This window comes from Sciurus carolinensis, chromosome 6 (assembly GCF_902686445.1).
Source record: "Sciurus carolinensis chromosome 6, mSciCar1.2, whole genome shotgun sequence".
Classification (NCBI taxonomy): Eukaryota; Metazoa; Chordata; class Mammalia; order Rodentia; family Sciuridae; genus Sciurus; species Sciurus carolinensis.
Genome location: NC_062218.1, coordinates 148498126 through 148642304, shown reverse-complemented (window position 1 = coordinate 148642304; position 144179 = coordinate 148498126). Strand labels below are relative to the sequence as shown.

The 144179-nt window shown below is 40.8% G+C and overlaps 2 protein-coding genes and 3 pseudogenes across 9 annotated transcripts; 3 read left to right on the top strand and 2 right to left on the bottom strand.

Moving 5' to 3' along the window:
* The first annotated feature begins 7883 nt into the window (after window positions 1-7883).
* On the top strand, window positions 7884-42874 carry Pwwp2a (PWWP domain containing 2A). Of its 4 annotated transcripts, XM_047555681.1 has the most exons (4): window positions 7884-8523; window positions 27452-28413; window positions 38076-38195; window positions 40618-42874. In XM_047555681.1, the coding sequence occupies exons 1-4, from the start codon at window positions 7940-7942 to the stop codon at window positions 40629-40631; spliced, it is 1680 nt and encodes a 559-aa protein (XP_047411637.1). In that variant the 5' UTR covers window positions 7884-7939; the 3' UTR covers window positions 40632-42874. The 4 variants fall into 4 exon arrangements, with proteins under 4 accessions (XP_047411637.1, XP_047411638.1, XP_047411636.1 ...); XM_047555682.1 differs by lacking the exon at window positions 38076-38195; XM_047555680.1 differs by lacking the exons at window positions 38076-38195; window positions 40618-42874 and adding an exon at window positions 35777-37948 and having other exon boundaries at window positions 27452-29146.
* Window positions 42875-49840: 6966 nt separating this feature from the next.
* On the bottom strand, window positions 49841-111139 carry Ttc1 (tetratricopeptide repeat domain 1). 5 transcript variants are annotated; one of them, XM_047555739.1, is made up of 8 exons: window positions 111022-111139; window positions 109294-109657; window positions 77113-77173; window positions 74666-74778; window positions 68791-68827; window positions 63745-63893; window positions 60619-60673; window positions 49841-50467 (listed from the first exon to the last, which is right to left on the bottom strand). In XM_047555739.1, the coding sequence occupies exons 2-8, from the start codon at window positions 109624-109626 to the stop codon at window positions 50334-50336; spliced, it is 882 nt and encodes a 293-aa protein (XP_047411695.1). In that variant the 5' UTR covers window positions 109627-109657; window positions 111022-111139; the 3' UTR covers window positions 49841-50333. The 5 variants fall into 5 exon arrangements, with proteins under 5 accessions (XP_047411695.1, XP_047411693.1, XP_047411692.1 ...); XM_047555737.1 differs by lacking the exon at window positions 49841-50467 and adding an exon at window positions 56055-56299 and having other exon boundaries at window positions 111010-111070; XM_047555736.1 differs by lacking the exon at window positions 49841-50467 and adding an exon at window positions 56055-56299 and having other exon boundaries at window positions 110990-111032.
* Window positions 90242-91236, top strand: LOC124986899 (nuclear cap-binding protein subunit 2-like; annotated as a pseudogene).
* Window positions 111140-117349: 6210 nt separating the features above from the next.
* Window positions 117350-118333, top strand: LOC124986455 (neuroguidin-like; annotated as a pseudogene).
* Window positions 118334-122352: 4019 nt separating this feature from the next.
* On the bottom strand, window positions 122353-123022 carry LOC124987502 (cleavage and polyadenylation specificity factor subunit 5-like; annotated as a pseudogene).
* Between the last annotated feature and the right edge of the window lie 21157 nt (window positions 123023-144179).

The following is a 144179-nucleotide window of genomic DNA, read 5'->3' as shown; positions in this document are numbered from 1 at the left end:
GCCAGCCTCAGCAATTTGGAGAGACCCTATCTCAAAACAAAAAGGAAAAAGTACTGGGGATGTAGCTCCGTGGTAAAGAGCCTACGGGTTCAATCTCCAGTACTGCAAAACAAACAATAACAACAACAACAAATATCATTAGGTGTTTATTTGTTTGTTTTTTCAGAGATTGAGCATAATCAAAGGTGTTTAGAATCTAAGGTCAGCCTTACACTGTGGGCTTGGAACTAGAAAATTTGACAAATGCACACCCATAAGCCATTAATCCAAGAATCCTGTCCCAAGGCATGGCTATGGAAATTTTAAAAAGTCAAAAATCAAAGTTGCCAAGAGTACATTCTTTGAAGACTGACAGTCCTAGTTTCCCTCCTAATCCCTGTCTACACCTTTGGAAGTTTCCTTTGACCTCTCTGAGGCTCCCTTTACCTGCTGGGTTATTGAGGGATTAGTGTTCATCTTGGCAAAACACACAGCACGAAGCCTGGCTGACTATCTTGGTTTACCCAAGACTGTCCCACTTTTTGTTTTTTGTTTTGTTTTGTTTTTTTTTTGGTGCTGGGGATAGGACCCAGAGCCTTGGGCATGCTAGGCAAGCACTCTACACTGAGCCCTATCCCAGTCCCCAAGACTGTTCCACTTCTAATACTAAAGTGCTGCATCTCAGTCAGACCCTCAGTCCCAGCAAATCAAGATGATCAGCTGAAAATCATTCCTTTTAAGATATTTCCTTTGGGGTCAATATTTAAGGAATTATGTTATCATGACAATTATTGTTCTTATTATTATTTGGTACTGGGGTTTGACTCTAGCGGTGCTTAACCACTGAGTCACATCCTCAGCCCTTTTTGCTTTTTATTTTTAGACAGGGTCTTGCTAAGTTGACTACAGCCTTGCAAAATTGCTGAAGCTGGTCTTGACCTTCTGATCCTCCTGTCTCATCGCTGGGATTACAGGTTTGCACCACAGCACCTGACTGCTGACATGAGGATTATTAAGAACATACAAAGAAGGAGCAGCCAGGTACCATGGTGCACACCTGTAATCTCAGGGACTTGGGAGACTGAGGTAGGAGGATTGCAAGTTTGAGTCCAGTCATGGCGATTTAGCAAGACCCTGTTTCAAAAATAAATAAATAAATAAATAAATAAATGATGTAACTCAGTGCTCAGCGGTAGAGCGTCCCTTGGTTCAATCCCCAATATTGGGAGAAAATTATATATGGGAACCAGTGTGAAAACAACACCCCAAGATTGCCGAGGAAGATGTCTCAGAATAGCGCCTACATTTTAGGTGCTTGATTCCTCCAAGTTCACCTCCTTGCTGTCTCCGTCAGGTACCCAGCAGGTGCTCAGTGAATTGTTGGATTAGTGGTACCTCTCCATATGAGGCGTGTCCTCAACATTAGGATTTACCCTGTACTGTAGCGCGATGGGCTTTTTTTTTTTTTTTTTTTTGGTGCCAGAGATTGAACACAGGGGCCCTTAACTACTGAGCCACATTCCAACCCTTTTAATATTTTATTTAGAGGGTCTTGCTAAGTTGCTTAGGGCCTTGCTAAATTGCTGACGGACTTTGAACTTGCGATCCTCCTGCCTCAGCCTCCTGAGCTACTGGGATTATAGGCATGGGCCGCTGTGGCAGGAAGTAATGGCCTCTTCTACCTGCCAGACTGAGGTGAGGATCTGCTAAAAGAGGGCAGGGGTGGACATCCACGTAGAGCAGGAATTTTTAACAGCCCTCAGATGAGGGCGTAGAGCAGGCAACCCCGGGGTGAGATTCAGGGGACCACTTGAAATATTTTCCCTTGTCATTTGTTTAAACATTGAAGTCGAGTGGGGATTGAAGTCCACCCACTCTACTACTGAGCTGCACCCCAGTGCTGGGTGGAACACAGCAGAAGAGATGGGCTGCCTCTGCTGAGATTCACTATAGAAGAAGGTGGCTTCTCTCTTGCTTACAGCTCTCTCTGGCTCTTACGTGCTTGCCGTGGTGACAGGAGCTGGCCTGTGAAGCAGATCTATGTGGCAATAAGCTGAGGGAAGCTTCTGGCCAGTGGCCACTGGGATCTGAACCCTATCAGTAATCATGTGAGCGTGCTTAGGAGTGGACTGTATGAGTCAGGGTTCCCAAGAGAAACAGAACTGAAAGGGATTTAACACGAGGGATTGGCTCCTTTAAACATGGAGGCTGAGAAGGGGCACAAGCTGTCTTCTGCAGACTGGAGCCCCAGCAAAGCAGGGCTGTTATTCTAGACTCAGTCCAAAGGCCCGAGAACCAAAGGAGCTGCTGGAGTAAATCCCAGTCCCAGAGCAGAAGACTCATGTCCTAGCTCAGGCAGGTAGACAAGAGGCAAGCGGGGTGAACGCTTCTTTCCTCTGCAGTTTGTTCCATTCAGGCCTCCAAAGGACTGGATGATGCCCCACCCCACCGGGGAGGACCATCCACTTTACTGGGTACACCAATTCCCATGCCAATCTCATCTAGAAACATCCTCACAGATGCATCAGAAATAAGGTTTAATCGGGGTTCCCTGTGGCTCAAACTGACACATCAAATCACTTGGGCCCTTCTCTGGTTAAGCTTTTAGCTAGGACCATGTCTAGATCACAGCCCTGTGAGAGATTCTGAAACAGAGGATCCAGGTAAGCTATGCTGGTTTTCTGGTTCACAAACACTGTCATAAAATATATGCTTGTTGTTTAAGAAAGGAAAACACCAGAGTTATAGATAACGAATACAGACTTACTACAGAAAAGTACACATAAGCATGCTGCTTGATGTATTTTTTAAAAATATTTTTTAAATATATGCTAGTTGTAGATGGACACAATGCCTTTATTTTATTTATTTAATCTTATGTGGTGCTGAGGATCGAACCCAGTGCCTCACACATGCTAGGCAAGTGCTCTACCACTGAGCCACGGTGCCAAACCCTAAAAATGTGTTAGTCACATTGTAGATGGACCTTATTTTTTTTATTATTTATTTATATGTGGTGCTGAGAATCAAAGCCAGTGCCTCACACATGCTAAGCAAGTACTCTACCACTAAGCCATAACCCAATCCCTGATGTATTTTTTTAAACTTTAAATTTTTTGCTGTTCTTGGGACCAAATGCAGGGATTCCCACGTACTAGGTAAGCACTCTGCTACTGAGCTACACTCCCCACTCCTTAATTTATTTTATATTTTGGGAGCAGGGATTGAACCCAAGTGTGCTTTCACCACTGAGGTATATCCCCAGTCCTTTTTAGTTTTTAAATTTTTTTATTTTTGTGGGTATTGGGGATTGAACTCAGGAGCACTCAACCATGGAGCCACCTCCCAGCCCTATTTTGTATTTTATTTACAGACAGGATCTCACTGCGTTGCTTGCTTAGCGCCTCACTTTTGCTGATGCTAGCTTTGAACTCTTTTTTTTTTTTTTGTGGTACTGGGGAATTGAAATCAGGGCCTTGTACTTGCGAGGCAAGCACTCTACCAGCTGAGCTATCTCCCCAGCCTGGCTTTGAACTCTTGATCCTCCTGCCTCAGCTTCCAGAGCCGCTGGGATTACAGGCGTGCACATCCATGCTGGCTATTTTTATTTTTTGAGATACTGGGGATTGATCCCAGGGATGCTTTACCACTGAACTGCAACACTAGGCTTTTCTAATTTTTACTTTAAGACAGGCTTTCACTAAGTTGCTCAGGCTGGCTTTGAATTTGCAATCCTCTTGTGTCAGTCTGCGGAGTTACTGGGATTACAGGTGTGTGCCACCATGTCTGGCTTCCTTGAAGCATATTTAAAAGTTGGACATACCTGTGTAACCAGTACCCAGACCAAGAAACAGAAATTATCAGAATTCAGCAAACCCCATTCATAACATCTGTTAGTCACTAGCTGCACTGCCCTTCCTCACCCCCTGCCAGGGATAACCCTATATCCTGATTTCCAACAGCATCTATTTGAAGTCAGGTACGCTTGTGCATGCCTGCAATCCCAGCTGCTCTGGAGGTTGGGGCAGGAGGACTGCAAGTTTGAGGCCAGCCTGGGTGAATTTGCAAGACCCTGTTTCAAAATAAATAAAACCCAAAGGCTGGGGATGATGTAGCTCAGTGGCAGAGCACTTGCCTAGTAGGCATGAGGTCCTGGGTTCAATTCTCAGTACTATTAAAAAAAAAACAAAAACCAAACCCAGCAGCATTTTTTTTTTGCTTGTTTTTATGAGATCACACCATATGTACAAAATAGCTTTTAAGCTGTTTCTCAGAGAGATCCCCTGATAGATTGAGAACTACTGAGACACAGTGACAGAGCCAATGATTGACACATTTGTCAGCAGTTATCCATCTCCATGTCAGTCTTGGAGCAGAACTGACTCTACAAGAGAAATATTGGTTACCTACATGGAAACAGGCGCAGAATTAGAGGAACAACTCATTCAGTCCCTATGGTTTGGCAGTTATGTCCTATGAGAAAATCCATTCCCTTTGTCCTGAATGAGTCTCTGCTCCCCATATTTTCTTCTTTGTATAATGGATTTCCCACAAAATCCAGGCCCACAAAAATAACCACCTAAGCCATATTTAAACATATTTATCCTTCTTTGTGTACCAACATCCTAGTGTTTCAGTTTTTACTTAGTGAAAACAAGTTTGATTATTGGGGGTCAACAACCCTCATGTACAATGAACCCCAGATGCAGTAATAAGACAAAGCTTCTATCCCTTGTTGCTAACAGATATTGAGCTCCTTTTACTCTGATTGAGGGCCTATGTTATGCCCTTTTTACCTTATATCATTAAAAACAAACCCTTTGGGTAGGTAGTTATTATTAAAATATAAATTTAAAAAATATATATAAATGAGATCACACAAGATGTACAAGATAGCTTACAAATGAGCAAAGAGGCTAAGCGACTCGCCTAAGATCATTCTCAGATCACACGGCAAGCCAGAGTCTGACCTGGGAGTCAGACACAGGTGTATTCACTTCCACTCGTGAGTTTTTAGTCACTTAATTGTAGGACCCTGCAGAGCTTGAAATCAAAGTCTGTTTGTGACAGAGAGGATCTGCTGAAGCAACCAGCTGGATTGCTTATCCCTGCCAATCATCTATCCATCCAACCATCCATCCATCTATTCAACCATCTGTCCAACTCTCCAGCTATCCACCCAGCCCACTGTCTAGCTAGCCACACACCATGTGGATCTCCATGACATAGACATCAAGGGTCTCCTCTGTGCCCATTCTATGCCAGGAGGACGCTGACTGCAGAGTGACTCGGAGACCTCAGCAAGTGTAGAAGCCAGGTTCCCCACTAGATCTGGAGTTCCCTGAGGGCAGAATCCCTTCCTTCTGTATCTTTAATATCTGACATATGATTTGGGCCTTGTTTTCCTTTCCAACCTCATCTCTTCCACTCATCTTCTTGCTCATTCCTCTTCAACCACGCTGGAACAAATCAAGCTCTCTTTGCCTCAGAACTTTAAGCAACTGCTGTTCTTTTTGACCCAAATGTACACCTGGTGATGTCAATAGCTGACTCTTTCTTTTCCTTTGCATCTTAATGAAAATGTCCTGTCCTTAAAGAGACATCTTCTGCCTACCTTCTCTGCCCTCCTCTAGAGGGGACACCGTTTTGCCCCTCCTCAACTGCTGTCCCCTTACCCTGTTTATATCTCTTATAGCATTGCTCACAACCCATCATGATCTTGTTTATTCATTTTTAAAAAAAATTTCTTAGCTTTCCAACTAGAGAAAAAAGGTCCAGGAAGGCAGCTACTAAATCTTTTGTATCCTTTCTGGCATGACTTCCTCCTTCCTAGCCCAGTATGCACCTGATGCACAGCTGGCCTTCAATATTGATTTGCTGAATGAATGAATGAATGAATGGATGAAGGATGCATGGCCAGATATTCCCAGCATTAGAAGGCCTGAGGACTATTGGAGAATAGACCTCGAAAGCTAGGGTGAGAACAGAGAGAGGGCCCTGAAAGTAAAGCAGCAGATGGTTCACTGGAGATGAACATAGGAGACCAACGGATTTGTGAGTGGCAGAATGAAAATGGCAGTTTAGGAGGGTGACTTACTATGTCACAATATAAATCTGAAATGTAAACTAGACCCAAGTTTTATTTTTCTCCTTGTGGGAGATTATACAATTGGAAACTCAGGCTCTCAGAATTTCATAGCCTATGTGTTACGGTTAACACATTATGGAGAACTCTAGACAAGGGTCATGGAAGAAAAGTATCTTGCCTGCAAGAGATGATTTTCCCCCCCACCCCCTGGTGCTGGGCCTGAAAAGCAGGGCTTTACTCATGCAAGGCAAGTGCCAATTCCTTAAACTGACTAAGACTCTGCTTCCTCATTTGTAAGAGAAAGAAGACGTAACACAGGATTTTAAAATGAAAGGTTATGGGAAAATCCCTGCTACAGAAGGAACACTAAGTACATTCATTTCCTTCTATTATTTTGAAGTAAGATTCTGAAATTTCCCTGTTTGACATCTCCTACTGAACTTTTCCCAAGAGCCACCTGATGTGAAATAAACAGGACACACAATGATATTTGCTTATTGCCGGTTTTGGACTTTTTAATGCAAAATTGGAATTCTGACTGTGCAGTTTACCAGTTGAGTGATCTTAGCAGTCTTTTTATTGTATTTTTAAAATAAAATGAGTATAATAATAGTGCCCGTAAGAATCAAACGAGATGGTATATTACAGTATACTAGTACCTGATGTATGGTACTCAAAAAATGTTAGCTGCAATTATTTTTTTAGAAATCCATCTTTATTTCCCTCAACACGGGAAACTTTTCTTCCCTCTGTCTTGTAGGCGTACTTACTGTCTATAATGTCTGATCTTCTACAGAAAAGGACTGATCGAGGGCAGTCTGAGAGAAACATGTTCAGATTTATCCAGAGTAACAAAACCAAAAGGTTTAAAATGGAAGTAGAGAAGTAGGTGCATCAGGACACTGAAGAGACATTTTTTATATCCATTAACATAGGACAAGTCAGGAAAGAAAAAAAGCTTGAGCAGGGACCAGGCGTGTCCATTTTTTGGAGAGAACGAGCAATGTCTCAGGACTGCTCTCACTTTGTCTAGTGTGTAAGCTGTCTCTACTCTTTCTTTAGCATTTTACTTCTTTGAAATCAGTAAATTCCTGGAAAGTGGAGATTAGTTCTTTGTTCCTAAAAAGTGAAGGAGACACCAGTCCCCTTGGTGGCTGCCATGAGTTTATGGAGAATGCAGTGTACATCATACTATACCCAGCACCTAGTAAAGTGACTAGCAGAGTAGGCGCTCAAAAAGTGCTTGCAGAATTATTCTCAAACTTTAGTTGTCCTTACCAAAGGCGCCTGTCGTGCCCACACTCAGCCTCAAGCAGGTCCGCCCCTAGAAATAACATTTATTCTAAGGATCTCCGCGCAGAGATTCCTGGGAAGTGGTTCCCCTCCCGCATTCTCTCGTTACTCCCCCTTCTCCGTCACCTTTGAAAGAACAAGCGCACCACGTGATCGCCTCCTTTCGCTGATAATGGGCAGGAGCGTAAGCCAACCGCAAAGCTACATTTTTCCTTCCGACCAATAGAAAGAGGAGATAAATACGGAGCTCGGCTATTGTGATTTCCCCCGCCCCCTTTGAGCCCACCCCGACTCCTCCTCTCAGATGCGACATCTGACAAGTCATCTGGCCAATGAGAAGTTCTTATTCTGTGTGGGCGGGATGGACTGAGTAGATGACCGACGTCCCAGCCAGGCCAATGGCATAGTACAAGTGCGGGAGGGGTGTAGGATGGAGCCAATGGCGCGGTGCCAATGGCGAGCGTGAGGGAAAGGGCGGGACGAAACTGTTCGCGGGAGGGAGGGGAAGGCCTAGGGAACCAAGCAGCGGTGCCGCCGCCGCCGCAGCCCGAGTTGGAGGAGGGAGAAGCCAGGAAGAAAATGGCGGCCGTGGCTGCAGAGGCGGCAGCGACTGCAGCGTCCCCCGGGGAGGGGGGCGCCGGCGAGGCCGAGCCGGAGATGGAGCCCATACCCGGCAGCGAGGCCGGCACTGACCCCCTCCCGGTCACGGCCACTGAAGCGTCTGTGCCGGACGGCGAGGCCGACGGGCAGCAGTCCGCTCCTCAGGCCGATGAGCCGCCGCTCCCGCCGCCGCCGCCGCCGCCAGGGGAGCTCGCCCGCAGCCCGGAGGCGGCGGGGCCGGAGCTGGAGGCTGAGGAGCAGCTGCCCGACCGGGTGGCGGAGCCTGCGGTCGCCGCGTCTCAAGAAGGGCCGGACCTTCCACCTTCCCCAGCGCCGCTTCGCGAGCAGCCCACGGCTCCCGAGGAGCGCGAGGACACGCCGCTGCCCCAGCCCGCAGCCCCGGCGCTGGTGCCGCCGGCGGGCGGGGACTCCGCGGTGTCGCAATTGATTCCCGGCTCCGAGGTGCGAGTCACTCTGGACCACATCATTGAGGACGCGCTCGTCGTATCGTTCCGCCTCGGAGAGAAGCTCTTCTCCGGGGTCCTCATGGATCTGTCCAAAAGGTACCGCGCCCGTGCCCAGCCCGCTGCCGCCGGCTCGGTCCCCAGGGAGAGAGCGAGCCGCGGCGGCCCCTTCGCCCCCGGCTCCTGCCACCGGGCGCGCGGGGCCCCGCCGCCTGCACCGCTCTCCAGTTCTGAGCTGCGCGTGGCGCGCGCTCCGCGTGGGGCAGCGCGCGAGGCTGGGAGAGCGCGGTGCCTGCCCCAGGTGGGCGCCTGCGCGGGCAGGTGTGCCACGGGTCGCGGGGCACGGGTGCAGATGGGCTCGTGGATCTCGCCTCCCACTCCCAGCCTCCTGCCACTTGGCTCTGGCTTACCCACCGAAGGGCGGGTGGGTTAATGCAAAATACAGATGGAGTTTTTCGGGGAACCGGGTACTGGGAGGAGGAGATGCACAGGAGGCACTTGTCTGTCCTCAAATTAACCTTTAACTTTAGCGGGGTTGGAGAAGAGGGTTTGTGCATTGGGGTTCTCAGAAGGTTACCTGTCACTCCTTACTGGGGAAAGAGCGTTTGTTAAGTTAAACCTTTTAACTGTTATTCTTACGCTACTGGCAGTAATTCCCCATAGGTAACTATTAAATAGGGAAGCGCAGTTTGCTAATTTTAATGATAGTTTTTAGAAATATCTAAAGAAGAGATAGGATATATATACTTTCTGATCTTTGTTTACATAACTTCTAATACTATAGTATAGATGCAGTTTAAATTTATGTCGCTCCGTGTCCGCACCCCGCCACCCCCCCCCCCGCCCCCACGACCTGGGAATTGCACTCTGGGGCACTTTGTCACTGAGCTACATCGTCGGGCCTTTTTGTTTTTTGTTTTGAGACAGGGTCTCACTTAAGTTGCTTATAGCCTCTCTAAATTGCTGAGGGAACTTCAAACCTGCCACCCTCCTGTCTCAGCCTCCCAAGCGGCTGGGATTACCCGCCCCCCATGTTTCTCTTTTGATTTAAAATGTTTATGGGCACTGCTTTAAACAGGTAAAAAGGATAATTTGCTTTAAGTTAGAGTTAAGTTAACCTTTTTATTCTCTTCTTTTGCAGATATGAAGTGCAGAGACTCCCATTCACGGCTCTCCATTCTGTTTCGTGCAACAGCACACACTGATGGTGTCTCACCTGTTTGGAAATGACTTATTAGTATGTTTTACTTTTAATTCCTTGCCCTCCCATCAATTTTCAGAAATCCTTTTCCATATGGGAAAAAAAGAAACATTTAAAATTCATATGGAAGTATGATGTTCTGGGGAAAAGATGGGAGCAGTTACACTTGCTCCATATGTTATTTAATCTTAATTTTTTAATTTTTTTGGCAGTGCTGGCAAATGAACCCAGGCTTTATGCATGCTAGGCAAGCACTCTACCACAGTTAGTTACAGTTACACCCATCCCTTTTTTTTTTTTCTTTTCTTTTTTTCTTTTTGTAGTGGGAATTCAACCTAGGGCTGTTCTACCAACAAGCTACATCCCCAATCCTTTTTATTTTTACTTATTTATTTTTGTGGTGCTAGGGATTGAACCCAGGGCCTTGTGCATGCAAGGCGTGCACTCTAACAACTGAGCTATATGCCCAGCCCTATTTTTATATTGAGACAAAGTCTTGCTAAGTTGCCCAGGATGGCCTTGAACTTGCTATCCTTTTGCTTCAGCCTTCCAAGTAGCTTGGATTACAGGTGTGCACCACCCTGCCCTGCAATTAAAAAAATTGGGGCTAGGACTTTTGTTTTTATAGTTAGAAAGCAGAATAAGACAAGTGTCTTCTTCTGATGTATTTATTAGTGACAGACACTCTAGTGTGTATGCTATTGAATCAAACAGAAGAGGCCAGTGATTGTGAGAGAATCTGAATTTCAAATCTGCAAAAGAAAGGTGCAACAAGGTAAGTAGTTTTTAGAAATGGAATAGATAGTGCTTTCCTTTCCTTTCCTATTTTTTGGTGCTCATTCTGTCAGTTTTGATTTTTTAAAATTTTTCTTGGTAGTGAATTGCAATTTTGAGTTTTGGTCTAGTTTGCTAACAGTGTTTCTTATAAACAGTGATTTCTTCAGTTGGAGGAGCTTTTTTTTTTTCCCCCTTCTTCTTCTTCTTCTTCTTCTTTTTTTTTTTTTTTTTTAATGAGACAGGGTCTTGCTATGTTGCCCAGGCTGGCCTCCAACTCTTGGGCTGAAGCAATACTCCTGCTTCAGCTCCTTGAGTAGCAGACCGAAGTAGCTAGAATTGCAGGTGACACTTGCCACTGCATCTGTCCATCTGTCTTCAAAGAGCTGTCCTTAATATGAACCTTTTGCATTTGAAATTTTTAAAGTAAAAAGATCTTACCATTACAGTTTTTAAAAAAGCCATTAAGGGGACCATCTCAATTTGTTTTTCAGTGTGAGGTGGAACCTAGGCCCTTGCATGTATGATAAGCAAATTCTCTACCATTGAGCTCCAGCTCCAACCCCATATCAAATTTTTAATTCTTGAAAATATTCATTGAACACTTTGGTATGTAATGTGATGTGGTACCCTCCTAGGTATTTTGAGTACTATGTATGATACATACACAGTCCCTTGCCTTCTACTTTGTGGGAGAGACCAGTCATGGAAGTGATGAGGAAATAAAGCACAGTGACTTTACAGTTTAGCTATTCAAGGTATTATTGTGGGACCAATGATTGACTGGTTTGGAGTTCCTTTTTCATTAGACAGTGGAAGATGGACTTGCCGGTATTATTTAAATCTGCACTTGGCACCCCCCCTCCCCACACACACTTTTTTTGGTTGTTTTTTTTCCCCAGTGCTGGGGACGGAATCAAGGTCTTCGCCCTTGCTAGGCAAGTGCACTACCCTGAGCCATGCCCTCAGCCCTGTACTTACCCTCATTGTCTAATTTCATATATAGTCCTGGGGTTAACTGATGGATCCAGAAAATTTTCTTCTTTTCCTTTCTTTTTTTAAAAATAAATTCTAACCAGGGCCATGATTATACTATATTCATTAGTCACTTTAAAAATAATTTGTATCCTATTTGAATTGGCCATTGAATTGTACCTCTAGGGAAAAATAACAGGAGTTTCCTATTGAGAACCGTTTTTGTAGCAGGCATTGGACCACATGCTTTAGTTTTTATAACTCTGGTGGTATTTTTCATTTATCTAGCAGGAAATTGAGGTTCATTTAATTTGGCCAGTTGGCTTGTAAGTAAAATTAGGATTCAAGCTTAAGTTGAACCAATTCTAAAACCTCCATTTTTTTTTTCTACTTTGATATTAAAGAGTTAGTTGGGCTAGCAACTTTTCTTTCAAGCAGAAAGTAAAAAAAATATGTATTTCTGAAATTTAGTACTTGATTTTAGTGACGTGTGGGATAATATAAAGGATATGGATCTTGGAGTCAGGCAGTTTCTTTAGTCAGTTAGGAGCCATGTTTCTGCTCTGGACACTCCCTGTTTCCTTAGCTTGAATACTGGAGTACACAGAGCTCTGAAACTTTGATTCCTGTCTGTGAGATAACTGGGGAAGAATTAACATTTGGGAGACCATATCAATGTACGTGTGCCTTTCTTCAGTCTTCAAAAAGACTAGTTAACTGCTTTTTTTTTTTTTTTTTTTTTTTTTTTTTTGGTGCTAGGTATTAAACCCAGGGCTCCACGCTTGCTAAGCATGTCCTCTACCACAGCACTGCTCCTCCAGTCTCTCTCTAGTTCTTCTAAGGCTAATTTATTTGGCTTTGACCAGTTCCCTTAAGCATAAACAAGCAGGCTTAAGCTTCAGTTTATATACATAATGACATTTTAGAAGGGACAGGTGATTTTCTTGAACCATATTTTAGATGATAGTCCCATAAGATTATATTACCCAGTAAAGTTATAACTGTCTTCGTTTGTATAAATATACACTGATGTTCTCAACCATGACACATTCTCAGAACATATCCCCACAATTAAGCAACACATGACTGCACATGTAAAGTGAATAGCATGAACAAGTGGCCTGTACCATCCTGGTTTGAGTGTTATTTCTCCTTTCGTCTAGGTATCTTGTTTTGGCTGTAAGTAACATGGTTTCCCAAAAAGGAGGAGGGTATTTGAGTATCTGGTTAAAAACATTTCGTTTAGTATAGTACTTATTTGAAACTGAATGCCTTAGGTAAAACATACATTCTCTCGTTTACCCTAGGCTCTTTGCCTTTTTCTTTTTTCTCCCCTTTGGTGCTGGGAATTGAAACCATGGGCACTTTACCACTGTGCTTCATTCCCAGTGGGCCCTCCCTACCCCCTTATTTTATTTTTAAGACTGCTAAGACTGGCTTTGAATTTGTGATCCTCCTGCTACAGCCTCCCAGGACACTAGGATTATAGGCATGCACACATAGACCATGCCAGACCTCCCCCTTTTTTGTTTTTTTTCCCCCACTCTTTGGTTGCATTGCTAGTGATGGTACCCAAGTAGTTCTGGTGCTTGCTCTACCACTGAGCTACATGCCCAGCCCTCTTAATTTCAATTTCCTGCATATTGTCCAAGTTAGCAGTGTATAATGAAAATAGTTAGGAGAGACTAATCAACAGTATAAATTCAGTTTGGGTTTTCCTTTTCCCTTTTTTCCTTAATCTTATGTTTTTGTCATTTTCATATGTAATAAGCATTCCTTCAGATTAATGATTGATTAATTATTTAGATAGCATAAGAAATCAGTGATGAGAGGTGCTTTTTGTTGAACTTTTTTATTATGGGAAATGAACCTTCATACATATATTGCCCAGCTTCAACATACATCACCTTTCATCCTTGTTACAGTTGCCTTCAGTGGATTATTTTGAAGCAGATCCCAGGCATAACCATAAATATTTCAGTATAGATCTCTAAAAAGATAAATACTTGAAAAAAAACTACCATTATCACATTTAAAATAATAGCAACAGTTCCTTTATATCATTAAACTTCCAGTTAGTGTTAAAATGTTCCAGACTGTCTCAAAATTAACATGTCAAGATTGTTTAAGTTTTGCTCAAGTTAGGATCCCAAAAAAGTTCTTACTTGGAAGTGGTTGATTTTAATTCCCTTGCAGTTCATTTGTTAAACTGTGGACTTCTATAAGGCTCTGTGTTACAGAATTTTCTACATTTTGGATTTTTTTTTTTCCTGATTGCATCCCCTTGGATGCAAATATTGGTACTGGGGATTGAACCCCAGTGCTTTACCACTGAGTTACATCCCCAGCCTTTTTTAATTTTTAATTTCGAGACAGGATCTCACTAAGGTGCTAGGCTGATCTTCAACTTGTGATCCTCCTATCTCAGCCTCCTGAATTGCTGGGATTACAAGTGTGCACTGTGGCCTGGCAATGTAAATGTTCTTGTACCACATCAGCAAACTGAAGAGGCAGCAATTTCAGTCCTCCTAGCACCTCTTTCGAAAGCCTCTATTCCCTTGTTTTAGGTCAGTAGAAATGATTATGAATATCTTTTATTTGCCTGAAAAGTTTTAGACTTGTCCCTTAAACACAACTCTTAACTTTAGTAAGTCCAAGCATAGAAATATTTAACCAGTCAAGATTATCTGCAAAAGGCAAAAACCTTCAGGTCTGGTTTCTGAAAAGGTAGTATCTCCCCTGCTCAATCCATACCTGAAGGGACATTATTACTGAGATAAATAGCTTCATTCTACACAGATTATTCTGTTTATTAGTCCCTTCTTAGTTAAAAAGTCAATGTTAAACCCTGAAAAATCTAACAAACTAATTTTTTTTTACCTGACACAAATTAAGGAATCACAAAGTACATGTTTGTGTTTAAAAATGCTTGTGCATTTTAATTTTTTGGCACATGCATATTAAAGGTTGTGTTTCAGAACTGATCATTCTACAAATACCATATTGATTTTGTGTGTGTATGTGTGGGTAATGTTTGCATTAAAAAGAACTGAGAAACTGCAGATTTCACTGTCTAGGTTCTTAAAACAATTTGTAGAAAATTTTCTTTTTAAAGGAAATATAAACCAAGACAATGATTTCTTTTCTTTGCAGAGATCATGAACGTATGGTGCAATAGCTCTACTTTTGGTGGGAAAAATATACAGCCATTCTGGTGAAGCAGTGAGTAGTGGTATCAGTAGTTTATACTAAAGTGTCCAGGTTGAGAATTTAGGACCTCAGGTAGTATGCTTGAATGATTGTGTTGTACATATTTAAAACACTTAAGTATTTTTGCGTGTGATTATTCTGCTTATATCCCAAGATGTCAATAAAGGGCTTCCTCAATAAAATAGTAGAGTCAAGTGTCAGTCACTTTCTGATCCAGACAATTTAGGGTGTCCACTGTGCTTTTTTGAGAGAATTCTTCCATTGCATGTCTGATTTCTTTTGTTCTGGAAGTGATTAGTTGTTGGGCATTAAAAATCTAGCTTAAATCTAAGAAAAAAGAATTCTGGTATCAACAAAAAGTTTTATAAGTATATTTTATACGCCAGTTAACGAAATATATCATATACAAATGATGCCAGACATGTTCTATTGGATTTGATGTTTCTAATGAGGTTAATTTTCTGCCTTTTACTTTAAATAAGACCATACTTTACCATGTACTGTTTTAAAGTAAAATTGCATGCGATCTTCCTAAGATTGACTTTTCTTTGGGTGCTATTAAAGAATTCATATATTATATACTTATGTTTACTGTTACAACTAGTTTCCTATTGATAAAAAATATGAAAGATAATATTAGTTATTTGTGCCTGTGAAGTGCATCATTATTTCTTGTTGGCACTGTTTTCCCTAAATTCCCAAATTAATTCAGACTCATGTTACCAGTAGAACAGAAGCTGACTGGACATATCTTAGAAGACATGAGTGTAGGTTAAGTGATATTTGGTGAATTTAATATAAAATGATTTTGCCAAACATGTTGGGGCAGTGGTCCTCAAAACAAATGCGCATAGATTTCTGAGCTCCATTCTACCAATTTGCTTTTTTTTTGGTACTAGGGATTGAACCCAGGGCACTCAATCTCTGAACCACGTCCCCAGCTCTTTTTAGTTTTTATTCTGAGATAAATAGGGTCTTGTTAAATTGCCCATGCTGACCTGGAACTTGTGATTCTCCTGAGTAGCTAGAATTAATAGATAAGCGCCACCACACTTGGTGAAAGAGAAACTTTTTATACCTGTTTTAAGAAGTTACTGGTTAATTTAGAATGGGACATAATTACAAGGAATGCATGTGGAGCTGCGCAGACTGGTGGCAGATCCAGACTCTTACTGTAGAACTGGTTAGTAAGCTTGCAAATGGTTTCTCAAATTTGGTTGCCCACTGCAAGTTTAAGTAGTCCATAATTTTTATCTTTTTCCCTGAACTAATTTATAAAATTGCCTTACTATGAAACAGTATTTTTCAACCTGTAAAACTCATACTCTTTATATTCCTACCAGCTAAGAAGTTTACCAAGCTTTACTTTCCATGTTTAATAGTAGCTACTGCGTATTTCTCATTTCTATGTCAGACTCTGTGCCCCGTGCTTTGTATACCTTGTTTCCTTTAATCCAAGAAATTTGAATCAGTAAATTTTTTTAATACCTATATTAATATCCATTTCACAGATAAAGACAGGTTCAGATTAAGTAAACTTCCTAAAACTGTAAATGGCAGATATTAATAGGAATATCCAGAATTCTCCCCTCCCCCCCTTTTTTGAGGTACTAGGCATTGAACCCAGGGATACTCTTTGAATTATGTCCCCATCGCCTCTATTTTTTTTATTTCTTGTTTTGAGACAGGTTCTTGTTAAGTTGCCCAGGATGACCTCAAACTCGCAATCCTCCTGCCTCAAACTCCCACCCCAGCCTTCTGAGTTGTTGCAGTTACAGGTGTGTGCCACTGTGCCTGGCCTCATTTCTGTCAAGTTTATCTGCAATTCCATAATCCAAAAAGCTTTGAAAACTGAACTTTTTGTTACTTTTTTTTTGTGCCAAGGATCGGACACAGAGGCACTTGACCACTGAGTCACAACTCCAGACCTTTTTATTTTTTACTTTGAGATAGGCTCTCACTAGATTGTTTATAGCCTCACTAAGTTGTTGAGACTGGCATCAAACTTGTGATCCTCCTGTCTTAGTCTCTCAAACCACTGGGATTACAGGCTTGTGCCACCACGCCTGGCTTTTTGTTACTTTTTGATGACAAAACCTAACCTGACCTAAGAAGATGGGAGGCTATTTTATCCATTTAATCATTCCATTTAGTATGAAGTTCCTTTATTTCATTTCACTGCTGAAACATTAATATACTTGTGATGGTGCTTATTATTTTAAAACCTGGCATAGTCTTGAGCTCTGAAGCTTGTTTGCCTCCACAGCATTCAGAAGGGAGCAGCAGACCTGTTAGTACCTCCACTTCCTTAGTGGAAGAGTGGAGAAGAGAGCCTAAAGTCTTGATGCGATGAGAAGCAGTAGTAAAGAAGCTGACCTTGGGCCTGCTTCCAGAATTCATATCCTAGCTCCAGGGTTCACCAGTGGTGTGATCTTGAGAAGATTGCTTACTCTCTCTGCTTTGGTTTCCTCACTATAAAATGGGGGCAGGAGCTGGGTATGGTGGGGACACCAGTAGTCCCAGATACTCATGAGGCTGAGGTAGGAGGGTTTCTTGAGCCCAGGAGTTTGAGGCCAATGTGGGCAACATAGCAAGACCCCATCTCTCTTAAAAAAAAAACAGGAAAAGGAAAAAAGAAAAGCTGGGGCATTGCTCTGTAGTAAGACTCATGCTTAGTGTGCTCTGGATTCAATCATCACCAGCACTGTGCACACATGAATAAAGAAGGGATAGTAATACTTTACTAATGGGGTTGCTGTGAGGATTTAAATCAATCAATGTAAATTAGTATTTATTTAGAATAGTGCTGGACAGTAAGTGCTATACAATTATTAACATTGTTACTTTATGAAGTAGGTACTAAGTAGCAGAACTAGGGTGAATGTGACAAGTCACTTAATAAGGGTTGGCTTGAATGTCCACTCAGCCCAAACCCAGTGATACTGTGGCTTGCAGTATAATCTGCATCTTTCAAATGCTTTGAAAGGACTTGAAGCAACTTTGGATAGTATTGGGGAAGCATAGCTTTCCTATTTTAATAAGGAAAGATCACTGTGATATGCGAATGCAACACACAATAAGGGGGGTAGGGAAGAATAGAAGTTCATTGGATTAGACGGGGAAATGAAGGGAAGGGAGGGGGCATGGAAATAGGAAAAACAATATAATGAATCAGACATCACTTTCCTGCACTCACATGAATACTCGACCAGTGTAACTCCACATCATGTACAACCACAAGAATGGGATCCTAATTAGGATTAGTAATACTGCATGTATGTATAGAATGTCATAATACACTCTACTGTCATGTATATCTAAAAAGAACAAATAAAAATAAATTATTGCCACTATAAAAAAATAAGGAGAGATGACGTGTGTTTTATTAGGGATGAGATAACAGTGGCCTTCACGATGGGGGGGGGGGGTGTTTCCCAATTTTTTCCTCCCACTAGCACTTTTGGGCAGATGGTTTTTGAGGAAATTACAGGCTTGGTCATGAAGAGAAGGTTACAGCCTCATTAGGGAAATTTAGTCCTTCCTATATACTCTTCAAATATAATTGAAAAAGGCTCACCTTTGAGAAGAATCTGTTTCAAAGTAAGGGAAAGCAAGATAGTTTTGAGCACTTCTTTGTACTCAGTAAATAATGGGATCAGATGAGTGTAGATGAATTTAAAGTTTTTAACAAAGTGATTTTGACAACTTATGGTCATATTACTGTAGAATAGTCAGAAGCCTTCAGTGGCTTCATTCTGTTAAGAAACTGGTTATTTTATTTTTTGGTACTGGGAACTGAACCTAAGAGGCGCTTTACCACTGAGCTACATCCCTAGTCCTTTATTTTATTTTTTTTTGAGGTAGGGTCTTGCTAAGTTGCTTAGGGCCCTGTTGAATTACTGAGGCTGGGCTAGAACTTGTGATCCTCCTGCCTCAGCCTCCTAAGTTGCTGGGATTATAGTCACGACTCCCTGTGCATTGCAAGAGACTAGTCATTAATTATTCATCTACCAGGTACCTAGACCCCTTCCTTGGACACACTCTCACTAGCATCCTCCCCCTTCCTCCAGGAATTCCCTTTATTGCTTGTTTAAGTCTCTGAATCTTTAGCGACATTAAAAAATGGGTAAATAGACTTTACCATTTACCATTCCTTGTTTTACTTTTTTTTCCCCTTGTTTCTCTTTGGTACTAGGAGTTTAACCCAAGGGGTGCTTAACCATTGAGCCACATCCCCAACTCTTTCTTTTTTTATTTTGAGACAGGATCTCACCAAGTTGCTTAGGACATCACCAAGTTACTGAGACTGGCCTCAAATTTTCGATCCTGCTGCTTTAGCCTCCTGAATTGCTGGGATCATACACATGTGCTACAGTGCACAGGATGTTTTAATCTGCTTGGGCTTTTCTAGGTCCTGTTGCCTTTAAAACCCATTTCCTGATCATCAATGCACAATGATTTCTTTCCCTTTGTTCTGTAACTTCATTTGGTAATGACTGTTGCCTCTGGTTTCACCTACTATAAAGCTGGGTCCTAGGGTTAGGACTGTTTATGCTATCAGACTAATTCACATGCAGGTATTTATTTACTTAGCAGGGTGGTGGATTCAACCCAGGGCCTGCAAGCACTCATACATGCTAGGCAAGCGCACTCCCACTACAACAACTTCAGCCCCAGCACATCTCTTTTTTTTGAGTGTATATGTGCATTAGTGGTCCATGAGATGAATTTCTGGCATTTACACTTAAGTAGGACAAATTTTTTTTTATAGATTTTCTTTGCTTAAAAGTTGGTGGAACTGGCTGAGTGTGGGGTTCTTAAAGTACTGTACCCAAAAGGGGGTTCTGAGGATTGAACCCAAGGCCTCACATATGCTAGGCATTTGCTCTTATCACTGAGCGGCGCACTTGGGCCCCTCTAATTAAGCCATTCTCATAAACATTTCAATACCAATGATCTATTTTACAGTAAATCTGCCTAAAAATGGTTTCCAAAATCTTGGCAGCTTGCCAAGATTTATACTAAGGTAATAGATATTCAGTATCTGCTTCACCTACACAAAAGATGAATTACTTTTAATGAACTTAAGTTCAAGTTTACATATGACTGACCTCTTATTTTTTATAGGAGACCAAAGAAACTAGGGCCTGTTAAAAATCCTTTTCTTTCTGCCACATAGAGAATTGTACTATGAGAAAACATATGCCTATAGAAACCATGAAATGGTATAGTCATATATTTTTGAATCTACAAAATGCTGGTATATTTATTTCACCATGTTTGTTCCCTAGTTTTCTCTAGAAATTAAAGTTTACTCAGGGTTAAAATTAAAATCAGCATGTTATGATAAAGTTTAGTTTAAAATAAGATATGATAAGAGATTTATAACAAAATAGAACATTTATAACAATACACTGTAATAAAGTTACTCTTGTGAGTTACTGAAATTGGAAAACAATATGGTATTGGGGGCTATCATACTTACATATCTCATATAAGTGGGTTTATACGAGCACAGTGTCCTCGGAGCTTGTCCATGTTGTAGCTTGTGACATGATTTCCTTTTATAGGCTGAAAAATACTACACTGTATGTATCTATGTATACATATTATATATGTGTGTGTGTGTGTATATATATATATGCCTGTTACATATGTATGTACATACGGATTTCACATTTTGTCTATTCATTTGCCAGTGGACACTTGGGCTGCTTCTACTTTTGGCTATGGTGAATAATGCTATGACTATGGATGTGTAAATATCCTTCTTTCAATTGTTTGGATATATACAGCCAGAAATGATTGCTGGATTATATATTTATTCTATTTTTAATTTTTAAAGGAATAGGTGTACATTTTTTTAGTAAAATTTTGTATTGCATCTAACTGAATATTAATTTCATTTGTTCTGGATTAAGTTTTGGCATGATAGTTTGTCATCACAAGAACAGGAACTAAACCAAGTAAGCTTACTTCATAATTTTCCCTTTTAATCATTTAACCTATTGCTAATGGTAAGGACAGGTAGTTTCTAAAAACACCTGCTTGAGGCTGGGCACAGCAGCACGCCGGTAATCTCAGCATCCTGGGAGGCTGAGGCAGGAGGATTGCGAGTCCAAAGCCAGCCTCAGCAACTTAGTGAGGCGCTGTCTCTAAATAAAATATGAAAAGGGCTGGGGGTGTGGCTGGGTGATTGAGTGCCCCTGGGTTCAATCCCCAGTAGCAAAAAAATACAATAAAAAAAAATCTGCTTGAAATAAATCTGCATATTATTTTTCAGGTGGTTAATTGCATATAATTTTTTCCTACAGCAGAAAGGATTTCATTTTGTCTTCTACTAATCTGCTGGAAGGGAAGTCTCGTCTAGCCAGAGCACTGGGGCCTATCTCAACTAACCCTCCTGAATTTTTTCCTGAGCCTTTAATTCCTTGGGATTTCTCTTCCTTAGTTTTTAATGCCTTTGCTTTTTATTTCTTTATTTTTAGTGTAAAATATTTTTTTAAAAATCCCCTCTTACAGTTGGAGCTTGGCAAAAAGGATTGGAGGGAAGAGAATGAGAATCAGTTGTGCACTTTTAAAACTGGTGTAAACAGGAAGGAAAAGAATATAATCCTAGGTCAGAGATGAGTTGATTTGAGTTTGCTGTGAAGTTCATGCTGATGAATCCTGACCAGCTTTAAAAAAAAAAAATTTTTTTTTTCAAAATAAGAGGTAAGAATTATAAATATGTCCGACTTAAAATGGCGTAGTTATTGGTAAACATTTTAGTTATGTTTAAAGTACTCCTTTGAAAAAGGAATTTGGATAATGGTTATGAGCTTATCCCAAGAAGCATGCATATTTAAGTATAGGATTGATTGTTAATCCTAGAAATCTTGAGCAAATACAACTATATAAAGTTTATTAGTAGGAGAATAAAGACTAATTCATTTGATCAAGGCTAAAATAATCAAAACATCCAGACATCTTAACTGGAATCCAAATACTAGAAAATATTTTCATAGTTCCTATAATAGTCACATTTTGGATTTTGACTTATTTAGATCTTCCACATCATTAGTTTTATCATTGCATTAGGCTGAAATTTCTTTTTTTTTTGTACTGAGGATTGAACTCAGGGGCAATTTACCACTGACCTAGATCCCAGTTTTTTTTTTTTATGTTAAGGTAAGAGTCTCCCCAGGTTGCCCAGGCTGGCCTCTTGTGATTCTCCTGGCTCAGTCTCCCAGGTTGCTGGGATTATAGGTGAGTACTACCTCACCACACTTAATCTTTTTTTTTTTTTTTTGACTGAGTATTGAACCTGGGGGTGATTACTACTGAGCTATATCTCTAGCCCTTTTTATTTTTTGTTTTGAAACAGGGTCTTACTAAGTTGCTGAGACTGGCTTCAGATTTTCGATCCTCTTGTCTCAGCCTCCCAAATTACTGAGATTATAGACATGTGCAGCTGTGCCTGGCACAGCTGAGAATTCTTTCTGTTTTTGGTACCTGGTATTAAACCCAGGGGTGCTTAACCACTGAGCCATATCCCCAGCCCTTTTTTTTATTATTTATTTTGAGACAGGATCTTGCTAAGTTTCTTAGGACCTCACCTTGCTAACATGCTGAGGCTGGCCTTGAACTTGTGATCTTCCTGCCCCAGTCTCCTGTGTTGCTGGGATTAGTATGCCACTATGCCAAGCTCTGAAAATACTTTTTTATAGTGATATCTCTTGCCCTGACACAGAGTAACTATTAAACCCCAGCATTCTCCTCCCTCAAATTTTTGGCACTCATTATTCTTAACTTCTTTGGAAGATAGTTATTTTAAAATTTTTTTTCTAGAATGGGTCTTCCTTTGTTGCCCAAGATGGTATTGGCCTCCTGGGCTTGAGAAGTTCTACTTAGTCTCTTGAGCAGCTGAGACTACAGGCTTGGTAGACCTTTGTACGTGTTGGCAAGTGCATTATCTCTCAGCTATGCCCCAGCCCTTTTTTGTTTTCTTTTTGTTATACTGAGAATTGAAACCAGGGCCTTATATAATGCTAGGCAAGTGCTCAGCTACTAATTTTTTTGTTTTGGGGCGGGGGTGGGTGGTGCTGGAATGGGTGGTGCTGGGATTGAATCCAGGGCCCTGGGCATGCTAGGGAAGTGCTTTACCAACTGAGCTGCATCCCCAGCCCACTGGGAACATTTTTTATTTTGAGACAGGGTCTCCCTCACTGAGTTGCCCAGGCTGGCTTCAAACTTGTCATCTTCCTGCTTCAGTCTACTGAGTACCCGGAATTACAGATGTGTACCACCACACCTGGCTAGAAGACAACTCTTTTTAAAAACTGTATTTTAGCTGGGCTTGATTGCCCATGCCTGTAATCCCAGTGACTTCGGAGGCTGAGACAGGAGGATTGCAAGTTTGAGGCTAGCCTCAGCAACTTAATGGGACTGTGTCTCAAAATGAAAAATGAAAAGGGTTGGGGATGGGCATGTAGCTTAGTGGTAAAGCACTCCTAGGTTAGATCCCAAGTACCCAAAAACAAAATCAAAAGGAAAAACAACAATGTTATTTTAATTAATTACAGATTCTAAGAAGTTGTGACTCTAGGGTAGAGAGGTCTCTTGCACCTTGACCTGTTTTCCCCATAAGTCATTTTAATTTTTTTTGCAGTGCTTAGGATCAAACCCAGGGCATTACTCCCATTATGCAAGTGCTCTACCACTGAATGCATCCCTAACCCTTTTTAAAATTTGGGACAAGGTCTTGCTAAGTTGCCCAGGCTGCTCTTGAATTTTTGATCCTCCCAACTTCAGCCCTGCCCCACAGAAGCTGGGATTACCAGCTAGAGTTACTATTATTATTTTTGGTTCTGGGGATTGAGCGAACCTAGGAGCTTTCATGAGCTAAGTGCACTTTACCACTGAACTTTACCTCCAGCCCAGAATTTTTGGGTAGTAGTTAAAGAAGACTGAAAATGGGTAAGGAATATAAGAAGTCACTACTACATTAGTAGGCTGCACTGGGGATTGAACTCAGCGGTTTAGCCACTGAGCCATATTCCAGCCCTTTCTTATATTTTATTTAGAGACAGGGTCTCGCTGAGTTGCTTAGTGCCTCACTAAGTTGCTGAGGCTGGCTTTGAATTTGTGATCCTCCTGCTTCAGCCTCCCAAGCTGCTTGGATTATAGGCCTGCGCCACCATGCCTGACTGGTTAGTGGTTTTTAAACTTTGTTTAGTGGTAGCAGGCATTAAATCCAGGGCCTCATGCGTGCTTGGCAAGTACTCTTGTCACTAAGCTGCATCCCCAGCCTTTTCCATTTCTTTTCATTTTTATTTGTGAGACAGGGTCTTGCTAAACTATCCAAGCTAGTCTCAAACGTTCAATCCTTCTGCCTCAGTCTCCAGAGTAGCTGAATTATAGGCCCTCTGACTTTCAAACTTTGGAGCACAGTAACTGATAAAATTTATGTGTGTGTGTGTGTGTGTGTGTGTGTGTGTGTGTGTATGCACACGAAAACATTCACTGCAGTTAACAGACTTTACTCTTGCTGTTCTTAAATGCTGATTTTACTTTTATTATAGCATGACCCTTGAATTGGTATCACAGCCATGTCTCCATCCTCACTTTGATAACACTGCTCTAGGCAGTGCCGTCCACAGAGGTTGGCAGCCTGATTACTCATGATCACTGAGATGCAGTGATGATACGTGATTCTACCTTCTTCTCTTTTCTGGTCTTTTTGGGACCTTTTATTATTATTTAAAAATATTTTTCTGCTTTGCTATTATTCACTATCCAGAGTTACCGGTAAGTTTGGGCCCTTTTTTCTTTTTAGTGGCCTCTTATTTCCAGTCATCATTACATAATTAAGTGCTTCCCTCTGTTATTAGAAACACTGTGAGGCCTGAGAGTTTAGCTCAGTGGTACAATGCTCATGTGTGAGTACCTGGGTTCAGTCTCTAGCCCTCAAACATATATAATGTTTGAGTATTATATATGCTTATGGAGGAATGGCAAAGAGAAAACTAACCCAGGTGAGAACTATTAATGTTCCTGTTGAATTCCATAGAATAAATAAATCAGATTCCATGACTTTCTTTTCTTTTCTTTTTTTGTACCTGGGATTGAACCCAGGGGTGCTTAACCTCTGAGCCCTTTTTATTTTTTGAGACAGAGTCTCGCTAAGTTGCTTAGAGCCTTGCTAAGTTGCTGAGGCTGACTTTGAATTTGTGATCCTCCTACCTCAGCCTCAAGTTGCTGGAATTACAAGTGTGCACCACCATGCCCAGCTTGTGGCTTTCTTGATGTAACCAGCTTTAAAGTAATTGGTTGGAGTCATGCTCACATTGAGTGTATATATATTTCTTTACAAATTTTTACTTATTCTTTTGTAGTGCTGAGGATTAAACTCAGGGCCTTGTGCGTGCTAGACAAGAGCTGTACCACTGAAGCTTCACCTTCATCCCCCACGTTGAGAGTATAACTTCAAGACATGAGGAGGGGGCATATTTTTATAATCCTGCTAGGGAGACTAAGGCAGGAGGATCAGAAGCTTGAGGCAAGCCTGGGCAACTTGAAACTGTGATCACAATTAAATAAGTAAATCAATTGATTTTTAAAAGGGCTGGGGATAAATCCCGGTGGCACAGTGCCACTGGGTTCAATCCTCAGTACGGGTGGGTGGGGGGCATATGAGGAGGGTCCTAAACTCTAAACTCTACTGTTATAGTATAAAATTAAATGAAGTAAATTTTGGCTAAGAAAAATGGCTAACATTTATTGACCTTGAATCCATTTTTTTTTTTTTTTTTTTTTTTGATACTGGAAATTGAACCAAGAGGTACTATTACCACTGAGCTACATCCTCACTCCTTTGTTATTTTGAAATAGGGTCTTGCTGAATTGTCCAGGCTAACTTTTAACTTTCGTTCCTCCTGTCTCAGCCTCCTGAGTCCCTGGGATTACAGGTGTACACAGCACGCCTATTATCTGTACTGTCATTTTTAAAAAAATACAAGAACATCTGTATATAGAAAAGGTTAACTACTCAATGAGTCAGGAAGCAAGCAGTTATCGGAGGTTATTGCTGGAATAAAAAGCAACTTTCTACAGAGTCAAATACAGTGAGGAGAGTGCCTTTCCATTTGGAACTAGCGCAGACCCACACTTGTCATACTTTAGGGGAAAAATGCTTTCCTTTTTCTTTATGGTTTGTAAGTACTTGCTGTTAATTTGTTGGTTTGTGGTAGCCAAGTGTCTTCTGAAGACTTTAAGAAGAAAAGTATTTAGGTATTAAAATCGGATACCTGCTCTGAGTTAGCTCTTTTTAAATCTCTGCCCTAGTTGTGTTACCCAATCTCAGGAATTTATTCTCAGCAAAGGTTTTTGGAACCTTTCTGGGAGCATGAGAACATTTTTTTAAGATTCTGAGTGCTAGACTTCAGAAAAACAGACATGTACAACATTTGCATCTAGTTTGAGGGGTTCTAACTCACTCACTACCTGAAGCCAATCTAAGCACCTTTGCCTTATAGAACTGGCATTAGAATTGTATTGTTAGATACTGTTGGATTCAATCAGTGCTCAAATTAATATGTTAACATATATGCTAAAATTCTTGAAGGTGTGATGTGACTTTTAGGTGAAGGCAGCTGAGTATATAGCAAGTTTAAAGGTCAGGTTCTTGATATTGAGCCCAGGCAAATTAAACCAGCTACTTCTAGGTCTATGTGAGAAGCAAAGTTATCGACCCCTGTTTTATCTGAAGCTGATCATTTTGAAGATTTTGTATTCAGGACCACTGCTTTGAAAATTGAGTGTCTGGGGGCTGTGGTTGTAGCTCAGTGGTAGAGCACTTGGCTAGCACATGTGAGGCACTGGGTTCCATCCTCAGCACCACATAAAAATAATTAAATAAAATAAAGGTATTGTGTCTATCTACAGCTAAAAAAAAAATAAAAACTAAAAAATTTTTTTAAAAAAGAAAACTGGGTGTCTGGATTCATGAATTTTAAAATGAATTTAATGGGTCTAACTTGTGCTAATACAAATGAAATAGACCAGAGTGGAAAAAAAAAAAAAAAAAAAATCGTTATGTATCACATAAGTGTCAGTATTTGCTGAAACTTTTGCCTAAATATGTATATTTATGCATGTATACATACATAAATGATCTTATATTAGGTTCCAATTTGAAAATATCTGCCAGTGGAGTCAGTATATGATTTTAAAAACTCGAAAACCACACAGCTCTGTACCTATCTGCTTTGGAATTCCTTTGAGTATTTGAGTTCTTGGTAGTTTTGTGTTTTGGGGGGTTGGAATGGGAGGCTTAAGAGTTAGGATACAAGAATAAAGGAGCAACTTTTTTTTTTTTTGACTCTTCGGTGATTTGCCAATAAAGGTGAAACTGGATTTTAATTTTTAAATATTTTTGGGCAGTTAAGAATGAATTTGCTATGTAAAGCTTTTGAAAACTGTTAACCAGAGGAAGATATATGTATGTTGCAAAGTCCTGGTTTTTCACTGAAGATGTCGTACATAGTTCAGTGAATATGTCCTATGATTTTGGATATTGAGTTGTCTGATAGAACATCCTTTTTAATTCGACACTGGAAAGGTCCATTTTAAGTGAAGTCAGCTATTCTGGTGTTGCTTAGGGCAACCATCTGGAGTATTTCTGTTTTTACCTAAAATGTAGGACCAAAGAAATTGAGGTTTTTAGGGTGGGAGGGGAGTAGTCAGTAGATTTTTGTTTTGTTTTGTTTAAATTTGAAATAGTTATAAGGGATAGTCATGAATAAACATGAAATGCTGTTTACATTTAAGATATTTAATTATAAATCTCAACTTACTGGCTCGTTTTTTTCTTTCTTTCTTTCAAAGGTTTGGGCCCCATGGGATCCCTGTGACAGTATTTCCTAAAAGGGAATATAAGGACAAACCGGAAGCCAGGCAGCTCCAAAGTAATACATTCCAAGAAGGGACAGAAGTCAAGGGTGAAGTGAATGGTGCTGTTCCCAGTGACCCTTCCGTCCCGCCTCCTGAGCTGGGCTTGGCTGAAAGCCTGTGGACTTCCAAACCTCCACCTCTCTTCCATGAAGGAGCACCTTATCCTCCCCCTTTGTTCATCAGGGACACATATAACCAATCAATACCTCAGCCACCTCCTCGGAAAATTAAGCGACCCAAACGAAAAATGTACCGGGAAGAACCCACTTCAATAATGAATGCTATTAAGCTGCGACCCAGACAAGTCCTCTGCGACAAGTGTAAAAACAGTGTTGTTGCTGAAAAAAAGGAAATTAGAAAAGGTAGTAGTGCAAGTGACTCTTCTAAATATGAAGATAAAAAACGGAGAAATGAAAGTGTAGCTACTGTGAACAAAAAACTGAAAACTGACCATAAAGTGGATGGGAAAAGCCAAAACGAAAGCCAGAGGAGAAATGCGGTGGTGAAGGTCTCGGGCATGGCGCACAGCAGAGGCCGCGTGGTGCGAGTCTCGGCCCAGGCGAACGCGTCCAAGGCTCAGCTGAGTACTAAGAAGGTGCTCCAGAGCAAGAACATGGACCACGCGAAAGCTCGGGAGGTCCTGAAAATCGCCAAAGAGAAGGCACAGAAGAAGCAAAGCGAGACCTCGACTTCCAAAAACGCACATTCGAAAGTCCACTTCACCCGGCGCTACCAGAATCCTAGCTCAGGGTCCCTCCCGCCCCGGGTGCGGTTAAAACCGCAGCGGTACAGGAACGAAGAGAATGACTCTTCCCTGAAGACGGGACTCGAGAAAATGCGGAGTGGCAAGATGGCACCCAAGCCCCAGTCCCGCTGCACCTCCACCCGCTCAGCAGGTGAGGCCCCTTCAGAAAATCAGAGTCCCTCAAAAGGCCCTGAAGAGGCCAGCAGTGGGGTTCAGGACACAAGTGAAGTGCCTGTACCTGGTGAGCAGGATGAACCACAGACATTGGGCAAAAAGGGCAGCAAAAGCAATATCTCTGTTTACATGACCCTAAATCAAAAGAAATCTGACTCTTCCAGTGCTTCAGTGTGTAGCATTGAGAGCACAGATGATTTGAAATCCTCCAACTCTGAGTGTAGCTCTTCTGAAAGCTTTGATTTTCCTCCAGGCAGTATGCATGCACCTTCCACCTCCTCCACTTCCTCCTCTTCAAAGGAAGAGAAAAAGCTCAGTAATTCCTTGAAAATGAAAATCTTTTCCAAAAACGTCTCTAAATGCGTCACACCAGATGGCAGGACCATATGCGTAGGGGACATTGTTTGGGCCAAGATATATGGCTTCCCTTGGTGGCCAGCCCGTATTCTTACTATAACTGTGAGCCGGAAAGATAACGGCCTTTTAGTCCGACAGGAGGCCCGTATTTCATGGTTTGGGTCTCCAACAACATCTTTCCTTGCTCTTTCGCAACTCTCCCCCTTTTTAGAAAACTTCCAGTCACGCTTTAATAAGAAGAGAAAGGGCCTGTATCGCAAGGCTATCACAGAGGCGGCTAAGGCTGCCAGGCAGCTGACCCCTGAAGTGCGGGCTCTGTTGACACAGTTTGAAACGTGAACATGGACAGTAAGGTAGGCAAGAACCCTTGGAAGGCACCACAGATTTTCTAGTCTAATTAGGAATAATTTCTACAAAATAGCTTGGCCAAATTGGAGAGAAAAATTGCACTCAGTTGGCTGACTTTTTATACTACCTTATAGCCATTTTTAAACTGAGAAGCTTAAACTGAACATGCAATCAAATTTTGTCTTCAGGAAGTGAGATTTTAGCAGTATTTTCCAATTTTGAAATCTAAAACCATCCCAAGGCATAGAAGCCATAGCCTCAACTGAAACTGAATTTTTGCAGGGACTGTTAATTGCTGTTTGTACTATTACTGTATATATATATCCTCACATATATATAATATTGCCTGTCACTATGTGACATAGGTTGCGTATTTGGGATTTTAGTAAGGGCTGGTGAGCTGGGGGAACATTGTGGATATTTAATGACTACTTTTTTTTTTTTTTTTTTTTTTAAATAAGAAACAGTTAGCCTTTCTATGCTCGTAATGGTGTAAAAGTTTGGGTGTTTGACAAACTGAATGCTTGCTATTCAGTGACATGCTGGGGAAATAGCCCAGCGTTTGGGATTAAAACTGTCAAGACTGGACAGGTTTGAGTCGTCATTCTTTGTGCAGCGGGGATGTAACAGACTTCAAGCTTCTGGTTCGGGAGCCTTAGATAGGTTTGGTTTTGGATATGTAAATAGTTGATTGCTAAATTTGGTCAGATTTCTTCTGACTGGCTGTTCCTAAATTCTTAGGATATGACCCAGTAAATTACACTTTGTGAATTAATTGTCAAATGTGTAATTGTTGCATTTTGGATGTACCTAATTTGATAATGAAAAAAAATTTTCCATTTAAGGTATCTGTTTGCAGGTCAGAAAATGAGAAAATGTAATTGTGTAATGCTCTGAAATGTAAAAAAAAAAAAAAAAGAAAAAAGAAAAAAAGAAAAACGAACAAAACAAAAAAAGTTGTAAATAAAATCGACTAAATCCAAATTATTTGTGTGTGTTTCTCAAAAAGCTTTGAAATATTTCAAAATGGTAGAAAATTATTCTTTGTGTTAGTGTTTAGAAAAGATGAAAATCCAACATTTAGTTTGCTGTTTGCCCTACCAGGGAATACATTGTCTGAGAATAGGTGAAATTCAGATAAGAGGTGAAGCAGTATACTCTTAAAGTGAGGTTTTGTAGTCTGGAGGTCTGATGTGCTTCTAGACTTAGACTCCCCTCCCACCAAGTTCTCATAAACGTAGGTTTTAATTTTTTCCTTTTTAGCCTTAATATTTCACCATGTGTTTCATTTTCCTTACATTTGGGGAATTAGACCCAGTTTCTTTTCTGTTTGATCTTCTGCCTCAGGTGTCACCGCTTTTTGGTAACTTAATTAGCTTGCTATTTTTCTAAATGGTCCATCTGTCCCTGAGATTTGATTTCTTATTTTCCAGTTTTACCTTTGTACTGTTAATGAAAAATATACCTGATTGCCTGTGACGGCAAGTTTATCCCAACATTTTAAAAGTTGCTTCCAAACTTTTTGTGTATAAGTTTTATATTTGATATAATTTCAACTCAACATTTTTGTAAACTTGAACCTTTAAAAGGGCATTTTTTTGGTGTATTTTAAATAATCCAGTTTGAAATGTATTAGTTACTATGAAATTAATAATGAAGATTAATGGAGATTGGAAATCCATAGTCTTCTGTCAGCTTCCTTAAGGTTATGAACATCTTTGATTAAGTACCAATTTCTGCAAAAGCAAGTAGAATTTCTTTTGGGGACTTAGTCAATGCTTTTTGATTATAATAAACACACAATTAAAAAAAAAGATGTTTCACTTTAAAAACCATATTCTTTCCTGCAAACAGAAACAAGTTCTATAGGATTTTTTTATCATAACAGGTTGAAGGAAGTTCACAGTGTGACGGAAAGGTCATAAGAAGTATCTTTAAATATTTTCTGAGTATCTGTTTCAGATTATTGAACTTGTTCATTCAGGTATTTTTAAACGTTTGAATATAAAGACAAATTTAAGCAAGTCACCTAAAATATGTATCTTAAGGCTTTGTATGATGAGCTGGGTGAGTTTTATCATAATAGCGATTTGGAAAGTGGATATTGCTAATACAGTCAGGTGCTTTGACAAATACGCTTTTGTGGCATAAACCATATTTGGTTTGTTTCAGAAGCCATAGGGAAAAAGAAGAAAAAATCATGATTATAGAGTACAAAACTAACATTCACTTTTGTAGTTAATATCCTTGAGGCATAATCACAAATTTACATGATCTAATTATGTCAAATAATCCCTCCATTTACATTTGCAGTCTGGTTTATTTCACTTGAAGTTTCAGTAGGAAGGGGCAAGTTTTAGAGAATTCCTGTAATCTTAAAATGCACATTCTAAACACTAATAATCCAATAGCCGTCTATTAAAAAGTGTTCCATTTAAATAGAAATTTCTCAGATGAATCCAACCAGTATCTATTGCAGATGGAGATAGAGTTGAATCGAATAATTGGAGCCATTTTTACATTTCTCTTAGAAGTGCTAAAAGGTGCTTTTTTTAATGGAGATAATTCAATTGGGTATTTTTCCCCTATGAATAGAGAAAAAACTAGGGTTACACCAAGTTTCTGGTGTCTAAGAGAACTGGCCAAAACAAAGGATAAGCAAGGGCAGAAACAGTGAAATTAGATCTGTGAAAACTAAGAAATCATCATCAGAAATTGGAAGCATTGGAGTATTTTTTTTTTTTTTCTTTTTCTTTTTCTGGAATTTATAGACCAGAAAGCATCCTGGTCATTTTGAAGGGACATCTACTCAACTCTCATTTACAGATGTGGAACCAGAGACCTAAAAGATGGCAGGTAGCTGGGACCACTAGGATTCACTAGTCTGTAGTGTCCTTAGGTGATTTTGATGGGAAAAATTTCTAAGTAGATAGTAATTATAGATCAGTACTAAGTAGAATGGACAGGAATGTAGGAATGAAGACACTGTAGGCAAAGAACATGGAGCCATATTAAAATCAACTAAATATATATTTGTTGGTTTGAGTTTCTAAATTACAAACTCAAATTGAATTTCAGCTGGGTGTGGTGCTGCATGCTGTTGTTCCAGCCACTTGGAAGGGTGAAGTAGGATTACAAGTTTTGAGGCCAGCCTAGGCAATTTAGTGAGACCCTGTTGTGAAAAGGGCTAGAGATGTCACGCATTGGTAAAGCACTTACGCAGCATTTGAAAAAAACGTGTAGCATCCTGGACCCAGTACCACAAGGAAAAAGAGAAACTGAACTTAACCCCTATACACAGAGGCTGTACCACTCTGAAATTGAGTATGTTGAAACATACACATTTGAAGATTGCAAGATGGCCAGTTTGCCTTCCTATTGAATAACTGAGTTGGAAATTGGAAATAAAAAAATCTGCAATTTGGTTTAAAATTAGATTTTCCCATTTAAGTTGTGAACGTTCTATGATTTGTGCTGCATTGGTTCACATTTGTTCTTACTTGTAGCAGATTGGCAACTGTCTAGAAAAGTTAGTAATGTTTTAACTCAAGGATTTATGTCCAGTGATGGCCCCCAATAGGGAATATGACTGAATGAAGACCCATTTTCTAAGTTGGGAGAAATTCAGTTTTTGCTTTTTGCTTTGGGATTGTACTGATATTATAGCTATTAAGACAATCTCTAATAGAAATGCCTGCTACAGGAACTCAAAGCTAGGGGGAGGCCATGCCAGCTACCAGGAGAAAGGAAAACAACTAGACTGCATTGATTTCACCTGGTTCTAAGTTACGAGGCTCTTCATAGTTTGTTTTTATGTACTTTTAACTGTGTTCCTTTAAGCTTCCATGGAATTGAAAAGTGGAAGCATTTGCAGTTTGCATTTCTGTTGTGTTATTCTGAATAAGAAATAAGAAGTTTAAAGTCAGAGTGATGTAGATGATTTATATTTTAGTTTTGCAAGGTGTCTTGGTTTCTTTAGACCATGTATAACTGACACTAAGATCAGAAGAGAAATGATTCTTTGTTTAATTTTCACTCAAGTAAGAAACAATATTACTATTTTACTTTTTGCAGTGCTGGGTATGGAACCCATGGTCTTATCCTGGGCTACACCCCCAGCCAAGACTTAACATTTATAGATCCAAACAGGAATTTCCTTGTGGGATCAAGTAGAAATAATCTTTTCTTTCAATAAAGCATTGCAGTTTTTGTGGTATTTAAAAAATTGTGCTTAAATAGGCATAACTTGAAATTTACCATCTTAAAATCAAGTTTATTTGTATAGTTTTATGGTATTACATATATTCATCACAACTGTCCATCAGTAATCTGTTGTTGGTTTTTTGTTGTTTTTGATTTTCTTCTGGTACTAGGGATTGAACCCAAGGGGCACTCTACAACTGAGGTACATCCTTAGCCCTTTTTATTTTTTTTTATTTTGTGACAGGGTTTCACTGTTGCCCAGGCTGGCCTTGAACTTAATGATCCTTCTGCTTCATCTTCCCAAGTAGCTGGGATCACAGGCATGTGCCACCATGTGTAGCTTTTGATAGAATCTTTAAATTTGCAGTGGTATTGTTCTAGAAGGCATTGGGAATTATGTCATAGGACCCACCCCTTTTTGGGGGGGCGTGGTCAGCGCTGTAACTGGATTATGCTACTGGTAGTGCCAGCTTTCCAGGATTCATTCCTAACCCACTTACAGCCCTATATAGGAGATGCTGCCCACAGTGCTAATGGTGCCCCGTTTTCAAGAACGAGAATTGCCTGTTGGTAAAATTTCTAGGTGAATTAAATGTGACTGCATCTGCCTGTTGAGAGTAGGTTTTAGTTAAAACTATCCCCTTCAAGTAATAAGGACAATTTTTGACCAATATTTATGAACATGGAAACAAGTTATTATTTTAGTAATAAAATTAGATTATTAGCCTACACTTAAGTTATTTACATACCATCATGCTTTTTGTCATATTTTCATCATCTATGTACTATTTTCTTTGATTCATTCACTCTCCCCCTTTGTATGTGAGTAGTTAATGGAAAACAAATATGCTTTGACATACCTAACATGTATAACTTTAATAAAGTTCTGTGATCATCTTTTGTACCACACTTTGGTAGGAAATACTGAATTAATTTTTACATTGCATTTTGAAAACCAGTTTGGGATGAACTGAGTCAACTTTTAATGCTTTTAATTCCTGAAAAAAACTAATTTCTGCATTTTAATTTTTCATATAGATTTCAGCATTCCTCTGTGGGGAAGTGAAAAGAAGAGATGTTGTAGGCTCATAAGTCAATCAATTATCAAAATACTGAGTTTCTGAGTTAGTTTCAGCTGAAAAATTTAGGTGGCTGAAATGGATGTTATCTAACTTAATGGGTCTTTTACTGAGTTCAAGTTTTCTTTGTAAAACAGTTTCATAAAGCTTTGATGTTGAAAACACGATTCTTAAAACTTAGTTTAAACATGAATTAAATATTTTTCTTCAAATTCCCAATTGTTTGGTAAGTTCTCGTTTAAATAAAAAGTTGAAAACAGTTGTCATTTAAATGTAGGGTTTTCCTTGTATCATAAGAATGTGACAGTTGCCTCTCCGTGGCTTAGAAATCTGAGTTTTAACCAGAAACCATGTCATTGTCATTCTGTACTGGTATCAGTATCAAAAAGCAAAACCAAGCACTTCATAGCTGAAGTGATCACATTTTCCCCCCCTTTTTCTTGAAAATAAAAAAACCTTGTAATTTTTAATAATTCATAGCAAGTTTTAGCAAGGATGTCTTTTCTCTTTTTTATCTATTTAACATAATTTTGTTACACTCATCTCATGCTCAGTTCTCTCAGCACAGAGACTCACTTAAGAACTTTTGAAAACCCAAGGAGTATAGTTTTTCCCACAGGTAAAATATAATGGAAGTTTTTGGTTGCCTGAGGAGAGTGTTTGTAGAAATATGAGAGTGTCATCCAGTTGACTATAAAAGATAAAAGTGGGTACTTATGAGTATACAGCTTGCCAGTGATGCAGGTGGGCTGGAGCATTATCAGTTGTGCATCACCAGCATGTGGTAGCAGGTTTTTATTGCGCGAAGAAGCATCTCTTTTACTTTTTAGGCACGTGGTTGAAAGTACAAGCTCCTGAGCCTGATAGCCTAGATTCAGGGCTTGACAAGTTAGGCAGGTTACCTCATTGTCATCATCTGTGAAATGGGAGAATAATAATAGTACCTCTTCATAAGGTAATGGTGAGAATTTAGATATTTAAAGCACTAGAAAAGTGCCTGGCATAAGACTTGTATAAATACTTGGTATCGTTACCACCACCTTTGTGTTTGTGGCAGAGAAATTCATTCTGATGGGTTTTGATAACTGTCTTGTGACATTCATTTTAAATGAAAAAATGATATTTAGGTTTCAATAATCAGTATGATTATTCCAGTCATCATAGTAAGATTATTCCCAGCTTTCTAGAAGCAGCATGAACTCACTTACTTTAACTGGCATTTGAGGAGGGTAGCTGGGTTGGAGGTCAGGGAACGACCATGATGGAAACTCATATTCAGCTCACGTGGGCATATTTCCACTCCTGACTCATCGTGTGTATAACACATGTACTCTCTCCCTTTTGCACTCTCAGTGGCAAACACCGGGCCTGGCATGAGTAGGAACGATCATCTACTTAAGAATGAATAAGACATGTACTGACAACTAGTCACCAACTCCCATGACCATACCTCCCAAGTCCTTCCCATGGCTGTGAGAAGACTGAGCTGCAAGCATGAAGGTCTTGTCAAGGGAGCTTGGCAGTGACAAAGGTGTGAGAACCACAAAGCTGCGCCTGTCAGCTTTCACATAAACCTGCTGATATGCACAGATGCCGTGTTCCCTTGGGACCTTGGCATTTTGTTATTTTAATGTTTTGGTGAGCAATAAGCAGTAGACATTAATTCGAAAAAATCTGCATTACTGTTGGTAGGACTGAGTAGGAAACTTTTCTAAGAGGGACAGACTTGACATTTCAAGGCCTCTATCTGTGTGTCACGGCCCTGTTTTCTAAAGGATGGTCATTTTTACCCCTGGTTCATTTTTGAGATGCTGTTGATTACAAACCGAGGACTTTGCCCAGTTTAGTTTTTAGCGAGGAATTTGGCTGGGAGTGGCACATCTTGGTGTGTGTCCTGGTATGCTGGGGAGAACTATGTGCAGTTTGTCTAAATCTAGAAAAATAACTGGTTAGAAAAGCAGCACTAAGGCTAGAAAACCAGAATGTCTTGTAAAACGAGATACTAGACGCATTTCCGGCTTTTCTATGTTGCATCACATTGTATCAAGAAAATTCACATCCAGCGTTTAGTGAAATAGTAGGTAGGTACATGTGTACAGTCTTAATCCTTGAGTGTTAAATTCTGGACTTTGCACTGAGAGCATGGCCTCTTCTACTTCCTTCTTTCACTTCACACGGGGGACCAACTGTTGATACCCGATTCTGACTTGTGCCTTTAGATCTCTGCTGCCTCCTAGGAGTAGTGCCTTTGTGGCACTAAGGCTTTCTCTTAAAGGACCAAATAAGGAACTTCAAGGATATGGCCGCCTTTCATGGGGGTGTCCCTCCTTTCACTGCGTCACAGCTGGGGCTCCCTGGCTCTTCCTAATGCATGTCCTGAATGGTGATGAGTGTCTAGAGAGAACATTGAGACCCTGGAAGCCCTGAAGGGAAACCGTGTTAAATGTCAGCACGAGGCTCACAGGCCAGGCTCTGTGGGGGGGACTGTCGTGTTGATATTTCATGTAGCATTCCAGGGGCGTGCCAGAGAGGAACTGTACAGGAAAAGATGAGCTCTATCATCCTTTGATGTATCTCCTTAGCTCCCTGCTGTAGAATCGAAAAGCAGGTTCTTTCAAATGGACTTTTGGAACCTAACAGAAGTTTTACTTAGGGAGAGTTTCCAAAGATAAGTCCTGTAGTGCCTTCAGATTCCTTTTTTCTTGCGTGATTGTTGCTGGGTTATAGTTATAGTATATTTAAGTTTTCCCACGTAAAATAACCTCATTATTAAACCTCATTTAAAATTTGTCTTCGTCTGGATTAGAACTCAGAAGTAATTATGTTTAAAAGAATTTCTCCTTTTCAATGTCAGAGAGCCCTTCTAAAGTTTTTTTTTTAATATGCGATTACTTCTGATTTAGACTCTTAAAAGATAATGTTATAAGAACTGAATATTATCTAAATCAGTGACTCCCCATTGAGTGCACTGAAGTGACAGGTTTGATTCTTATTTGTACTTAAACTAGGGAAGAGGAGGTAAGCAAACAAGCAAATATGTTTAAAACCAAAGCTTGAAATACCAGTCCTTCATTTGAATTGTTCTTAGTATTTTTAACTCATTATAACTACGATTTCAACCAGTTATCACCGTGTAGATATTAGGTCCTGAATAGTATGCAAGGGTGGTCATCCCGGTGGAAAGAAAAGGGCTTACGGTGGCAGTCGGTCTTCTGGAACCAGGGCCCTTGAGTTTGTGAATGACGTGATACTAGAGAGGACACTGCAGACCTGCAGACCTCATGTATGGTCAAGAAGATCAGAACTGCCCCCACACTAGGCTAGTGTTAGATAGCAATTTTTGGGGGGTTCAGGAACATTAAATGTGAGTTAATCCCCCCGTTTTGTTTGTAAGTTTGCTTGGAGGCAGCACAGTGGTGACCCCTGGCACCTTGCTGCTGCTTGGACTTGGGCTGGAGAGTGCCCTCTCCTGGCCGAGGCTGGTGTGTCTGCACAGCTGGCATTCTGTGAAGCCAGCAATTTATCCAGAATAAATTCATTATGAAAATTCAACTGAATTTTGGTCTTATTTTTAAAATTTTTTTGGTAAAATAGATTAAAAAGAACTCAAATGACTGCTCTATTTTTGTTAACTTGGTTTTTTCTACCATAGGTCTCAACAAATGGCAGCTATTACATCAGACAGTGACGAGTCCTGCTGCTCCCTTACAGTGTCTGACAGACCACTGTGGATTCAGACTGGGAGCATTGAAGTTAACAGTGAAACGGGCAGGTCTGTCTGTTCGAAGCCCTGCCACGAAGTGAAGAGGGCATCATGTCATCACTTAATCATTCCTGGAGGAGATTAGGCTAGACTCCAAAGAATTCACTAGTCCCTTTTCTTTAGTTCTCATTGACCTCAATAGCTGGATGTACTTCATGTAGATGGTAGCTTTAATGAGTGGAAATAACATTCAATTGATTCTGCCTGCTGTGATAAAGAAGTAGAGCTTCCTGTGAGTTTCCATAATTGAGAGCAGTTTCTTGTAGGACGGTAGAAGTTGGGAGTTGTTTTGTAGAATTATATCAAATAACTGCGTATCCATGAAAGATCAAATACTGCGTTTCTTTATTGTTTCCGTGTTTCAATCTTTGTCGCTTTTGTATTCATTAACTTCCTAGTAGTCATTATGTCTTCCTGTATACATAAGTATAAATATGTATACACACACACACACAATCTTAGTGATTTAATCTCAGAACTGTTGTTTATAATAAGGCAGGAATTCCAGGGGTGGAAAAAGATAATACTGAAATGTAGTTGTATTTCTTTAAGCTCGTTTTTTATTGATTCTCTGGATGACGCCTGTTGCTTATTTTGAACTCTCATTTGGTAGGAAAAGTTCACGGGATTTTTGTGTTGTTGCTGTGTTCCTTTTGAATTTATGATCTTTCATTATTTTCTTAATAAAAGGAGGAAATATTTAAGCTTTCTTTCTGGGGTAGGGGCAGGGCTATTAACCTGGTATTTTTGCAGCTACTGAAGAGCGAAATAGTAGTTACAAATGAGCTATAATTTGCAAGCTGGTTCAGAAGGGCATCTTTTAGATAGAGACTGGCTGAACTTTGGACTCGTCTGTATATGGTGATAAGCTACCTTATGGTGATCTCGAGGGAACAGTGGTCTTGGTTTTCTGCCCCTCTCATAGGAATCCTTGGCTTTCCTGCTCTGATCTTAACTGAACTTGAGGAGGCCTCACTAAGATCAGTCAGGTTTTAAGACTCATAAAAAGAAGGAAATGGAATCATAAGTGGCATTGGCTCTTTTTTTTTCCCTCAAAAGTTCTATGTGAGTCAAAATCTGTTAGGATTATGATCCCATTAGCTGGATATCTTACTTTTAGAAAGTAAAAACTTAATATGGAATTTAAAAATAGTGTTAATCTTTCTTTAGAAGGACTACATCCACCTTTCATATTGATGTGTGCATTATTTATGGCTACAAGTCATTTTTCATTTTTAAAAAGAAATATGATAGGATGTCCTGTGGAATTTTTCTTATAGGCCTTGATCCACTAAGCAGATGAAGCATGGCAGCACTGGGAAGTTAACAGAAAATCAAGAGTTCTGTTAAACCACAGGAAGTCACCCACTTTGAACTGTTTAGAAGTTAAACATTGGGAAGAATGGGGTAGTTCTTCATTTTTCCTTTTTTGCATTCTGTTTGTTTTGTCTGTTGTTATTCCACCAAAATACCATATCTCTGGTTTAAAAATGCATTTGACACAAGCAAACAAACAAACAAAAACCCTCATGTGTCTTTTCATGGATCACTTCTTCTGTAGTTCAAACTTTTATTGGTGCTCCCAAATTGAGAGACATACCCAGGGATTGTAGAGGGTTTCAGTGGAATTCTTACTGTGTGATATTAGGAGGTTGGCAATGTTGGGCATTGGTCATGCTACTTGGCAGTGATTTTTATAAGCCTTGCTCTCTGTAAACATATGCTTGGAGTCCTGCTTTTTGTTGGAGCTATTGTGAAGTGTGGCTTTGTTGGTAATCAGGTTTGCTGGTATAATAAGGGACACTGTGTTCTAATCAGTGTACCTGAATTGTCTTCTAGTATCAAAATGGTACTCTTGATGCCTTCTGATGGGCTGTGTCTACCTCTGGGGAGGCACCTTCCACTCCCCTCTTATTTGCCGTGTGCACATGTACAAACAGGGTGATCTTCTGCTGATTTTTAGTAGCCTGGTACTGTATATAAATTTGCTTCTTAAGACTGCAGGCTCTCTTGTCTAGAGAAGGCTGGTGTTTCCTAGCAGTACCCCAGCTACCTTGACTTCTTATTACCTTGAAATGTCAACATAAAGAACAAAGTTAAAATTTTCCTGTTATTAGGCAAATATTCATGAACATGTATTTAAAAAAAAAAGACTCAAGTGCAGAATAACTATGTGAAGATGACAGCATTTAACTTGTGTTGGAATTTGGCCAGATATACTTCAGAAATAACAACAAATGCTTCTGCTGGTTTAGAATGGCAGTAAGTTGTTTTCTCAAAAAAAAAAAAAAAATTGGTCAAGTTTAATTGATTTAAAAGAAAAAAATCCCATATATCTATGTAGGGCTTAATTTAAACAAGGACTTCTTTTTTTCTCATATAATTACCTGTGCTTAACTACATTTTCTTCCTTCTCTTTACTATATTTCAGCACAAAGACATTAGCAGGCTGCTGGTTTCATGGACCTGTACCACAATGACAGAGAACACCAGAGCATCAGGACTGAATGAAATTGGAGATTTTTAAAGCTGCACTAAGAAGTAAATGTTAAGGCAGTGGTTAAACCAACAGTCTAAAAAAGGGGCACTTGCATTATATTAAACTGAAGAAAAGGTATTAGGGAATATTTTCTAAAACTACTGCAATAAATTATGCATGAGATGAGGAGAAAGTGATGTGAATACACATAAGAACTCACTTGAATTTTACGTATGAAGAATCACTGACAGTAACTTCCTTAGAATGTGAAGTTCTTAGTAAAGTCTGGACAGCCCAAAAGGCATGGGATGATGCAGAAATGCTGAATGATTTTTCATTCTTAAACTTTGTGCTTGCTCCAAGGCTTGTGTTAATCAGTTCAGATATGAGCAAAGGCATTTCTTGAATGGTTCTTATGAAACAGCAATAGTCTCGTGCTAAGGTTAATGTCTCCTTCAGGGTGCCAGTGGAAACAAGAGGAAAGATTATCTAACATCCCGCTGGAGGGATGGCAAAGTGCCCCACTCCACAAACAAATTTGGATCATTTCTTTCTTTAATAAAGCAGGGCTGTATTATCTTGAATACATGTTTGCTTGTTAGAACATATTAAGGTGTATTTATTTGCCACTAGTATTTAACATTTTGTGCACATTTTCATAACTACATGCTTATCTTTCATATTTGACTCCAAGTGGATAGTCTAGTGTTGACCTTGGAGTAAAAATGTATACTCCAAGAGCTAGTTCTTAATTTACTGAGCTGGAAAAAATTTTATTCTTGTATCTATCCTTACTGATTTTGTCTTGTTCAGAAGAGGTAACAACATCTAAATTTTGATGTGGACCTCTTCACAGAGAGCCCCTCCATCTAAATGCAAGAAATCCTCACAGGTGCCAGCTAGGACGTGGCCCTGGGGGATGAGTGGAAGGAACAGATCCATAAAGATAGCTGAACTTTCTGTGCATGGAACATGAATTCTTAATAGAGACCATAATTTTTTTTTCTTTGCTAAGTACATATTATGAAAAATCTTAATTTTTCTTTTTTAATGAATGGAGAAAACATGAGAAAACCAGATGGACCTGTTAGTACTACATTTTTAAGGCATTTTATATTTGATGGTGCCGTACTTTTAATAAAAAAAAAAAAAACAAGTTTTTTAGTGGCAATACTGATTTATTTTTTAAACCAGAAAGATAATCCCATATTGATTACTTATTAAAAAAAAAAGGAAAAAAATGCCAAAAAAAAAAAAAAAAAACCAGCAACTCACAGATTCATTTGAAGCAACATAACAGGTAACCGAGCACTTGGCTCAGGTATTCAAACTTTCCATGATCTTTATAGATTTGGAGTCCCTAATAACCACATGCTCAGGATTGATAAAATGTTCTAGGTGAAAGTTTTAGAATATTTAATTTACCTGACTGATTTGTTTTTACAACTCAAGAAGAAAAGACAGGCAGTCTTGAGCCTTGTGAACTTAATACACATCCTAATGACATTGCAAGTAATTAAAAGTTTTGACTGCATCCTAAAATTACCTTTTTGGAAGATTCCGTATTATGAAGTCATTATATATCTTATCAAATTGGAAAAAGTCAGCTCAGGAACTATAGCAGCAGGAAATTCTAAAGATGACAGATACTTTCAGGTGCCCTACACTAGATGGCCTAAGGGCGATGGCATGGGTCATCTTGTTCTTTCAGATACCTAACACCAGCAGTAACTTTCAGGCTCACTTCAAGAACCAGATAACTCCCAAGCCTTCGTGGGATTACATGTGGATTGTATAATGAGGACTTTAAGCTTTAGGATTCTTTGTGTAGAGTAATGGAAATGACCAAGAAGTAATAATATAAAGGCAAAAGAATTGGGAGAGATCGAGTTTTAAGTATCTAAATATTTTTTCTCATGAAGAATTCTCAAAGATGTTTTGTTACAAACTAGATTTTCATTTTTTAAAAAATGAAACTTGGTGGTATTTAAAATCTAGACCATGTTGTGACATCACTTATATTGCTTTAGTTGCTTAATATTTAAGCTTTGCTTCATGCTACCTTTTGTCTGTATTTCAAATCTTCACAAGCCTATTTCGTTTTGTAGACTTGAATGACAAAAATTGTTTCTCATCTTAAGTATGCTCAGAGTTAAATGTTGAAGAATGTTGTGTAACACTTATCCAATAAAGTCTTTGATTTTTTTTAAATTTAGTTATTTAAAAACTTTTACTTTGTAGGGGTTAGTTTTTTTTTTTTTAAGAATTAGTTTTAAAGGATTATCATTTTTTTTTATTGTAAACAAATGGGATACATGTTGTTTGGATTATCATTTTTAACACTGAAATTCAACCACTCTTTGTACTTCAGGAAGCTAGTTAGCAATATTTCTTTTCTTCTTGTTCCTTTTTTTTTTTTTTTTTGGTACTGGGGATTGAACCCAGGGGTGCTTTACCACTGACTACCTTCCCAGACCTTTTTGTTTTGAGACAGGCCTCACTGAATTGCTGAGGGACTTGTTAAGTTGCTGAGGCTGGCCTTGAACTTTTGATCCCCCTGCCTCAGCCTCCAAGCCACTGGGAGCACAGGCGTGCACCACAGTGCCCAGCATGTAGAGCAGCAATTTCTTAAGAACAGCTTAAGGTTTCTGATCACTAGGCGACTTCATGGAGCTCTGTATGACAAAGGATAAGGAAGGGGATAGTTTAATTAGGACCCTGTGTACAACTTAACTAGTTTTCTGATGGAAACAACATATCCTTCTGAGTTGGATGTAATTAAACAGCTACTAGGTTTGGTTTTGTCATGACATTAAGGTGTCCCACCCCCATGATAAAGGGTTGCTTCTTTAAAAGCTCATCATATCTGGCAGGAGGTCAAGCATTTGACCTGAGAACTTGAAACACTTGGTTGCCAGGGAAGAAGCAGCCTTTTCAAATCTACCAGACAAGTGAGATTTTTTCAGGACTGACCCAGAATCTTAGTCAGTGTGCCCTGCCCATCCTTTTTCCATTTCTGTAAAACAATCCTTTAGAAGGCTTTTATTCCAGAGTACACATTGCAGACTTGCCTCTCAAACATTCTCCCATTTCAGTTTATCTAAATGAGTTTAAAAAGGAGGCCACTGGAATCTGGCTCTGCTAATACCCTTTTTCTCAAGTTTCTCACTAAAAAATGGAACTAGAGACAACCAGGGAAAGTAAACCAACCGGGTGCTGCTTACCTGGGAAGGCCTGCCTGAGACCATCCCTGACATGGGTACGTGTGTGGACGTACAGACAGCTCCTACACGGTATAGGGACAAGTGGGGAGAAACATGGCACAACCTGAAGTATTGATGTTGGTCTTCAGATAAAGAAGTGTAACTTCTGAGCCATATCTTGGAATCACATGGGCCACACAAGTTCCTCAGCATGCAAATATTTGAGATAAAAGTAAGCTGTTTTCTTGTATTTAAACCCGCTACCTCATCTTTTCCTGTTCCATTTAAGTGTGTGTTAAGCATACGCTTATCTAGTGATGAGTGTTCTGCCATTTCTCTGCCTATTCAGAGTGACAGTTCAGGGCCTTAATAACTCCTTTGCTTTGGTATCAGAAGGTAATGAATCAGGTGTGAAAGAGTCTGATTCCGGGATGCTGTGCCGGAGGAAGAACCGGCCAGGTCAGTGGCTAGGTCATTAAGAGTTGAGAGTACTTCTAGGATTAGCCCTTCATTTCCTTGTGAGGCAAGTTTGTAAAAGCAATTTTCTAAGGCAAAGGAGGGGTGGTTCTTCTATCAGTGACCTTCTTGGTCCCAAAGTCACATGACTTCACTGGCCAAAACTGGATGTGGAAATTCAGTCTCACCAAGCAAGTTCTTCAGTTCCTATTCAGCCAAGGCTCAGGATGCTGGGGAGACATCAGGGAATTTTGTCATTATTTGAAATAACTATGAGCCTTTGTTTCTGGGTTCTAAGCTCAGTACTTAACTCCTATAGATCCTGAGTAGACAGCTCAAATCTTCCAAGTAAGGTACATTAACATCAGAGTGAAGTGCCACCAGGAAAAAGGGACATCTGACATGTTATTGCCCCAGAAAAAGGCGTATCTGGGCCTTCAGTTAGATGGCAGTGGGCTGACTCTTCACAGGCTTGAACGTTAGACCTGCAGAAACAAGGCGGGCTGAAAAGTTTGGAGGGACTCCGTCTTCTCTGCTGCCAACTTCACCGGGGTGGAAACCAACTGAAGGGTCCCCACTGCCCAAGGAAACTGTCAGACCTTTTCTTCCAATTAAGTTCATGAGGCAAAGCTGCAAATGGCATATTTTGGGGCAGTCAAACCACCCCTACAAAACAGCTTATGTGCTACAAAATGGCCTCCCAAACCTCCAACCTCCAGTGTTTACTGCTTTCCTTGCCTCGCCCTGCACCCTCCCTGAGGGCTCCTGTAGCTCCTTTGAACAGTTTCTGGCTTGGGATTTCTGACTGACTGGAAGCTGCATGCTTGTGTGCTGGGGTGACTTGTGGCAGCTGCTGTGTGACCAGGTGGGTGTCTGGTGTGCATATCACTCTGGTACTTCACCCCACAGAGGGACAAAAAGGCTCTGTATCTTCAGATCCAGCTCTTCACATTTGGAACCCAAAGAGAGATGTTCCCTTTGCATCCTTCGTATTGATAGGTCACTAAGCCCCAGTGCCTGGTGACAGTTCCGATTTTGTCAGGTCATATTCTTTAGTGAGAACTAGCAGCCGGGACTAATAGGAATGAAGACTAGCTGACGTTGAGTCACCGTCACAAATGAGTTCCTGTGGGCCGCCATGGTCGTGAGGCAGGGGGTCCTGCTGTCCCATAAAGGGCAAATGTGAGCTGCTTATTTCTCCGAGAGTGAAAGGAAAAAGAGAGGAAGCCTCGTCTGGCTGGTATCACCTTGTGTGATGGATCTTACTCCCAGCTTACAGATTTCAGGGGGTTGGAAAATGGAACATTTTATTTTTTAATTATAGAAAATCTCTGACTGTATTTTAAAAAACCCCGTGTTCCCGAGCTTTGACAATTACCCACTTGTGGCTAGGAAGACTGAATTTTTGTTGTGGCACTGGGGATTGAACCCAGGGGCACTTGCCCACTGAGCTACACCCCCAGCCCTTTTGGAAGCAGGGTCTTTTGGAAGCTGAACTGCCCAGGCTGTCCTCAAACTTGCAGTCCTCCTGCCTGCCTTCTGAGTTGAAGATCGAAATTTTTGCTGCTTTGAAATATAAAAATATGGGATGTTCTCACTAGTTGTCATATGATAGCTTTCTCTCTAGTTCCTTTGCCCCTTGAAGGTTTTAAGCTGCTTTTCAGCTGCACTAGGCTTAGTTCGGCCCTGCCTCTTGGGCTGGCTGATCCCAGGTAATCCATCTTTCATTATCAGGCGCGTTAACAGACCCAGTCTGGTGTGGGCTACACCCAACGGAAGGAAGTGAGGGGAAGCGCTCGCCTCCTTTCCCTGGGTACCTTGCAACTGTACAGTCCACTAAGGACAGAGCTGGCCACTTCTGCTGGACTGTGCACAAACTTCCCTTTTCAAGGAAAGCCAAGCGGTGGAAGGATTAAGCTTGTCAGGCTGAGCACAGAGGCTGAAAAGGATTGCAGACACCAACTGCAATGACTTTAGATCCTCTGAGGGTCCTGAGGGCGTATATCAAGTACAGACAGGAGTGTTGAGTTCATGGCCTTAAGAATACGGGAGGGGAGACAGGAGGCGGGAAGCGGGCTGCAGACTCAGGGCCGCATCTGAATTGGGACAGCTCCTCTGAGCTCCAGCAGCTTCAAGGGCAGGTTTAAGAGAAAGCCCAGTTAGCAAGAAATGGAAAGGGCTGGTCACTGACTTTTCTCTTTCTGTGTGGGGTCTCAGACTGCAGTCTGGCCTCAGGGTTATTGGACTCTTCCTTTTATCTTTCTGAAGGAAGTTAAAGTCACCACTGACTCCCGCAGCTGCCTTAGCAGCCTCCTATCATGCTCTTCCCCTTTAACATTCCGAGTCCTGCTAAGCTGGTTGCAGGGACAAGATTTGCAGGCAGGCCTGAGTAGCTCTTAGGACCAGACAACCACAAAAATATCTTTCCATCGGGTTTACATTTAATACCTATTGTCAGCTCTCCATGCCACTGTCTATTCAGACAGTAGGATGCTCTAGAAAGCCTGTCTGGTCGTCTTCAAATCCCCCCATATTCCAGCTTGCAAGAGTGTGAAATGCTGCTCACCCATGGTTTTGGAGGCCAGCTCAGACCCAGGAGCAGCAGAAACCACCACCAAGCCAGGCGACATTTCCTGAAGCAGTCCCCCACTTCACTGACACCAAACGTAGTAAGGACCACTTAGCTTTGTGCTTACTGACTATCTGAGCAATCTGCAGGGTCAGCGTGTGAAATCTGTGTTTTGCAGAATCTCAGTTACAGGCCCAATGCTGTGATGTAGCTAAGGTCATTAGCCCAGGAGGCTCAGCTGCTCCCCAGCCTCTGCATCTGAATAGGTTCACTTAAAAGCAGTTACCTGTAGAGTGAGATGATGTGGCATTGTAGGGAGAGTGGGATAAGGAGCAAAGAGCTAGAAACAAGGCAGACACAACAATCAAGCCAGCTGTGCTTGTGATGGAAGGGAAGCACATGTGACATGTTACAGAAGAGACTGGGATTTGTTTGTTTGTTCTGGGGATCAAACCTGGGGTGCTTTACCTCTGAGGCTGGGCTTGAACTTGAGATCTTCATGCCTCAGCCTTCCCAGTTGCTGGGATTGTAGGTGTGTGCCACTGCGCCCAGTGCAAACAAGGCATTTTAAAGAATAAGCACTAAGTGCACAGAATCTGAGGAACTCAGCATAGTGACGGTTGCTTGCACCGAGACCACGTCTCGTTCCAGTTTCAATTGACTAAGTCTCTGGTAGAATGGTAGGTGCTGGAGTCGAGTATGACCATTCCCTTCTAGGAACTCACTGTCTCCTTGGCATGGCAGCAGGCAGGGGAACAACAGGTCACAGTATTTTAAAGAATGTTTTATAGAGTCCTCAAAGCAATTCTAAAAGGATCCAAAATTTGATTTATTACAACACTGTCTGGTTAAGAATATATACCATGTCGCAGTGTGATTACCTTAGAAGTAAACTCCGGAGGCTGGGGGTGTAGCTCAGTGATAGAGCACGTGCTTAGCATGCGTGAGGCCCGGGGTTCAATCCTCAGCACCAAAAAAGTAAAGTGTTCCATCTTTTTTGGTTGGGCATCAGAATGATAAAATCGTACATCTTGGCAGAGCAGGCAAACAGGCACCTTCCCCTGACACGTCCTACTTCTGTACCCTTTCACAGCTTTTTTATGGTCAAGCATTTTCTCTTTTCTTCTAGGTTTGGAAGCAGGGAAGTAATAGTGCTAGACAAAGACCGCCTTGGCTTGAGCAAACCCGCGCCCCGAGCTCCCTTCCTTTTCTCTCCGTAGGCACTGCCCGGCCCACTCCCTGGAAGCCTGCAAGGCTGGCTTCGCAGGCACCGGGCTAGGACTTCAGTGTGGTGGTGGAGGGAGCAGGCCTGAGGCAAAGCCTCCACACTCTGAGGCAATGGAGGCTCTGGCACCTCTTAAGCTAACAATCCAGTTCCTGTTCCTTGGAGCAGGGATGGTCCTTCACGAGTCTCCACCATCCCGCTCCAAAGCAGTTCTTAAAATGCAGCCCAAGTTTCCCAGGCATTCCCGAGATGCTCTCCGTGCCCATGAGGTCAAAATGTCTTGGCAGTGTTGGGGGTTATGTGCTCTCTTCACTGCCATTCTGTCCTGACACGAGGTAGACTTCCAGGCATGACACGTGATAGCTTGACACAGCACAGAAGCAGCCACCAGGCCAGAGGCTTACACCAATGCAGGAGGTCATTACTTCTTACTAAAACATGTTTTGGAAGATATTTTTAATATCTTTCACTTTAACACGGATTGTTATTTTTAGAGGAATTAAATATTTTTAAATTATTTCAATTTGTAATTGTAGAATTCAGAACACATATCTATAGATAGAATCCACAAAATGGGAAGTGCTGTGTTTTCCTTTCTTTCGCTGTCCTGGGGATTGAACCCAAGACGTAGTGCGGGCTAGAAACACCCCCTACCACTGAGCTATGACCTTAGCCCTTCAGATTTTCAGAAGTGTGACGGAGTCCTAAGGTTAAAAGGTTTGAGAAGCACTGCTCTAGCCTGAGAATGGCCACACAGGAAGCACCGAAGGGCACAGCTTTCAGCCCAGGTTTCTGTGTGACTTGTGCGACTTCATACATACCTTCTTGAGAAAACTGGATGCTGTATTTACATAAAGATAGCAAAACAAAACTAACCAGACTTTCCCTGTCCCCTTCCCCTGGTAAATCCCACCAGGAATGCCCTTTCGGTATGGGAGACAGGTGTGGCAAATCAGAGTGAATACGACTTCATCTCCTGCCCTGTCCCCCAACAGCCGGGACCAGGGCTTCTGCAGCCAGCAGGACCCACAGAGTCCTTGCTGCATGCCACTTACAGATTCCCAAGTGGACCTGCATATCACTGCCTGTGCACTCAAACAAGAACAAGTGAAAACTTTCACCCAGCACCAACAGAGGACTAGGGAAAATCATCTCTCCTGCAAACCTGTGGCTTCACATGTCTGAAAGAATATGGTTCTGTTCTGGGATCTACACACACCATTCCTGAACGAAGCTATTTTAAATTAAATTACAATTAAGGCGTGGTCAAAACCACTGATTTCATAATCATCTGCACAAACCTGGAGGGGCCCAAGACAGTTCCTGAGGTGGAATTTCTGAATTCTAGTACATAGAATGGTCATCTAAACTAAAACTAAAATTTTAGGCTGCCAGGCGTGGTGGCACACACCTGTAACCCCAGTGGCTCAGGAGGCTGAGGCAGGAGCATCACAAGTTCAAAGCCAGCCTCAGCAAAAGTGAGGCGCTAAAGTAACTCAGTGAGACCCTGTCTCTAAATAAAATACAAAAAAGGGCTGAGGATGTGGTTCAGTGGTCGAGTGTCCGAGTTCAATCCCCAGTACGGTGCATCACTCCACAAAGAAACAAATTTTAGGCAGATTTGTGAAATTTGGAATCAGCATCCTGCCTAAAACCAACACTACCACCCAAAGCCAGTTGGCTTTAGCTGTTGAGAAGGGGACAAATTCACAATCCAGCCCAGACCGTCAAAGAAAGCTTTTATTACCACAGAGGAAACCAGGAAATTCTGGAGACCCTGCACAGCAGCGAGGAGCTGCGCGATCAGGGAGGGGCAGCAGACTTCAGGGATCCTGGGGTGCAGGGGGCTGTCAATCACATCCAGGCGGTTTCCCAGACCATAGGTCTGCTAGGCTAGTGGGTTTGTGTGGCTCAGGGAAGTCAGCCTTGCCCAGCAGACTTCCTCCTGGACAAAGGACAGCGAGAACCAGGGCCAACAGCTGCACAGACACCATCTTAAAATGGAAATCATATGAGGCTCATTGCATTAGAAGTACCTTCCACTCTGACCATAAAACAGGAGTGTAAAGGTGACACTAGGCTCTACTGGGTAGCCTTTTAGATTAGCTTGGATTAAGATGCTTTTGAAATTTAAACATTGGCAGGGCCTTGCCCCTTGCAAACAGCAAGCAGCACACAATTTCCAAGTCAGGGTTCAAAGCTATTGTTATCTTTGTTATCTATTATTATTTGGATTCTGAACAAAATTGATGGAGTAGGAGCCAGTAGAGGAATCTTGTTTGATCTGGAAATTTTCTGTGGAGAGCCCAAAGGGTCGGAGAACCAAGTTCCCGAGATCTTTTAGTTTACCTGCAATGTAAAAGCAAAAACTCAAATAAATACAGGAACCAAGAGAAGTGGGAAGATATCAACTGACCTTGCCTTCCTGTCCTGTCCGATTACAAAATATAAATAAATAGTACCCCTAAGCAGTTAAAGAAATGCCTGCTTTTAAATAACATGAAAACTTCTAGGACAGTTCTACTCCGAAGGCTATGGCACACATCTGAGCGTGAGGGAGTCCCGCTGGTTTCCTCCTGGGAGATCAGAGCTTCATGTCCTGCTGGCCAGGACTTCCAAAGGACACAGGCTTCCAGGATGCATGCTGGGAAATCAGCTGCTGCTCCCAGGGGGGTGAAAGCACCCCGAGCCTCGCTTGCTTGGCACTGAGGCCAGAGACACCCCCGCAGGTGTCCTCTCCGAGTGGCAGCAGCCCCTACATTCCATTCAGCTCGGTATATTTCACTGAGCCTGCATTTGAGCTCAAAGCCCCGCTTTCTAAGTCTATCTGTAGCCTCTGCGAGATCTTGTTCATCTGCACAATGCTCCATGTCCTCTTCCCACCTGGTGATCTTGTGTCATGAAATCAAAACTGAGACCCATGATTCAAATGCTTTTTTCTTAATGATATAAAAAAAGGACCATGAGGGACTGGGGGTATAGCTCAGTTGGTAGAGTGCCTGCCTCGCAAGCACAAGGCCCTGGGTTCAATCCCCAGCACCCCACCAAAAAAAAAAAGAGAGAGAGAATAAAAGAAAAAAGGGGGGGTGGGTGGCTATGTTGCTTGTATGTCAGAAATCAGAATTTTCAGGACATTGAAGAGATTTGTAGGGATTTGTGGGGCAATGGGATGAAATATTTAAAACTAGGAGTGTTCTTAGAAAATCTTGGCTGGGATGGGTGAATAAAAAGTTATAAGGGCTGGGGAGATAGCTCAGTTGGTAGAGTGCTCGCCTCGCAAGCACAAGGCCCTGGGTTCAATCCCCAGCACCGCAAAAAAAAACAAAACAAAAAAAACAAGTTACAACTCTTCCTGAGCTGTTGTAAATTTTTTTTGCAGATCTGCTTTCGAAGGTGGTTAGAATGGGGGTAGATGGAAGGAGACACCCCTACCCTTCAGAGGTACAGGTTCCTTCCCACTCTCCTGTTAGCAGCTTTTGTCAGTCTTTGCACCCACTTCCACCTTAGATTAAAGCCCAGGAAAAGAATGTAAGGATGCATAACCTTTAAATTTTATTTATTTTCACGTCTTTCCCCTACACTGGGGGCTGAACCCAGAGCCTTGTGCACACAGGCAACACAACACCACTGAGATGAATCTCATTTCTGGTCTTTAAATGTGAAAGGTCTTCCTAGTAACTCATGGTGAGAATTTCTGCTCTCAGTCTTAGGATCTAGTTCACAGAAGCTCACCGAGTTCAGAGACCAGCCCAATCCTGGAGGAAACTCCTGGAGGCCAGGGTGACCGTTTTTGAGCAGGCCTCCCAAACTTAAGCCTGTGGCACATGCTCAGTGCTGCTGGTTTAGAAGAATCCCTAGCAAAAGCCTGGGGTGGCCTGCAGACAGTAGCAGCAGAGGCCAGGAGACCAGCCTCAGTGGATGGCAAACAACAAAGATCCTGAGGGACACCTGTTAGCAATGCAGCCCCAGAACTTGCCAGTCTGGCCAGGCATGGTGGCACACATGGTAATCCTGGCGGTTTAGGAGGCTGAAGCAGGAGGACTGCAAGTTGAAAGTCAGCCTCAGCAACTTAGTGAGGCTCTAAGCAACTTGGCAAGAGGCTAGGGATGTGGCTCTTTGGTAGGCACCCATGGGCCTAGTTAGAAAAAAAAAAAAAAAATCCACCCCAAAACCATTTAGAGAAATCCAGTAACCTGGGTGTGATGGCACACATTTTTATTTCCAGCTACTCGGGAGGCTGAGGCAGGAGGATCAAATGTTTGAGACCAGCATGGGCAATGTGGTGAGACCCTGACTGAAAGCTGGGATATAGCTCAGTTTGAGCATTTGCCTGGCATGTGTGAGGCCCTGGGTTCAGTCCCCAGTGCCACAAAACACAAAACAAAAACCCAACAACAGTAAAATGCCTCCACTGGAACAACCACCCTTGGCTCTTTGTGACATGGAATGAATGATGTGAGAATAAGTCTCAAAAGTCATTCACAGCACACTTCCAAGGAAGGGAGCCTCCATCTTGGACACGGCTGTTGGAAGCCCACCTTGGACTGTCTGGGCCATGGGCCGCGTCCCTAATGGAGGGGCCACTGCAAGCTCATTTCCTATTCCAGAACAATGACTTAAATCCCACGCTGTCTCACTGGCACCTACTACGTGAGGCAGAGGTACCTAAAGAATAAAAGTAACTGCTGGCTTTAGAGATGCGCCAAGTGCAGTGGGGAGACAGACGAAAGCCTGGGGGTGCCCAGAGGAGGCACCCACACAGCCTGCTGCAAAGCGAGGGAGCCCTTCCAGGAGAGGCCATGAGCCACGTGCTCTGAAGGCTGGTGACAAATCCAGGACGAGGGATCTGCTGGTGCCACGGCGCAGCGTCCTCTGGCAGCAACGGCTTAGCTTAGGCTGGCCTGCACCAAAGGAAGCGTCTTCTTGGAGTACGTGAAGACGCTCCTAGCCAAGAGGACAAGTGTTCAAAGAGCAGGTGAAGGGAAGATTCTCCTTCCTAGTTCCTCACTCTGCCCAGCTGGCTGAAGGACCTGTCTGCACAAGGAACCTTGCAACTTTCAGTGTGGTTGGCGCTATGGCCTGGCAATCATGGAAACACGGTCTTCAAATGCAGTGGACACAGCAGCTACACTCCCCAATACATCAGCACCGCATGCAGGGTGGCCCTCCCATAGGCTGCCCAGGCAGGACCAGGGACTCCTCTGTTGGGCACAATGCCGGCTCCCTGATGGCTTTGCTGAAAGTGCAGTGGAGACTCTGCCCTTCCTCCTGCAGGGGGCCTGGCAGCTCCCCCAGCACCTCCCATTGGAGCCCCGTCTCCCCCTCACAGGTGTGTGGCCAGCGAGGCTCTGGTCTGGAATTCTAACTGTTTGGCTTCTGGTTTTCAGAGGATGAAACCTAACACACGCGGTCTCACTCTTTTGCCTTCTAGTCCAGAACTGCTGCCTTTATACTTTCCACAGCAGCTTCACCAACTCTCACTCCCAGAACAGCACATGAAATGGGAAGTTCTGCTCACTAAATGAGACAAGGTATACAAAGCGCCTGGCCGACAGAGACACGTAGGAGACACATGGTGAAACAGTGTCCACAGGAGAGAAGTCCTGAGATCACCTGACTTGGTCTAATCCACCCACCGATACCAAGTCTGTGTGTGGCTCTGTGCCACGTGTGGTGGGGATGCAAAGATGCCTGCCGTGGCCAACTCACCCTGAGTTTAGTTTGATGGGGACAAGACACAGGCACACACATAAGTGAGTTCATCCACGGTTCAGCTACTAAGCGCTAGGTGAGTTGATAAGAAGACGCCTTCCGGCTTAGGCAGGGAAAGGAGGAGACACAGGAACCTTGTGTAAGAGTTTGGATGGAACCACGTTCCAAAGGGCAGGCAGGATGCAGCCATCTGAGAGGGAGGGTGCAGGCAGAGGTGGGGAGGGAATGACGGGCGGTGGGAGGGAAGCCCGTCCTGCAGGGCTCTCCTGAGCCAGGCCGAGCGCCTATGGTTCTCACACCAAAGGAGGCCATGATGGCTTGAAAACTGAGCTTTCCAAGTTAATAATCCTGAGGTGACAGAATGGGCCAGAAGCGGGGAGTGTGGGGTGGTTCTAGCTGTCACCAAGTTAGGGAAGCATCACGGAAAAGAAGGCATTTATGCACAGAAACAAACATTTCTACCACACTGGCTGGCAAGGTTCTGAAACCAGAGTATGGCCAAGGGGAACATAAAGGGACAGGACAAAACTATAGAGCAGGATTGACAAAGTGTTGATGTCTGAAAAACTCGTGGATCGCCGTGACGAAGGGAGGAAGCAGCAGGTGTCATGGAGGCCTCGCTCACAGTCATGCACAAAATTTCCTGCCTGCAGTTCAGAGAAGGCAAGTGCTCAGAGACAACAGCAGTTTCCGGGTACCCCAAATAGGGTCATTTACCAAAGTAGCCTATCTGCATGATTCTCACGGGCTGTCGAATTCTGTGCCTCCCCTCTGGACAACCATGAGTGGGTGTCTTTGTTTCTACTTGTAGCAGATCTGGCACCTTTACCCAGACTCACCACGTCAGCACGTGCCTATTAGGGTCATCCCTAGCAGACCACAGCTCACGGCAGAGCGAAGAGTCCATAACTGTTTGTGCTCAGAAGACTGTTTAGGACCAGAGACCAAAGCTTGCCACTGGATCTGGTTCTGATTAGCACTAATTTCTCTGCCTCCAAACACCATTACACTACAACTGATTCATGGTGTGTCATTTCTTTTTGGAGATAGTGACTGTGCACGAGGCAGTTTGCCCATCTGCTTCCATCTCCTTAAGACGATTGGGTTTGGGGACAATGGGACAGTTCCTGTGCAACTTTCTCCTTTTTAAAGAACATACCTGCATTCAAATGAATGCTAACACTGCACTTCCTTTTATAAGGCAGGAAATCATGTCATGCAGCTAACTCCTGCTTTCCTGTGAGCCAAAGGCAAATCAAGAGAACACAGCACAAAGATAGAACTCCCACCCAATTGGAATTCTTTTATTAGCTTCGCTCTAGGGTGTAAGTGGAGGCTGACATACGCCTTTCCAAGAATTGTCAAAGAAGCAGGAGCTTCTCTCTTGAGAAGAGAAACCTACCAGCAACTAGGGGGGAAAAAAAAAAAAACCAGGGCACTGAAAATCTTCCTATTGGGGGAACAAGGATAGCAACTACGAGAAACTGGGAGAGATTCATGTGGCCACAGTGCAAAATACTTCAAGTATATATATATATATAATCCATAATGAAAAACACGAGGCTGAGCACCACGTGGAGAAACAGGAAGGGGAAAAAAGCCTGGACTTCCATGCTCACAGGCATGGCTTCAGCAGCTTCAAGAGAGACAAGACAGTAACACTTCAGTTTGTCTTGTGATTCTCAGAAAGGGAGCTGATTCTAGGGCCTTCTACTACTCGAGGAGAGGTAGGTAAAGCACTGGCACACCCAGAAGGTCTGGTATTCTTGCAATGACAATGAACACGTTATTTCAATCTCTACATGTACTTCTCAGATGTGGCACTTGTACAAGACAGTATTTTTCCTCTAGTGCTGGGGACTGAGCCCAGGGACTCACGCATGCCAGACAGGAGCTCTACCACTGAGCCACATCCCAGCTCAAGAGGGTACTCTTTTTTTTTTTTTTTTTTGGTACCAGGATTGAACTCAGGGGCACTCGACCACTGAGCCACATCCCCAGCCCTATTTTGTATTTTATTTACAGACAGGTCTCACTGAGTGGCCTAGCACCTCGCTTTTGTTGAGGCTGGCTTTGAACTCCCAATCCTCCTGCCTCAGTCTCCCAAGTTGTTGGGATTATAGCCATGCGTCCACACCCAGCCTCAAGAGGGTATTCTTAATTCAGTTTGTAATATGCCCTCATTAGTTTGCTAGACCGAACAACTGGGCGACTTCAGCAATCAGGAGACCAGAAATATGATCCAAGAAGGTGGAAGGAGGTCACGGCATGAGGGAAAACGTGGGCTGGATCATGAACAAGGCCCACATGTATGCCACCTTGGACAGGGCTGGGAAGCAGTGACATGTGCTAATGAAAGGACGGTGGGATTACCAGCAATGTCCTCCTCGCCTTTGTGTCTTTGAGGGGATAAATGAGTTTCACGTAGTTGCTCTAGGTCTTCAAGGCAGGGACAGGTACCTAGTAGCCCTTAGTTAAGGAAGAAAGAGCAGTACCATGAATTGGCTGAATACGGGTTGTCCATGCTGTTGGGACAGATCACTATATCAGGCCCTGTATCAAGGGAAGCTTAGTACCCTCTACACACTTAGCAAATGGCAATGACCTTCACTGACTTGGCTCTTTTCCTTCAGTTGTGACTGGTCCAAATATACACCAAAACTGAGACCTGGCAGGCAATGGCCTGCAGAGAAAGTTGTCTGAGATGTGAAGTCTAGAGAACCAGAAGAACACACCTTCTCTAAAACGTCTGCTTTCTAGTTTTTCTCTTCTGCAGTTATACCACAAAGAAGGGAAGATAAAACGCAGTGACTGACCTGCTTCTACTCAGGGGGTGTCTCTGGGCTGAGCTAGATGGCCTCCTGGCCTCGTCACTGGTGTGACCATGGCCTACTCCGGCTTTTCATCCCTCACAGGAGCTGCCTCCACAGCATCCCCTCTTACTCATCAGTTACACCCTTAAACAGGGGTCACTAAACTGAATGTGCATCAGAACACATGAAGGGTTGCCAAAGAGACTGCTAGGCCCCATCCCTGATTTCTGATTCAGTAGGTCTATGGCAGGCCCCAAATTGTGCTTATCATTATTCTTTTTATCTCTGATACTGGGGATTGAACTCAGAGGCCCTCTACCACTGAGCCACATGCCGGTCTTTTTATTTTTGACTTTTTTTTTTTTTTTTGGATGTTTTTCTACCCCATGGTGCTGGGAATTCCAACCCCAGTCCTTCCGCGTGCTAGGCAAGCACCCTATGAGGTAGGCTATATCATCAGCACGTGTTTTTTATTTTGATACAGGGTCTTGCTAATTTGTTGAGGCTGCCTCGAACTTTTAATTTTTCTGCCTCAGGCTCCCAAGTAGCTGGGATTACAGGTGTGTCCTCTGCACCTGACAAAATCGTGCATTTTTGACCACTCGGGTGATAATGATCTGGGTACATTCTGGGAACCAGCTCCAAAAGATAACCTGCTTTTGTATTTAGTGACTGGAATCTTGGTGAGAAGTCTGATCGATTTACCTACCTACCTACCTAATTGTAACACCTATTTTTAGTGATTAGAGGGATAATTACCTTAGCAGAGCATCCTTCTTACACTATGTAAAAAGTAAGCCCATGTAGCGTATGTGACTTTTGAGAGAAGGCAGATGATTTATCTTCTTTTTATTTATTTTTTATTTTTTTAGTTGTAGATGGACTTAATACATTTATTTATTCATTTTTATGTGGTGCACAGGATCAAACCCAGTGCTTCACACATGCCAGGCAAGCACTCTACCACTGAGCCACAATCCCAGCCCTTGATGTTCTATCTGTATAAACTCAGAATACAGGAAATCAAGAACCACGAACATATACATATAAATTCTTCACAGTTCTACCTGCTTAACAGATTTCTTGGTTAGGTCAGCATAAGGACAAAATCAATCTGCACAATGCGATGACAGTGTCTATGCCCCACACGCTTTTCTACTGGGAATCGAAGCGTACCCAGAGACCTGTGCTGGCTTCATCACCTCGTCTCCAAGCACGCCACCTACACTCCCAGTGCAGCTGCCAACAAGCATGGCTCCTGTTGCCGGCCCTGCGTGTGGAAGTGGCCCCAAGGGGCTCCGGCTCCCTCTGTGGGGTACCCAGGTGTGCTGAGGACACTCTCGAATGTACTGCAGCAGTGCCAGGAGCTCAGCCTCTGTGTCTCCAGCTGAACTGTGAAAGTATCTGATCACTTACATTTGACAGAGTTTACTATTTTTATATTCATGTGAGTGAGCAACATTTTTCACATTGTAAAATTAACAAATAAATTAGATATACTTTAAAAGGTTGTGCCTGTCATCCCAAACCCTCTGACTTCAAATCTTTTTGTTCTTCAAACTCACCTAATTGTAAAGGCTACAAAGGATCCCCCCTTATCTGCAGGGGATATCTTTCAAGACCCCCAGTGGATGCCTGAAACCTCAGATATTACAGTCCTACATAAACTATGTTTTTACTTATATATAAGTATAAACTATGTTTATATTTATATGTATATACCTGTGATAAAGTTCAACTTACAGATTATGCATAGTAAGAAATTAATAGCATAAAACAGTCCTAATAATGTACTGTGATAAAGGTTATATGAAAATAGTCTCTATTTCTGAAATTACCAATTAATATTTTTAGACCTGGGAAACAAAAACTGAGGAGAGCAAAACCTTAGATAAGATAGGACTACTGTACATTTGAATTTATATGTTCATGCAAATAAAATCCACCTTTTTTCTATATTGTACTTTCACATAAGCTTTCCTCCCTCCCTCCCTCCCTTCCTTTTTTGAACCCAGGGGCACTCTATCATTGAACCACATCCCCTCCCCCACTTTTTAAATTTTGAGACAGGGTCTTGCTCAATTGCCCAGCACAGCTTTGAACTTGGGATCCTCCTGCCTCAACCTCTGTAGCAGCTGGGATTACATGTAAGCACCACTAAGCCTGGCCTTGCTCAGAATGTCTAAGCAAGTGATATTAATTTGTGCTCAGACTGTCTAACCTCCAGGGATTTCACAGCACATGAATCAGTCATCTCTTCTATCGTAATGAGAAAGAACACCAAAAAGATTCTGTAGGTTGAAATTCCACAAATGAGAGTGATTTCTGTCTTCCAGGTTACCTATGGTGGGTTAACAAGTGGAAGCAACATTTGATCCACAATCCTTATATTTACTAACAAGGGAGTCTAGTCATTCAAACTATTGATGTGTAACAACATATTAACAACCAAGTTATGTTGCTTAAGTCTTCATTATAGAAGAAACTGAGTACTGAATTAAATTTGAATATTTGTTTTGTTTGCAGAACTGGGGCTCAAATCCAGGGCTTCACACATGCCAGGCAAGCAGTGTTCTATCACTGAACTATAGCCCTAGCCCAATCTGAGTATTTCAAACACAGGTAATGATATAAGTAAAAGCCTAAGTCATAGGGATAGGAAACTTCTGCTCATTAGAATTTAGAGTGACAATGACAGGTGGGAGTTTTGATTCCATCTGGGATGGACAATAGGTAGAAAAAATGCAGTTTGCATAGTCCCTTTATGGTTTTGGATTGGCTCAGAAAGCTGGACCTAGGGACCAATGCCTAACAGAAATGTCTATTCTAAGTCCACTATAGCCATTTAAAAAAGTCATCTCTTTCAGAAGAGATTCGGTGCGTTCAGGGTGGTGTGGCTAAAAAGTCATCTCTTTCAGCATGAGATTCAGTTCGTTAAACACATTTTTTTCTAGTTGAAATACAGCATCGTTGTTAAGTAGACTAAGTGAGAAAATATTCTTTTCCTCCTTTGAAAAGAGTACCTCTAAAATATTTTTTTCTGTTTAAACATGGTGTCAAGTTTAAAAAAAATACATAAATTAGGTAAATAGTCTTATTTGGGGAAACCTGGAGAAGGCTCCAGAAATACCCGAATCTGAAGCAGCTCTCCCTGGGGTCTTGAGTCTACCTGGGAGGGGCCAGAAGGCTCTGGATAGACTAGGTTAACAACTTCCTCTCAATCAATTCTGCTGTTAGAGTGATCCTGTGGGATATCTGTATTTATTCTGGGGATACTGATGCCAACTCATAAATGTCCAGGCTCGGTGTGTTATAAATTATTTTTCGTTTAGGCCCATGTGACAGCAATTCATTAATTATAATTCATGTAAGAGATTTAGAACATATTTATATAAGAACATACAATAGGTCTCGCACAGGAAAACATCAGGTAGGCTTAATAGAATGTAAGGTCTCGGTTCGGGAAGCCCCACTCCTCTCAGTCAGGCCGACTGCTCAGGAGAGGTTCTCTGATTCCAACTATAAATGCTTTGACAAATAGGAGAAGTAACCAAGTAACAGGTCAAATGAGTCCATCTGCCCCTACTCCCACCTCCGCCCTTTTCCCCTTTACAATTTACGTGTAATTCTTGCCCTCTCATGCCTTCTCAAACATTAAAGGAACTCTTCACTGCTGTTTTTGAAACAAAAATTCCCTTGATTCTGACATTATGGACTGTATTCCAACAAAGGCGTGATTACTCAGTGAAGAAACTTAACTGTTTTTATGAAAGAAATATGGGAAACAGAGGTTGGTGGTATTCCACGTTGGGAATGAGATTATGTTTGCATTCTTGGATCAAGAAAAATTTTCAAGAAAAACAAAATGGAAATTTTGTTTCTGAAAATGCTGGTATCCTCTCTAAACCATGATAGTCTTTTTGGAGTCAAAAAAATGGATAAGAATTCAAGAGAGAGTAAGAGAAGCAAACTTACCTAACATCTCTTCTTTTAGTCTTTCATTACGTTCTTCAATTTGCTTAGGTAATCTCTGAGGGAAAAAAATAAATAAGGGCTTTATTTTGAATTTGGAAAACACTTAAATCCTAATATGAAAGTGAGATCAGGTTAACTACATATATGATCCTATACTATATAAAGGAAAAAAACCCAAGTGTTTATGTTTTTTTTTTTTTTTTTTTTTTTTTTTTTTTTTTTTTTTGCAGTACTGGGGATCGAACTCAGGGCCTTGTGCTTGCAAAGCAAGCACTCTACCAGCTGAGCTATCTCCCCAGCCCCCAAGTGTTTATGTTTGTGGGTGAGTTACACACAGATAATTTGGTCTGTTTCACGGTTATATTCCTTCTAACAGAGTGCCTAGACCAAAGGACTGCAATAAAAATTAGGTGAATATGAATATATATATGTACATATGGCAAAAAACTTCCTAAACCACATTAGATGTCTAACGGAATATAGTCAGTGAAGGGATTGGCATTATGGGTGATAGCTGTATTCCTACTCAGTACTGGGGACTGCTTTATCATTAAGCTATGTTGTGATAGGGTCTTGCTAAGTTGCCCAGGACACCTTGGCACTTGTGATCCTCCTGTCTCAGCCTCCCAAATGGCTAGGATTTATAGGTGTGTACTATCACCAGGCTTGCAACTTTCAAAAAAAATTTTTTTTTCTGATTTGTATCTTCTAACTTAAAGTTCCTTCTTTATACAATCACAATCTAATTTGTTAAAAATGTTTGAATCAGGGCTGGGGAGATAGCTCAGTCGGTAGAGTGCTTGCCTTGCAAGCACAAGGCCCTGGGTTCAATCCCCAGCACCGCAAAAAAAAAAAAAAAAAAAAAAATTTGAATCAATCTTAAATGTCCTTAAATCATCACCTACCTCAGGGTTTCTCAATCTTGGCACTATTAACATTTTGGACTGAACAATTCTTCATTATGGAGGGACATTCTGATATTTGTGGGATGTTCAGCAGCATTCCTGGCCACTACCCACCAGATGCCTCCAAGTCATGACAATCAGAATGTAGAATGTCTCCAGGTATTGCCAAATGTCCCTTGAAACCCAAACTGCCCTAGTTGAGGACCACTGATCTAGATTAGAATCTCTCTCTCTCTTTTTTTTTTTTTTTTTTGGTATTGGGGACTGAACCCAGGGGCATTTTACCACTGAGCCACATTCCCAATTCTTTTTACTTTTTTATTTTGAGACAGGGTCTCCCTAAGTTGTTAGGGCCTCACTAAGTTGCTGAAGCTGGCCTTGAACTTGAGATCCTCTTGCCTCCCGAGCTGCGGGGATTACAGCATGTGCCATCATGCCTGGCTAGATTAGAAACTTTCATGTCCACTTTTAGCCCTGTAATTGGTCCCAAGTATTTTGGGGTCCAATAACTCATTTATAAAAAATTCAAAATAAATTCCTTCCACATATAACAACTACCATAAAAGGCTTATTGTCACTAAAGGCTTAAAACTAACTTGACAAAGAAAAAGGCTACCAAGAACTTGGTTAAATTTTAAGAACTTTATGCCTTTCATTTCACATTTAAATTACTCTTATCATCATCCAGAGATCTGTTAATGAGTCTGAGAAAGTTAGATTAAAATTAGTTCCAAACTGCTTATGTATCCAAACCAGTCTATCTCCTGACAGCCACCTTTACATAAATATTTGTTATTACTGTAAGAATTTACCTCAAATGTTAAACAAAAATATCACCTAAGATATCAATGCATGGATATTCCTGAACATTTCTTGGGTTTGTTGTGGAAGTAAGAGGGAAATTCTGTGCAGCAGTTTAAATGCCCTTGGGGGAGAGGGGCAGAGAGGAAATGTAGATAAGAAAGAGGAAGTGCACAGCAGGAAGGAGAGGGAAGGCCAGCAGTGGAAAAGGAGAGCAGCTGAGTGTCAACATGTGGGAGGTAAGGGAGACCCAGATGTCCACATCTTCCAATTTAAAAAAAAATTGGATTTTTAAAATTTGTTCTAACTGGTTATATATGACAGTAGAATGTATTTTGCACATCTTCCAATTTTTAAAGTCACACCTAGATTTTCTTTTTTTTTTAGTTGTTGATGGACCTTTATCTTATTCATTTGTTTATATGCAGTGCAGAGAATTGTACCCAGTGTATCACACATGCTAGGCAAGCGCTTTATCACTAAGCCTTAACCCCAGTCATAGATTTTTATACAGTAAAATCTCTCCAAGCTCACATGTTGGCAAGTGGCTTCAATCCAAAAAATTTCGTGGGTTGTTTTAAATAAAACATGCCTTGCCCACCCCCACAACCCCATCACCACCTGCTTGCTGTCTGCAATTTCTACTGCACAGTGGCGACCCAGGATTCATCCTAATGGCTCTCTGAAAAGCCTGGCACTGAAGATACTATTCAATTTCTCAAAGCCAGTGTTTCTCAAACTTATTTGAACATCCATTATTTCTTGGGTATAACACAAACATCTAACTCTGTAGCACATATTAGATATGGTGCTCTATGAATAAGAGAAAATTCAAAGGCTGGTAATAAAAATAAAAGCACAAATCTGGAGTTATTTTTAAAGGGGGGTGCAAATTGGTATCATTTAGCTAACATATGACTGAGATAAAAAGAAATATGAACTTTAGAAGCACAAATTGTCAGTGCCAATGACAAGAATAACAGCCATTACAAGAAAGATTAGGAGGTCTGTTTAAGATATATTCACCTGGAAATGTCCTGGGCGCATGACAGAATAGAATCTTGGTGACTGAGTAAGGAAAAGGCTGGACAGAAAACCAGAAGTTTATCACTTCCAGTACCAAGAATCACTTTGTCCCAATCTGTATAAATATAGTGGACAAGAGTCCCCTAGTGCAACAAGGAAATGCATTTCTGGTCAACTCTAGAGATTAATGGTTTACATATGCCACTGTTATAATGGAGATTAAATGGTACGTGGTTGCAATGGATATGTGGCCACCACTTCAAAGATCTAAGTCTCACATATTTTGATCAGCACAGAAATGGAATATAGTCATGTCAGAAAGGATTATTTAAGACTTGCTGAGTGCCAAACAAAAGGAATAGAAGAAAAAGTATTTTAAAATTTTAGGTCTTACCATACAAGCTTCTCTTGCTTGATGTATTGATGGATCTTTTTCCAATATAGATTTATAGTCTTCCAAGGCTTCATCTAGCTTGTCTGTCTTCTCATACAACTCCGCTCTTCTCAAAAGTGCCCTGATATAGCTGGGGTTTAGCTGAATTGCTGTAAAAAGAGAACGAATTGTTATCACAAAGAAAAAAGGGCCTGGCCCCCTTCTCCCTCCCAGGAGAAGTCTGTATTATTACCTTTAAATAAAATCTGCTTAATATGCTAAAAAGAAAAAAGGACCTGGATGTGTTTGGCTATACGAAACTCGTTTGTCAGTCATCCTCTAAGGAATGAAAGAAGTCATTTTGTCAAAGCCTATACCTAAAGTGTGCAAATACGTTCTGTAAAGAACAAAGTTATAAAGATTTTAGGTTTTGTGGGCCGAATAGATGATTCTTGTTGCAACTACTTAACTCTGCTACTGTGACACAAAAGCAAGTATAGACAATACGTAAACAGGTAAGGGTGGCTGTGTTCTAATACAACTTTACTTACACAGAAATCTGAGTTTTGCATAATTTTCACATATGAAATAATATTTTTCTTTTGATTTAATTAACAAGTATTTTAAAATACAGAAATATGCTTCTATATTTTTAAAATATAGAAATCACTCATATCCAAACCAGGTGACAGGCTAGATTGGCTTATGGCTTTAGTTTGTCAAACCTAAGTCTATATTCCAAGTCCTGTTATTTGCTTATGTCTTTCACATAGTCCAGAAGAGGCCAGAACACAGAGCTTAAGTACACAGTGAATGAGTAAGAGAGATCCAAAGGGGAGCTGAAGGAAAGCAGTCTGGTGGCAGACTATCATTTTATTTTCTTCTAGGCCTTGACTATTTCAGGCTAAACCCTCACTGTTCTTTCAAACTACTTCTCTAGTGTCTTTAGGTCACTGGTGTACAATCTTTCCTCTATGCAGCAACAACTGCCCTAACAACCTTTTCCTATTCTGGTTCAAGTATACTGCATTTCTCCTATTCCCTTCTGAGTTGTTTCTTCTTCTTTTAGAAAGCAATGTCTTGTCTCTAAAACTTTTCCTCTTCATAAAATATACCCTTCTCTTTCATTCACTTATGTTCTTAGCAAACATGTACATAGTATCTAATCTTTGAGTCTAATTTAGTGTAACTTGGGGCTATCACAGTAAATAAGACCTTGTTCTTATGAGGCTTTATGCTGTCCTTGCACAGTAAGAGCAGGCAGCCACACAGGGGAATGATTTCTTGCAGTCACAGTGCTATAATGAAGGATGAAATAAGGTAATGGAGACACAAGTGAAGAGGTAACCTCAGAGAGTGGGCAGAGAATATGAAGAGGGAGTTTCTGAGGAAGGTCAACCATTCGAAAGAAGAGCAGGAATGTACCAGTTAGAGGGAGTAACATGAATAAGATTCCTTAAACAAGAATAATACTAGCATGTTAGTGAACAGCGTGGAGGCTGGAGGAGAGAGGAGGTTGAAGACACAGGTAAGGTCCAGACTATGGAGGGCCTTCTGGGCCAGGGAAGAGTTTGGACTTTCATCTAAGTGTGATAAGAAGTCACTGGAAGGGTTTCTAGTAAGCATAAGACATAATCTAATTTACTTTTTTTGGGGGGTGGGGGGTGGGGTGGGGATGGGAGGGTGATACTGGAAATTGAACCAAGAGGTCTTTACCACTGAGCCATATCCCCAGTCCTTTTTAATTTATTTATTTTTGAGACAGGGTCTCAATAAGTTGCTCAGGCTGGCTTCAAATTTGTGATCCTACTGCCTCAGCCTCCTGAGTGGCTTGAATTTCAGGTGTGCACCACCAAGCCTAGTCTGATATACATTTTTTCAAGGACTGCTTCGCTTATAGAGTGGGGGACAGGAGTGAACGCAGTGTGACCAGTTGGGAGGCTACTGTAGTGACCCAGATGAGGCACGGTGTTGGCTTGGTCTGAGTGGAAGAGTGGAGCTTGAAGGAGGTAGCCAGGTTAAGTATGTGCTTTTGAATTTGAGCCCACAGGACTCATGGAAGGGAATTAAAGAGAACAATCAGGGCTGATTCCACAAACACTTCAGCTGAAGTAAATGAATGTATGGCAAAGTCATTTATTAGAATGGAAAAGAACTAACTGAAAGTCTTAAAGGATGCGGGGGATGGGCACCTTAAATCTGAAATGCCTACCAGACATCCAAGAAGAGACAACAGCTTTGCAATGGGATATCGGTCTACAGACTACAAAGAGGTCAGTGCTGAAGGTAGCATACAGATGGTAGATATTTGTTAGTTTCACAGTTTTAATTTATCAATTCTGCTTTTATTTTTATTAAGACATTTCTTTTGTTTCCCTTAATTCTACTTTTTTGCTCTAATTTGAGTAGAATAATTAATATATTTTAACCATTTTAATTTCATTTTTAAATTGACAAAATTACATACACTTATGGTGTACATGATGTTTTAAAGTATGCAAATATTGTGGAATGGCTATATTGAGTTAATTTACATAGACTATTTAAAGCTTCAGAACTAGATAAGATCAAATAAGGAAAAAATACAGAGAAAAAAAGGGAGGCCTTATCCTGGGTTAAAATTAAGGGTTTCCAAAATGTTGAGGTTAACAGAGAATGTAGCAGAGAATAAGCATGAAGAACCAAAGAAGCAGGAGGAAAAACAAAAAAAACAGAGAATGACTAGATCATGGTGTCATTGAATTTAGGGATAAAAATTCCTTTAAAAGGCAGGATGCTATGAAAAATGGTACTAAATGCTTCTGGGATGCAGTAATAACTGGGGAGGACAGAGAACTGACTACCAGAATGAGTGACATGAGACTGCTGATGACCTTAAAGGAGCCATGCCTTCAGCGACATGGATAAAACAGAAGCCTGGTGGCAGTGAGAGAAGGACAGAACAAACAGGAGGAGTCAATTTGAGATAGCAGGTACAGAGAAGTGTACAGAAGGTAGAGAGGGATGCGGGGTCAGCAAGAGGCTTCCAGGAAGAACCCGAATCTCTTAACGTGTCAACTCTCCAGGCTGCTGGTCAGCCTCCTCTTATTCTGGTACGCCACACCCTTTTCTAATACTCCCAGTCACGATGTCATGCTACCCACAGGAAGAACACTCCAACCGACCTATACTGCATCTTCTGTAGAACAGAATCCCGTAATTTATGTTAGGTCAGATACCACAACCTATGAGACTGGCAGACAGTTTCCGAGTATGTATGTATGTATTGCAGAGAAGAAATTTTCCCTATTACTACTCTATACCTCTAAAACTAATATTAATCTGATGTGATTTTCCTTGTTAATCTACATAGAGAATAACCTTAAACCTCATTTATGCCAACACTGAAAACCCTAGGGTGACTATTATTAGATACTGTTCCTTATGTAGTAAAGAGATCTAAAAATAAGCTGTTGAATTCTTGCCAAAGTGTATGAATGAGAGCGAGGGTGTATACGTATTTGAGGTAAGGGAGGGAATTGAACCCAGAAACCACTAACCCACTTTGCCCACGAATACAATGCATCCATGTCTAGGCACACAAATAAGAATGTACGCAAATCTAAAAGGAAATTTGGAAAACACTTTCCTCCCTTTCCCTCATTTTCTTGGTAAGAGTCCTACACACAGGGATACAGCTGGAAATTAACTGTTTCCCATGGTAAACCTGCTAGTCAAGCTTACAAAGGCATTTTTTTTTTTTCCCCCGCTACCTGGTTTCAGAGAAAGGAACTCTGGAGATCAACAGCTTGTTGTTATCTTTTTGAATCCAAACATCTCACATAGAGGAAATAGATTAAATACCTTCTTTCAAACAAAATAGTACATTCATAATTAGTTTCAGCTCAAGACAGATCAGATGTAGCTTGCTAGATTTTACTGTAGTAATAATTTCATTTAGATACTACAAAACAATCAAAAATTTAAAAAGTGAATAGAGATTGTTGAATTAAAAACAAACAAATAAAAACCAGACAAGGGAATTTATGCTTAGTGTGAAGGGGAAATAGATAATACACAAGTTTCTTTCTGACTGTGATTCCCTCAGAAAATGTTAAAAAAAAAATTAGTAGAAAAACCGAAAAATACACTATCAGGAAAATTTTGGAAAAACAAAAACCAAATAAACCAACCAACCAACCAAACCCCATACACACAAACAAAACACCCTCAAAATAGCAGTGATCCTATATTTAGAGGTTTTTCTTAAAAAGTTGGGGGGAAGTAAAGCCCTTAATGCAACTCAGATATATAGCAAAGGCTTGATTCATTATATAGAATCTGAAAGAGTAATTGGCAAATTCTCCTGATTTGTGATGCTTGTGGGGTTTTTAAGACCCCACACGTTCTAGGTAAGTGCTCTAACACTGAGTTACATCCCCAGCCCTGGGGAAGTAGGTTTGGAAGAGTGATTACAATAGAAGTCTCTGCCTGCTACTATTAGAAAGTGCCCCCTGCAGGGGGCGCACACCTGTAATCCTAGTGACTCCGGAAGCTGAGATAAAAGAATCCCAAGTTCAAGGCTAGCTGCAGCAACTTAGCGAGACCTGTCTCAGTTCTCAAAACTAAAAATAAAAAGGACTGGGGATGTAGCTCGGTGATTAATCCTTGGTGCTAGGGTGGGGGTAGGGGGAGAAAGCACCTCACCATAGTTGCATTTCCTCCCTAAACACCCAGATTCATGTCCTAAGATCTTCAATTTGAACCTCAAAGGAAAGCAATTCAGAGATTACACAAAGTAAACTGTTTCACAGTTTCACTGTTTCGCCAAGGTACCTTTTAATTTTTCTTCAGGTAGTTACTAACATAGAAGAAAGGGAATGAACTACCTATTTGAAAGCGTGCTTACTCTATGATGACTACTACTATATAGCACCTCTGAAAATGCTAAACTATGCTGCTTCTTTAAAAGCCCCAGAAGCAGGGTGCACAGGCACTAGTGCACACCTGACCAAAAGCCTCCGTATCTGTGGGTCTAGCCGAGGTAACGCTCGTGTATACTAACGGGTAGTAAGACAAAAGATGTACCTTTGCTGCAGTCACTGATGGCCATCTCCTTCTTGTCCTAAAAGGAAATACAATATTAATATGCATTACTCTAGTTTTATCTTAATGGCTCAAAGTCCTTTGGTATGATCTGATCATTATACCTGCTATGGAGATACAGAATGTTTTTCAAAGCAATCTCATGAAAACATGATAAAATTTCAAGATAAAATTCAAAATTAATGTGGGGATGGCTCTGACCTGAAAGCCTCCTGGTAACAAGTGGCCAGGCAGCGTCTTTGCTAGTGGATCCTTACAGACTGTCCCAGCTGATCCGTCACACTTGCAGAACGTGTTATGTATGACAGAGTGGCGACACTGAGAGAACTGTGATCCATTAACTGGGCAATGACCGGTTTACGGATCCTGAATGATCTACTCTTTTTTGGATAGCAGTTATACTATCACATTTAAGAAGTACCTTCTAGAGAGTATTCAGATGGTTCATGGTCTGTTATAAAACTTCGATCATCCGTTGATCAAACAAAAACACGAACAATTCATCAAATAAAATATCTATGTGATTTAACTTACTGAAATCAGAAGCAAGGCATAATAGAAGAAATACTGGATGTCAGAAGAACGGGTCTCTGGTCCCAGATCCGACACTAACCTGCTACTTGACACTGGCCATGCTACCTAGCCTTTCTCCTCTAGGGCTCGGTTTCTCATCTTAAATATGAGCAGGTTGGACTGATTTCTATATAAGATGCCTTCAGCTCTAAAATGTTTATTTTTGCTAATCAGAAGTTTTCAACAATATTACAGAAATGTTAGTTCAAATAAATATTCAACACCCCCAATAATACCTATAGAAATGCTAAATATTTTAGAGCAACATCTACTAAATTGTTTAAGCATTCAACAAAAAGCAGTTCCAGGATGGTGACTGCTTATCAAGCACAAGGTTTCCCTTTAGGGTCATGGAATTAGATGGCAGTGATGATTGCATGGCATTGTGAAGGTATTTCATGCAACTGAATCACATACCTTAAAATGGTTATAAGGACCAATTTAATGTTGTGTGTATTTTACCACAATAAAAATAAAAAGGATCCAGGATTATCTGGGAAACGCTATGTCTCTTACAATGTTCACCATTCACATATTAAATACTGTAAGAAGTTCAGTAGCAAAGAAATCTATAACTTTATGCAAGTTAGTATTTCTCTAAATTATCAGATGTCCACAAATCAAAGAGATACAATGTCATAAAGTTTCTTTTCATTTTGTTTGGTTTGGTGGTGCTGGAGACTGAACCCAGGGGCACTCTGCTACTGAGTTTCATCTCCAGTTCTTTTTAAGACAGGGTCTCACTAAATTTCTCATGGCTTTGCTAAGTAATTGAGGCTGGCCTTGAACTTGAACTTGAGATCCTCCTATCTTAGCCTCTGAGTAGCTGTGAGTAGAGGTATGTGCCACTATGCCCAGGCTCTATTTCATAAAAAATTTTTAAACAGGAATAAGTAAAACTTTACAATTTAAGTGGACCCCTACTGTGATGGCTTTGTACCCCCAGAAGCTCTTATGAAGTCACGATGTATCTTCATCGTAAGTTGGCCTCTTAAAATTGAGGAATTATGGCATTTTACTTCAGAATCCTTTGTTTGAGGTACAGAGCATACTAACAACTCAGGGGATCCAGGTCCTATCTACTATTTAAAATGGTAGAGTACAGGGCTGACGGTGTAGCTTAGTGGTAGAACACTTGCCTAGTATGTATGAGGCCCTGGGTTCAAACCTCAGCACACCAAAAAACCCTCATACTTAAAAGTGGTAGTCTATAAAGTGAATGTGTGAAAAAAAAAATCAGAAACTATTTATCTTTTCATAAACTTTATACACAGATATATACCAATCTATATATAAAATGTACATAATATATAAAGATAGCAGTTAAATTTTTTTTTTTTTTTAAATAGCCTGTTCTTTTTGGGATTTGTCTGCTCTTGTGTAGCCAGCTAGACCTACGGCTAAAACTGAACTAACGACAGTTTGTTTTTTCCCCCTCTTCAGATATGCAATATGAAGTTTGGCCAACGGCATACAGACAGGGATGCTGAGACTGCAAACTTGGCTTTCTGAAATTCTTCTTCTTAAAGCAGTTAACCTATCAATTTCTTGAAAAATTCAGAATATGATTTTTAAATTGTATCAAGGAGCCAGGCATGGAGGTGTACACCTGTAATCCCAGAGACTTGGGAGGCTAAAGTAGGAGGATCACCAGTTTCAGGTCAGCATGGGCGACTTAGTGACACTGTCTTAAAAATAAAAAGGACTGGAGACACTATTTTAGGAGGCATCCTGGGAGCCTGTTTGCCTTTGACTTGAAAGATAAACACTTCTGGATTTCCTTGACTTCTACACTGCTGTCCAGTCCTACAAAAATTTCATGACCACACAGTAAGCTAATATATATATTAGCTTTTTTTTTTGTATCTGGAATTGAACCCAGGGGCATTTAACCACTCAGCCACATCTCCAGTCCTTTATTATTTTGAGGTAGGGTCTCACTAAGTTGCCCAGGCTGGCCTTGAACTTGCAACCCTCCTCCTCCCTTGGTCTCCTGAGTCCTGGGGTTACAGGCTTGCACCACCACACCCTACCTGCATAAATTAATTCTTAAATTCAAAACAAGATCACATATGTTAAATGAGAAAGGACAGGGGTCAGGGTAGAGAAAATTCTGGTCTCATGGACCCTACTCTTCTGTGTACCCCTAAATAGGACAGAGGCTGAGGGTACAGAAAGGAAATCTGGTTTCCCCTAGAGGGTGTTTTTACTGGGTACCCTGCTGTGAAACCTAACTCCTACCCTATTCTTTCCATATTCCTAATTTCTAATGGCCAATGTTTTTGACATTAATGTTCCAATTTGGGAAATTTCCAATCCTAGTCCTTTGGCTACAAAGGGAATTCCAATTTTGTTTTAGTTTAACAAACTTTAGATGTTCTCTAGGTTTCCATGTGACCTCAATTCCTGTTATGACTGGGCCCCCAAAGGGGACTGGGAATGTGGGGACCTGCAGGAGCTTAGCCATTGCCAAGATCTGCATCTGAAAATGGCTCAGTGCATGAGGTGGGTCTCCAGAAGAAGAACGCTGTTAACTCAACCAAGCTGTACAGCTGTCAGGTGTCAGGTCTGGGTTGACACACGAGTCAATTTCGCCTCCCTCTAGCAGCAGTTAAGTTTTTTATCCTCTTGGAACTGAACCTTGAGAGTTGCCAGAGGTCTGCTTGGTTTTTATTTTTTTGGTACTGGGGATTGAACCCCGGGGTGCTCTACCACTGAGCCACACCCCCAGTCCTTTTTATTTTGAGACAGGGTCTCCCTAAGTTGCTGAGACTAGCCTTCGGATGGCCCTGCCTCAGTCTCCCAAGTCCATGTGATTAGAGTGTTACCAGCCTGGACATATCTCTCTAGATGAACTTTTCTGTGTGGTGCTTGGAATGAAACCCAGGGCCTCATGCATGCAAGGCAAGGCCTCTGCTACCAAGTCACACCCCCAGTCTGAACATTTTGTGCAGCACTGCTAGATCAAATCTAAGGCGCTTTACCACTCTCTTATGTCCCCAGCTACTCTTGTTTTTCTTTTTTTTAAAATTGCAGGTGCTGGGGATTGAAGCCAGGACCTCACACATGCTAGGTAAGTGCACTCCATCTGAGCTACACCCCTGGTCCTTTTTATTTTCGATTCAGGGTCATGCCAGGTTGTCCAGGATCTTTGCATTTGCTATCCCATAGCCTCAGTCAAGCAGTTGGTATTACAGGTATGCACCACCATCCAGATGAACATTATCTTTAATAAAATGTTTTCTTGAAAAAAAAAGAAAAAAGAAAAGACCAGGGGTGTAGCTCAGTGATAAAGCACCCCTGGGGTCAATCCCCAAGTACCTCCCCCTTGAAAACAAAATTTCATCAAGCTACTAATGCTGGAAGCTCTCAAGTATTCTTAAAATATTAAAAGTACAACTTAAAAAGAACAAACCCAAAAACTCAGCACTAAAAAAGGCATCCTTTTTGTATAGGAATTGGTCATAGAGTGGATATTCTGAATTCTTCTCAGATGCAGACAAAAGTCCACAAGACCATACATTTTCCAAACTTAGGGACAAATCTATTATGCAAACCCAAACTCAGCACTATTACTAACACAGGAGATTTAACAGCAAAGAACCCCAGGTCCCAGGAGCCAAACAAACGTGTATTTCCTCTGACATTACAGGTATCCTTGATCCCATTTCAAAATGACAATGTCCAGCCTAACAATGTGGCAAGGTGGAAAAGCAAATATAAAAGGTCAGATTGTTTATTTATCTGTTTTTGGTACTGGGAATTGAACCCAGAGGCACTTAACCACTGAGCCACATCCACAGTCCTTTTTATTATTTATTTTGAGAACTGAGGCAGGGTTTTGCTAGGTTGCTTAGGGCCTCACTAAGTTGCTGAGGCTAGGCTCAAACTTGCAATTTTCTGGTCTCAGTCTCCTGAGTCACTGGGATTACAGGTGTTTGCCACTGCACCCTGTTTCCAGCTATGTTTAAAAACTGTTAGATGTGGGTTTTGATCAGTGTAGTGTACCTTAATGAATACTGTTTTAAACTTTAAACAATTGTTTTAGCTACGGGGATGTAGTTTTGTAGTACAGCACTTGCCTAACATTTATGAGGCTTGCCTTTAATCTCCAATACTGCCAAAAAAAAAGTCTAATTTTTAATTTTTCTTAATTCAAACTGATGGTTTGTATATTCTATAAAACAACTTCTCCCATGCCACATATGCCACATGAGACACCTCAAAAGTACTTCACCCTGGAGATGGAATTCATCTATATACATGTTCAGGTTTTTTTAAAAAAAAAGGTCTTTCTGCAAGTCTAAGCATTTAAGCACATATCCTCTTCCCTACCCTGAGGCCTTTTAAAACAAAATACCAAAAAACCTGGTTACTCAAATTGACTTTGGTGGAGACATTAGAAAATTTCAGGCCACATCGAAGAGAAAGTAACAGTAGATACCAGATCTACAGGAAGAAACAAACAAAAAACCACTTTACCCAATCTTGAGTCAGCTTCATGAGTTGTATAAAGGTATGGTAAATAACCTATCAAATGCACTTTGGATATAAGTAGCCATAGTTAAATAAGCAGAATTTTTTAAAAAATTTTCATAATTTTCAATCTAGCTATATTAATTATGTTGACTAAATAGGAAAACCAGACAAAATCAGCACTAAATCTCATTATTAGTACCAACACAGTATAAAACAAATATATTTTCATTTTTTCTTATGCCACACTCACCCTATTATACCAAGTTCTCAATCCTTTTGAAATACAAAAGCTTTTGAACTTTCTCTGACACATACTTTGGGCATCTGGGTAACTTTCATCTCAACAATTGGACACTTCTCCCAGTGTCCATTCTCTGAACAGAAAAATCAGAGTCTTAGGAATAAGCATCTTTATACCTAGAGGTTTGACCAGTGTTCTCCTGTGCCTTTAAGTCTTTATCTAGAATTCCAGAGGCCAAAAATAAGTAGCCGTAGCTATTCTGGGACATGCACTAGTTGGCTCCTTGCTTCATTAACCTGCCCCAGTTTAGTGGAAACTTTGTCAGCCTTTCTTCCATGAAAGTATTCACTTAGCTAGTTTAATGAGGAATGTTAATGGTAGTGTGACTCAAGTCCTCTCAAGATATTTTCCGATCTTCCCTGAGCCCTTTACACAAGGGAAATACGTGACAGGAAAAGAGACATAGCAACTTTAAACCCTTATGTTGCTTTTTTGAGATAAACTACCTTATAAAACACTGCACAACCATGTGCTTCTTAAAAAGAAGAGGTCAAAGATGCATACCTGTTTCATCCTTGCAGCAGCTCTATTTGAAAACAGAATAGATCTGTCTTTCTGGAAGCAGGATGGGCACATCTGAAGGGCTCGACTATAAGAACTTTCAGCTTCTATATAATCTGAGGATGATAAGAGAGGGCATTATGATTTTATTCCTAATACTACTGTATTCCATCAGACTTCAAAATGCATAGCTTTCCACTTATAAAAGACAAAGGTTTGAAATAAAAAGATGGTCCCAGTCTATTAAGTTTTGGGGACTAAATTTCATTGCCTCCTTTCCTCTCTCTTTAAAGAAACAGTGCTTCTTTGTGCCAATTTCACAAGGCATGTGCTTGGTGAACTGACAGCTGAATATGCTGTCAGTGAAGAGTGCTCAATGCTCAAGAGTGGTAGCATACCTTGGATATTCACTTTCATTTGGTTCAGCAACTTAGAAGGGAATGTTCAAAGGGGGTTAAGGAACTGAGACCAAAGAGATTAAAGTCTGGGATCCATGATTTGGGATGAAAAAGAGTTTTATGGCTAGGGTACAGCTCAGTGGTAGAGAGCTTGCCTGGCATGTACAAGGGCCTGAGTTTCATCCCCAGCACCACACGCCCACACCCACACTCACATCCACATCCCCCCATACACACCATATATATTTTCACTAAAGCTATTGTGCTTTCATAAAGGTAACTTGGCTAAAAGTGTTTTTTTTTTTTTTTTTTTCATTACCAGGGATTGAACCTGGGGTGCTTAACCACTGAGCCACTTCCCCAGACTTTTTAAATTGTGAGACATGGCCTCACTAGAGTTTCTGCTCCACCATGCTCAGCTTCATGTTTGGAAAGACTTTTTTTTTTTTTTTTCCAGTGCTGGGGATCCAACTCAGCCTTGCACGTGCTAGACAAGCACTCTACCACTGCGCTATACCCCAGCCCCTGGAGAGACATTTTATAAAAGACCTAAAAACAAAAGTATAAAAACCATTATTTAACTCAAAGACTTTAAAAGAGAAATGCTGATTAAATGTATATGTTCACTGTTAAATGCAGAATTAAGAACAAATTATCTATTCATTCCTTTCTCAGGTTTGAAATATTTAATACTAGCAAACAACCCAGGTGTGGTGGTACACGACTATAATCCCAGCTACCTGGCAAGGTGAGGCAGGAGGATCACAGGTTTGAGGTCATTCTGGACAAGGTAGCAAGATCCTGTCTCAAGATAAAATTTAAAAAAGGGCCAGGGATAGCTCAGTGGTAGAGAAGCTACCTGCCTGGTTTACACTAGGCCCTGAGCTCAAGCCCCAGAACTGTCCCCCTGCCACACACAAAAGAAACCATATAAAAATCTATGCTTTCAAAATTAGAACCATTAGTTCTACTAGAAAAAAAGTCACAATTGCTAAACCAAGATGTAAGAAAATAAATTTAAAATAACTAGGGGAAATTTGTTAACACCCCTAGATTTCTAAAGTATATACACTTTGAGATGGCACAGAAAGTTATTACAAGATCAAATTCACCAAACTATCAGAATGAACGCCAACTTTATTTCTAAGCAAATGGAGACAACGGAAAAGGACATGAAGAACATCTCTCTACTTAAGGCATCTGTTAAGGTTTTAATGTAGTTTGTTCTTTTTGTTGGGAGCTCAGTTTTCAATGTGGTGAAGTTGAGAATCTTTAAGAGATAGGGTTTACTGCAAGGTCCTCAGGGCACTGGAGGTACTGCCCTGGGAGGGGAATACTGGTCACCTGGACAGAGTTCTTAGGAAAGCAAATTATTATAAAAGCCCGAGACTTTCCTGAGTCTCTCTCTGGCTTCCTGTTTTGAGATATAATTCTTTCTTCTTGCATATGTTCCTGCCATTTGCAATAGGGTCCTTAACCAAGCAGGCACTATGTTTCTTGGGCTTTCAACCTCCAAAACTGTGAGCTAAATAAACCTCTTGTCTTTGTAAAGTTTGCCTGCCTCAGGCATTTTGTTATAGAAACTAAAAACTAACACAGTATCCAAAGAAAAGGGCACATGAAAGAGTAATGAAATACAAGTAAAGTAATTTCCTGGGCTAGGCTGGAATGGCCAGACCTCTTTCCCAGCACTGTGGTGAGTAAGAAATGGGGACTTTGCTTTTACAGTAATGCATTAAGTTTAGTGTTCTCCAAAGCAGCAGCTTAGTTTCACCCTTGATTTTAGAATTAACAGATTATTAGACTACAAAAAAGAAAAACTATGCTCATGCCAAAAGATACAGGGTAACTGGGTCACTGTCAAATGAGAATGACATGGAGTTGTTTGAAAAAAAAAAAAAAAACAAAATTCCAGGTGCTGAGAAGCAACAGCACATAGTGAGCAACTCAGACTTGCTAGTTGTTTCCAGATGTTTTTTGGTGTATCTTCATGAACTCTGAAACAGAATGAGTCAAGATGGTCAGACAACAGTATTAAAACAGTTATCTTACCTCCTTTCTTAAACTGCTCATTTCCCTCCTCCTTTAGTCTAGTGCTCTCCTCTCTCCTTTTCTGAAAAAGATCAGAGAATTACACAATTTCTCACAATATTATAATGAATAAAAGGTAGGGTTTCTATACATATAAGTGTATTTAATGGACAGCAAGTTAACTTTTGAGAACTGGGTCAGTTTTACCCAAATCCCAAACAGTGCAAGAGGAAAACACATGACCATCTGGCTAATCATCAATTGCATTTTCATGTTTGAAACAAAACGTAGGTGTTCTTGGTCTGTCCTTTGCTTTCTGTTTCTATCTTTTGCATGGAATGGCAATTCAAGAATCAGTTAATTTTTATTCACTCAAAAATGAAACTAAACCTCCACCCTGGTTTGTATAGCAGTATAAATTCAAATTCTGGCTCTATATGTAAGTTGCACAACCAGTTTCAGAATCCTTCTGAGGCTTAAGTTTCTTCTTCTAAAACAATAAAGCTTTAATAGTGTTGACTTACTGCTTACTGGGTTAAAGTGACTACGTATGAAAAGCTTCCGAACAGTGGCAATAAGTATAAATTACTATTTTTCTGTAAAATAAGCAATTTACTACCCACTTAGGAACAATCATGGGTTGTGTCATGAAGGCAACAGGATGCAGGAAGAGTACATTACAGAGGACAAATTACGTCTACAGGGTTAGGGCATTAGGCTGTTAGCAGCTGACACAGGAAAATTCAAAGAAACCTAGATAAGTAAATCTCTCTTTTCTTAGCTTGTTTTAACAACTCAGAAACTCATATAGATGGTCCAACACACATCAAACGTAACGCAGAGTCAATGTTCCCCGATGGGGCCAGTGTACACTTTTCACCAGGAACATCTTAACGTGGCTGGCACAAGTCAAACTGGCAGAAGCACCTGTAGGCCTGCTACCACCTTGGACAATGCTTTTTCTTTTTAAATAGAAAGTCCCCCAAAATCTCTTCCTTCATTCATAAAACTTTGGACTAAATAAAAAGTCCAAAGGGAAGAAATATAGTTAGCAGGCTATTTTATACATAGAAGCCAAAAACCTAAATAACTGGTATTCAAGATTAGAAGCCAAATCAAAAATATTTTTTCTTTGGAGATCTGTTAATGTTTTTTGTGTGTGAGTTTTGGAATTGGCAATTAAGCCCAGGGGCACCTTACCACTGAGCTACATTGCCCATCCCATTTTATGTTGAGACAGGGTATTGCTAAATTGCTGAGGCTGGCCTTGAACTTGTGATCCTCTTGCCTCAGTCTCCTGAGTCACTGGAATTATAGGCCTGTGCCACCACACCTGGTTTGTTAATAGGCTATTAATGAGACCAGGTGCTTCCCAGATTTCTTATTATAATCTGGAAAAAAAACAGAGGACTTCATGAATCTCAGTAAAGAAACTAAAAATGGTAGGTATAAACTGATTCAACTTCTTTTGGTATCTACTATATGTCTGACACACAGCAGATATAAAAATCATCTACTTTAAGATATACCTGAAGGGGTTATTTTAAGAGAATATAGAAAAAATAAAATGGGTAGTAGTGGTGATAAAAAGTACAACACTATGGCCAAATTTACCTAGTACCTGGACTAGAGAGGTACCTGGACTAAAATGTTCTCTATTGCATTGGTTAGTAGTTTTGCATGCACGTAAAAGACTACTTTAAGTCAAAAAATTTAGGGGCAAATTTATTGGAAAGTTATCTGGGGCTCACAGAACCACTGGGAAGCTTAAAGAACAGGTTCAAGAAGGCAGGTAGAACTTGAGGCAGCTCTGTGAAGTCAAGAAGCAGAAAGCATGTCTTTTTGTGAGTATGGACAGGATAGTGCTGCCATGTAGCAAATAAATTCTGACCATTCCCTTTGCTTTGCTTCACTTGATCCAAATTCAAGGTTTCAGTCAGAGCGTTCAGTAAACCTTATTCAGGTCACATGGCTTGGCTGTTAGGGAATGGATCAAGGGCCCTGGGCTTCTACCACCAACAAGATTACAACTCAGAAGAATTCCTCCAGGTAGGAAGGAGGGGTTGAATGCTGAAGACCCAAGAAAACCTCTTAAGAAATGCAGTTAAAAGTTATTTTAGAGGGATCCAAGATGGTGTAATAGAGGGAGGCTGCGTTCCTTGTCGCTCTGTAACTCCGGTTTCAAGCAGAGGATATCTGTTTCCTGGTGAGGCAGTTTTTGCTGCTTCTTGATCCCCTGCTGTTTACCCCATTTGTCTGCTGTGATCGCCTGCAGTCTGCCAGCATATCAACGCCTTTTTTGAGTGCAGATTGCTTACTGTCAGGCACCTATCACCCGCCATTTGCCTGCCGCTCGCCTGTCCATCGCCTGCCTTACACCTATCCATCACCCAATGCACAAGGTTCACCTCCCGATTGTCCAACAACAGTCAGCAAACTGATCGCCAACCGCCAGTGGAGCACCAGCTGCCTGCTGTTGACTGGAAGTTCTCCGTCACAGTACCTGCAGGTTTGATTACACGTGGCTGCCGCCATTTTGAGACAACAGCCAGGCCCCGTAGGACCCCTGGCCGGACTGACTAAGCCCCGTCTCCAGGATCCCTCAGCCCGACCGATCACTCCCTGCCTCTGGGGCCCTCACATCGACTGACTGCTCCCTGCTACCAGGACCCCCAGACCGACTGATTGCACCTGGCCTCCAGGATCCCACAACCACACCAAACACACCCGACCTCCAGGACCCCTGCTTGACCAACCGCATCCCACCTCCAGGACCTCCAGCTGACCACGTCCACACCCTGAGCTGCAGCTCCCCATTTGCCAACACATTTCGAAGCCAGAGTAGCCATCTTGGGTTATCCTGGAAGCCGGAGCTCCGATCTTTAGGTGGGGCAAATCCCATCCTGAGATGCCTGCTGGAGGTTTGAAGCTCATTGTCAGGTACCTCTCATGCATCAGGCTACTAAAGACTGGGAGGTTTCATTACTATATGACTGTTATACTATAGATTTTCTTTTTTCTCCTTATAGAAAAAATTTAAGTTTTTATTTCTTTACTTTTCTTGCTCTCTTTTCCTTTTGTTTACCTGCTCCCTCAGAGTCTCTTTCTCCCTTTGTTGGATGCTAACATCCAAGTTCTTTTGATTACACTCTCACCCTTTCTATTATCTAGAACTTCTGTATAATCTTTTCTTATCCCATTAACAGTCACATTCTACATCCCTCTGCATCCTCTTTGTCCTCCATTAGAAACTGCAGACCTTATTGCAAATCTGTTTGTTTTACTGAAGATAATATTTGAAATCATTCTGTTTATTATGACAATTTTGTTATTGTCCTCATAGGGGCTATTTGGTCTAGGATTGCATAGTGTCTGAATTGGGCACTGCTAATATTGATCTCCCCTTAAAGAAAGGGTTTTGGAAACCTATAGGGCCACTATAAACCTATAGGGGGAAATCTGCAATACCCCAGATCTGCACTGCTAGAGGGGAAGATACATGAACAACATGAAAAAACAAGGGAAGAAAATGATCCAAACAAATCTAGATTCTATATTAATAGAATCCAATGACAGTATGTTAGAAGAAATGTCAGAAAAGGACTTCAGAATATACATGATTAAGATGATTCGCGAAGCAAAGGATGAGATAAGAGAGCAAATGCAGGCAATGAATGATAATACCAATGAGCTGAAAGAGCACCTGCAGGAAGCAAAAGATCATGTCAACAAAGAGACAGAGATTCTCAAAAAAACCCAAATGGAAATCCTTGAAATGAAGGAAACAATAAACCAAATAAAAACTCAATGGAAAGCATCACCAAAAGACTAGACCACCTGGAAGACAGAACCTCGGACAATGAAGACAAAATATTTAATCTTGAAAATAAAGTTGCCCAAACAGAGAAGATGGTAAGAAATCATGAACAGAATCTCCAAGAACTATGGGACATCATGAAAAGACCAAATTTAAGAATTATTGGGACTGAGGAAGGCACAGAGATACAAACCAAAGGAATGAACAACCTATTCAATGAAATAATATCAGAAAATTTCCCCAGCCTGAAGAATGAAATGGAAAATCAAATACAAGAGGCTTACAGAACACCAAATGCACAGAATCACAACAGATCCACCCCAAGGCACATTATAATGAAAATGCCTAACATTCAAAATAAAGATAGGATTTTGAAGGCCTTGAGAGAAAAGCATCAGATTACATATAGGAGGAGACCAATACGGATAGCAGCCAACTTCTCAACCCAGACTCTAAAAGCTAGAAGGGCCTGGAACAACATATTTCAAGCTCTGAAAAAACATGGTTGCCAAACAAGAATCCTATACCCAGCAAAACTAACCTTCAGATTTGAAGATGAAATAAAATCCTTCCATGATAAACAAAAGTTAAAAGAATTTACAAATAGAAAGCCTGCGCTACAGAATGTTCTCAACAAAATATTCCATGAGGAGGAAATGAAAAACAACAATGGAGGTCAGCAAAGGGAGGAACTACCATTGTTTGGGGCATAAAAACCACTCAAAGGAGAAACCAAGCCAACTTAAAAACCAAAAATAAGCCAAATGACTAGGAATACAAATCATATCTCAATAATAACCCTGAACATTAATGGCCTAAACTCATCAATCAAAAGACATAGACTGGCAGAATGGATTAAAAAGAAAGACCCAACAATAATGCTGCCTGCAAGAGACTCATCTCATAGAAAAAGACATCCACAGAGTAAAGGTGAAAGGATGGGAAAAAACCTACCACTCACATAGACTCAGTAAAAAAGCGGGGATTTCCATCCTTGTAGCAGATAAAGTGGACTTCAAGCCAAAGTTAGTCAGATGGGATAAAGAAGGACATTTCATACTGCTTAAGGGAACCATAAATCAGGAAGACATAACGATAGTAAGTATTTATGCCCCAAACAATGGTGCATCCCTGTACATCAAACAAATCCTTCTCAATTTCAGGATTAACATAGACCACAACACATTAATTTTGGGTGACTTTAACGCACCACTGTCACCACTAGATAGATCTTCCAAACAAAATCCAACCAAAGAAACCATAGAACTCAATAACACAATCAATAACCTAGACTTAATAGACATATATAGAATATTCCATCCATCAACGAGTGGATTCACTTTCTTCTCAGCAGCACATGGAACCTTCTTGAAAATAGACCATATGTTATGCCACAAAGCAGCCCTTAGGAAATGCAAGAAAATAGAGATACTGCCTTGTGTTTTATCAGATCATAATGGACTGAGAGTAGAAATCAATGACAAAATAAAAAACAGAAATTACTCCAACACCTGGAGACTAAATAATATGGTATTGAATGAAACATGGATAACAGAAAACATCAGGGAGGAGATGAATGACAATACAACATATCAAAATCTCTGGGACACTATGAAAGTGGTACTAAGAGGAAAATTCATTGCATGGAGCGCATTACAGAAAAGAATGAAAAGTCAACAACTAAATGACCTAACATTGCAGCTCAAAGTCCTAGAAAAAGAACAGAATAACAGCAAAAGTAGTAGAAGACAGGAAATAATTAAAATCAGAGCTGAAATCAATGAAATTGAAACAAAAGAAACAATTTAAAAAATTGACAAAACAAAAAGTTGGTTGAGAAAGTAAACAAAATAGACAAAGCCTTAGCCACACTAACAAAGAGAAGGAGAGAGAAAACTCAAATTACTAAAATTCGTGATGAAAAAGGAAATATCATGACAGACACCACTGAGATACATAACATAATGAGAAGCTACTTTGAAAATCTGTATTCCAACAAAACAGAATCTACCGAAGACACTGACAAATTTCTAGAGACATATGCTCCTCCCAAACTGAACCAGGAGGACATACACAATTTAAACAGATCAATATCAAGCAATGAAATAGAAGAAGCCATTAAAAACCTACCATCCAAGAAAAGCCCAGGACCAGATGGATTCTCAGCCGAGTTCTACAAGACCTTCAAAGAAGATCTCATTCCAATACTTCTCAAAGTATTCCAGGAAATAGAAAAAGAGGGTGCCCTACCAAACTCATTCTATGAAGCTAATATCACCCTCATACCCAAACCAGGCAAAGACACATCAAGGAAAGAAAATTTTAGACCAATATCCTTGATGAATATAGATGCAAAGATCCTTGACAAAATATTGGCAAACCGTATCCAAAAGCATATTAAGAAAATCGTGCACCACGATCAAGTGGGGTTCATCCCTGGAATGCAAGGATGGTTTAACATCCATAAATCAATAAACGTAATCCATTATTGTCAATAGACTTAAGGATAAGAATCATATGGTTATTTTAATTGACGCAGAAAAAGCGTTTGACAAAATACAACACCCCCTCATGCTCAAAACACTAGAAAAAATAGGGATAGTAGGAACATACCTGAACATTGTAAAGGCTATTTATAATAAGCCCATGGCCAACATCATTCTTAATGGAGAAAAACTGAAACCATTCCCTTTAAAAACGGGAATAAGACAGGGATGTCCTCTTTCACCACTTCTATTCAACATTGTCCTCGAAACTCTAGCCAGAGCAATTAGGTAGACTAAAGAAATTAAAGGGATCCGAATAGGAAAAGAGGAACTTAAGCTGTCACTATTTGCGGATGATACAATTCTATATTTAGAGGATCCATTACTCCTCCAGAAAACTTCTAGACCTCATCAATGAATTCAGCAAAATAGTGGGCTATAAAATCAACATGCATAAATCTAAAGCATTTTTATATGCAAGCGATGAAACAGCTGAAAGGGAAATGAGGAAAACAACTCCATTTGCAATAGCCTCAAAAAAAAATAAAATACTTGGGAATCAATCTAACCAAAGAGGTAAAAGATCTCTACAATGAAAACTACAAAACATTGAAGAAAGAAATTGAGGAAGACCTTAGAAGATGGAAAGATCTCCCATGCTCTTGGATAGGCAGAATTAATATAGTCAAAATGGCCATACTACCAAAAGTGCTATACAGATTCAATGCAATTCCAATTAAAATCCCAATGATGTACCTTACAGAAATAGAGCAAGCAATCATGAAATTCATCTGGAAGAATAAGAAACCCAGAAAAGCTAAAACAATCCTTAGCAGGAAGAATGAAGCAGGGGGTATCGCAATACCAGAACTTCAACTATACTACAAAGCAATAGTAATAAAAACGACATGGTATTGGCACCAAAATAGACAGGTAGATCAATAGTACAGAATAGAGGACACGGACACAAAGCCAAATAAATACAATTTTCTCATACTAGACAAAGGTGCCAAAAATATGCAATGGAGAAAAGATAGCCTCTTCAACAAATGGTGCTGGGAAAACTGGAAATCCATATGCAACAGAATGAAACTAAACCCCTATCTCTCACCCTGCACAAAAATCAACTCACAATGGATCAAGGACCTGGAAATCAGACCAGAGACCTTGCATCTTATAGAAGAAAAAGTAGGTCCAAATCTTTACCTTGTTGGCTTAGGATCAGACTTCCTTAACAGGAATCCCATAGCACAAGAAATAAAAGCAAGAATCAACAACTGGGATAGATTCAAACTAAATAGCTTTCTCTCAGCAAAGGAAACTATCAGCAGTGCGAAGAGAGAGCCTACAGAGTGGAAAAATATCTTTGCCACTCATATTTCAGATAGAGCACTAATTTCCACAATATATAAAGAACTCAAAAAACTCTACACCAAGAATACAAATAACCCAATCAACAAATGGGCTAAGGATATGAACAGACGCTTCACAGAAGAAGATCTACAAGCAATCAACAGATATATGAAAAAATGCTCACCATCTTTAGTAATAAGAGAAATGCAAATCAAAACTACACTAAGATTCCATCTCAACCCAATTAGAATGGCGATTATCAAGAATACAAGCAACAATAGGTGTTGGCGAGGATGTGGGGAAAAAGGTACACTCATACATTGCTGGTGGGGATGCAAATTAGTGCAGCCAGTCTGGAAAGCAGTGTGGAGATTCCTTAGAAAACTTGGAATGGACCCACCATTTGACCCAGCTATCCCACTCCTCGGCCTATACCCAAAGGACTTAAAATCAGCATACTACAGAAATACAGCCACATCAATGTTCATAGCTGCTCAGTTCACAATAGCCAGATTGTGGAACCAACCTAGATGTCCTTCAATTGATGAATGGATAAAGAAACTGTGATATATATATATATATGAAATGGAATATTACTCAGCTATAAAGAATAATAAAATTATGGCATTTGCAGGCAAATGGATGAAATTGGAGAATATCATGCTAAGTGAGATAAGCCAATTTCAAAAATCCAAAAGGCGAATGATCTCACTGATAAGTGGATGATGACACATAATAGGGGGTGGGAGGGGGGCAAGAATGGAGGAAGGAGGGACTGTATAGAAGGAAAAGAGGGGTGGGAGGGGTGGGGGGGAAGGAAAAAATAAGAGAATGAATCAAATATCATTACCCTATGTAAATGTACGACTACGCAAATGGTATGCTGTTACGCCATGTACAAAGAGAAACAACGTGTATCCCACTTGTTTACAATAAAAATAAATGAAAATTTAAAAAAAAAGTTATTTTAAAGCAGGAATTTTTTAGAGAAGGGTAATTCTTCAAGTTACTACAGCTTAATGTCCATTGTTAAAAACTTTAAATTTCCTATAAAGCTGAATTCTAATCTCAAACTCCTTTCTGTTCTATAATCTGTACTTTAGAGTTAACTCATCAGGAAATGTTCTAAGAACTAAGATGAATCCTCAGACTGCCAGGTCAGGTTCTTGTGAAGAGAGAAGAGCAAAAGGAGAGAAGAGGAGGGAGAGAGTATGTTTTAAGACACCTATCAGCTGGTGTGGTAGCACACGCCTGTAATCCCAGCTACTCGGGACGCAGAAGGAGAGGGACTGCAAGTTCAAGGCCAGCCTGGGAAACTTAGTGAGATCCTGTCTTTCAATTATAAAAGGGTTGGGGGTGTAGCTCAGTGGTAGAGCACTTGACTAGCACATGTAAGGCCCTGAGTTTATCCCTGGTAACACACACACAAACACAAAGAAAGACACAGACCAATTATTCTTTGATAAATTTACAACATTGAGTTCCCAATTAGCAAAGATGAAACCAAAGTATACTGAGAAAGGGCTAGCCTGAGCAAAGCTCACATTTCCTTATAATGAGAACTAAAAGTTGGAAGATGCAAGAGAAGGGCTTTAGAACACAATTTTGAGGTCAATTATTCTAAGGAAGGCATCTTATTGTTTTGGCTGATAAATCACAACCAATGACCTAGTAGGCAGTACACAATGGAAAAGAGCTTCTGCTTCCCTCTCTACAGACTGTGTAAACTGAGGATTAATGCAATTATCAATAACATGCTGAGTATCTCCTTGGAAACAGCTAAAAATAGCACCTTGGAGGAGAAAGCGAACTATCTCCCAGCTGTGCCAAGAGACTGACTTGATCCTAATACAAAGAACGAAGTTTACTCTGCTGCCTGAACATACAAAGGATAGCATGCACATTGTGTAATGTTACTGAAATCCAGTGACAGATTTTATAGAGTGTACACAGGTCTTAGGAGGCTAAGTGCCAGAACCTCACTCACACATTAGCTGGTAGTGCTGATATTCTGCAGCAGATTTGTACTATGAGGTACAAATCTTTCTAGATTCTGTTCAATGAACAGAAGCTTCTAATGTGGTTAGGAGCCCTCTCAGACGCCTCCATAATGCCTTTTAAGGCACCCCAGAGGGGCCTCATGGGAAAACATCTGCTCTTGAATTATATTTCCATAGAAATGGGAACCAAAGAAATTTTACAAGGCTCTTTACTCAGTATTCCTCCCCTTCCCTGAAAACCTGGGGGGAAACACTGACATTATTCTACATTGTAAAATTATCACAAGAACTGCCAAGGAAAACCCCACACAGACAATGCCCTCACAATGGAGTTTACTTCAACAGTTCAAACTACAAACTTTTCACCTTGGTAGTAGAAATCCAGCACAATCTACACCACTAGATGCTTAACCACTTATAATCTGCTGTCACAAACTTTAGCTCATTTTTTTTTTTTTTTTTTTGTAGTACTGGGGATCGAACTCAGGGCCTTGTGCTTGCGAGGCAAGCACTCTACCAGCTGAGCTATATCCCCAGCCCGCTCATTTGTTTTTTCAAGACAATTCTACGAGGTGAACACTGAGGTTCTTCTACAATGAGAAAAATCAAGATTCAAAAATCTCTTGTTCTTCATACTACATCAAACTTCTATTCCAACTCAACCTTTTTCCCACTGTGACTCAACAAGCCCCCTCTTCCTTACAGTGTGACCTCATCTTATCGCCTCTCAAAACTTATTACACTTTTCCTTTGTAACGTTTGCTTATGCGTCTCTTTTTGGCATGCCCGTCCATGGAACAACTCTTCCATGTTCTTCTATATGCCCGAACCAAACTTTACTAGTTTTCAAAGTCTAGCACAAATCACATCTGCTTCTCAGGGCTACTTTCCCCACATGATCTTTCTTTAAATGAAGAATGTACATATGATCTCTAAATTTGGAATTTAACTCTGCTTAACAGATTATTATTATTATTACTATTTTTAATTTCAGGTGTCGACAGACCTTTATTTTATTGGTGTATTTACATGTGGTGCTGAGTCTCGAACCCAGGGTCCCACACATGCCAGGCAAGTGCTCTACTGCTGAGCCACTGCCCCAGCCCTTAACAGTTTATTTTTAAAGAATTATAAAGACAAGCATTTCAATGCTTTTTCCCCCCAAAGTCTCAAATGTTAACTTGAATGCATAAACTGTAGGATGTTGTACAGGCACTGGACCCGGGTAAAATGGGCTTTTGTGATGGTCCTCTTTCTGCCCCACCCATTTCCCATGGGCCCTTTTAGATAGCACACCAGGTACTCAATTCCCCATGGTTTCCTGCCCAAGCTTCCCCCAACCCACTTCTAGGCTCTCCAAGGGCCTTTTACCTGGTCTGTCCTTCTGAAAGTGCATTTTGCTGCAAGTGTATGTACTATCCCAGGTGTCACATTCTCTATGATGCCTGTCTTAGACCAGGAACTGGACATTCACTCTAAGGAATACTGGATTCTTTTAGAGTGAAATGGTATTTAGAAACTAGAATGTGGGTATAAGGGTGCTGTTACTAGCATGACACTACTTTTAGGTCCTACAAGTGAATAACCCAGGAAATATATATAAATATATATATATATATATATATATATATATATTTTTTTTTTTTTTTAATTTAGTTGTAGATGGACACAATAGCTTTATTTTATTTACTTATTTTTATGCGGTGATATGGATTGAACCCAGTGCCTCATACATGTGAGGCAAGTGCTCTACTACTGAGTCACAACCCCAGCCCAGGAAATAGATCATAAAAAAGAAAACAAACAAAAAAACCCATGAATTCAAAGAATATATATAAAAGTGAAATTCAATAACAAAGTATTTTTCTTCATCTTCCCCAACAGTGAAAATTCTGGTATCCAGAATAGCAATACACATGCTCCTCAACTTATAAAGTTGTTGTATCTGCATAAATCCATCGTAAACTGAAAATATCCTACTTGAAAATGCATTTAATACACCTAACCTACCAGACATCACAGCTTAGCGACACAGTGCCCTGTACTATTGGTTTACTCCTTTAACTGTGGCGCCTCACTGGGAGCTGCAGTTTGCAGCCACTGTCCAGCATCAAGAGCCTCATACTGCATATTGCTAGCCCAGGAAAAGGTCAAAATTCAAAATTTGAAGTCATTTATGTCTCTACTGAATGCATATTACTTTTACACCATTGTAAACTATAAAAACAGTAGACCATCGTAAGTTGGAGACTGTACATTTACTCATTTGCTCTGTCCTACAATAAACACAGTCTTAAAGTTACTATACAAATATCACTATTAATAATGAACCCACAATGAAGAGTGCAAGATTTCTCTGCATCTTTCTCTAACAAGGGGTGCATGGTCAAAAGAGTGCACTATGTCCAGAGTTACTCTGTTATAGCTGTGCTAATTTGTTTGCGTTTGTGACTGATTTTGTGTTTGTGTGTGTCGGGGGAATGTTGGGGTTTGAACCCAGGGACTTGCACATGTCAGGCAAGTGCTCTACAGCTGAGCTATATCCTCAGCCTTGGAACTGAATTTAAGACTTCATTTTTTTTCTCATCCTTTCCAAAATTTTGAATATGTAAGATATTTCGCATTTCAAAATTCAAAGTGAGGGGAACTTCAGATGTAGCTAAACTGAGGAGGTTGCCAAATCCTCTTCCCTAAAAGTAACTAAAAAGTTGGACCAAAAAAAAAAAATTCAACCCTTTTGGTCCCCTGGATATTATTAGCAAAGTAACAGTCATAGAAAATGAGTGATTTCCAGGAAAGCACCATGGAAACCTGTGGTGTATTTGCCTCATCATTCCACATGGCACCTCTAACAGTAGGGTTGACTACAAATAACCATCAGTGTTCCTGCGAAAGGAAGTTGATTCAGAGCAGAAGAAATAATCCATGCCCGAGGGTAAAGTCGGTCTTCAACAGCAATGTGAGCGGCAAGCAAATGGGGAGCTCTAGAGCTTTTACTAGTGTGAGGTTGCCATCCTGGCTGCAGCAAGCAATGGACCCCCAGGTCCTGGCTAGCAATTTAACAGGGAGATATAGAAGAGATAGTCAGAGGCACTTGACAAATTCTCCAAATATGTCTGACTGACTGGAGATGGAGTGTGTATTTGGGAAGACTAGAGAATGTCAAAGCTACTCACACATTCTTGTCCTCTCAGAGAAAGAGCACAGTAGTGACACAAGAGGGTCCAGCTAAGACAGGTAAGCAGAAGCTAGGGCACACTTGAAAACTGCCTGAACATACAGATTTGCTGATGGTGGGTGGAACCCTTATTGGTTTGGGGTGTTGAACATGATCTCTGAGCAGTTATTGGCTGACCACTGGAATAACCCCAAGAAAGTAAGGCATAAAATCAAACTAACAAAAACAAAACCAAAATCCAACTGAGCAAAGTCATCAGTGGGGCCACACAACACAGGGGAAAAGGATCGCTGTTTATTATTAAACACATAAAATAGTAATGAAAATAATTGGGGGCAAGAGGGAAAAGTCAATCCAGACTTGCTGAAATATTACCTAAAATGTTGAGCCTCAACAAAAAATTATAAAACATACAAAGAGGCAAGAAAGCTTAACCCCAAATTAGGAAAAAAATAATCAGTCAATAAAAACTATGTAGGCTCTCTGCATAATGTCAGGTGGCCTCCTGAAGACACTGTACAGCGACTCCTACATGGAGGTGAGCCAGTACTGGGGCCAGTACTTCTGGGTTGACAATTAAGAACAAGAAGAATTACTGAAGAAAAGCTGTACATTGTACATTGTAAATCTTTCCTTTTACTCAACTGAAAAACAAATTTATGAACTCTTCTGCAAAAGTAGTGACATAACAAAGATTATTATGGGTCTGTATAAAGTAAAAAAAAACAGCATGTGGATTCTGTTTTGTGGAACACTATTCAAGAGCAGACGCAGAAAATGCCATGCAAGAGATGAACAGAACACGTCTGGATGACCAGATCATTCGCACAGACTGGGAAGCAGGTTTTAAAGAGGGCAGGCAGTATGAACCAGGGCGATCAGGGGGCCAGGTTCTAGACGAGTGTCGACAAGATATGATGCTGGGAAAGGTGGAGATGGAAAACTGGCACAAAAGCAGTGAGTGGTGAGAGCCCCATCAGTGCAAACTGGCCAGCTGAGTTTTTTGAAGAACATTACCCACAGTCTGATCAATGTTGCTACTGAGCTGGAAGTCTTTACTTGGTTTCCTCTGAAAATTATTAAAGGACAGAATACAAAAGAATGCCTTTAATTCTAGTGTTAGAATATTGGCCATGTGTCAAGTTACCAAATGATTTTCTGTTATCAGGTCTAAAACTGTGTTCTCTGGGGCTGGGGATGTGGCTCACTGGTATAGCGCCTGCTTCACATGTGCAAGGCCCTGGTTCAGAAACACACCCCCTAACCACACAAAGTGTTCCTTAGCAACAGATTTGATCTATAATGTTGATTATTTCCTCAGCAAAAAAGATCACACTTTTAAAAGATGGAAAAATGTAAAAATCTGTTTAAACCATGTTTGTGTCTTAAGTAGACTCATGATCTACATTGGGGCCTGGAATGATTACTTTTTAAAATTTAAGTTTGTATGTGATGAAGTTTAATAAATGGAATTTTGCTATGTGGTATATAGCTTTGTTCTAAATTCCCAACAGGTGTTGGACAACTGAATTTGTTTTCATGTTGAATTCTAATCTCTAAAGGGTCAAGGGACCTTCCTAAATAGTTGGCACAGAAGTAAGTAAACCCGAGATGGTCCTAGGGACACGTCCCATTTCCATTCCTTACATAACAGGAAACTAGGTACAGGGTTTGAAGAATTATACGCATTTTTCAAAAGCTATTTTACCTAAAGCTAATGACAACAACAAAAAGCAAGGGTCTTTAATACAGAGAACCTCACATATTCTAGAGGGTGGGGAAGACATCATTAATAGGAAATGAAATGACATCAGGAGACATGAATTATGGGATTGCCTTGACATGACGAAGTCTGCTGTAAGGCCCATCAGATTTATTCTTTCCATTTTAATTGTCTAATTCTTCCCATATAATTTTTAGTCTTGGGAACAGAATGGGTTCTTTTTAAAAGAGCTTGATGATTAGGAGACTGCTTCACAAAAACATAGGAAGGCTTCCTAAAGAAAGTGTCTATTTCAGCTACTTCTCACACTGAAGTCTGTTTTATTTTTCCCAAATTGTGCTTACTATGGTTCAAGCCAGGGGAGTCTAGGGAATTTATTTGTAAGGCAAGAAGTGATTTCTAATATTATATGTGAGTGTAATTTTCCCTGATTTGAAAAAAAAGTGAATTATTTTTAAAAGTATCTTCCAGTAGTTTGTGAAAGTTGGGGCTGAACATGAACAGCTTTTATGTTACAATAAATGTGGGTTTTCTCGTTAAATTCCAAACTGTTTGAATTTTTAAAAGAGCTCTAACAGTTGTTAAATGCTTAGGAAAAAAACCATCTGCAAACATTTAATCAGGATACATTATTCATTTTTAGAATCTGTTTTATACTGTGGTTTGAACTAATATATTTTGTATTCTTGTGTGGCGAAAAAACTCAGATTCTACAGGTCTTAAAAACAAAGACTGATTCTTTGTTTTTTTTTTTTTTTTTTTTTTTGTGGTTCTAGGGATCGAACCCAGGGCCCTGTATTTGAACCACTTTACCAACTGAGCTATCTCCCCAGCCCCCAAGACTGTAATTCTTATTTAAAGTGTGTCTTCTATACAGATTTCAATAAAGCTGGTCCAATTTACAAAAACAACAACAACAAAAAAAACGACAACAAAAAAACTCCACCCCAGAATGGGGATATAGTTCAGTGGTAGAGGGCTTGCATAGTGTGTGTGAGGCCCTGGGTTTGATTGCCAGTACTGCCAAAAAAAGGCCAAGCCAACCCATTCCTCAGGGGCTGGCAGAGTGGTCCTATGACAGAATCTATGCTTATCATGCACAATGCCCCACCCAGGTTTCACCCCAATACTAACAAACACAAAAACAGGACTCAGTACCCTCAGATGTTAGATCTAGCAAAGATTTGAAAATAGCTATAATAAAAATGTTCAAAGAATGAAAGAAAATCATTTAAGACTTAAAGTATTAAAGACTTAGTTAACATGATAATGGCTAATAAAGAGATAAATTATTATCTTTAATTTTAAATTTTATGGTGCTGGGGATCAATCCCGGGGCCTCGCACACGCTATGCACGCACTCTACCACTCCAGCTTGACAATTATTTAAAAAGAAAAAGAAAACAATAAGTTTTAAAAAAGTTCAATAACTAAAATGGAAAATTCAGAGGGAATTAATGGAGATCTGAACTTGTATATGGAAGAATAAGTAAACTTGAATTTAGATCAACAGAAATTTTACAATTTAAAGAACAGAAACAAGAAAAAAAGTTGAGGAAAAGTGAGCAGAGCCCTCACAATATGTGGTGGAAGTCCTGAAGCAGAGAAATTCCAGAATATTTAAAGAAATAAAGGCTGAGGGGCTGGGATTGTGGCTTAGTGATAGAGCACTTGCCTAGCACATGTGAGACACTGGGTTCAAGCCTCAGCAGCACATAAAAAAATAAAATAAAGATATTGTGTCCATCTACAACTAAAAAAAATAAAAAATTTAAAAAATTAAAAAAAAAAAAGAAATAAAGGCTTAAACTTCAAAATTCTAATGAAAAACTCTAAAGATCCAAGAAACTCAATGAACCTCAAGTAGGAAAAAGATCCACATTTAGAGACACTAAAGCCAAACTACTGAAAGATAAAAGAAAATGTGAAAGCAAGATGAAAAAATGGTATAAGGAAACCATAACATGATTAGTTTCTGATTTATTATCAGAAACAATGAAGGCTAAGGCAGTGCAACCAAATATTTAAAATGGTAAAAGAAAAACTTACCAAACCCAAATTGTATTTTGGCAAAACTATACCTCAAAATAAAGGCAAAAGAAATATATTCACATATAAACCAAGTCTGAGAGTATTAACGCTACCAAGTCTGCCTCATAAGACATACTAAATGATGTCCTTCAAGCTGAATGGAAATGACACCACAGGGTAACTCAAAACCACAGGAAGGGAGGAAGAGTATCAGAAATGGTAAGGGTTTTCTTTTCCCTTAATTGTCTAAAGGACAAAGGATTATAAATAATATATGCAAGTAGTAATTGGGTTCATACCATACATTACTATAATGCATATAACAATGGTAGTATAAGGCAGGGAGAAGGAAATGAAGCTATATAGTAAAGCAAAGTTTCTACATTTTACTGTAATCAGGTAGCATTAAACTAAATTATGCTATAATAAGATACATTTGAGGGGGTACTGGAGATTGAAAGCAGGGTACTATACCACTGAGCTACATCCCCAGCCCTTACTATTTTTTTATCTTGAGACAGTCTTGCTAAGTTGCTGAGGTAGGCCTTGAACTTGTGATCCTCCTGCCTCAGCCTCCAGAGTTGCTGGCATTACAGGCATACACAACATGTTATCCTCTAAGATACATATCATAATTACTACTGTAAGATACATATTACAATTGCTACAGCAACCCCTGCAAAAATAGGTAAGAAGTGGGGCTGGGATTGTAGCTCTGTGGTAGAGCACTTGCCTAGCATGTGTGAGGCACTGGGTTGGATTCTCAGCACCACATAAAAACAAACAAATAAAATAAAGGTATTGTGTTCATCTATAGCTAAAAAAATATTTTAAAAAACAGCTAAGAAGTAAACAAAGTTAGGGTTGGGGTTGTGGCTAGGTGGTGAATGGAAATGCCTCCCATGTGGAAGTCCATAGGTTCAATCAATGGCATGAAACCAAAAACAGATCTAACTATATACTGTCTGTAAGAAATATGCTTTAATATATGCTTTTGGCACCTTTGTTTAGGATCAGATGACTGTATCTGTATAGGTCTACCTCTATCTTCTATTCCATTGATCTTCATATCTGTTTTTATGCCAATATCATGTCATTTTTGTTACTATAGCTTTGTAGTAAAATTTGAGATTGGGTATTAAAATTTCATTTCACCTCAGAGTGGTAAGTAACAGAAATAAAAGTAACAATAAATGTCGGCAAGGTGTGGGAGAAAGGTACACTTAGATGCTGTTGGTGAGACTACAATGCAAATCAGTATAACCACTATGGAAATTGGCATGGAGATTCCATAAAAGACTAGGAATGGAACCACCACACGACTCAGTTATTCCACTTCTTGGTATTTATCCAAAACAACTAAAATCAGCATACTATAACAATTCATGCATTCCAACATATATAGCAGCACAATTCACAACAGCCATGTTATGGAACCAGATTAGGTGTCCATCAACAGATGAGTGGATAAATAAAACGTAGCATATATACACAATGGAGTTCTACTCAGCTATAAAGAAAAATAAAATTGTCATTTGCTGATAAATAGATGAAACTGGAGAATGTCAAGCAAAGTGAAATAAGTAAGACTTGGAAAGCCAAAAGTTGAATGTTTTCTCATATGTAGAAGCTAGGGGAAAAAAGGAATTTAAAAAAAGAAGTACATGCCCATAATCTCAGCAACTCAGGAAGCTGAGGCAGGAAGATCACAGGAGCTTAGCAAGACCCTGTCTCAAAAAAGAACTGGGGATGTAACTTAGCGGTAATCACCCTGAGTTTAATCCTCAGTAGCCCTCTCCACCGAAAAAGAGAATCTAAGGAATCTCACGAAATTAGAAGGGATAACAGTAGAATAGAAGAAAATAGAGAACAAATGGGAGGGAAAGTGGAGGTACTGAAAAATGAAATATGCCAAACTAGGCTACTTGCATATATAAATAAAGCACAGTGAATTTCACTTTTGTGTATAAGCATAATGCACCAATTAAAAAATAGATAAAATGGAGACCAGTAGAGTAAAAAAGAGGGATGGGAGGAGGAAGGAGGAAGTGGAAAGGGGAAGCACCACAGAATTAAATGGAGCAAAATTATGTGCATATATGGATGTCACAACGAACCTCAACATTATGTATAATTTTAATACACTAATAAAAAACAAAAACAAAAATATACACTTTAGGCTCAAAAATAAATATATTGAAAGCAAAAGGATGGAAAAAGATACATTTCTTAAAAGATAAATAGTTAAAGGAATATCAAATGTTTCAAAAATTATTATTATATATATTACTAGAAACAACAAAAAAAAAGACATTTCATAAAGATAAAAGGTCAAACCAGGAAAATATGAGTTAAAAATGTAAGCTGGGCATGGCGGTGCATGCCTGTAATCCCAGTGGCTTGGGAGGCTGAGGCAGGAGGATCGCAAGTTTAAAGCCAGCCTCATCAACACAGCAAGGCCCTAAGCAACTTGGTGAGACACTACCTCAAAATAAAAAAAAAATAATAAAAAAAATTACAAAGGGCTGTGGATCTGGCTCAGGGGTCAAGTGCCCTTGGGTTCAATTCCTGGTATAAAAAAAGAGTCATAAATGTATTCGTAGAGTCATAAAATATATAAAGCAAAAACTAACAATTTAAAGGAGAAAGAGACAAATCAACATTAATTGCTGGAGATTTCATACCCCATGCATAGCATAACATATTGTTTGAAAATATACCTCCATATAACGATTATTCAGAACAGTAATTATGTGAGAAAGAGAACAGTGCCATGATATCAGAAGTTTCCCAGATGCCCCTTTCAAATCCTAATGCCCAACAGCTCTGCCAAGCACTGAATTTTTTCTCATAAATTAACTTGATGGATCTGGGTAAGTGACTGAGGTTGTCATACTTTTAAAAAATTGCAGAATTCACATATACTTGCAACATGCATTTAACAATGACTTTTAAGAGATTTCAGAAGTCCCAAACCCTAATGTGTTTTATGGCCCATACTCACATTTAATTTTGACTTAATACCTATAGTTAACAGTTTCTGATTGTTTTCATGTGTAGTCACTTAATACTTACAACTTTTTAGACAGGAAATATTATCCCATTTAACACCAAGTTAAATGGTGGAGCTAGGACAGAACTGTCTAACATTTTAAAGTTGATGATCTTAAGCACAAGACCACAGGTGTGGAAATAAAGAACTGTGTGCAGGGAGTAGAAACTGAATAAGACATAGAAACTACTTGCAGAAAGTGAACATGGAACTTAAGTGTTCCATAGTCCTAAAGAAAAAGCCATTTCTAACTCTCTTATTGTCAAGAATTAGGCTATTCCACTAAATTAGCAAAATGGATTCTCTTTTACACCTTTACAGATAGATCAATTCATTTTTAGGTGTTTAAAATCTATTCTTTGCTTTGTGAATTTAGGGATGTCCTGAATTTATTTAATTCTATTTTCCAGGGAATGATTTTCTTAGGTCAGTCAAAGGGTAAGAGAGAATTTTATGCGATATAGGAAACCACACTTTTCTCCTCCCCACCCTCACTGAAGACAGAACCCAGATCTGGGGCTGGGGTTCTATCACTGAGCTACATCATCAGTCCTTTTGATTTTGAGACAGGATCTGGCTATTTAACACAAACTGGCCTCAAACTTGCAACCCTCCTGCCTCTGGGGTTACAGGTGTATAAGCCATCAAGTTTGCTGTAAATCATCTGTTCCTGCCCCCCCCATCTGGTATTCAGGGTTGAATTCAAGGTGCTTTACCACTGAGCTATATCCCTAGCCCTTTTTATTTTTTATTTTGAGACAGAATTTCACTAAGTTATTGAAGACCTTGCTAAATTATTGAGGCTGGCCTCGAGCCTGTGATCTTCCTGTCTCCTGAGTTGCTGAGATTACAGGTGTGTGCCACTGCACCCAGCTGCAAAAAACATCTTAACAACAAATGAACCTAACTATTGCATACTGATGTGTGTGTGGACCGCAGGTGTGTACCAGCCCGCCCAGCAATATCAAATTCACACACCATTACCTTATATAAAACAGTCAGTGCGTTCAGAGCACTAGCTATATGTCATATGTTGTGCTAAGAGCTCTATGCGAATTCATTAAAATATCAGAAGCAGCTTGAAGTTTATTTGCTCTCCTACCCTCTTCTCAAGGAACAACCACTCCCCAATAGGGTCTCTCCATAATGCAGTAGTTGGCTAGACTCTTTATTTTACTTTAGGTCAGTGTTCACAAGATTGACTTGTATTAGGGAGACCTGGAGCTTACAAGTATATAAACCATCTACCATTGTTACATAAAGTTACATTAATTGCACTTAAAATAATTTCTGAATTAAGTAATCCTGTGATGAGCATATGTTTAACAGACAATTGGAGAAAACCAAGGGCCTAATACCACCAAGTTCATTTCTGTACTATAAATTTATTGGCAGCTCTCTGCTTCCCCCTGCAGCTTTGTGAAGTAATCGCTACAAAATAAAACAATATAAACTTGCGCGTTTATAGCCAAGCGCCTACCTAGAGATCAATCACATCTGGGTAAAAGGGAGAGTAAAAGCTACATACTTGCTCAAGTGCTGGAAAGTGGAGGCACATCCAACAGAACTTCCTGCTAGTCCTGTCTAGGTGAAATGAGAAAACCGCATTCGGAGAGCAATTACTGAAAGGGATAGGGACACCAGTGCTACAAATTATTGTGAAGGGAATTCTTTATCATACAAAGCAAGAGCTTTCAGTTTTGTTTTCTTTGAAACTGGACGTCACGTGCTTTACGCAGAGACACACTTGTTCTTTCCACAAGTCATTTTTACAGGCTCTCTAGGGAGTCACAAGGAGGATCTTTGATTCTAAGCTATAGATAGACCCTTACACTCATTAAGTCTTATCCTTCTGGGAAAGCCAAACAAAACAAAAAACAAATGACTGCTCTACGATGAATTAATATCGGAAATATTTCTGTTTCTCACTCACAATCTTGTATTTTCCAAAACTTGGTTTAATAGAAATAGATTTCCTATTTCAGTACTGCTTAAATTCTGCCCCACAAATCATTTTTAGAACATGAGCACAAATGTGGGTAAAAGGAAAACCAATTTGGTAAGCCATTCTTCTGCTGTCGGGCAGCACAGTCAGTCCTCTAGATCTACCTGGCTCTCTGTCTTCCAAACAACTCTGGACACAGCCCTCCCAATACAAAATCACCTGGGATGCTTGCTAACAAAGCACATGTCTGGCTGCCACCTCAGAGGTCTGCAGTGTCAGATACTTCTTAGGGCTTTGCAGAGTTAATCCGTTTCCTGTGATTCTTCAGCACCATAAACTTTGAGAACCACTGACCTACCCAAAGTCATCTTTCTTAGGAAACACAGCAAACACTGACTGCCACTCAAACATTTATTTATTTATATTTTTGCACAGTACTGGGATTGAACCTAGGGGTCTCCACCATCGAGCTACATCCCGGCCCTTTTTGTTCTTCACTTTGGGTCAGCTGCCCAAGCTGGCCTCAAATTTGAAATCCTCCTGCCTCAGCTTTCTGAGCTGCTGAGCCAGAGTGTCTGCCTCCACTTTTACCTTTCTACCAGTAAATGATGTAAACATATCCTATTAACTTCCAAATAGTTTAGAACGAGCACCTCTTAAGTTTTAAATTCATGTCTAAAATCTAAAGTTTCTCATAGTTCTTAAATTTTAGGGTTTTTGTTTGTTTGCTTGTTTTACAGGGGTACTAGAGATTGAACCTAGAGGTGCTTGCTCTACCTCACAGCCACATCCCCAGTCCTTTTTAATTCTTTACTTTTAATCCTCCTGCCTCAATTTCCCGAGGTGCTGGGATTACAGGTGTGTACCACCACCCCTGGCTAAATTTTAGGATTTGAATCAATCACTTGCTGATGGCATTCATCAAACCCAATTAGTGGTTATTTTAGGAAATTAATTAAAATGGTTCACACAGAACCAAGTAGTTCAAAAGGAGGCCCATTAGAAATGAAAGAAAAGGGAAGCATCAAAATCATAAAGGGCTTACTCACGAGGTTATCAGGAATACGCAGATCACTATGAAAGAAGTTACTGGAAAACATTCTGGAAGTGAGAGTATTCACTGAAGACATGTCCCACAGTTCCAACAACATTGATAAGATTATGAAAATAATGTAATAAACTGATAAAAACATGAATATCAAATGATTAAGTACAGCTGTGCATGCCTGTACTCCCAGCTACTTGAGGCTGATACTGGAGGATCTCTAGTTTGAGTCCAGCCTTGGCAATGTGGAATCTAAGAAAAATAATGAGTGGAAGGGGGGAAAGGACTAAATTATAAGGGTTCTAGTTAAAGACAAAGAATAATACTTCAAATAAATTTCAGAGTCTAATGAAAATGTTTTAAGATCCCAGATATGCATTGAGTGCACATTTACCAAGCAACAGATTATCTGATCACTTACTTAAATGGACTGAAGTATGTACATGTATAAATGAACACCACATACCAACAACTGGTGACAGAAAACAAATCCATTCAAATAACTGAAGATACATTTAGGCTTGCAAATAAAACCTTTGGGTGAGGGGAGTAGCTCAGTGTAGAGCACTTGTCTACCACGTGCACAGCCCTGGTTTCGATACCCAGCACTGCAAAATACAAAAAGCTTTTGTGATGGCACGCAAGAATCAAGTCACTTGAACCCCAACGTTCCTTCATTTTCCTATTAATAAAGGTCACTGCAACCCCTACAGTTGCTGAAGTCAAGGAACCATCCAAATTTCTCATTCCACCCGTCCAACTGAATCCCAAAATACTGTCAACTCTACCTCCAAAATACATGCTGAAATTATTCACTTTTCAGATCCACAGTTCAAGCTACCATCATCTTTGCCTAGGGTACTGCCTTAGGCCTAAGTGGTCACAAATGCTCCTCTCATAACCCTTCTTCAATCCTCCATTCTCTGCAGAAGAACAGAATGTTCTTATTAAGTTGGGCACGCTGGTGGGTGCCTGTAGTACTAGTTACTCAGACGGTTGCCTCTCCTCTGGCTTCAAAATTACCCATGTTTCCTACTGCCCCTGGAATGAACTTCAAATTTATTACCATGACTTATGTTCTATAATCAGATCCTCGCTAACTTCATTACCCCACTCTCTTCCTTAAATCACTATAATCCAGTCATTGTCCTTTCTTTCCTTGAATATGCCAAGAGCACATCCAGCTGTTTGCTACCTTAACGGCCTTTATACTAACTGCTACATCTGTCTGGAAGGATCCCTTTCAGATCATTACACACTTGACTCCCTGCCACTCCCCAAGTCTCTGCTGAAATGCCACCTCCCCAGAGGATAATCTGACCAGCCAATGTAAAGTAGTCTTCTCCATCTGTCTTAATCCATTCAGGCTGCTATAATGAAATACCACAGACTAGGTAATTTATAAGAAATAGAAGTTTATTTTTCACAATTCTAGAGGCTGTGAAGTCTAAGATCAAGGCACAAGAAGATGCTTTCCTGCCAAGTTCTCAAATGGATAAAGGGATAAACACAATACCCTCACATGGCAAAAGGGAAGAGGGAGAGTCAAACGAGTTCCTTGAAGGCCTTTAATAAAGACACTAATCCCATCTATGTGTGAAGTCCTCATATTCTGATCATGATCTAACGGTCCCACCTTTTTTCTTTTTTTCCCTTTCATGAGGTACTGAGGATTGAACCCAGGGGTGCTCCACCACTGCTTTACATCTTTGGCCCCTTTTATCTTTTTTATTTTGAGGCAGGGTCTTGCTAAGTTGCTCAGGCTGGCCTAGAACTTGTGGTCCTGCTGCTTGAATCTCCCAAGTAGCTGGGATTACAGACATGTCCGCCACACCCGGCGCTGGTCCCATTGCTTAATACTTAGGAGGATCAAGGGCCAACATGAATTTTGGAAGGCCACAAATATTCAGACCATAGTCCTATCCTTTCGACCCCCACTCTGGTATCATTTCATCTTAACAATTTTTTTTTTTTTTTTTTGGTAATTTCCAACTAGAATAAACCTATGAAAGAACTCATGAATCTCTTTTGTTTTGTGTACTGCTACATCCTCAGGACCTCAAATGATGCCTGGCATGTGGAAGAAATGCAAGTCTTTCTTGAATAAATGGATAAAATAAAATCTCTGCAACTTACAAAGCCAATTATCAGTCCTTATAGGAAATGATGGTATTTATTCAATAGCTACTTAATGAAGACCCCAATGATAATGGTCCTCAAACTTCATGTGTGCATATGAATTATCCAGGAAATTTATACATGAAGCCTGAGAAATTACATTATTACAAATATCCCATAAAAGGTGATTTTCTTTGATCAATACCACAACATTGCAGTATGCTACAAGGCTTTAATACTCTAAGCATCTGCTATGGTCTGAATGTGTCCCTCCAACTGTTGTGTTGAAACCTAATCCCCACTGCAGTGGTATTAAGAAGAAGTGACAGGTGATAGCTCTACCCTCATGAGTGGGATCAATGCCCTTATAAAAAAGGTTGAAAAGGGTTGCCTTGTCCCTTCTGCAATGTGAGGACAAAGAAAGCACCATTTATGAGGAACAGATCTCACCAGACATGTGATCAGTTGCATCTTGATCTTGGATCTCCATCCTCCAACTGTGAGTAATAAATTTCTATTGTTTATAAAGTAGTTAGTCTCAAGTATTTTGTTACAGCAGCCCAAACAGATTAAGTCAGCATCTTTATGTCATATCATTATAGCAATAGTTTTCATCTGCTGCCAGATCTGTTCTTCACTTTGGCCAATCCTTTCACTATCACTACTATGTTCACATATTTAGTACATTTAAAAATGTTAGCTAAAATCCCATTCCTGTGGGAAGTCATGCTTCCACTTAAGTTTTCACAGTTAAATTTTTTTTTTTTTTGGTACTGGGAATGGAACTCAGGGGCACTCAACCACTAAGCCACATCCCCAGTCCTACTTTGTATTTTATTTAGAGACAGGATCTCACTGAGTTGCTTAGAACCTTGCTTTTCCTGAGGCTGGCTTTGAACTCGTGATCTTCTTGCCTCAGCCTCCCAGGCCACTGGGATTACAGGTGTACACACTGTGCCCGCACAGTTAAGATTTGCTGCAGGAATACATACACTGTTCTTTCTTAAGAGATTTTGCCTGTTTTTTTTTTTTGGTTGTTGTTTTTTAAACCAAATCTTAACTGCCTTCCTCCTCCATTACTTCTTGATTTATAAGTTCTTCTGAGTAGTCACATTCCACTGGAGCCAAGATTATCTTCTTGGTTATAGGACAAGTTAACTTGATTAACAGACTATCGTTACTGATACTTCATTGTGCCCAAAGAGAAACTCTGTATGACAAGCATCACTTATTCAAAATGTCTTGAACCAAAAAGTTTTAATTATTATTATTATTATTTTTTATTTTGGAATATTTGCATAGACTTTACTGGTTGAACATTCCTAATCTGAAAATGTGGAATTTTTTGAGCACTGACATGATACTCAAAGTTTCAAATTTTGAGTTTGACTCTGGGGGCACATGCCTATAATCCCAGAAACTGAGGAGGCTGAGGCAGAAGGATTGCCACGTTTCAGGCCAGCCTCACAACTTAGCCAGACCTTCTCTCAAACAGAAAAAGATTTAAAAATGGGTTGAGGATATAGCTCATGGTAAAACACCCCAGGCTCAATCCTCAGTACTGCAAATAAATATGGAAATTAAAATAAATAAAAAAGGCTAGAGATGTAGCTCAGTGGTAGAGGCCCTCTGGAATAGATTCCCCAACTCCTCAAAAAAACAGAAAGCCACAGAGCGTGGATTTTCAGATTAAGGATACTCAACCTGTAATTAATACGTATTTCCCATACAGGGCAGCACTTCTTTCACAAAGGACCAAAGAGGTCAATTTACGTGGCTTTGGTAGAACATACACTTTAGTTGTGAAGAATCAATTTTTATTTCTTTATAGGCTCAAAATAAAATAACATTTTTTGTTGTTAATGATTATATGTGTAATCTGTACCTACTGTAAAAAAGCAAATATTTCAGATCAACACAAAGCACAATGATTACTCTCAACTCAATATTTTCAAATTCACATATTTAAAGTCATGCAAGTTGCAAATTCCCTGTCAAAATCACTGGCTGCCAAATTTATACCTGTTTCTTCAGCTGTACCTTTTGATATTTAGAATTTTTAAATTTCTATAAAGTAGATTTTGTAGAGTGTAATGTGTTCACTGCCTTTGTGAAGCGGTATATAATTGTATAATTTCTGTGTGTAAACCGAATGCTTGGGCTTTCAATACAGTATTCATATGAAGCAATAAATATTCATGTTATGAAAAAAAAAAAAAGCAAATATTACAAAATTGCATTAAATTCAGGTGAAAATGTGCTAATCATCACACCCCTCAAAACTACTTCCTGCTTATACTTTGGTGTATATCCTTCAAGATTTTCATATATAAACATTTTCATATAGGTTTGTAACAGGATGATCACTGTGGTATAACCTGCTCAACTCAGCATTACAGGTATTCTTCCATGTCAATACCTATATTTAGTTTTCTTTCCCTTTTTTTTTTTTTCCCAGTGGGAGGATCAAAACCAGTACCTCAGGTACAATAGGCAAGAGCTCTACTACTGAGTCATTCCTTATCTTTTTTAAACTCTATAAACATGAAAAAAAAAAATTTAAATAACACTCTGGGAAAATCAGTTTCTCCCCTTCTATATACTCTCATGATACTTCTGACACCAAATGTGAGGGTTCTTCTACACCAAGCAATTTCCTAGCAGACACCAATAGGGTGTCCTATAATTTCTATAATTCAATCCAGAGTCCACAGGTTAAAAACTTAGTCCTACTAGACTGCCTTAGTTCAGACACCAAAGAGAAGTTCTAGATTGTAACCTGTGCTTTGAATGACCAGTTCATACTACCTAACTCCTAGTGCTTGATTATTTACTATGATAATTCACAGAACTCAGAAACACTTTACTAACATTTACCGGTTTGTTTTAAAGGATATTATAAAGGATACGGATAAAGTCAAGTGAAGAAATGCATATGGTAAAGTCTGGAAGGAGACGGGCAGAGCTTCCATTTCCTCTCTAGGCACCTCCTTCCTACCATCTATGGGCTCATCAACCTGGAAGCTTATCAAATTTCTCATTCAAGAGTTTTTATAAAGCTTAATCTCCAGCACCTGATTCTCTCCTTTTCTGGAGTTTGGTTGGGGAGCTAAAAATGTCCATCCCTCTAATTGCTGTTTTTTGGGTGACTAACCCCATCTTGTGTCAATCATCTAGATATCCCAACCTAAATTACCTAATTAGCTTAAAATCATGTGTTATCAAAAGGCACTTATTATAAAGAACCAGTTACTAGAGCACTTAGGAAATTCAAAGGGCTTTAGGGGTCAGTGATGGGAACCAGAAACAAAGGCCAAATATAACTATAAATACCCTCTATTCAACATTTTCTAGCTTTCCAAAGTTATTATGATGCTGCGATACATCTTTATTCCTATATATGCATATCTGCATGTCTCTAATGATTTCCTTAAAATAAATGTCTAGAAAAGAATTAGGGGTTTAAAGCAGTGCTGTCCGGTATGGTATTCACTAGCTACATGACTATGTGAATAAATGTGAAGTAAAGTTAAATTTAGTTTCTGAACTGTGTCAGTGACACAGAAAGTGATAAGCAGCCAGATGTAGCCAGTGGCTACCAGGCTACCATGTTGGAGAGTGCAGTTATAAAACAACTGCTATCATTTCAGAATGTTCTACTGTCAGTCCTGGTCTGAAGAAGTGCTCATATCAAAAAATAAGTAAATATGTGTGTGGTGTGTGTGTATATGTACATATACACACACACATACCTATACATAAAGGAGTTTTTTTTTTTGGTACTGGGAATTGAACTCAGGGGTGCTTTTTACCACTGAGCTACATACCAATCCTTTTTTATTTCGAGACATGGTCTCACTAAGCTGTTAGCCTGACCTCAGCACCACTATGCCTATGTTTATATAAAAATTCGATATCTGCATCTCAAAGAATTTATGTTGCAACTTAAATTCCCGATATTAGTACATGGGTTTCTGTGTCATCTTCTCAACATCAGATCAATGTTTGATCTGAGAGAGATGAGACATGCTTTAATTTGCATTTTTAAATCATTAGTGAGGCTGAAAGTCCACATTTTTTTGGCCATTTGTTTCTTTTGCTGTTGTTGAACTACATAAACTCTGTAAAATCAAGTGTAATATACTCCTATTCCCAATGGCCTGTAAAAACCAAACCACATAAGAATTGAAGATATTTCTTCATATTTATCAAACCAGTATAAAAATAGCTCACAGAACGGTACCACAATTAGTTAAAGGCTGTCTTCCATTTCACAGGTTGTTCCTTAGAGTTAGTGGATTACATTTCTAAAAACAGCAGACTCTCATTGTAGTAAGTTACTGCTGAGTTCTTACAAATTTTCAGCTTATATACAAAATGTAAAATAGAAAATGTTTCAATCTAAAAAAATGAATACATACATACATATTTCACATATACAAACCAAAGTCTAGAACAGGAAAAAAAAAATCACCTATGGAATAACAATCAGAAGAATGGTTCCTGAGTTGGTAGAAGAGGAATGACTGACTAAAAAGTATACATAGGGAGTTTCTGAAATGAAGGAAATATTCTACATCTTGATTGTGTACAGAGATGTACACAGCTGTCAAAATTCATTAAGCTGTACACGTCAGAACTAATATACTTTCCTACAATATTTAAATTAAACCCTAATTCATTAATAGGAAGAAAAAAAGTTACAACTACTATGGAAATCAGTATGGAGGTTGAAAGATGAGGAAGGAAACCACCAATGACCCAGCTATATCACTCCTTGGTATTTACCCTAAAGAATTATTAAAGTCATCATAGTATAATGATACATGCATATCCATGTTTATAGCAGCATAATTCACAATAGCCTTAATACACAATGGAGCTGTACTGAGTCATAAAGAAAATGAAATTTTGCAGGAAAATGTCATTTGCAGAAAAATGGATGAAACTTGAGATCATTAGGTTAAACGTAGTAAATCAAACTCGGAAGGTCAAGGTCACATATTTTCTCTCATGTAGAAGCTAGAGAGAAAAAAAGAAAAAAAGGTAGGGAGGGGTCTTGTGAAAATCAAAGGGAGATTAGTCAAGTAAAGGGACTCGAGAAAGAGGGGAAGGAAGGGAAAGGGAAAATACTGGAGAATGACAGTGGCCAAATTATATTACTATATTGTGTGCATGCATGAATACGTGACAGTATATCCCACCATTATGTACAACTATAAGGCACTGATTTAAAAAAGAAAATGGGAAAAAAAGGAAAAAGCAACAAAAAAGAAGGAAAAGTAAAAAGCTGTATGCCACTGAGAATATTAAGCTTATAGACCATAGAATAATTATCTTACAAATATTTATAAAGCTGGTGTGGTGGCTCATGCCTGTAATCCCAACTAAGAAGGCTGAAACAGGAGAATCACAAGTTAAAGGCTAGCCTCAGCAACTCAGCAAAACCCTGTCTCAAGATAAAAAATAAAAAGGGCTGGAGTTGTGGCTCAGTGGTAAAGAACCACTGGGTTAAATTTCCAATAAACCAAGAAACAAATAAATAAATACAATAACATTATAGAACTTCAGAGTGAGAGACACTGGGAGCCAACTCACTAAACTGTCAAACTTAGATGGCACTAGAAAATTCACTATATCAGTGAAACATATATTAAAGTATTGAAATAACATTGCTAACTTAAAAATTTTTTCTTTGATCAATGCTTCTACAAAGCCTACAAAAACGCTTTCTGGAAAATTCACTTTCTGGAAGCATTTCTCTAATGCTGTGGCTGATTTTATTTTCTGAGAAATATTTGTTGAGGTAGTTTATGAACTTGGTTCATTTTTGCCCTTTAATCCTCCTCTTCTGGTGGCACACATTCACTCAGAAGCTAATACTTCCACACTAAAACCGATTGACTTGATACTGGAAAGTGGCTAAGGAAAGAAAAAGAGAAGAATGCTTCTCCCCATCCAGCGCTGCCCACCCACACCCAGTGTTATAATGCACATTTACTATCTCTACCCATTTCCAACCTATCAATCTACCCCAACCTGTTCAGTGAGTGAGCTCTGAAGCAGCATAAACTACAGTCTCATTCAAGTTCTTTGTAGACATGCTCAGATATTATGGTGCCTTTTCAGACTAGTTTGCTTGTGAGATCAGAGAGGAGGACATGTGGAGGACACCAAGACTTCTGTTCCCAAAAGATAAGTCTTGCCCAGTAAAGGATATGGCCCAGGGAAGGAAAGAAGCAGGATCAGGTACACTTAGCTATTGTATCTGCTTTGAAGGAAGATCAGTATTTTTGTTATTAAATTTCTATATTATACTTTGGAATTAGAATCAAACAGATCAGGGTTTGAGAATCAGTTCTATCATTTATTAAGCATGTGACTTTGGGGAAGTTATCTTACTACTATAAGTTCTGTTTCCTGTTGGGGAATAGTAATAGTAAATACTTCAAAGATATGTGGCAAGGATTAAATTAAAACACAAGTGGCCAGGCATGGGGATGCAAGCCTGTAATCCCAAGGACTGAGGAAGCTGAGGTAGGAAGATCACAAGTTTGAGGTCAGCCTCACCAACTTAGCAAGACTCTGTCTCAAAATAAAAAAATAAAAAAGACAAGGGATACAGCTCAGTGGTAAAGCACCCCTGAGCTCAATTTCCAGGACCAAAGTAAAACAAAACAAACAAAAACAAAAAAAAATTGAGGAACATTCTCAGTTCAATGGCTGGCACACTGCAGGTGTTCAACAAACGCAAGCTACTACACAGTGCTAGTCCTTGAGATCCAGGCACTGTCCTCTAGAAACAAAACACTACCCAGATATTCAGGCAGTTCTATTTTGCTAGTGAGGAGGAGAGTGATGAGTAAGGATGTCATAAACATAAAAGGTTCACTATAGAAATGTCAGCAGCCAACCTTAGAAAAGGACATAAAAAAGCTAAAATATATACATATATGCTAGAAAATAACACTGGAAAACAGATTCCTGAAGTAAGAGATAAGGAACTCCAAGTTTGCAGACAAAACAAAACAAAAAAAAAAAAAAAAAAAAAAAGGAATTTTCTTTGCCAAGCAGACACACACAAGGCATCCTTCTTATGCTACTGATTTATTTCAGATCCATTAGTACTAAAGCAATAAGGACACAAAAGGGCAAGTCATAACACACAAGGAGTGGTCTATTTCACAGTAACAACCACATTTACCTTTTTTTTTTTTTTTTAATACTGGAGATTTAACCAGAGACATTCTACCACTGAGTTACATCCCCAGATATTTTATTTATTTTGAGAAAAAAGTGCTGCTATGTTGTTGAGGCTGCCCTCAAACTTGCTATCCTCCTGCCTCAGCCTCCCAAGTTGCTGAGATTAAAGGTGTGTACCATCATGCCCAGCTACATTTACTTATTTTTAAAAGCAGTTTGAGGTTGACTCTGTACAATTAACAAATATTTACCTGCTTCTCTTCATCTGGCATGTTTTTTTCCAGTTCTATTAGGTATTCTTCATCTAGTTCAGAGGAATTCACACCATCATCAGCTTTGTTCTCAGCCTTATCCACTCCTGGCTCCTCCTCCTCGAATGAGGCACTGCAGTCATGAAAATACTCCTCTTCTCCCTGGTCATCCTGGAGCTGGGCTTTGTCATCTTTCAGCAGCTTGCTCTGGGAATGCTGATCTTTGGGATCAGGAACTGGAGGGCTGGCACTCTCTGCTTCCTGGGGATCTGTAACCTTCAAACCATTGAACAGATCCTCTGGAACCTTACAGTACTCTGACTGCTCCCCCATGCTGAATTCAGAGAGGGAGGGAGGCTGAAATCTGGGGAAGAAAAAGCTTGTTATGCAATGGTGTTTATTTTAAAAAATAATAATTCTGCCTTTCACACCTCAATAAACTTTTGCATCAAAGATCAAAACACAATACAAAATGCAAAGAACTAGGGATATAGCTCAGTGGTAAGCAACCCCCTCTCGCCAAAAAAAAAAAAAAAAAAAAAAGTCATCATAAACCCAAATAATGCCAAATATCATCTTAACTAATTTACCTTTCCTGGTCAAATTTGGTATCAGGGCTACTTATAAGCACCAAGAGACCAAACTCCCCACTCCCATCCTGGCAACACCCCCTATACTGGGGATCCAACCTAAGACCTCACCAGTACTGAGGATACCCTAGGCCCCTAACAAGAGACGGATTTTAAGGTAATGCTCCCACATACCCTGCTGGCATTTTGCAGGAATAGTTAAATAAAGAAGGAAAGAAAGAAGAAAAAGAAAAGAAAGAGAAAACAAAGGAGTCGCTAAAACACTGTCAATGAAAACGAAGGCCCAGGTCCTGGCGTATGCTAGGCAAGGGCCCCATCACTGAGCTACAACCCCATCCTTTTTAATTTTGAGACAGGGTTTCATTAAGTTGCTGAAGCTGGCCCAGAACTTAAGCTCTTCTGCCTCAGCATCCCAAGTGGAAGGCCCTCATTTTTACTCAGTGAATGACCACGACATGAATAAGAAACCACGATCTGTCTTTACCAGCAACACTACCATAATCCCAAAAATAAGCTTCTGGCGGAGCTTAAAATGGAATCCGTGACCAAACCGAGTAAGCAAAATGCACGTGATAAGACCCATTTAGCTAATAGTGGAAAGCGAGTCCGGGAGCCGCAGGTCCCGAAGATGATCCTCGTGGGGATCAAAATCAGGCACTTAGAAGGGCGTCTTCCGTCCTCACTGCGTAATAACACTTGGAATGGTTTAGAAAGTATTGTCGTCCAGACCCTGCTTAGGTTTTCATCTATCGGAATGGAGTCGCGCTGGGTATCTATAGTTAAAATTTTTAAAAAGTATACTGGGGATTCTAACGTGCAGCCAATGGAGAACTACTGCTCTAGAAGCTGAGTCAGACCGTCAGGAGTCCCGCCCTTCTGGTCGCAGCAAAATCACGCCAATGACCCTGGTGTCGCGACAAGAGTCCGAATTCACCCTAACTCGTTCCAAGAAAAAAACACCACGATAAATAACAGGAAGATTTCGCCTCCAGAGCAATGTCCTGTGTCTCCCCGCTCCCGGGTCAACTAGAAGAACGCAGATTGCAGGGTAATGAAGGTGCTACGCTGCGGTTCCCAGCAGATGATCCCCTAGCCCAGTTCCTCACCGTCACACCGCCAGACCCACCAAGCTACTCACAGCCTCACAGATCCTCGGCTCTCTACCTTGCCAGTCTCCGAGACCTTCTACTTCCGCTCAGTCAGGTGCACTTCCGTCGGCACCGACCAATGGCGCCGCTCTTGGCAAAGCATCCTGGGAAATGTAGTGGCCGCTTCGAGGAGGAAGGGTGTTAAGTCACTGCGTGACGTCATTATACGGACCAAAAGTATGAAAGGCGGCTGCCATCTTGAGTTACGGCAAAACTCCGCGTTATTCTTAGCAGGAAAGAGGAACTGGCATGATGCTAGGTTGTAATTTGCCTTTTTACATGCATTTTCTTGAGAATGTACAGTGTAGCTTTCCAGAGGCTGTGTGTAATGTGATAGTGCAGCCGACTAAATGCAAAGGAGACATGAGATTCCGGCTGTCTTCTATTAGCTAGAGATTTCCCAGAATTTCAAACAATGCCACTCTTCTCACTGGATTTAAAAAAAAAAAAAGTCATTATTTAAAATATGAACATTACCTATAAAATATTATTTATATTAGCACATAATGGGTGTATTGTTACGGTACATGGATGAATAAAAATTTAAAATTTTCAATTCTAATTTCTAATGATAAATATTAATAGGTATAACCCACATAAATTTTTTGTGGTCTTCAATAATTTTAAAGGGTGTATTCTGGTCCTGATACCAAAAGGGAGTTGTTGTCCTACATATTCATTCAACGAGTGTTTACTGAATGTTTATTATACTCTGGATTTTATGCTGGGAATATAAAATGGAAATATATTGACTACCCTCAAGGTAACTAGACAGATACAAAGCAATAATAGATGAGCATTAGTTTTCTTTAGTTCTCAGATATTATTGCAGAGATAGCTGGGAGAAACTTTCAGGAAGGATATTGAACTTGCTTTTTGAATTTATATTTGAATGAGGTTATACATACAGTTGTATTTTTGTGTAACTGGAAGCTTTAATATAAAGAAATAAACATCAAACGTATATCATATTTTTGGAAACTTTAAAATATTTCTTAATTTTTTAAAAAATAGTACCAGGAACTAAAAAAATGTAAATAGTCCTCTTTAAGAGATTCTGTTAATTATTTTCTGATATAATGGAAAGATTGTAATTTTTATGTTTTATTCGTTTTGGTTTGTTTTGGTTTGGTTTGGTACTAGGGATAGAAACCAGGGGTACTTTACCACTAAGCTAAGTCCCAAGCCCCTTTTTAAATTTTTTTTTATGTTGAAGAAGGGTCTTGCTAAATTGCTGAGTCTGGCCTTGAACTTGTGATCCTGTGGCCTCAGCCTCTTCAGTTGCTGGGATTACAGGTGTGTATCACCACACCCAGCTACGTAAGACTGAATTTTGGAGGAAAATAAACAAAACAAATTTGAATTACAATGTCAATTCTTTTACTTAATTAACTGTCCAATTTTGAACAAAAATTGTAGTTACTAATGTTCATCAACTATGTGCTTAAGTGCCACATGCTATAGGTGGATTATTTGATTATATGAGTTCTAATTCTGGTTCTGGTACCAGGCTAACTGTGTGATTTGGGGTCCAGTTACTCAGTGCTTCTAAACTTTAATACATAAATTTATCTCATATGTAAAAATTGGAATGATACCTACTACATAGTTTGTTGGGAGAGAGAAATGCTATGATCTAGCCTGGCATGATGGCGCATGGCTATAATCCTTGCGACTCAGGAGGCTGAGGCAGGAGGATCACAAGTTTAAAGTCAGTCTCAGCAACTTAGCAAGACCCTGTTTCAAAACAGAAAAATAAAAAGGGCTGGGTATGTGGCTCAGTGGTAAAGCACCTTTGGGTTCAGTTTCTGGTACAAAAAGAAAAAAAATTGAGGTCAGCTTCGGCAACTTAGATCATGTCTCAACATAAAATGTAAAAAGGGCTGGGGACACAGTTCAAAAAAAATTATATGATCTATAAGACAAGTAGAACAGGTCTTGGCACTTAGTGCTTAATGAATGTTAGGGACAATATTATTATATAGCAAGGTCTGTGTCAGTAGCTGGGGACAGAAAGTCTAATAAGACATAGTTCCTATATTCCCCTGAGGAAGATAGAAGGAATAGAAACTGGTGAAAAGGAGACATAAAGGAAGGAAAAGGAAAATACATTTTATTTTTATTTTTTTTAGGAAAATATTTTAATTCAGAAGTTCTGCGTACTTTTCCAGGTTGGTTATTCCTCAAACCAGTCTCTCTTCCAAGCTCATTACTCCCAAGTTCCTGGGAAATCTGTAAATGTACCTGTACACTGTTCATTAACTTCACAAGGGGTAGATTAAGGAGAGAGAGAGAGAGAGAGAGAGAAAGAGAGAGAGAGAGAGAGAGAGAGAGAGAGAGAGAGAGAGAGAGAGAGAGAGAGAGATGATATCTTTAGGAATTTTTAACTCAGGGGACTTTGCATAGCTATATATTGATCAGATAATGAAGACCACGTCAGACTAAGGATCCTGAGATTGATCAGACCACCAGAACCCATCTCGAGATCCCTGGACTAATATTCCTACATACCTTTCCCTACCTACTCCTCACCAAGTTTCCTTTAAAATAAAAACTGGAAACCCCCCAAATGTCTCTCTCACTTCCAAAATGGTCTGCATTCTCCCTTGAATGTGTGTTCCTTGCTTTACTTCCCAGGCAGGTCTCTCTTGAATAGGAGAGGACATATTCTCCCATGAATATGTTTCTTCTTTCCTAAAGAAACCTGTCTATGTCTCTGACTGATATGTGCTGAAATTCCTTTCTGTCATGTATGCCAAGAACCTGGGTTGAGTTCCCTTTTCTCTCTAGTAACTCCTCCAACCTTACTTCAGAGACGTCTCTTCTCTTGTGACAGGAACGTACAGGGTAGTGGAGGAGTGGAAGAGGGTGGGGATAATGGGGCTTCAGAACCCAAGGAAGAAGCCGTCTGCACACCAAGAAGAACCTGAGTTCAATTGGCCCAGTTTTGTAGGTCTTCACTAATGAGACATTTGAGTTAGGTTCATGAAGGAGGAATGGTTCATTTCGTGGAAAAAACCATGAGAGGCTAAGAACATGGAATCAGGAACATGAACATAGCAGTGGTGTTTGGGGAATAATAAATAGTTGCCTGTTGCTAAACTATATTGCATTAAATAAAAACAACAACAACAACACTTTTTTCAGGGGAAGTACTGGGGATGGAACCCAGAGATGCTCTACCACTGAGCATTACATCCCCAGCCCTTTTTATTTTTTATTTTGAAACAGGGTCTTGCATAGTTGCCAAGGCTGACCTCAAACTTGTGATCCTCCTGTCTCAGCCTCCAAAGTCACTGGGATCACAGGCATACATCACCATACCCAGCTAAGAAACATATTTTCAGTGATGGAAGCCCACAGGCTAGTTCCTGGAACCACAAAGATTTTCTTGGTCCTTGTAATCAACCTGTAAAAGGAAAAGAGATGTTTTCCATTTACAGGGTGGTTCTATTGTCATTTCCCCAAGCAGAGACTGTGTCTGCCTTATTTACAGCTGCAAAGGGTCAGTGAACATCCTCTTATCAAATGGGTACTTGATACTCTTTCAGGAATTTATGACCAAAACACTGGGTACTCAGCTCTAAGTTGAGTAAACAGATATAGAAGCTTTTAGATTGTTCTCAGAATTAAATGGTGCCATGTATTTTCTAAAACACAAGACTATGATGGAAAAAAGATACTTGAATATTAATAGCACTTAGTTCAGTAAGTACTCAAATGTTTGCTGTTGTTATAATCACTATTATTAATGAAGATGTCACAGATATTACCACTTTCATGATTAGTTAGACATAGTAATTTTATTATTCTGTTACTAATGATTCTTAATAATATTATTTATAATGGTAATATTTGTGAAGCTTTCATTCACACCCTCCTCTAGAAAGGGACTTGAGCACCGATGTTTGTTGAAAGAATGAATAATGAACTTGAATAAATGTGTAATGAATGTGTACCGGGGGTCATACTGGGACTAGTGGTGGGTATAGCAATTAGTCAAGAGAGTAGCGAAGAAACCAGGTTTCCCTCTGCTTTACTTTCTCAGGAGAGTGTGCTGCTGGGAGGTTTCCTGATGACATATGTCCATCCTCCCTCAATCAGTAAAGAATTTCCCACTTTATCTGTTACCAGCTCTGGGCTAGGAACAGGGCAGGGACTAGGGAGAAATGAGCCAATCTCAGGTGCTGATAATGATGGAGGATATAACAGGAGTGCCCCCTGTTGGTGTGTGTGTGTGTGTGTGTGTGTGTGTGTGTGTGTGTGTTACTACGGATGAACCCAAGGGCACTCTACCACTGAACTACGACCCACCTTTTTTAATTTTTTAAATTTGAGACAGGGCTTTGCTAAATTGCTAAGGCTGGCCTTGAACTTGTGACCCTCCTGCCTCTGCCTCCTGAGTATTGGTATTATAGGCATGTTCCAGCACACCCAGCTAGAGGAGATCCATTTCAAGGGTGATCCTTAAGAGTCATTTGCGGGTTTTGGGGGGGGCGTGGAGAGTGAGAGAAGAATGAGGGAAAGGAAATGAGAGGGAGGGGGGTATGAAAAATTGTGGAATGAGACAGACATCATCACCCTACGTACATGTGTGATTACACAAATGACATGAATCTACATCGTGTACAACCATAGAAATGAAATGATGTACCCCATTTGTGTACAATGAGTCAAAATGCAGTCTGTAAAAAATTAAAAGATAAATAAAAATAATAATGAAAAAAAGAGTCATTAGCATGACATCTGGATGGCCATCTGGTATAACGGTGAAGAGTACAGATTCCGGAGTCAGACTGCCTTGGTTTGAAGCCCTGTTCTGCTTCTTACTAGCTATGTGATCTCAGACATGTTACTGAACCTTGACAACATAACATGGATGTAATAACAGTTCTGATCTCATAAGGTTTTGTAATTGTTATGGGCCAGGCTATATGGGCAATGACCAAACAAACTCCATTTTACTCTGAGACTCCAAGCCATGTAGGAAATGCTTCTCCCATGGGAACACCCGCCTATGTACCCATCGACAGTTGCTTAGCATAGCATGTTTGGCAACACAGAATGGCAATTCTTATATAATGTTAAATTGTTCTCTTTTTGGTTCCTATTTTTCTTGGACAATGTACCCTGTCAGAGAATGATTGTCTTGATGTTAGTAATCATTCTTTAACTTGTACCCGACTAAGGTCGTTTTGACCCACTTCCCCTTCTGCTTATGATTTTAGATCTCCTGATGTTAGTTTGTAGTTTTGATTCATAGCAACAACCACTTATGATTAATGTACTGACATGCTTTACTTATGGTATAAAAACCCCTGCAACCCTACGCTCGGGGCTGTTCTCCCAATAGGCATTCTGGGCGTTGTGTGAGACAGTCAGCCGGCAGGTTAATAAAGACTCTCAGTTTTCGCCTTCTCAGTGGTGATCGGTCTGTTCTTAAGTTGCGCCCCACAACAGTGATGCTTAAATAAGATAATGAAACTAAAGCACTTCGTATAGACCTTGACACCTACCATTAACCTAAAATGAATTGCTCTGTGGACAAGGCAGAGACAGAAATCACTCCTGCCTCCCCTGGTGACTTATTATGCACAGACTGTGCTAAACTTTTGGGAAGATCTGTGCATCTCTACTACTTGGAGGGAATGATTTAGTCTACGCTAGACTGATTCAGTCTCTTCCATGGTCAAAGTGGGTATACACATGCTACAAGGCTTACGGAGCTTGGCTTTCCAAGCAGAATCTTACACTGTGGATCCTCTCATTCCTGGGTTCCATTCTTTCCCTTAGCCTCAGGATTGGGGTTCCTGAATTTGCCAAAGCAGTGTTAAATATCCAGGGACAGTCAGGGATGCTAAATAATTCCTTGAGAATGATTATCTCTATCTATCTCTATCTATCTATCTATCTATCTATCTATCTATCTATCTATCTATCTATCTTCATGAGCCACAAATGACAGAGGCAGGAGAGAGGAAGCAAACCTCAGATCAGCAAGCTTTCCTTTATTCTGCAGCAAAGTCCATTGATCAGGAATGGGAGGGCCCATTTTCTGGGTATGGAGCTGGCCCTCAGTTACAGAAGGAGTCTGGGTTTTATAGGGTAGGACTAATTTGCCATGGGGGAAGCTCAAGGTTTAGGTATCCGCCCCTTTTCCCCAGGGCCCATCATTATCAGAATAGGATCTGCAGGGAGGTTAATCCTCGGCTACTTTCCCCTCCCTCCTCTGGAGCCTCACCTCTCTCCATTTTGCTTTGGGGGCTATCTTGCAGGAATACTATTTTCCATAACCCTTCAATCTATCACATAATTAAGATGTGGATCCTGCAATCCTATAGTGTTTCCAAAAGATACTATTGCTTTTTGGGGCTCAAAAAGATAGCAGTGTTGAGGGTGCTAGAGTCAGACATGCTAAGTGTTGGGATGCTTTTGAAAAACCTGCAGGAGCAGGTGTAACTGTCCGAGTGCAAACATTGACCAAAAAAGTTCTGGTTGGAGCCTACCCTACAGGGAAGGGTCTCAGTTTCCTGGAAGTGAAGGACCAGAAGCTGCTCATGTATCTTACAGATTTGAGCCACCTGATCCTGAACAAAGTGTCAGGAGGATCTCTTCAGGGACACGCTGCAGTTTTGAGATTGTTAGAGAAGTGCGCAGTTTTGGAAAAACTTCATCCCTTGAACCCAAAAGGAAAGTATCAAATTGGCAAACTGGTCAAGAGCACAGTGATAGGCAGCCTCAGTGAGAAGGACCCACTTTGTTTTACCTTATCCCAGCAACATGATGAGCAAGTTGAGCTCTGAGGATAGAGAGGAAGATGAAACAGAGTCTGAGGCTTCAGGGAAGAAATCTACAAAAGGAGTCTTTAAAACATACGTCCCGCCACGCTTTGTTCAAGTACATCAGGATGAAACAGAAGCTAAGCAGGACAAAAAGCACCTGGAATGAGCCAAGAGATGGGCGTTGAGCAGGAGTCATTCGTGAACTTAAGGAGGAGTACTCGGATGCTCCGGAGGAAATCCAAGATGCTCACTGTCCTCATGTCACTGGTCAGTCAAAAGGACCAACATAGGATTAGCTATGAGGAGCGCATGACGGTGCCTTTAAATGTCAGTAAGCAAGAGAAAGGACCTTAAACACAAGCAACAGGAGCTCACAGCTTCATTCCTTCATGCACTCAGTGACATCAGCGCGTTGAGAGGAGGACCACTCAGCTTGACCAGGACCAGAGTCTTCCTAAAGCCGAAGAAGATACCTAAGAAGAAAGGTCAGAGGAAGAAAGTCTTTTGGAGGTGGCAATGATTATGGGGGACTTCTTTTTTTTTTTTTTTTTTTTTTTTTTTTTGCATTGAAAACAAGTTTTATTTAAAAGAAATAAGAGAGGAGCTGGTACCCAGAGCTGGTGCTCCTGGGTGTGGGAATGTTTTGCTTTTTGATAGACCCCTACCTCCTTTATTTCATATGGCTGTTCCCAAAGGCAGGAAAGGGAAACCTCAGGAGGTAATTACTTGTGTTGGAACTTGTGATCCTTCTAACCTGGAGGTATTAGCAATCAGTTGAGCTTGAATTGGGAAGAACTATCCAGAGGTTAGCTGTTAGCAACTCATTTTCTTTCCTTTGATAGACATTTAAAGGTTCTTTGCTCCTGTCCTTTAGCAGTTCAGCCTAAGTCACACTAGGGTTAAGGCTGTGTTCCCAGAAGTGGGCCCCTGACCAGCATCTGTTTCACCAGAGAAACTGATATTAATGCAGATTCTCAGGCCACTCCCCAGACCTGCAGTATCTGACTCAGGGTAGCTCAGGAACCCTAATTTTCATGATCCCTCCAGGTGCACACTTGGGGCTAAATACCTATGCCTTGCTTTGGTCTCTCCTCCAAAACAGGATCTTTTTCACCTCTTTACAAGAAGACTCTTTATGATAACCTCACTCACTGACCCCCAGGCATCCAGTTTTAGCCAGGTGTAACCAAGGTGCACAGACCCTGAGATACAAGAAGCTAGGCTCATGGTTCCTTAGTGCTCAGGAGTCCAGGGAATTTTGTTCCAGTGTTCCCTTTAAGACCTTCAAACACAGCTAAGCCTAATAGTCAAAACCCTGTAAATGTTTTGACTTTCACTTCTCTGGAGGTGAAAGCAAAATCCAGTTTGTTGTTTAGTAAGTTCTGGAAATCATGTTGCTGCTCTGTTACCACTATTGAGAGGATCAGTTTGAGAGGATCATATCTTTTTCTTTTTTTTTTAACTTATTTTATTGTAAACAAATGGGATACATGTTGATTCTCTGTACATGGAGTAACAGCATACCATTTGCATAATCATACATTTACATAGGGTAATGATGTTTGATTCATTCTGTTATTTTTTCCTTCTCCCCTACCCCTCCCACCCCTCTTTTCCCTCTATACAGTCCTTCCTTCCTCCATTCTTGTCCCCCCACCCCCCATTATGTGTCATCATCCGCTTATCAGCGAGATCATTCGTCCTTTGGATTTTTGAGATTGGCTTATCTCACTTAGCATGATATTCTCCAATTTCATCCATTTGCCTGCAAATGCCATAATTTTATTTTTCTTTATAGCTGAGTAATATTCCATTGTATATTTGTACCACAGATTCTTTATCCATTCATCAATTGAAGGACATCTAGGTTGGTTCCACAATCTGGCTATTGTGAATTGAGCAGCTATGAACATTGATGTGGCTGTATCTCTGTAGTATGCTGATTTTAAGTCCTTTGGGTATAGGCTGAGGAGTGGGATAACTGGGTCAAATGGTGGGTCCATTCCAAGTTTTCTAAGGAATCTCCACACTGCTTTCCAGAGTGGCTGCACTAATTTGCATCCCCACCAGCAATGTATGAGTGTACCTTTTTGGGGGGACATTTTTAATGTATTTTTTGTCATCCTGGGATACTTCTAATTTCATCATATGTAGGTTTTTTTTTCCCTTGGAATACATTGTTTGCTTTGACATGTGGAAAGGTCTTTAATAAAATTGATTTTACTTTTGAAAAAAAAAATACTATTGCTTTTAATTTTCCCCCAGTTCCAATCTTCAAATTGAGATTTCAGACAGGAGACATAATCAAGAGTTAATATTCTATAAATTTAAGTTTCTAATTTTCTCTTTTCCCTCAGATCAGCATGCCCAGTAAAATATAACACGAGCCACATAGATAATTAAAAAATTTCTAGTAGCAGCATTAAAAATAGTAAAAAAAAGTTAAAATTAACTTAATAACATTATTTAATAACCTTATTAAATAAAATTAGTAACAATTTATTTAAACACATGTCCAAAATATTATTCTTTGACCATGTAAATAATATAAAATTATTATTACTATTAGTACTATTTTTGGTACTGGGGGTTCCAAACTAAGAGGTGGTTTACCACTGAGTTATAGTCTTTCTTATGATGTATTTTAAGACAGGTGTCTCTAAGCTGCTGAGGCTGGCCTCGGACTTGCAATCCTCCTTTCTCAGTCAGTTAGGTAGCTGGAATTACAGGCAGATGATGCCTGGCATTGTTACACAAATTATTAACAAGTTTTTTTTGTGTTTTCTCACTTATACTAAGTCCTTGAGATAACATATTTTACTGTTACAGTATATCTCAATTTGAATATAAAATTTTCATTAAAAATACTTGAATCTGTACTCATACTTCATGAAATTTGCTGTTATAAAAGCAGATTCATGGAATCAAAATTTTTTCCAACTATACTTCCCAAGAACTTAATTAAGCATCGGCTTTTAAATTTAATGAATTAAAATTAAGTCAAATGAGAAACTCAAGTCCTTGGTTGTACTAAGTAAATTTCAAACGTGCAGTTGTCACACATGGTTATTGGCGCCTCCTAACTCCTTCAAGACAAGTTTAGACTTTCCAAAACAACTAATATTCATAGACATTTTTTTTTTTTTCAAATACTGGGGACTGAGTCCAGGGACTCTTTAGCGGTTAACTACATTTTCAACTTTTTCTATTTTATTTGGACACAGGTTCTCTGTAAATTGCTGAGGCTGGCCATGAACTTGTGACCCTCTTTGAAATGCCTCCCAAGTTGCTGGAACTACAGGCAGGTGCCACCACGCTTGGCTCATAGAGAACCTAAACATGGCTGGGGCTGTGCTTATTATTTTACATTTTTAATCATAGCTAATACTTACAATAACTTTAGTCTCTCTCTTTCTATTTATTTATTTAGTACTGGGGATTGAACCTCGGGGTGCTTTGCCATTGAGCTAAATCCATAGTTGTTTTTCTTTTTAAATTTTGAGACAGGATCTAAGTTGCTGAGGGCCTTATTAAATTGCTGAGTCTGACCTCAAACCTTTGAACCTCCTGCCTCAGCCTCCCAAGTTGCTGAGATTACAGGGGTACACCACTGCACCTGGCATGATTCATATATATATATATATATATATATATATATATATATTTTTTTTTTTTTTAGAGATTTTGAAAGTTGAATGAGAAATAAAAAAAAGAATACAAATAGAAGTCTACTTTCTTTCATATTGTACAAAAAACTATGAGTAGAACCAAAAGTGAATGAACACTATCACATTTGTTTACACCACTCTCTAGTTCCTCGTATGAACTTTATAATTCTAACAATAGAAAGTAGGTGACAATTTAGGGATTGGGAAAGGGATAAAACCAAAAAAACTTTACTAAGATGTTTATTCTTCTACACTGGGTATAGCTGTGCTCGCAGAGATGACTTCTTTTACTTTTCCTCTGCTGCAGGTATTCAGGGTTTCAGGTTGGAGGTGTTGAATACTGATTGGGTGTGGCATGGCGGGGGCAGGGTGAACAGCGATGGGAGGTAGAATCCGGAAGAGAAGGCTGACAAGTGCCATGTTGGGAAAAGTAAGAGCGGTGACCTTATAGAGACCTAGAAATGATGGGTTCATATCCTGGTGCGTTGTCATATAATTCACACAATGGTGCAGCTACCAGCTTATAATTTTTAGGGACTGCAAACTGTAAGAAACCCACGAAAAACACGCCAGACACGGGAAATCACATAAGGGAGTTTATTAAGCAAACAAAGTGTTTCCCTGCAGGATAAGAGAGAAAATGAGAGGAAAAGAGAAAGGGCTTGAGCTAGAGAGAGTGGAAAAGTGAGGAGGCGAGAGAAAGAAAGTGAGTAGGAGAGAGAAAGCATGAGAAAAGATGGCAGGGTAGCTACCCTTAAGCAGTTGAACTCCGCCCAGCTAACAGGGGACCAATAACGGAGAAGGATACTTGCAAGCTGACTGGTGAACCAATAGCTAGCTAAGATGTTCACAGACTGACAAGTAGTTGGGAGGCAGGGAAATGGCTGCAGGGGAAAGGGCGGGCAGAACAGCTTTTAGACTGACAAGCTAGGTTGTGATGCAGGGTAAAGGGCTGGGGAACAGCTTTGTATTACACAAACAATGCTTTCTTTTTTAGTTGAACCAGAAACAACTTCTTATGTCCCTTAGGCTTTGTAATGTGTGCTGGAATAATATATGGATACAGAGGAGGTTCAAAATTTGGTTTCCACCAGTTACCATTGCAGTCATCAATGACCCAATCATGCAGGACTCCATCTTGAGGACTCAGTATCTCTGTCATTAAGCGTTTTAGTCCTTCAACTTCATCTTCTCCTGGGTTAAGTTCACCACCAGGTAATCTGAAGAAAGTTGTCCCCAGCTGTAGCAGTAACACATGGGGTAGCTGGTCCTCATGTACAATCGAAAACCCTTCTTCAGTCCTTCTCATTCCAATTTTATCAAATTCCTCCCCCATGCGCTGAAATCTGGCTACAACAGAGCTGTCCTTCTCCTAGAGGGGCTCTTTTGTACCAAAAGTAAAATTGGTAAGAGGGTTACAGGTTGATGGTGCGCTCCAGGGTGAGGGGCTTGGTCTGCTGGATATGCTTGTGGCCCACCTGGGTGACACCCCCCGCCTCCCGCCAGCCCAGCTGCTAAAGATTGGGTGGAACCACCGACATGCTGGCGAAAGTGGGAGTCAGGGGAGACATTCCCCTTGAAGGCCACCACCCGCCATTAACAGGAGAGCACAATAGAAGCATGATTCATGTTTTTAAAGATCAGTTTGATTATGGTGTGGTGAAAGGATGATAAAAAAACAAGAGTGGGGGCTGGGGCTCAGTGTAGAGCCCTTGCCTCCCTCGTGTGAGACACTATCCTCAGCACGACATAAAAATAAAGTTACGATGCCCATCTACAACTAAAAGTTTAAAAAAATTAAAATTTTTAAAAAAGGGTGAAAGTAAAGAAGCCACAACTGGGTGTAGTGGGTACACAGCTGTGAGCCCAGCTGCTCAGAAGGCTCAGCAGGAAAAGCCCCAGGTCAAAGCCAGCCTGGGTAATCTATGGAGACTATGTCTCAAATAAAAAATAAAAAAGGCTGGGGAGGTAGCTCAGTGGTAGAGCACCCCTGGGTTCAATTCCCTGTATCACAGAAAAGGGAAAAAAAAATGAATTGTGAATAATTCTTAATCATTTTTATTGACTCCCCCCACCTATTAAAATGAAACCTGGAATTCCTTACCGGAGCCATAGGCCCGTGTATCTGGTCCCACCTCCTTCTCTGACGTCACCTGGTACCACTTTCCCCGTGGAACACTGTGCTGCTCTCTGATCCTAAAACACAGCAATTCTTCTCCCATGGCCAGGCCTTTCCGCTCAGCGTTCCCCTGCTGGATGCCATTAACAATCCTCCACCGCTTGCTCATTATCATTCCTCAGCCCTTCCCTGATGCCACTTCAGGAGCTGACTCTATTAAGTCACCCCCTGTATCGCCTTTGTATCATGTATCACCATCTGGAACAGTTTCCACTAACTATTTACTTGATGATTATCACTCCCTCTACTAGACTGTAACATTTCACAAGGACAGAGATCTTATCTATCTTATTTGCTGTGAAATCTCTCGATTTCTAGATTTTTACATGCATGGCCTACAATAGGCACTCAAATATTTGTTTTATAAATGAATGAAAAAAAAATAAATGGATGAGATTGGGAGGTACGGTTAGGACAAATGATAAGACTGAGGCTCAGAAAGGTTAAAAACTTTCTACCCAGGGTCATACAGCTAGAAGAATGGAGCAGGGAATTAAAACCTGGTCTACCCACAGAGTGTATATTCTAAAGGACAAAGAGGCTGTTCAGATATAGTAACCTTAATTGCAAGGAGAAGTGGCTTTGAAGGTGATTTAGATCTATAAAATATATATATGACTGTATATCTGGCAGGAAACCCCTGCAGTTTTTAGGGTCAGGAAAATGACTCAGACCCTGCTTAAAGATAAGGTCTTTACTGCTAATGATGGATGGACAAAGGTACCATATGTAATGGAGGTGGGCAGTCTTGCAGGGAGTCATCCAGAAAGATGCCAAAATAGGCATCCCCTCTCCCACCTGCCCACTTGTCCGATCCCCATTCTGCCCTCAACCTTTTTTATTTGGCCAAGAAAGGATTCAGTGCCTCAGCCACAAATGGAAGGCCTGAGCTAGTCTGTCGCCTTCCTGGGACTCCTCCACAGGACCAAACAAGTTAAGTTATATTTCCAACCCTCTCTTTATTATATTAATCATTGATGCTCATTTTCAAGCACAAAGCATTGTGTTCATGATGTACGAACCCCTGCAAGTCCAGGCAGAAGGTCGATTTGGGCCCAGTGAGTGACAAGGTCATGAGTTGGAAGAAGAGGACTTTTGCTGAGCACCAACTGGATGCCAGGCACAGTGTTGAACACTTGCAACTGTCCTTGTCCTTGCTGAATCCTTCCACCTTCCTTGCAAGGGGGAGGAAACCATTTCAGCCCAGAAAGGAGACTGGTCATCCTCTATTCAGGTCAGAGCAGAGGCAGTGGACATCTGGGGAGCTGAGCAGTCTACAGATTTCTCAGCAGGAAGCTGAGTCCAGGACTGAGATTTTAGATTGGACTTCTATTTTACTCAGGTTTACATTTTTTAAAGAGGATGCCTGTGACTTCCCCTGTCCCCAACCCCTGTTATTCTCTTTCATGGAACTCCATGACATGAATCATGGTACCTTTAAGTAATTTCAATTACTTCTTTCTCTCCTCCTCCTCTTCCTCCTCTTTTAGTGCTGGGGATGGAACCCAAGCCCTTGAGCATGCTAGGCAAGCACTCTACCACCAAGCTGCATCCTCTGTTCTTTTACTTATTTCTTGTGTGACTTTTCTGGTACAGAGAAAGTATAACAGAATTTTAGAGGAAGTGCTGGAAAACCTTTCCTGTGAAGAGCCAGAAACAGAATTTTGGGGGGTGGGGGGTTGGGGGCCATATGGTTTCTGATACAACTGCTCATCTGCTGTTGGTCGTGAGAAAGTAGCCTAGGTACCACAGAAATGAATGAGAACACCTTTGTGCCAATAAAACTTTATTTACAAAACACAGGCATCAGGCTGGATTTGGCCTGTGAGCTATAATTTGTTGACCCCTGTTTTAGGGTATGATTATGGCATCAGACTGGCCAAGATTGAGTCTCAGTTCAACCCTAACTAGTCCTATCACCTTGACAAATTCCTTAGCTTCAATATGTTTTAGATTCCATCGCTGTAGCACAGAGATAATAACCACGCTTTCCTCCTAGGGCTATAAGGGACACATGTGAGATACATAGAACCTATCTTTCAAAAATTGTAATATTTGCAACATTATCCTTTACATGCATGAGGTAGGGGCTACATCAGCTGTCTATTTCAGCACAGTGCTTGAAAAAACAGGCAGTCGGGACTGGGCGTGGTGGTACACAGCTGTCATACTATCTACTACAGAGGCTGAGGCAGGAGAGTCGATTAAGCTCAGAAGTTGGAGGTCAGCCTGGGCAACATAGAGTGAGACCCTGTATCAAAAAAAAAAAAAAAAAAAAAAAAAAAAGTAAGTAGTCAAAAACATTGTCAACAAATCAGTGCATAAATGCATCATTTCCTTTTAGCCCCCAAATAAGAAAATACGGTTTTGTTTTCTGTTGATTTAAAAGAAGATGTATATTCAGGCTTTTCTTTTTTTAGATGCATAGAAATTTCCCCAAGCATAACTTTTAGCTGGATTATTTATATGACTCAGACTTCAACTGTGTGAGCTTTCAATTAATGTAACAAAATTCCTTAGATAATCAACTTAAAAAGTCTGGCTCAGAGTGAAAAAGGTTTCAGTCCCTGGTTGGTTGGCTCATGGCTTTTGGACCTGTGGTGAGGCAGCCCTTTATGGCAGGAATGTAGGGTGGAGAAAGCTGCTCACCTTATGGCATTTGGGAAGCAAAGACAGAGAGAAAGGGCTGAGATTCACTGTCCCCTTTAAGGGCCCCCCCCCACAATTACCCAACTGCCTCCCACTAGGCCCAACCTCTTAAGGATTCTAACAACTCCTAATAGCACCATGTACTCCAGACCAAGTCTTTACCATACCGTCCTCTGGGGAACATTTCAGACCCAACATCGACATCAAAATAGCATCAACATCAGACTAAAACTCTCTTGAAGCCAGAAAAAAGGGCAGCTTTCATTGTGAAAATCAAACATATTCCCCAATATAAACATCTCTATTTCTGTACATCACTGGGGAAGCTGATCAAAACACCACTTCTTTAAGAACCATCTGTTTGTCCAAACAAACTACTTCATAGTACCCTGTCTTTAAGTTCAAGACCATGAAAGTAGTCAACAGCACCCCTAAGATAATTTGAGGCCATCCCTTAAATATAATTTAGCACATAAAATATTAGTAAGAGTTTCCCTTTGCATTTACAACACTAGTTATGTCCACTTTAGCAGACTTCTTGGATGAGTGAATATTTAATAAGTAGTCACAGATATTTTAAAGGCACCAATTAGGAAGGAGAAAATCAAACTTTGTTAAGTTTACTGTCCTGTGTTCAATTATCCCTATGTTTAGAGATTGTAGACAAGGTGACTATGATTGATATGTGATTTTTTTTTTTTAAACCATGGTACATTGACTCAAGTTTTCCAAAGAGGCTAAGATCTTTGGAACTCTGTGACCCACTGGTGAAATCTCCATTTACCTCCTTGTGTTCTTTAGTAGTTCGAGCTAAGTCACTGCTGTAGTTTGGATCTCAATCATTCCCCAGAGGTCCACATGGTAGATGTTTGCTCCCCAGTGTGGTGCTATTGGGAGGTGGTGGAGCCTTTAAGAGGTGGGATCTAGAGTGAGGGGGTCTTCAGGTCAGGGGGGCATTCCTTGAAGAGGATAGTGGGATCTCGAGCCCTGCCTCTTTCTCTCTTTCACTTCCGGTCCATGTGGTGAGTGGCTTTGTTCCACTGTGCACCCTGCATGTGTGCTGCCTTGCTACAGGTCCAAAAGAAAAGACCATGTGATCAAAAACTGAAACCCCTAAAGCTATGATCCAAAGTAAACCTTTCTTTATAAGTCGATTATCTCGGGTATTCTTTATAGGAACGGGAAACTAACAAATGCACTTATGGTACATTTCGCCCTCTATTATTGAATTTTATACTAGTTTGATCCCAATGTGGTACTAGAAAACATGGCTGAGCAGGATCACTTATGTGGACATGATAGAAAATCATCAGCATCTCTGGTCAACACATCTAGAGTTGAATCTTTAATAAGACTCAGTCTTTCCTTAGTGCTTCTGGGACAGACCCTGTGAAATGAATATGCATCAGCTCTGCATCTGCATGTGCTTACGTGTAGATTACTTTGGTTCCCCTCTCAGTCCCTGAGCTAGACAAAACAAGTATTATTGCCATATCACCAAAGGAATAAGACTGAGGAACTCAAGAGCTGAAGGGACTTGTTCTGGATGATAGCTAGTGGGAGAGTTTCATTAATAGTTAGAGAGGCAAAGAGACATCAGACCAAGAATTCTTCATCTCATCTGCTCCATGGATTCCATTGGTAGTTGCTGAAATGTGTGGATCCCTTCTCAGAAAAATGCTTTTAAATGCATACAACAAAATACATAGGGTTATGAAGGAGATAAATTATATCAAAATAGAGTTACTGAAATCTTAACACAAAAATTTGGAACATACACATATCTTTTTATTAATACATTAAATATAGCCTTGTCTATGACTATTCTAAGGTGTGATACATGTAAAAGCTGTCTGGCGCAATTGTAATATGCTGTAAAATACCTGTGATTCTGACGCCGTCCAGCGGAGTCAATTTGGCACGGGGGACAAAAGAGTAGCAAGGCTCTTGAATTCGGAACGGTTTATTGGTGAATCAGGAAACCCGGGAACTGGAACCTGGAACCTGGAACCTCCAACCTCGAACTTGGGGCCTCCAACCTCGAACCCTGGCGCTCGAGGAGAGCCAGCTTGTATCCCCTCTAGGAGGTGAAGGGTAGGGCTGATGCCAATTATGCAAAGATTAGGCGAGGAACTAGCTGCCCAATCATGGTAAAGGTCAAAATGAGCAGGCACGATCAGGAGCACTCGGGAACACCTGTGCACGCGTTGTGTGCAGTTGTGTGCGTGGACTTAATTGGATACGGCCAATGACAAATCACCTGGGTGTGCTTATGTTAATCAACCCCCTCACCGCCGATGTGATCAAAGCAATCTCTGGCTGGCTGCCAGGCGCCATCCCGGTGCAGTCCGCATGGCATAGCCCCCAACATGATTCTTTTGTTGAAAAAAGTCATAGGCTCTGCTAAGATGACTGTGGTCTGTTATCTACAGTCATAGTAGAAAGAAATGCTAAATTTAAATTAGAGGTGAGTGAAAATTCAAAAAAAAAAAGTTTTCCTATCCAACTTCCTGATCCTTCTTCCTGAATTTTATCCCTATTCCCTGAAGGGTCTGGAGACCTCAAGTTGAGAACTCTTTATCGAGTTCAATCCCTAGTAAAACTGATGAGGGATAGGGAGGAACATGATTTGTCTTAGACTCCTTAGCTATGTAATAGCAGGGACTGAGCTAGAGCCCAGGACTTGATAATACCTTCCAGCAGGGCTAAATGAAGAATGAATATAATCACACAAGTAAATGCTCAGCACAGTACCAGTGACAGAGTGGTCACGACAGAACACGGTAGCCACGTGACACGGCAGAGAGAGATGAGACATGCTGGAAGTCTCCATGAAAGGGCCAGACTCAGATCAAAGTGCCTCTACCCTGACCCTTTCCTTTTCCTCCCTGGAGGAGGGACATGACGGCCACATTTTGAAGAAGGTGCAGGCAAATACTAGAAGGGACTTAGGCCTCTCCTGACAAAATGGATTAGCCATTGTTAAGGTCTGAATGTGGTGGAAACTTAGTCCCCAAACTCATATGTTAATGGTATTGGGAGGCGAGGCCTTGGGGAGGTAATTAGGGTTAGGTGAGGTCATGAATTGTGTGTCTGTGGCATCAATGGCTTTTTGAGAAGAAGACAGACGTAAACTAGCACACTTGCCCTGTCTCCACGTGGTGCTCTCTGCCATGTTACATGCAGCATGACATCCTCACCGGATGCTCAGCAGGTGCTGGCACCGTGTTCTTGGACTTCTCAGCCTTCAGAACCATAAGCCAAATACACTTCTATTCTTTATAAATTACCCATTCTCAGGTATTTTGTTATAGCAACAAAAAACAAACCAAGATACTCTATCCTGGACTGCCCACCTTTAGAATTTTCATAGGAATGAGAGAAAAAAAAGTCTCCTGACTTGTTCTCTCTACCGTTACTTGTGTTCTGCTATGTGCAGCCAAACTCACTCCCTGACACACAGCTCTTCCTAGCTGGGTGACCTCCCCTCTCTGAACCATGGGTTCCTCATCTGTTAGAACTCTGTTAAAGATTTTCCTGAGAAGATTAGAGGATACAGAGGACTTCATGGAGTGCCTGACACAGTAAAAGGCAGATGTTATTATTACTGTTTTGCTGAATTGTAGTTCAGCGCTTTTCCTACCATATTGACTATAGCTTGAAAATTACACAGACAGACTCACAATCCCATCAGGCCCTCCCCAAGCTCAGCACCTCTCGCTTCAGCTCTGGTGCACGGGCCTCAAATTCAGCCTTGACTAAATGCTTATCATGTCCCACAGAAAGGAAGAGTTTATGAAAATGCTGACAGAGACCAAATACCTAATAATTAGTGGCTAGCAACCACAGACATGGAGGCAATTAGAAGGTTTATATAAATTCATGGACAAATGCAACTTCTCATTTATTCCTCAAATTTCTTGCAAAAGCTCCAAAGATATTATTTCTGCCAGGAGTGCTGACTTTACAGGAAAAAATGTGGGTTAAGAAGTGGTGGAGAGGCTGTGGGGGACTGTGAGAAACCTTCAAACCCCAAACACCTTCCTGTTGCAGTGGCCACTCTGCTGGGTCTTCTCCCAGCAGAGCAGGATTCATATGGGTCACATAGGACATGCATAAGGCCATAGCCTTAGAAGGGGTTAAAGGGTGTGCTGGTCAGGTTTTGGTTACTGTAACAAAATACTGGAGATGATGAACTTAAACAGAGGAAAGGCTTATTATGGCTCATAGTTTTGGAATTTCAGTCCCTGGTTGGTTGGCCTCATTGCTTTGGGCCTATGGCAAGGCAGCACATCATGGTGGGAACTCACAGTGAAGAAAAGTGCTCACTGCATGGCGTCGGGAAGCAGAAAGAGAAAACACAGGGCAGGGGCCCAATGTCCCCTTCAAAGATATGCTCCAGTAACCTAACTTCCTTCCACTACGCCCACCTAGTGACCAGGCCTTTAGCATAAGGGCATATGGGGACACTTATCCAAACCAGAGCAAAGGGTAAAGATGGCACGAGTTTCCCAAAGACACACCTGGCCTACAGTCATGTCCAAGGGGGAGCCATCTCTGTACCTGGTCCTTTTCTTTCCTCAACACCACTTCCTTTATCACTGATGGTTTTGGGACCACTTTAGGATGCTAATGCTGCCAAAAGAGGCTTTCATGGACTGGGGCCCCAGAAAGGAGGCACATAGCTCTCTGTACGCAGACCTGCTTGGGTCCCTGGTAGCATACTGGGCAGGTGAAAGTTTTACAAACCCTTCTAATTAACATCCTTTGTCATCATCCTCTTTATTAAAATAATACCATTTTCAAAATTTAAAAACAGGACTAGCTTGGAGCCCCAGTATCACATTAACAGGCAAGGAACCAGTTAACGGGAAAGGACTTACCAGGAACGAGACCAACGGACTTTTCCACTAATTTGGCTGGGGATGTCTTAGTGTTTCTTACAGAAGCTCTGTGTACCCGCCCCCCACCTGAGGTATCTTTGGTTTGCTACTTAATCCAGCTCTCTACATTAAAATTCGGGGGCTCTCAAGGACATCTGGAACATTTGAAAGACATTTGGAACACCCTCAAAATTTTTATTTTCTTATCTGAGGTTTCTCCAAGGCTAAAGCACAGTGAATTGCTTTTGTCATTCCTCATTATGAACAGCCCTTTAGATCTTTAGCTCTTAAAGTTGGAAATGGGTTTCTCAGAAATGGGGGTTTCTGGAATATAATGAGAAGAAATCTGAGAGCTTTAGTTCATCTCTTTTTGGGAGGATAACTAGGACCTGCAATGTGAGCAAAGCTCATGAAGGCTAATTTCTAGAAGATTCCTTCACCCTGGAAGATGAGGCGAGATTTGGGAGACTGTGAAATTGACTGGGCATTCTTACCTCTGTCTGTCCCTTCTCATCTCAGGGCTTCGGGATGGAGTCACATTCGAGTGTCCAGTTACTTTCAGGGTCAGTACAAAAGGTCTTGGACCAGAAGCTTCTCTTGTCTCCTCAGTTTTAATATCCAAACTGCAGTCCTGCCTGGACTACTCCTGTTGCTCCGCTGCAGTGACACAGTGTCAGGGCTGGCGATGGATGGGCCTGGACAATCTGAGTCTTAGCCAAAACTTTGCCCACAGTCTATAATTTCTAGAGGTTTGATGGCTAAAACTCCTTCCAGTTCCCCCAAAGGACATCGGGTACTGTTTCCCAAACATCAGTAATTAGTGTATCCACATCATGCTTTTTGCCATTTCTGCAGTCTTCTATTATTTAAATTTTAAAATAATTGCATCACCTTTTCACTCAATAAAATTTAAGAGGAAAATTTTACGTCATCTGCACAGTTGAAATACTGGTGCCACTTGCTCTAAAGCCAACTTTTCAGCAAAAGGAAATAAAATGAAAACAAAACCATTATTAAATTTGAACTCGGAGGTTGCCTGCCTCAATTTCTGAGCCTGAGATTTGGTTATCTGTTTACCTATCAGAAAAGGGAAAAAAGAAAGAAAGAGAGAAAGAAGGAAAGAAAGAAAGAAAGAAAGAAAGAAAGAAAGAAAGAAAGAAAGAAAGAAAGAAAGAAAGAAAGAAAAGACCAGGAGTTGGAGGGGTGTTAGGTATCTCTGAGCTGCAGGACAAGTGTCCTTGGGCACCCCCCCACTCACCGGTCCTTCCTCTTTTCTCACTTGTAGTTCTCAAGAACAACTTCAGAGTGTGCCGGGAACGCAGCATCCTGAGATAAGGAGGAACTGGCCAGAACATCCTGGGCTCTGTTTCAGTCTTTCCTAGAAACAGGGTGTCCTTCGACACCGCAGCCCAGTTTGTCATGTGCAGCCCACCCACCCCTGTCCCCAGGTATAGCACTCAGCGTGGGCTGCTTTGGAGGGGTCTCTCTGCTGCGGTGCAAGTGGAGCATGCAGTTTGGTCTCGGCAGTTTCCCGAGCCTGCGCTCATTGCGAATCTTGGACTTGTGTGTCCTTTGCTGCCTACCTGTAAGCAGTAAACCCACTCCCTGTAACTCAGTACACATGTGAGTGTTCTGTTGAAACAAGTAATCAGTGCAGGGTGGACCTGCAGAGATGTGGGAACTCAGGTCCCTTAATGGTTTAGATATGAGGTGTCCCCCAGAAGCTCATGTGTGAGACAATGCAAGAATGATCAGCGGTGAAATGATTAGGTTGGGAGAGACGTAAACTAATCAGTAGATTCATCTAACTGGGTGGTGCGGGAGGCAGGGTGTGGCTGGAGGAGGTAGATCACTGGGGGTGAACCTTTGGGGTTTATATTTTGTCCCTGGGGAGCAGAGCGCTCTCGCGCTCTCTCTCTCTCTCTCTCTCTCTCTCTCTCTCTCTCTCTCTCTCTCTCTCTCTCTCTCTCTCTGCTTCCTGAGGCCATGTCTTGAGCTGCTCTCCTCGGCCATGATGTCCTGCCTCACCCCAGGCCCAGATGGAGTGGGCCATCTATGGACTGAGATCTCTGAAACCATGAACTTCAAATAAACTTTCCCTCCTCTACAATTGTTCTTGTCAGGTCTTTTGGTCCTAGCAACAACGACAACAATAACAATTAAAAAAAACAAAAACAAAAAACCCGACTAAAACAGATTCTGAGGGGGAGGTGAGGACAGATTAACTTTAAAATTTTGTATAATAGTAAAATACACGACATCATATTTACCATTAGTGACATCTAGCACATTTATGATATTGTGCAATCATCACCATTTTCAAATTCCAGAACATTCCATCACCTCCACAGGACTGTGCTTTTAGACAGTCATTTCCCATTTCCCTCTTTCTCCCTAACTCTGGCAACCACTAATCTTTCTGTCTCTGTGAATTTACTCTGGCGATGCCACATAAATGGGATCTTTCCCAGTTTGTGTGTGCCACCTTCTTTCAAGATTCATCTATGTGGTAGCATGAATCACTACTTTATTATGCTTTATGGCTGAACGATATTCCATTTGATGGATGTACTGGATTTTGTTTACTTATTTGTAGACTGATAGCCGTTTTGAGTTGTTTCTACCTTTAAGCTCTTCTGAATACTGTGGCTATGAACATTTGCATGCCAATTATTGTTTGAGTACCTGTTTTCAGTTTTTTTCAGTATTTACCTAGAACTGGGATTGTTGGTCCAATGGTTATTATGTGTTTAAATTATTGAGGAACTGCCAAAATTTTCCACAGTGGCTGCACCATTCTACATACCCACCAGCAGTGCACAAGGGTTCCAAATTCTTTGTATCATTGTCAACCCTTGATGTTATTTTAGGAAACTATAACCATTCTCATGAGGACGACAAACTAACTTCTAATTCCTCTCATCTGCTCCCCAACCAGCAACTAGATGGATGTTTCTAAAATGTCCATCTGATCACATTACTCACCTTTTTAATTCCAATTTTTTCGGATGAAGACAAAAATACACCATTTGCTTTTGCTGTGTGTACAGGTCAACGAGTGTGTGAGGGCTCAGAAGTTGTTTCCACCTAGAATGATCTCCTCCCTTCTTTGTTGAGTCCTTCCAATGAAAACCCACTTTAATTTCTTCCTTCTCTGTATTTCTTAGCTTGAAAACTTAGTTCTCTGTGTTTCTGAGCCTCAAATGCAGGATAATCTCCTAAAGTTTTTTTTCTTTTCCTTTTTCCTTTTTTTTTTTTTTTTTTTTTTTTTTTGTGCTTGGGATTGAACCCAGGGCCTGTGCATGCTAAGCACAGTCTGTACCAATGAGTTACATCCCCAGCCCCTGGGTTTGCTTTCTTTTTAAATTAAAACATTACTTATAGGGCCATACAAAAGCAGAAACCATAAAATAAAATAATAATAAGTTACACTTTATCAAAATTAAATATGCCTACATTTCAAAGAACACTATTAAGGAAATAAAAAAAACACAAGGCAAAACTGGGAGAAAAATATTTGCAGAACACATATATGTTAAAAGAGTTGCATTTAATATAAAAAAACTCTTATAGCTAAATAAGAAGATAGAACTATCCAATAAAAATGAGCCAAAGATTTGCCAGGTATGGGGGCATGTGCCTGTAATCCCTGTAACTTGGGAGGCTGAGGAAGGAGGATCAAAAGTTTGAGGCCAGCCTCAGCAACTTAGCAAGGGCCTGTCCCACTTAGAAAGACCCTGTCTCAAAATAAATAATTAAAAAGGGCTGGGGATGTAGCTTAGTGGTTAAGTGCCCCTGGGTTCAATCTCCAATGTCAAAATAAATAAATAAGCAAAAGACTTGAACAGATAGACCACCAAAAATGTACAGAGGGCAAATAAGCACATAAAAAGATATTTCGCATTATTATTCATTAGGAAAATGCAAATTTAAGCCTCAGGAGGGCACCACCAACCTATTAGAATGATTAAAATTAAAACAGACTAATTTACCAGGGGTTGGTGAGGGTGCAGAGCAACTAGAAACCTCACACCTTGGTAGGAATGCAAAATGGTACAGCAACATTGGAAAACTGGCAGTTTTATAGAGTTAAACATAGACTTCCCATACAACCCAGCAGTCCTATTCCTGGGTATTAACTCAAGATACCTTTATGCAAACAGTCACAACAGCTTGCAACCAATGTCTGCAACCTGGTGAATTAGTAAACACATTGTAGTATATCCCCACAATGGAATACCACTCATCAGCAAAAAGAAATGCATTAGTAATGTATACAGCAACACAGATGGATCTTGAAAGCAGAATGTTAAATGGAAGAAGGCAGACAGAGAGGCCGTATACTTACCAGTTCACTTATAAGACATTCAAGAGAGGTGAAACTATAGGACAGGTCAGTGGTGGCCAGAGCTCAGGGTCAGGGGGCAATTTGATGGCACAGGGGCATGAGAGAAATTTTGGGGCTGAAGAACATGTTCTATATCTTGACTGTAATATTGTTTACATGGCTGCAGACACTTGTCAAAACTTAAACCAAACATTTAAGAAAAACATGAATTATAGATAACACAGATTCTGTGTTGACATAACTGACTTGAAAACTTATTTAAAACTCGACAATGACAAAAACAAATAATTTGGTTAAAAGATGGACAAAGAAGCTGGGAGTGGTGGGGCACGCCTGTAATCCCAGCAGCTCCAGAGGTAGAGGCAGGAGGATCACAAGTTCAAAGCCAGCCTCAGCAATTTAGTGATGCTCTGACTCAAAACAAACAAACAAACAAACAAACAAAATATATATATACACGCACATACACGCAATGGGCTGGGGATGTGGCTCAGTGGTTAAGTGTCCCAGGGTTCAGTTTTCAATCCCTGGTACAATAAACAAATAAATAGTGAATCGCAAATACAACTTGATATCACCTCATACCCATTAGAGTGGTTTCTATTAAAAACAAAACAAGAGAAAAAGACTGGTATTGGCAGCATGTGGAGAAATGGAAACCTGTGCACCATTGGCAGGAATGTGAGATGGTGCAGTCACTAGGGAAGATGCTGTGGAGGCTCCTCCAAAACTTAAAATAGAATTACCACATGGTCCGGCAATTTCATTTCTAGGTGTGTATCTGAAGGAATTGACAGCAGGGTCTCAAAGAGAGATTTAAATACCCATGCTCATCGCAGAATTTTTCATAACAGCCAAAAAGTGGAACACACACACACACACACACACACACACACACATACACGCACACAGGAATATTATTCAGCCTTAAAAAAGAAGAAAAAAACCTTTTGTTTTTGCAGTACTGAGGATTGAACCCAGGGCCTCAGGTATAACTAGACAAGTATTCTACCACTAAGCAACATCCTCAGACCAAAAGGAAGGAAATTGTGACACATATTACATCACAGATGACCTTGAGGACATTGTGTTAAGTGAAATAGACCAGTCACAGAAAGACAAATACCACATGATCCCACTTATCTTTAGTGCTTAGAGTAGTCAAATTCATAGGAGGAGAAAGTAGAACAGTGGTTGCTAAGAGCAGAGGGAGGAGGGACGGGGAGCTGTTTAACAGGCAAGAAGTTTCAGTTTTGTAAGATGAGAATGTTCTGGAAATTGATTGCATGACCATGTGAACATATTTTACACTGCTGCACAGCAGTGTACACTTAAAGATGATTATAAAGGTCAATTAAATTTTATGTTATGAGCATCTTATCACAGTTGAAAACACATTTGAGTAATATGGAAAATATTATCTGTGGGAAAGCAAGCCAAGATTAAGAGAATGTATGGAATCAAAATAGAAAACTTTCTCTGCCTCTCCCTTTCTTTCTGGAGTGTCATTCCATTTTCTGCGGGGAATCATATATAAAAACATAACAGCTTTAAACTATATGTAAATTGGGTGAAACTCTATGTATGGCTAGGTAATCTGTCTTTCCTATATCGTCCACCACACTTTGGAGATTTTCCCATGTCAGTATGCATGGAGTGACCTCATTCTTTTAAACCACTGCATAGTATTTCACAGCGTCTGGGGCATAATCTAAACATTTTTCTCTTGATAGTGATGTCATTTCTGATCCTCCCTGCTACAGACAATTCTGCAATGAACATCCTTTCACTTGCTTACGTTCTTTTAGGAGTGCCTATTTAAATATTTTAAAAAGATTTCCTCTTGAGCTTCCAGGACCCAGGCCAACCTGCCCACCTTTTTCCTTGAACAGTGGCCAACCAGCGAGACTGTGCTCTTGTACTCTTCTTTCCCTTGCCCACTGCTTTGTCTTTCTAGTCCCTTCCACATGACGTGGGCTGCCCTGCCCTGCTACCTCCTCAGCTGACACTCCTGCCTCCCCTCTGCCTGGAGGCCCCCAACTAATCCAGCCTTGTCTTAAAACAGCATACCCATTGCTTACAAAACGTGGTCCATTTCTTCTGGAGCTATTTGGATTTTCCCACCAAAAAAAAATCCCTAATGGCAGGGAAGAGTGAATGTGTAACCTGGAATATCTGGGAAGCACATCGCAAATGGTCACAGGAAGAGGAAAATTTCTTTGAAGTCCCTTGTTGATCTAGAAATTCTTGTATTATATTGAAAAGATGTCTTCAATCCTGTCTTGTTCAGTCAAGCTGAGGGTCCGGGCGATGTTCCAGGTTGATCCTATGGCTTGTGGGGTCCTCGGTATCCCAGGTAGACAAATGCGATCAGTGTTTTATGTTCCCAACTGGACCTGGAACTCAGGAAAGGGAATCACAGGGGGGACTTGCCTTTCTGGCTCAGGGGAGTTCCATAAATGCACTGCCTGAGGGCTGACTGCATTTTCTGTTTCTGAGTTGTCCAGGACAGGGGAAGGGCTGGTGATACAATTTAGCTTTGTATAGCACTGTGTGTGGGGCTCACACTATGCTGCTACCTGCTAAGATGTACATTAGTTTCCTAAAGATGCTCTAACAAATCACTACAAACCTCTTGGCATAAAACAATACACCTTTGTGGGTCAGAAGCCTGCAATCTGTTTCAATGGGCCGAAGTCAAGATGGTAGCAGTTCTTTCTGGAGGCTTTAGTGGGGAATTTCCTTGCACTGCCTGCACCCTGAGTCAGCTTTCATCCTTTAGCTCATGACCCCTTCCCTGATCTTCAAAGCCAGCAGCCTGGCTTCTTCAAAAAATCTCTTTTTGTCCTTCCTGATTCTGTTGTCACCCTGCCATTTGACTGCCTTTGTTCCCTTTTTATAAGGACACTTATGATATCATGCCTGCTGGGAAAATCCAGGATAATCTCCCCATCTCAAGATCTTGAACTTGATCAAATCTGCCAAGTCCTTTTAATCCTATAAGGTAACACTCACAGTTTCCGGGAAATAGATCGTGGACTTATTTGGGGCGGGGAGAGTCTTCCTGCAGCCCACTACACACTGTAAAGCCCTAGAAGTGACAGCTCTGCTTGGTCACTACTTACCAGCCATGACTTACACATTGTTGGCACATGGTTCAAGGTCCCTAACATTCAGTCGTGAAATATGCAACTCTTTCCAGAAAAATACTACATCCCACATAACATTGAAAAGGAGTCCCAGATTCCTTGAAGCCAACATATAGATCCCGGTTAAGCATCCTTAAAGTAGGATTCTAGAATATTCAGCCGCCACTGAAATTCCAATGAGGGACCAGGGAAAGCCAGGCAGAGTCGCGCAAGCTGAATGGCAAAGCAACTTTAATTTACTCTTTTACATTCGCGTCGCTTAGTCGCGTTGGACAGCAGGTGGCGCCCGCGTCCGCCTCAACGCCGAGCCGGTCGGATTTAAAGCACCTGCTCAGGGGAAAGCGGCGTGGAGCGGTTTCGGTCACTGCAGTGTCTAAAGAACTATTTCTCAGTCTCGGCACGTACGGAAAAAGGATGCCCTGTTCCAGGCGGCGAGAAGCGGCCCCAGGAGGCTTCGCCTTCTTTGCGGTGCGCAGCTGGAGACACCGCGGCGCCTGCTGCCCAGCCCGCAGGAGAAACCCGCGCACTGCGGCCTCGCCCGGGGAGGCGGGGCAGGGCTCCGGGCAATGGCAGGAAACTCAAAAACACGACGGCAAATATTTAGGAGCCTCCAAAAGGGGAAAACGAAATCTTTCTGCGTGACTTACAAGGCTTGAAAACTACTGGTTTGGTTTTTGCAAACAGCTCCCCGGGCTTATCACAACACAGCCCCTTGTCCTCAGGCCTGGCTCCTTCCTGGCCCTAGGCAAAGGTGTGGACCTTGATCTACTGGGCCAGAGGAGAGCTGAATTTCTCTGAAGCCCTTAGGGTCTCAGAAGCCTTTAGGCAAAGGTCAGGTAGAAGTTAAAATCTGGAGACGCACAGGAGGAGCGCCCTTCCAACTTAGTGTTTGGCCAAGTCAGTTCCAGAAGACAGTAGATGTTGTAAGCCACCTGGGGAATGGGGATTGGGTGTGGAGAGCGCTGACAGAGGATGAGAGAGCAGTGACTGAGATTGGGGGTCTCTGATGCCATCAGGGCTGTGGCATGCCTGGTGCCTGGGAATGTTTCTGTGCAATGGCACAGGATGCTTAGCTGCTGTGGCAATGCCCTGCATGAGGAGGCTCTGTGCAAGAGTCCTGTCAGCTCTGGCCTTGATCTGGGGCACACAGCTCCTGGGAATAGAGGAATTCTTATGCTAAAACAACCAGGATGTTTCACTAGCTCTGCTTCTCTTGTTCCAGCCTGCTTTACAGTAACTTTTAGCAATGGACTTTCTTGAGAGCTACACAAAGCTCCTAACATGGCACTTTGCAACTGTGGATTGCAACTAGGAAAAGCTACATAGATGTCCTGGTTTCTGTAACTTTCTTGAATACAAAGAATAATGCTTGCATCATGGTCTTTAACCTGATAATGAGACATGTATAAATAAAGATTGCTGGCGTAACTCTTTAGATCTACATCTCTATCAGAGAACAGAGCTCCACCTGATCCCAGCTTAATCTTCAAAATCTGTGTTTGTGGATCTTTGTTTTCCAATCCCCCTTGGCGTGTAACCTGAACCAAGACTTTGGACACGGCCGAGGCAATTGGGGGTTGTGAAAACTAGTCCTTTCCTATTGGCATGTGTGTTGGAATATAATGCTTCTCAAAGTCTGGTCCACGGACCAAATGCATAATTTCCTAAAAATTCAGATTACTGGGTCTTCCACCTGCTAAAACAGATGGAAGGGGCTGGGGGTGGTGACAGCCTCAATATTTGTAATAGGCTCCCTGAATGATCCTTCTACTCTCTGGGTTTGGGAACCACAGGCCCAGCTCTCAGTTCCTCAAACTGGCAGTTCAGATAAAGTTCCTTCCATACAGTTGCTCAAGAGGTTGAGGCAGGAGGATCACAAGGTCAAAGCCAGACTCAGTAACTTAGTGAGGCCCTGTTTCAAAAAAAAAAAAAAAAAAAAGGTCTGGGGATGTTGCTCAGTGGTTAGGCACCCCTGGGTTCAATCCCTTGTACAAAAAAGAAAAAAGTTCCTTTCACGGTTGACTCTAGTCCTAGCAGCCAGGGGTGCAAATTAGGTCATCTCAACTGAATAGTCAGTATTTCCTGTCTAGTAGTCTTCATCTGCTAAACCTCAGGTTCTCTTAAAAAGTCTTCCTCAATTGTTCTCCGAGCCCCTGCGGGTTCCTTTTCTCCCACTACTGAACTTGTAAGAAACACTAATAACTGCTTCCTACAAGTTCATTAGAAGTAACTTCTGCTACTCTTCCTCCTGGTGCATCTGTGAGCGCTCTTCTTCTCTCAGGGCTAGTCCCAGCCCTCCCAAAGCCTCAGAGCCTCAAGGGCTAGATGGGATTGTCTTCCTGTGGGTCTCCCTGTGTTAAGCCATGCTTTGTTCCAAGCAGAATCCTCCCGTTTCCAATGCAGGATCAGATTTTGTCACCAAAGCCCAGAAGCAGCGCTGTGTCTACTTCAGTGACTCAAAGTCCTTTGAGGAAGGAGCCTTTCCTCAGGTTGTGTCCAGTCCTTTCACAGACTCACCAGTTAGCTGGAAGCATCTCTCAAAAACAAAAACAAAAAACCATGACAAAAAGCCCTGTGACTCTTTGTTTTTCCTGTTTGCTCCCAAAAGATCATGCTGAGCTATTGCTAATACCATTGACCACTGGCTGAGCATTTCTTATATTTCTAGTACTTCTCTTTATGCATTGGATCATTTATTCCTCACAGCAATTGTGTGAAGAAAATTCTATTGTTATGCTGGTTTTATCAGGCACAGGGAGGCTAGAATTCTTTTCTGGGACCACACGCTGGCCAGTAGCAGAACAGGGGTTTGAACTCAGCTCTGTCTGACCCCCAAGTCCCACTCCTTAGTGACCAGGCTGTGATGCTACTCTCCCCTGCTATCTTCTGGGCATGGAAGTCAGGGATTGAAGCATGTCTATCAGCCACATAGACAATCTAGTAGGAGGGGAAAAAATTCAAGGATGGGTCCAGGCAGTGTAGGGCCCTTGTTCAAGCCCCTCACTAAAGCGTGGTGACCCAGAAAAGAAACTTTCTGGAACCTCGGACATTCTTGTCCTGCTCAGCCTATCATAAGAAAATGGGGATGGGGCAGCACCATGGACATGCAGCTGCTTGGCCAAGTCCTCTGGACACCTACACTGTCGCGTCTCACTTTCTTGATGTCCTCCTTGTTCAGCTCTTCATTACTGGTCTGTCATCATGGCCTCCGGCAAGCTTCCCCCGAGCCTGGAGTCCCTTCTCCCACTAGTCTCTTCTCTTTCATTGCCTAGCAGCCCCTGTGAAACACAATTTGGTTGTCTTCCTTTTTCTACTTGCAGACGCTTCCTCTACTTCTATTTCTTGCCCACTTCTGCTCTGCCAAATCTTTCAGACCCTGCTGAGGTGCCATCTCCTCCACAAAGCTTTTCTGATTCTGTGCAGAAGGACATGAACCCTTGAATTCCCAAAGCCCTGCTCCTGTGGCACTTAGTAATAGCAATAGCTGTTTACCGAGCAGTCAGGCACTGTTCTAAATATGTGACATGCCCTACCATGACTGATCTTCCTAACAACCCTCTAAGACAGGTGTGACTACTCCTACTTTAGAGAGCAGGAAAACTGACCCTAGTTAGTTGTCCCAAAAGACACAACTATATAGAATCAGGACTCTCACCCAGTTGTGTCTGCCTCTGTGGTTCTAATGCTTAATCCGTGTTACATACACATTTCTATCTTGTGCACAGTTTTCTTTAAAGTTTTTGAGTGACAGTCCTATCTCCCCTCTCAAACTGAAACTGTCATGAAAGCAGAGACTGGATTTTATTCTCCTTTATGACAGGGGATCATAAAGGAGATTAAGGTGATTGAGGATAGTTGTTGAATGAATAAAAGAACAAATGAGTGAGTGAAGCACTATACAGGTGTCAGTGGCTGCTGGGTTTCAGGTGGCATTTGACAGGGAGAGGTGACAGTTGTAGTGACACTACATGAGAGGACAGTTCCTAGGTTTCGGCACTTTTCTCTGCTCCCAGGCAGTTTTGGATGCCTCTCTTGAAGAGCTGTCTGACCAAGGCCATCAGCAAAGGCCATGCTGTTTCTCTTACTAATCTCAATGAAGTTTTCTTCCTGAAATAGCTTGTCTCAGGATTGTGCATTGAAAAGAAAACAGCAACTGGAAGCACAGGTCTGCAGAGCTTTGAGGTTGTATCTGGCCCAGAACAGACAGTAGAGAGAGGCCTGGAGAGGGGCAGGGACTTAGGGGCCAAACCAGGACTAGAAGCCTGGCCTCAGACTCCTATCTTTGCTGAGGGACAAGGGAGAGAGCACTGAGGTTGAGACACCAGGGTTGTTCAACAGCAAGGGCCCAGCTGAAGTTCTTCAGATTTCTTTTCTTACAGGAAGCCCTGCTGACCAGAACTTCCCCTGCCAATAGGTTAGAGGGAGGACCCCCTGTATGTGTTCCTATAGCACTCTGTATACCGCTGTTAAAGAATTTGCACACTTATGGCAGGATAGCACACTTGGATTCATTTGAAAATACGTATTGAGCACCTACTATGTGTCAGGTACGGCTTTAAGTGATGAGGATAAAACAGTGAGCAAAACAGAGAAATCCCTCCCCTTGGGGAATGTACATTTCTAGCAAGTGTGGGGAGAGAGACCATACACGCGTAAACAGCTTCAAAAGAGCATGCGAGGTGGTGGTAAGTTCTATGGAGAACAGGAAAGTGGAGATGGGCAGCAGGGAGCGCTGGGTGGCCTTGGTAATGGGGAGGTCAAGCCTGTGGCCCCTTCCATCTCTCCAGCACCCACACTTTAGCAAATTAACTGGTGGTGGGGGTGGGGGCTCTGATTCCAGCCAAGTCAGCTGGAAGTAAATGCCAGTGTCCCCAGGGAGAGCCAGACAAAAAGTGTCAATGTCTCAGCTCTTAAATTTCCCATGTACAAGATGGGAAAACTGGGAAGATGCAGATTCTTCCAAATCCAACTCACCTATGGGGCAAGTCCCTTCCAAGAGCCCAGAGCACTTCACCATCCCCTCCCCTCCTCCAAAAAGGTGGAGTTTGATGCTGGGCTCTGGACAAGTGAAGGGTGCAGACCACCTTAGTCCTGTGTCACACTTGAACAGGCTTACCTCTCAACCAGGCTGAGTTCCGGGTCTGGTCTCCATTGATCTCTCAACGAGGCTGAGTTCGGGCAGGGCCGGGTCTGGTCTCCATTGATCTGGCATGGCTAACAGGGGGCCGGATTCATTGCTTTTGTGTGTTCTCCCTGGGTGGGGCTACTTCAGTATATTGCTGGAAGGCAGTAATGGCAAAGCGGAAGTGGGACCAAGGGGATCTAGCAAAACTATTGTCCACAGACCAGTGGGAGGGTCCTGGCTGCAGCTTCATTGTAAGAGCGTCCAAAACCTAGACTCCATTCAGACCCGAAGGGGAAGGAAGGAAACAGCAGCACAAGGCCCCGCTTGTCACCCGGTTCAGCTCACAAAGTACTCAAAGCCGCACA

Excerpts from the sequence above, each read along its gene's own strand:
- Pwwp2a (XM_047555680.1), top strand. The coding sequence starts at position 7,940 with ATGGCGGCCGTGGCTGCAGAGGCGGCAGCGACTGCAGCGTCCCCCGGG. Across the intron at positions 8,524-27,451 it reads CTCATGGATCTGTCCAAAAG|GTTTGGGCCCCATGGGATCC; the intron begins GTACCGCGCCCG and ends TTTCTTTCAAAG.
- Ttc1 (XM_047555735.1), bottom strand. The coding sequence starts at position 109,626 with ATGGGGGAGCAGTCAGAGTACTGTAAGGTTCCAGAGGATCTGTTCAAT. Across the intron at positions 74,779-77,112 it reads TGAGCAGTTTAAGAAAGGAG|ATTATATAGAAGCTGAAAGT; the intron begins GTAAGATAACTG and ends TATCATCCTCAG. Across the intron at positions 68,828-74,665 it reads CTGCTGCAAGGATGAAACAG|GACAAGAAGGAGATGGCCAT; the intron begins GTATGCATCTTT and ends ATTTCCTTTTAG.